This window comes from Adiantum capillus-veneris, chromosome 28 (assembly GCF_014529385.1).
Source record: "Adiantum capillus-veneris isolate H3 chromosome 28, ASM1452938v2, whole genome shotgun sequence".
NCBI classification, from domain to species: domain Eukaryota; kingdom Viridiplantae; phylum Streptophyta; class Polypodiopsida; order Polypodiales; family Pteridaceae; genus Adiantum; species Adiantum capillus-veneris.
Window position 1 is genome coordinate 7,148,662 of NC_140958.1, and position 144,179 is coordinate 7,292,840.

Below are 144,179 nucleotides of genomic sequence, written 5' to 3' on the forward strand. Positions count from 1 at the left end.
CGGTAATAACCAACATGGCCCGTGAACCTTTGAGCTCCTTTATAGTCTGTAGGTGGTGGCAATTTAGCAATGGCTTTAATTTTTCTCTCATCTATGAAAATCCCATTTTTGGTCACTATATGCCCTAAATTGACTCCATGTTTAACCCAAAATTGGCATTTGAAAGGGTTTAAGGAGATGCGATACAATCTGCACTTCTCAAACACTTTTCATAAACATGATGGATGTTCTTTCCAAGAAGAATAAACACAAAGGTCATCTAAGAAAGCTTCACAAAACTCCCTCAAATATTAGCTAAAAGCAGTGTTTATTAATCTTTGGAAGGTAGCAGGAGCATTGGTTAAGCCAAAAGCCATAACACGAAATGCGAACACTCCGAATTCAGTTATAGAAGTTGTTTTAGCTTGGTCCTCTAGTGCAATTGTAATCTGATTGTATCCAGAGTACCCATCTAAAAAGCTATAAGCTTCCTTCCCTGCAACTCTTTCAAGGTAATGGTCCCTCCTAGTGGCGGCATTGACCTTTTTAAGATCCACGCACACCATGATTTTCCCATTTGTTTTTGACACAATCACTATTGGAGACACCCATTGTGAGTGCTCAATAGGGTATATGAATCCGCATTTGACAAGCTTTTTAATCTCTTCTTGGACAATCTTTGAATACTTAAGATTTCATTAGGTAGGGTTGTTGCTGGACTGGTTTTGCCATGCTATTCATGGAAATTGTGTGTTGCGCCACGGAAGTGTTAGGAAATAAGACGTAGCTAAATAGATAATTGAGTAGATTACTTAATGGAGAGAGACATATTTACATACACAAGATTATAGAGTACACAGAGAGAGAGAGAGAGAGAGAGAGAGAGAGAGAGAGAGAGAGAGAGAGAGAGAGAGAGAGAGAGAGATTACACACGATATACGTGGTTCACCCAATGTGGGCTACATCCGCGGGAAAGCAACCACTCAATGGCTTTAGTACTTCAAAACAAGAAGTAGTTTACAAAGGGATTATACCCTTAATGGAGCTCTCGCTTTGCTTCACTCTCACCATCTCACACTCACCTTGTTGCATCTACTTCACACTATGAAATGTGTGTAGAAATGGCCTCCTTTTATAGGCCAAAAGGGCTACCCTCTCTCATGAGAGGCAGCCATGTGTAGCCGCCCTTGTGTAGATAAGTCCAAATCGGACCCTCCAATCCGCCCATGTGTGGCCGCCCTCGAGAAGACAAGTCCGCTTTTGAATTCGGCCACCGGCCATTGAATTCGGCCACCAACCACCGGCCATTGACTTCCGACCACTGGCCACTGGCCAACCGACCAGTTGTTTTCCGACCACTTTCTGGCCGCCATCTGGCCATAATATTCCGGCGAGGGAAAAATAAGTCTCGGGGGCTTCCGCCCCCGAGGTCCCTAAAGTTACCCCTGATTTTTGGCCATGAAAATTTTGGTTTCCGGTGAGTGATTTTCCTTCACGCACGATGGCTTCTCCTCATAATGGGGGCCTTACAAATGTGCGCTTTTACCACAGAAAATTACAAGGGTAAATCAGGCTCCATACTTAACAGGAAGGTGGAACACCTTTCATATCATGATATGTCCAAGCAAATACATCCTTGAATTCCTTGAGAAGTTCTTTAAGTACATACTTCTCAGTCTCTGTCAGATCTTGGGCAATGAAAACAGGTTTGGACTCTTCTCTTGGGTTTGTTAACTCTATTTCCTTAACTGTCACTGGACCATCATAGACTTCATTGCTGCCATCGATAGGTTTTCTTTGAGCCTTTGTATACACAACCTTACGCTCCTCCGTGGTGTAAGATTTGAAATAATCAGGTGTAGGGTGTAAGTCTGTGGGGTCTTGTTGTTCTGTGGACTGTGATTTCACTTCTGTTTCCTTTTGTTGTTGAGGTAACTCTCGATTTTGTCATCTCCTTATGGTACGGATCAACTTTGGCTTCTTTGTAGCCTCTAGCTGCGCGATGTCAATGGGTTGTGGACTACACCATATAACGCTTTGAAGGTATTCACCCCAGTTATCTACTAACTTGCAATGAGCATCACATGCCCCTATATAATTAAGCCATTTCGTGGTAGATTTATTTTCATTTATTCTAGCATGCACATTTTCTCGATAACGTTGCCTCTTATATCTCTTAAGTCACTAGATGAATTATGCTCTCCTGGATAGATTGTCATCTAGGGTACCACTAGGCCCCAAATGGTTTTTCCCCACATTTGCACTAAGATTTAACTCAGATTTTTCGTCCTCAGAGTCAATTTCAATTGATGATCCTGACTCCAAATCGTGTGGGCTATAGTCTTGTGAGACGCTACTGGTTCCAATGTCAGTCAAGCCTTCATCTTGTAGGTCAATAGAATCTATATGCATTGCTTCTATCATATTTAAAGGTACAAGTGGTGGCATTTCATCCCCCTTAGGTGTTACCTAGGTCGTTCCCCTATTTCCCCAAAAGTGTCTACGGTTCCTGCTAGGTGGACCCAATCCACATTGTCAGACTCAATCATCCCATGTACAACATCCATATAAGGATAATATTTCCCAACATCAGTGTCCATTTTACATGTGTAAAAATACTTCAATGGGGCCGAGTGAACTGTGGTGTCAAATCCATGATCAATTATAAATTTGTTTCCTAGAGGATGTGCTTGACCAGTTACAAGATCCACTCAAATGACAGAGTCTTGGAACTGCAAGTAGACATGGTTTTTAGACCAGTCATGCACCATTTTTGCTTCCCTCATGAAAGGACGTCCTAAGATCATCTCAGATGACATAGTGTGCTTGGACAAATCCATAACAATGAAGGTATTTCTTATTTTGTGTCCAAAGACCTTGATCTTGAGATCTTCTAGCATCCGAATAGGTTTAACAATAAACCTATTGGCCATCTTTACTACTATAGTTGTGGTCCCAAGGTGAGGTCTTCCCATAGTTTCCCAGCAATTTTTAGTCACAATGCTAACCCGAGTGCCACCATCAAGGATTCCCTTCCCAGTTAATCCCTTGGTAGTGATTGGTATGGTCGCATTGGATTCATCGCCCTCAAAGTATTGTCCCAACTTGTCAAGTATTTCTATTGAAGCGGTCCGGGGCGGGCAACAAGAAGAGCAACCTCTAGACACCCTTCAAGGCTCCCGTGCTGCTCAATGGGGCTGGGGCACAACACAACACAAACCAAAACAACAAACCCACAGCCAAATCCCAACTACACAAGGGGAACCACTTAGTTTAAGAGCGAACTAGGACGCAAAAGAGGAGAATCGCTCGAGCAACCCACAAACAAGCAAGGAATTTACACTAACCCTAACACCAATGCAACACTCTCACATACTAAAACACGAGGGAGAGAGAGAGAGAGAGAGAGAGAGAGAGAGAGAGAGAGAGAGAGATGGTGCTCGGGCTGCTTTGAAGTGTATCGTTAATGATCAAGCAAACATAAATATATATATGTAAGAAAGAGAGAGAAGGGGGAAGGGGGTGCTTGTTGCACTAATGCCTTCTTACAAATCTGTCATGACCAATCAAAGTGAGATTAGTATTTGTTCAACATAGCGTGAGTAAATTACACCACAACACATCACAAGAAAAAAGCCACCCCAATCATTGTCTTAAGGCCAGGGGAGTCCTCTCCACCCTGTCGCCCTCTTACAGCATGTGGGATTTATGGCTAAATTGATAACAATACCCGGATACAAGCTATCAAGAACTTAAATAAAACACCAAGACACTTACACATCATTATTGTCCATGACTTCACGTTGGAAGGGAGACAAGGTATCCATGCTTAGTCCAAATTCACCCTCCTTGATTCAGCAAATGTTGGGCTTACACTAGTAGGAGAAATGATATATTTTCTACTCTCAATTGAATGATCACTCTCTCTTACAATGGCATAGAGTTCCCTTGCTAATCACCCCTAATACAACACATACATATGCCTAATGCCAATGAGATTCCACTCAAGAGCTCCTTCTCAAGAGGTTGAGCTTGGCTTCTCAAGCTATAGCATAGCGCTCTTTCTTCTCCTTTTTTGTGCTAGCTACACCCTCCTTTTATAGCAATTTTGAAGGCTAGGGTTACTCCTCTAACCATGGTTGGGTTAGATTTTCAACAATTTACCTAATTTCTTTTGCTTGGAATTATAAAGAAGTTGGTGGGGAAAGAGAGAGGAGAGAAATGGAGGTGATAGGACTTTTCATAGTGGGTTAGTGTTAGTAGAGTTAGTATTAATTTACAAATGGAATTGGATATTTACAATGGGAGTATCCATGTAGGATACAAATAAGGAAGAAAAACTCTTAAGAGGTAAGAAAAGGTGGATTTCTTACAAGGTTGATGCTCCAAGTGTCTTGAGTAGGGCCAATTTTGACGCTTGTTGACGGTCCACTAGCTTTGACGGTACATTTTTTCTCCACTCTTGACCTTCCTTGAGAGACAAGGTAATTGAAGCTGAGTAATCAACCACCATGATGCTGTCTTTTAAGAGAAGAGGCTGAATTTTGTGGTTTTTTGATAGATATGGGTAATTTGGAGGAGGAAAAATGAGACTAGGTGGTCAATTTTGGAATGGAATTGTGTGTGGGAGGTATGAGTTCACCATGGTTTCTCTTATTCTTTAAGGTTGAGGAGAAGGTGAGTAGGGTGCAGAGAGGAGTGGTGAGAGAGGTGGGGATGATGAGTGGAGAAGTGTGTGTGAAAGAGAAAAATGATAAAGTGGAAGAGAGAGTGTGGCTGCATAGCATGGGAAAACTTGGGTCGACTAATAAAATCATAGCTCACAGCTTGTAGGTCAAAAAAATATGATAAAATTTGAGGCAAAAGTTCAGCCCACGAGCTACAACTTTTGTTTGTATCACCTTTTCAAATTCAGAGAGCAAGTGAATTTTAAAAATTCAACAAAACCGATTGTTTTTTTCCACTGCACAAAGTCCTTGTGGGGTCCTTCTTTGGATGATTCTTTTGAATACCTCCAAGAGTGAGCCCTCCATAGTGCATGTATGCATGCCACCTACCCTTGACCTTATTTGGTAGGTCTATAATTGAAGATATTGTTGAGATCATGATATAAGTGAATAGTACAATTAAGAAAATCAAATATTGAGGGGTCTAAAAAATATGTACATGTCAAATATAAATAATATAAGTGGAAAAAATATAAAGGGGTCAAAAGAAATCTCTCTCATTGTGAGGCTACCATAAAAAGATAAATATTTTTGGTGTTCTAATTTTTTAGAAAAAAAACAAAATAGATGTAGGAAGGAAAAAATCACAATAGTGAAAAAATATACACATAAATAAAACTAGTTTTTTTGGATTTTTGTTGGGGTGGAGTTACACCAAATATAAGAGAAGCTTACATGAAAATATTTCTATATGGAATAAAGAGTATGAAAAATGGTAAGAAAAATTGTGGTAATGGTGAGGCAATGTACAGAGCATAAATAACACACACCTAGGTAGAAATATTTAAATAAATACCAAAATAATTATGAATAAATCTTTTATTTAGGCTCTATATACAAGGAAATATTTACATACGCATGGGCCATACTATACTTATATTTTTTATATTTTTTATTTTTTTGGCTCAACTAGTCCAATGACTAGCTAATTGAGGGTTTTTTATTTCAGTAAGGAGATATGGGAAAAGTCCCCTAACTCCCACGCGCCTATATACAGTGAAAGGGTGAGGGTAACCATAGTGTTTGAGTGATTTGATAGGGTGAGATAACTCACTATGGCAATTACAGAGAGCCGAAAAACGGCTATCACTACAACGGAGTTCTCATTTAGGTTGGGTTGTGGATCTAACTGTTCCTCCTCTATTGGCATCTCCCTAGCTCTGTCCATCTGTGCAAATTGTGGTAGTCCAACTTTCAGTTCTTCATTGAGGACTCTAAAGCCATGAAATCTATCAATTTGGAATTATTTAACGGAACCTTTTGGGCTTTAGTCCCTTGATGTGTGGAAGATAGGATCTCCATTTATTTGATAGAGTCAGGAAGTCCCTCTATAAACATTCTTTCCAATAAGAAGGGAGTACGCCCACTTTCCCATTACTTCAAGTCACTTTCTTCTTGGATGACACTAGGTATGGATAGGGGTCTACAAACTTTGTGAGGTTGTTGTTACATAGGGAACACGGTGTTTGTAATCTGGATATGTGCCTAGGTGCTAGCTCTAGATCCCTTTGGGTCTCTTCTACCAAACTCCTTAATTTCTTGACTCGCCCAATCTCCTCTGTAGGGTTTGGGTAAGTTCCTATCTTATTCTTGGACCTGGCCATTGTGGCTCATGACGATCTTCCTTGTTGGTTTCTTTCCTAGTGGTCATTTTGGTCTCCATGGTTTCACCTAAATCAGAATCCTCTTTAGTGTCGTTCATATATTGGGATCGTCACCAGTCCCTATGTTGGTCTTTGAAATGGGGTCTGACTTCGCTGCTTTTTGCGATCTCTTTCTTCGTGTTTTCTTCTTCTTCTGAGATTGGGCAATTCATGCCGTGTCTCTTTCCTCAAAAATATAATTTTGTTTTTGGAGCATCGATCATGTGAGTACATTTATTGGTACCATAGGTGTATTTTGTGATGGCTCCTCGATAACCTCAATCAAGTCGAATCGCGTGATCTTCGGTGCATTTGGATTATTCGGACATTGGGCAATCAAATGATCTATGCCACATTGATTATACATGAGTATCGGCATTGTAAACGTTCTCGCTTGATTATTTTGCATTAGTGTAGCATTCTTTTATAGACTAATAGGACACTCGGCTAGACGATGTGGACCCCCACACTCATAGCACTGAAGAGGTGGTCTCTTGGAAGTGTAATTGATATTTTGGCCTCTTGCAGCAAGAGCAGCTACTTGATACACTGGTTTGACTTGTCCCCAATAGTCCTCCATATAGTATGGTGGACTTTTTTCAAGTGCATCAATCCCATAGGCAATAATAGGGTCTGTATCTTCCTCACAGCCTTCCAAAAGAAGTAGATGACTCACAACCCACTTGATTCACAGAAGTGATTCTCAGATGTGGTGGTTGGGGTCCTAGCACTGGAGGTGGCAAGGGTGTTGTTTGAACAACATTTTGGACCCTAGGGACGGCATCAATGCAAGCACTCGAGGTGTGTCCGCTCATGCTAAGTTTGATCTATTGGCATTGCACGCTTAAATACTATGCAATCCTTGGCTTGATGACCATACCTCCCACAGGCATTGCAATTCCCATTGAATTTTACTCTAAATGTAGGGCATTCACTGGTACTATGCGGACCGTAGCAAACTGAGCACCATTGTTGCTCCCTTCTTGGATACATATGGTTGTTTTGTGGAGCATGATTGTCTCTAAGACTCTCTTGAATGGCCTTGGTGAGATTTGCTAAAGTCATCTCAGATATCTTTGACTCCTTAGAAATAGGCTTTAGGGTCATTGGCTGATGCCCCGACGCTTCCAAGCTAGTAGATTTAGGCTCAACAGACACTCTTTCTCCTTGAATCATTGAATTATCCTCCAGTTGGATCGCATTGGTGGTGACTTATTCCCAAGTGGTGATACCTCTAATGACTAGGCCATTGTAGATATCCTCATGTCGTAATCCCCTAATGAATCTATCAAGCAATTGGTTATTATTGAAGCGCTCATTTGGATTACAATGAGAATTTAAATGCTTCAAGAGACTAATAAAGTCTCTCACGGACTCTCCTTCCTCTCGTTGGGCTTTCTGGAGCTGAGATGCTACACCCCAAAGCACTCCCTCATGTATGTATTCTTTCAAGAACAGTCTCCTAAGAGTAGGGTAAATCATTTTTTCTTCCACCCTTAGGGTTCTATATCAATCCCCAACCTTCCCACTTAAAGTTAGGCTTAAAGCGTTACTCTTATGTAGGTCATTGTGTTCTCCTAGAGAATTGCATATTTGTTCAAACACTTTGATATGATTTCTCACAACCCCGTCTCCACTAAATTTTTGTGTGAGCTTGGATATTTGTACTGCCTTACTTCTAGGCTCCCTATCATGTGTGTTATGCATATTCTCAGCAATAGATCGACCGATAGCTTAAACGTTGCCAAGTCACCTAAGTGAGCAAGCACCGTGGGTGAATGCGCTCATAGACTACATGTGGAGTAGGTATTTTCATTGGGCTTGGTACATAGGAAGCCCTTGGGTTCCAAGTTTGGTATGGTGTTGTGCCATGTGGCGGCCGAAAGGTTATATGTGTGGCCATGGGCATAGCAGACATGGTAGTTGGTATCGGTATGGTCCCATTGAAATAAGAGCTTGGATGTTGTGGTTGTGGAGCATAGGTTGTTGAAACAATGGAAGGGGTAGGCGCTACATGATTATGAGGACCTATAGGTGCATATGATTGATACACACTTGTAGGTATTGTTGCAGGCATTGAGCTACCATGTAGCGGTGCTTTACTAACAAAAGAGGTCCATGGCGTTGGAGAGGGGGAATGGGGAACACACCCGACACACAAACAACTGCCCCTATATAGCTCAGGGTATTCACAGCACCCCTGTCCTCTCGAAAACACCTTAAAAAAAGACGATTTACACTAACAGGGCCTCGCTTGCACTTCGCCCAATGCACACACGCTTTGCACAATCCTCAGAAAGCGATCACACCGATCTTGCTCGCTTCCAGCTCTTCCACAACTCGACACCTCTCTCTCTTACTCTCTCTCACACACAGGGGGCCCGGGGGGCCGCACACGCTCACACACACCGGCACCACACACCTTGGCAACGAGCAAAGAAGAAAGGGGGGAAGGGGGGAAAGACGATGCCAAAATCGGCAATCATAGCTTCTTCTTCAAAACAAAAACACCTGTACAGGATCCATATGGTCTACTCATGGTCGAACTATAGCCATCACAACTTTATAAAAAGGGGCACAGACCTCCCTCAAAGTTCAACTTCCTCGGCACACGCCTCGACAGAAAATCTAACTCTCACTTCGCTTCGACAACAACTTTTCATCTTGATCACCTTTACTCGCTACCTCTCGTGCAAGCCCTTCGCTCTTTCGAGCCGCTTTGCGGACCACGCATACCGGCCTCGACCCATGATCGCGAGCGCACGAAGCCTGTTTGTTTTTTTCCTTCCTCCATTCTCCTTTCTTGCCCCCAAGCCAAAGAAAAACTCTTCTTCTTTTTCGAAAACAGCTGCCCCTTGTCTCACCTCTTTCTCTTCTTTTTCTTAAGGCCAAGAAAGAGTTTCTTTTTTTTGGCAATGGCGCCACTGCCCTCTCCTCAAGCCTTCCCTTCATTTTTTATTTTTGGCCCTCCTCCTTATGTTCTTGTGAGCTTACCCTTTTGGCTCTTTTTCCAAGTCCAGCCTTTCTTTTTTTTCCCTTGAATTTACAAACAAGGGGCTCTTAGCACCTGATTTGCGCGCCGCCTGTGCTCCATGCACTCGAATTTGCCAAAATGGGTCCTCCCAATCACACTGCATGGGAACTTCAATGTAGCGATTCCGAATTTCCGCTCTCATCCACCACTCCATGCCACGCTAGCCCCGGACAATGAGTCCGAAAATGAAAAAAAACTCTTGATTTTTTTTTTATCACGATTGCCTGCCACCCGGATGTGTGTATCGTGATGCCCATGAATCTGATCGGTGATCCACAAGTTTTGACTGACGCCCCAGGTTGCATGCAATTTTTCAGAACCCGAGCGAGCTCAAAAATATCCTTGTCAGCATGCCTATCAACGCCACTCGATGAGCACATACCCGATCCCCGGTAAATATTCCACAGGCCGTAACTTGCCGCTTTGAGCTCCGAATGGCGAACCAAAAATACTGGCATGATCGACAGCTTGAGCTTTACACGTGTATCCATTGATCCCATTTTTCGCCACCTGTCTGTACCTGTTCTGCTCGTTGGGACCTGCAAAGCATTCCATCTTCAGACAATCATAACTTTCACATCGGGACTCTGTTTGGCGAGCTGTCTGGACGAGCTTCTAGAGCATCTCGAATACCACAGTTGGGGACACATTTCCCACATTTTGAACACCTTGACTTGCCGTCATCATTATCTCACTTTGGAGGCCCTCCCAGCCTAAAAACCCACTTTAAGCATACATTTCCGCTGCCACTCTCCTGCTGAGATCTCCCACACTAGCTTTAGCCCTCTACCATGCACCTGTCAGCATACATAGCATTGTACTGTACACTTCCCAGCATGGACCAACTTTGGTTGCACCATCATTGCCCACCCCCTTGTTGAACATTCATGTTCAACCACAAACAGGCTTATTGCACAAAAAAATTGCCACACCAAAAAAAACCCTCTGCACATCACAAAACCACCTAACGTATGTACAAAACCTGGCATCTGCTACCCGCTGCCTTTGTTCATGCGGGTTGCCCAACCCTCTGCTTCACCTGCCATCATTCGCATGGATCAAACACCTGACAATGATCACTTCCATCCACCTGCAACGGCCTCCCATAGTGCTGCATACCATCACATAGCCAATCATCCACATAACATGCCCTTGGCATACTTCCACTGCTCCCCACATTCATTGGCATATAGTCCACTACACCACCAAAAGCATCACCACTCCAATCAAACATACCATCACTGACACGAAACATACCATGCCATCCTTCCCAACCATATAAAGTGAGATCCTCCTCGAGCAAATCTTATACCTGTTCAACAGCCCACTGCACAGCTGCGTTTATCAGCATCCCCTTCAACCACCATACACAAACCATTGACTTCAGGGTTGTAAGATGTAGTAAGAGAAATCTTGATTTCCAATGTAGAAAAGAAGTCCCTTGCTTCCTCGGCATCCAGTTCACCTCTGTCTGCAGTGATCTTTCCCACACAACCATAACGGCAAATCACCTCATCAAGAAGGAATTTGCACACAGCTTCCGTGGTTTTAGCTCTTAATGCTCTTCCTTCAACTTGATTAGTTAGGTCCTCTCGTGCAAGAACCAAGTATCTCATCTGCCAGAGTCCTAAAGGCATTGTGACTAGATCCACAACCCATTTATAGTGCATGGCTAGTGGGTATGTAGGGTGCAATCCATCACGATGTTGGACATTTGAATACATTTGACAAGTTACACATGACTCTACAAATTGAGATACATCTTTATACATACGCTTCCATCAATATTTTTCTTTCAACTTGGAGAAGGTTGCCCACACACCCCTGTGTCCAGCCCATAGACTCTCATGAAACTCTTGCATGATCTTTACTTGAGTCTCTTTTTTACATATAACCCATTGTGGTGTAGCACCCTTTTGTTTAGGATGCTTCCACAAGTAACTATCCCTCAAAAAGTACCCATATGCTTTCCTGCGGATCCTCCTGAATTATTATTCAGACCAATCATCCTGTTTTGCTAGAGTACTCAAATAGCTTCCAATAAGAAGCCAATCACCTTCATAAAGCTCTTTCAAGAATGATTCAAGTAGATTAGTCATGCAGACATTGTTACCTTTAACATGAGAGATAGAATAGAACATCATCTCCCTCGTCAATCATTTGTGACTCATCTTCATACCTTGCCCTTGATAGCATATATGCCACTGTATTGTCTTTACCTGCAATGTGCTTAAACTCGGGATTTAAGGACTTAATGTAGGCAATCCACCGCAACATAGCAATGTCTGGCGTTGAGCAGCTTGTAATCATCCCAAGAAGTGGTAGACAATCTGTTTCTACAACCACACATGCACCAATTAGGTACTCTTTCCCACTTTTCAAGGCTGTAACCATACCCCATAACTCTCTCTTTATCTGTGGATAGTTTCTTTGGCGAGCACTTAGTACCTTTGCTCCAAATCTTACCACATACCTGTATTCTTCTTTGTCATCTTGCCCTATTGCCCATCCAATCCCTGTTGGACTGGTATCTACTGTCACAATTACTGGCCTTTGACACTCATAGTCTACCTTTCTCATAGTTGTTGTTGATTGGAGCAACTCCTTTATCTTTTTCATGGATTTTACATGTGCTTCTGTCCATTTAAACTTTTGATTCTTTCTAGGCAGCTGGATAAAGAGGATCAGCTACATGTGCATAATGTGGAATCCAAATAACATAGAAGACACATGCTCCCAGAAACCTTCTAACCTCAGTGATGCTAGTGCATGTTTCTTTCATTCTTTGGATGGCATCTATCTTTGCTGGACAAGGTTTCCTACCATATGGCCCGCACATGTGCCCCACAATGAGCACTTCATTGACACCAAACATAGACTTTTTCCATAACAATGTAAGATTGACTTCTTCCAACCTAGACAAAATTTTATCACAATCATTTATGTGATCTACCACAAACCTACGACATCCCTTGAGATCCAAAGCTTCATCTTTGTCACTTTCTTCACATCCTTTGATAGGCAAATCATCAATGAAAGGCATTGTGATTTGAGGAATAAAGTCATGTAAGACCTTATTCATCCCATTCATCATATGTGCAACCGAGTTGGTTGCTCCCTGTGGCAAGGTACACATCCTTACCAAACCCAAAGGTGTCCTCATGGTTGTCAAGTCTCTGCTTTCGATTGCAAGCTGAAATTGATCATACCTTGAGTAGAGATCTCCCATTGAGTAGATTGCCCTCCCTGCAAACGCCTTTGCAAACTCATCCACGATTGGTCCTGTACCTACCTTTCTAATTGTCACCTTGTTCACTGGTTGCATATCTTGGATGAAACGTAGAGAACCATTCTTCTTTGGAACTGTGAACCACCTATTTGAGTATGGAGTATAAGAAGGCTCCAAGATTCCCATTTTGATTTTCTCATTCAGTAGCTCTACTAACTTTGGCAAATGAGCCTTTGGAACTGGAATAGGCCGTAGATTCCAAGGCACATGAGGTATTGTGAAAATTACCATAGGAGCTGCAATAGAAGGATCAACACATCCTATCTCATGTGTCTCAAATGAGAAAGCCTTACCGTGCTTTGAAAGCATTTCTTTGAAGCACTTTGTCTCCTCCTGTGTTAGGAACTCATCGTAGCCAATTTGCAACTCTTGAAAAGACTCCTTTGTGAAGGTATGCCCGATCGTTTTATGATTCCTTAAACTTGGTTGCAAAGAAGCTTGCTCAATCTTTTCCCTGTTGTTGGGTGGTAAGGATGAAGCTATTGGTTTCACCTTCTTTGCTACACTCTTGTATTCAGTTTCCACATGGACTTCTGGGCCAAGTTTTTGATCTTCTTTGAAGGCTTCTTTGACTTGGTACATTTCCATAGAGCATACTTCCACAACACTATTTTCAAGATCCAAACTAGACTCCATTATAGCATCAAGCTCACCCATAGTATCTACAAAAGAAATTTGCTCACACAAACCCAAAACATTTTCAATAGGCTCTAGCAACCCACTCTCTTTCATGCCTATTTGTACATTATGTACATATTGCCTCTCACATCTCTTCAAATCTTCAAGTTTTGTAAAACATACTAATCCATTCCTTGTTACCAAGGAGCCCATTGAGAAATTTTCACCTATTTTTGGATCAGGCGAGACCCTTTTTCTTTCTGTACCACTGCAATCCCGCTTTACAATGGTACTTGGCCAAAACCCATCATTTCCTTATGGTCATGAAACTCTTTGCTCACCTTTGGTAGAGGATGTTCTCTGAGGTTGTCACGATTTCTTTCATGGTTTACACAAACTGTGAGGAATTGGACAACATGTTTACCATCTTTGCTGCGTATCCTAGCATATGCTAAACCATCATCCATTACCTTTGTTTCCATTCGAACTCCCACAATGTAGGGCTGTCCAAGGATGAGATGATATGAAGATGTATCCTGTACAAAGAAGTTTTGGTAAATCTTTACATAAGGAGCCCATTGAGAAAGTTTCACCTATTTTTGGATCAGGCGAGACCCTTTTTCTTTCTGTACCACTACAATCCCGCTTTACAATGGTACTTGGCCAAAACCCATCATTTCCTTATGGTCATGAAAATCTTTGCTCACCTTTGGTAGAGGATGTTCTCTGAGGTTGTCACGATTTCTTTCATGGTTTACACAAACTGTGAGGAATTGGACAACATGTTTACCATCTTTGCTGCATATCCTAGCATATGCTAAACCATCATCCATTACCTTTGTTTCCATTCGAACTCCCACAATGTAGGGCTGTCCAAGGATGAGATGATATGAAGATGTATCCTGTACAAAGAAGTTTTGGTAAATCTTTACATCACCTCTTGTCACCTTCACACATGGATATGCTGCATAGAATTCACCGGATAAATTGTTTGCCACTTTTACCATCCAACCATGATCTGTGTCCATAGGCCATTTGCACTTGTTGTAGAGACTCTTTGAAATTATGTTTATTTTTGAACCATTGTTAATCAAGGCAACAAATGGCTCTTCAAGATCACCTACCTTGACCAAAGTTTCTGTAGTAGCCCTTGCCCAATGACTTTGTGAATAGTAACTCCTAGGAATAGCTTTAACTTCTTCATCATCATTTGAGAAATGCACTTGCTTCACTCTCCCACTAGATTGGTAGCATCCTACCATAGTTCCATCATCCTCCTTCTTATTTTGCAGTTGTATCCCTTGTGTCTTCAAGGTTTCTCCTTTAACTTGTGGACGAGAAACTTCAGCAAGAGTTTGCCTCTTCCTCTTGATGATGTCAATGATCTCCTCATGGAATTCACGCTTTGCAATGCCAATAACTTCTCCCAGAGTAAACTCAATCTTGCTATTCAAGATCCTTTCCTCCAAATATTTCTTTAAATCTGTAGCAACCTCAATATCAGATTGTAGTTTATAAGTTGGGCCTTTTGTCTTACCTTTTGTGGGATCTTTCTTCTTTTCTGTTGTAGACTCCTCCATGAGTACTTCAGGTGGAGACGCTCCTTGTGTCGGGGTTGTTTGGGAAGGCATTGAGTCACTTCTTCCCCCACTTCTAGAAGCTCTTTTTGATGGTCCTTCATCAGCATTCTCACGCCTGCGCTTTTCTTCTACAATAGCCTGAATTTGTTGGCATTTTGTAATGTAGGCATGCACTGACAATGAGTCCACTGGATCATTCCATCCTGTTTCTAGACGTATGCAATCACCTGCTTCATGTAGAATCTCTTTTGTAACCTTTCCCTTTGTAGCTAATTGCATGACATTTGGCCAAATTTGACCATGATGGTCATTCATAAGATGCTCAATTTTTACTCCATAAGATGCCATATCTTCAACTAAGGTTTGCATTCCCCCCTTCCCAAAGTTAGTTCTCAAGGGTAGACCTGTCTCTCTTAAGTGGATTTTACCATCTTTAAAAAAGACAACATCTTTTGACAAAGCATCACTAAAATCATCACAATCCCTTCTTACATGGTCTGTACTATCACACCAAATACATCTATTAACAAACCCTTCTTTGGGTTGTTGTCTTTGCCTAAGAAGTGGCCCTGATAGTTGGCCTTTTTCTTCAAACTCTGCAAGCTTCACCTTCAAGTCACACATTCCCTTCACAAGCTCATCTAGCATAGACTCATCAAACTTAGGAGCTATATAAGTAGGCTTTACCATTTTGTCAGAAGTTGAGGTTGAAGGACATGTAGTGTTTACTACCATCTTGTCCCTTCTTCTTTTTCATTTGGCAAGCAATGAGATAGCACCTTCAACTTCATCCCAGTCGGTCTTTAGTCCTTGCTCATCATCTTTATCTTCAAGAAGAAGCTCCAAATTTTCTTGAAACTCTTTACTTGCAGCTTGTAAGAAAAGATCTGTCTTCTCTGCATCTAGTGTGGCTCTTTCTATCTTGGTGAGTTGTGCATATCACCGCTCAAATTCCCTAAGTAGCTCTGTTTTATTGATAGTCCTTGCTTTGGATTGACTACCCATTCTAAGAATGTCCTTTTGGTCACTCTCTCCGAGTCCTCCATGAAATATTTATCCTTTAAAGATACTTTGAGTTCTTTCCAATTTCTCCCATGCCCATCTTTAATTGCCCTAACTAACTTCCTAATTTCTGGAGCAACAACTAGCTCAAAGCTTTGAATCATCTCACCTTGTGACACGCGATGCATCTCCATCTGCTTCACATACTTGCGTAAGCACTTGGTTACATATTTGCCATTGAACTGATCCATTCTGGCGACCGCTTGTATGGCCTTCGTTTGCTGAAATCTCCCTTCTTTCAGTAGTATGTTGTTGTTGCATGAACATTGAAAATGCTTGAAACATTTGCATTGTTGCTGGGTCAAAATGCATACCTTGTTGCTCAACATGATCACCCATGGTTACCCACAAACTCTCACCCTGGCAGTTTCGCATCGGGTTCACCAAAAATATGTCAAGAACTTGGCGGTCTTGCCAGGAAGGCACCGGGCCTCTTGTTGTGAGAGTTTGTGAGGAAGCTCAAGGGTTATGAGAAGGAGCTAAGATGTAGATAACATAGCTTCTAGAGCTAAAGAAGAAATGCAGCCAAAGAAGCCGCTCACTTTCCTTTACAAACACACACGTGATGGAGAGAACTTATGAAAGGTAGTCAAAACAAAACAAAAATGAAAACATCGAGATTACGATCATATCGTATCATGGGTAGGATTAAAGGGTTAATGGATGAGTTAATGATATTTAATCTTTGTTGTCCAAATAAGCTACGGATTGCTCTTTGGAACTGTAGCTTTGTGCTTACTATAATGTATATGTTTTCTCTAGCGATTGGGATTAGTTGTGAGTACAAATCCTCTTGATTCATAATAAAATAACCACATTCACATCAAAAGAGAAGTTATAGTCAATAATATGTAGTATGATGGGATCTGGTGAGAGAAGTATTTCGTTGAGCCTTTCAGGACCAAATAGAAACACTATGCGTTGTTGAAAGTGAATCTTTTGACTAATCCAAATTTTGACCCTAATAGATTGCACAGAATGGAAATGAAAGAAATTGCCTCTATGTGGATTATGGTTATTCATCAATGATATACTTAGCATTTTCAAAGATAAAGGTGTGAAAGAAGTGAAAGGAGAAGAAGAAGAGAGTTTCTCTCCCTAGCCCTATTGTTGTCCTTAGGCAATAAGGATACTGCGGGGAGAGAAGTACCTGTAGCAAGGAGATTCTAGACTTTGTGGAAGAGAATGAGAACCTTAAGAGAGAGAGATGCTTGTGAAAGATGAAGATATGGTTACTAACCTTGTGCACATAATTGTTTCCCGCAAGAAGGTTGTGCCCGTTACATTCACAAGATTGATGAGAGCAATCGTCGCCACCTTAATGGAGAGAGAAGATGAGACAAGACTTCATCCTTTCTTCAAGGGAAAGTATGGCACTAAGATGAGTGTGTCACTATGGAATTGATATATTCTCACTCACTCATAAATTGCCCACAATGAAGAGAAGGTTGCCCTTTTTATAGGTGAGGGAGCCATGTTTTACATAATCACTTGATTAAGCTAAAGAATTAGCCCAAATCAAATGTTCTTTGGATATTTCTTAAAATGGGCAATATTAGAACTCAAAATATCATGAAATTTAGCATTTTTGGTCGTTGAGGCTTCATGTGAGTGCATGATGTATGTGGGCCCCACCTAGGCATCTTCTGTGTGGCTCCAGGAGGGGGTCCCAACTTGTGTGTCTTGTCCTTCAAGGCATCTTTGAGGTGTCACATTCACATGCTTGTGTCTTTTATCCTCCAAATATATTATTTTATGGAAAAAGACCAAGATTACCTCTTTTCACTTGATTCACCTGTTTACCATCTCTTCTTGCAGTGTAGTTGTGAGAGGATTTTTCACTGTTTTCCCTGTAACTTTTGACCTGTAACTCGGATTGACATGCTTCAAAAAGCAAAATTAGCCTACTAAAAGAGCTTGAATTGGTTTTGGACTTTTCTCCAAGCCCTTAGGTTGGGATTTTCAAATTGGGATGGTCCAAGAAGCCTTGGATCTTCCTTTTCATAAAGTCTTCTAGTAGGCCCTTCCCTCTTGTATGTATCCAAGAAGGTATGCATTATTGAAGGGTTATATTATTAAATAAATGTGAAAAGACGAAATTAATTTATATATGGTAGGGTATAACTAAGATATTAGAAGAAATATACAAATGCTTTTCCCCCATAAAAAAGAGGCACAATCATTGATACTTCTCTTGGAGTACTTTCTAATAGTAATGTACATTTATATTACTTCAAAGGTAAATACTAAGGTATGGTAGAAAGCTTTTATTTATGCATATGAGTATTATATGAAGTATACTTATGCTTCAAAAAGTCACAACATATATCGTCTAATGTCCGTTCCCACAATATACGTGCCACAACACGACAGCGCTTGGTGGGACGGCCCAACCATGCCAAAACCGGCCCTCGACAAAATCTTCATTGGCCCATAACTTGCCCATCCGAATTCTGATTGAGTAGCTGCCAGTTCCCATGAAGCCCCCGTGCAATGCACCATCCCTAGAAACCTTGCTACAGCTCTGAAACTTCCAGATGGAACGTTCTCCAATATGACCCCGCGGGCACACAACCGCCCCCCTGCAACTTTTCACATGGCCGTAATTTTTCCATTCGGACTTTGATCAGCAAGCCAAAAATTCCTTCATGCCCCACAAATTGAGCTTTACACACCTGCTTGCGCATTCTAGCTCGGGACATCTATCCCCATCTCGCGTGCCTGTCGGGGATCTGCAAGACCCTCCAACTTCGAACTGACACATCTTTCACACCGAAATTCCGTTGGACGAGCCGTCTGGATGGGCCTCAAGAGCATCAAGGCACATTCCCTACATTTTGGACACTTTGGTCTGCTATCCCAATTATCCCAATTGGAAAGCCCCTTGGCCAAAAAAACCACTTTAAAATTACATTTTCGTTGCCACTAGTCTGCCGAGGACTTTTCCACCTGCTTTAGCTCGCCGCCATGCACCTGCTAGCATCCATAGCACTACTTGTCACCCTTCCTGGCACGGACCAACTTTGGCTGCACCATCATTTCCCACCCCCTAGTTGAACATTCATGTTCAACCAAAAGCATATGTAGAGAACTTGAAACTTGCAACACTTCACTAGCAGTCAAGCATATGGAAAAAGGCACAACCATATGTACAGTATGTGCAATATGTACAACACTGTATATTTGTTACTTTCAAATCTCCTCAGGTAGGTTGCCCAACCCCCCCGGCTACAATCTGGTTTACATCAGGCACCAGACCTCTGTCAAAGTACAGCTTGAGCTGTACACCATTTACCCTGTGCCTGAGAAACTTACCATTAACTCTCACCAACTGATAGGTCCCATTCGGAAATGCCTTTTGCACTTTTTACGGACCCATCCATTTCTTCTTGAACTTCTTTTGAAAGGTGAAGTCCAAGTAGCTCTCGTATTTCATTACCAGGTCTCCTTCCTCTATCTTCTTGTCTGGCAGACTATTATAGACTTTAGGCACTCGTCTTTCCCACTGCTTCATGTAGTAGTCTGCTGCTGCTTCTCTATTCATTTGTAATTCCTAAAGGCTAACAATCCTATCCTGTAAGACATCTTGTGGAGTGGCATTGATGCGCCACATACCTTTCAAAGCACCCAGTTGTGCATGCAATGGCAGTATTGCCTCCTTACCATAAACCAACTCAAAGGGAGTAAATCTGGTCGCCACTTTGTAGGATGTCCTGTAGGCCCATAGGCACTTCTCTAGATTGATATCCCATTCTGTCTCTTGCTTATACACATACTTTGTCAGCATCTTGATGATTTGTCCATTGGCACTCTCCACAAGACCATTGCATTGGGGATGATAAGGCGAGAAAATCGATGCTGAATCTTTAATTTCTCCACTAATGCCTGCATAAGCTTGCTCCTGAATCCTTGGCCTCTATCAGAAATGAGTACCCACGGCACTCCAAGACGAAAAAAAATGTTATCGAAAACAAAGTGGGCTACAATCTGTGCATTGACCTCCTTTATAGCTTTGGCCTCGACCCACCTCGTAAGGTAGTCAATTGCCACTACAATGTATTTTTTACCGCTTGCTGACTTTGGGAGTGGACCAATGGCATCCAAGCCCCACTTCTCAAAAGCATCTTGGGCAATGATAGCTCCCTGCGATTCGGCTATCAGCCTCCTCTCACCCATAGTCTGACATTCATGGCAGGTTTTGCACCAATAGTGCACATCACGTACTATCGACGGCCACCAAAAACCTGCTCTCAAGATTCGAAACAAAACCTGGTCTTTACCTTGATGCCCACTTTCCTCATGACATTGCTGCAACACCATACCGATTTATTCCTTATAAATTACCCTTCGCAGCACTTCATCCCGTCCATAGGTCATAAGATCCTCCCCTATCAGTGTAAACTTGCGAGATTTCTGTACTATCCTCCACTTTTGTAGCTTTGACAATCTTTCAGAGCACTGACCGGTATTCAAAAAGTCTTCAATCTCTTTTAAGGTCGCACAACCAGCATAGGTGGCTTGGGCCACATATATACCTGCAACTTGCAGTTGTACTTTGTGCTTGCAAGCTGATCTGCTTCTTGGTTCTGCTCTCTTCTAACATGCTTGAACTGAACCTCCCCAAAAAAATTCAGCAACTTCTTGATGCCATAGAACCAATGCTTTGATGAATCCCGTTTCACCTACCATTGGCCCAACAACTGCTTGATAACTAACAGTGCATCACCTTTCACCACCGATCTCGATATACCAAACTCGACACACTGTTTCAAACCTAAATGGAGGGTAAGATACTCCGCCTCATTATTGGTATGAACATCCTCCAAGTCACAAGCTTTTGAAAAGATCACCCTGTTGCGTGGATCTCGTATCACCACACCTCAACCTGGTTTTTGTATTACCGTCCTATATGCTCCATCAAACCACATGGTAAAAGCTTCCGCTAAGTCAGGCTCCTCCTTGGTTTCATCCCGCACCACCTTGGGATATATCTGCAAATCAACTGCCTTGCTGACTAGAATATCTGCCAGGTGAGATCGACTTGTATGGTCAACTTTGAATTCAAACTCAAATTCTTGTAGCTCTATCACCCACTCAACACTACCTCTGGAAATATATTATTGGCCGTTAGCACAAAAAACTTTCGCACGATGAGATACACCTTGAACTTCCTGCAGGCAAAACCTAAGGCCATTATCCACTGTTCGGCTTTAGTGTAGGTTTCCTCCCCAGGACTTATCACCCTTCTTTCAAAATAAATAGGTTTATAGCTCCTTCCCAACTTTTGCAATAGTACTGCCCCAATGGCTACAATGCCTATCCGTCATAGCAACATAAAAATCATCTTCATGATTGGGAGGACACACCGTAGGTAGTTGACACAAGATTTCTTTCACCCTGTCAAAAGCTACTTGAGCCTCTTCATCCCATTTAAAAACATGCACCAGCTGTGCCCTCTTTTGAAGGGGGTATACATACTACGACACCATCCAAAGAAACCTTGACAGATACTTCAGCTTGTGCACGAAACGACGCCAAAGCCTGTGCACTAGGAGGAGGCTCCATCAAGACTAGAGCCTTGAGCTTTTCTGGATACGCTTCAATCCCATTTTGTGACACCACATGGCCCAACAATGATGGTCTGGGCTGTGCTAATTTGCACTTCTTGGGGTTCAATTGACCTCCCTCTTCATCCAGCCTCTGAAAACACAATCGCAGCTTTGAAAAATGATCCGCCCTTGAGCTATAACATCCAATGTCGTCCATGAAAACCCTAATGAACCTACCCAAATAGGGACCAAACACCTTGTTCATCCAATCTTGAAACGTGGCATAGGCATTCACCAGCCCAAAAGGCATCCTGCGACGATAGGCAAAGCAACCCCATGGAGATATGAATGTCGTCTTCAGTTGGTCTTCAAGAGCAATCCCTATTTGAAAGTAACCTGAAAACCCATCCATAATGGAATACCTCTCATGGCCAGCCACTTGATTCAAAATCTCATCCTGAAACGGCAATGGGTAGTGATTTCTCTTGGTCGCAGCATTCAATGGCTTATAGTCCACACACACCCGCCATCTCCCATTCTTTTTAGGAGTGATAACTACTGGGGAAACCCACTCTGATTCCTTTGCGAGGTATATAATACCTGCATCCAGTAACTAATTGATCTCCTGCCAAAGGGCTTCCTTTTGAATTTCACCCAATCTCCTTAGCTTCTGTGCCTTAGGTTTGTATCCTTCCTTGAGGGTATTTTGTGCTCAACACCCTTGGCTCCTCTCAATTCTTTATACTCCTTTGTAAATAGGTTTGGAAAAGATGCACACAACTGGATATAACTTTCTTTCTCCTTCTTGGTCAAGTCTCCACTTAGCATATTGACCACCTCTTCAGTACCTATGCACCTATGCTTGCACCCCCTCTTTCGCACAAAGTTCTTCCACAGTGACCCCAAACATGTCAGCATCAATCTTGAGCATATCATCCTCGCTTTCTTCTTCTTATATATCTGTATAGACCTCATCATAGGTTGTTTCAGTCTTGTACTCATAGCTGGTGGTGTCCCCTTTGTCTCTCTCCGCCATAGGAGGAAAATGGCTTTCCTTGGTCTTTAGAGCCAGCACCACTTGTCTTCCTTTTTCTTTATCAGGTAGGGTAAACACTTTGCTTTCCCAATCCTGTTTGGCACCTATTGCCAACAGCCATGGCCTACCCAAGATGATAGGATATGCGTTATCCCCAGCTTTCTCCATCACAAAGAAGTCAATCAGGCACTCTGTGCCCATCACTTTCACTCTTACATCCTGGGCCATGCCCAAACACCTAGCTTTAGCATGGTTAGCCATCCTCATGCGCACATTCGACTTGGATACCACCTTGACCCCTGTTTCCTTCATCCAGCTTCCGTCATGACGCAAACCTATGCTCCCCCATCTATATAGACTTGAACCTGCATCATTTTCTTGATGACAACATCCACCAAAGGAAGAACATCCGTCGGGGTACCTACCCTGAGTGCCATATTTTGCACTGCCTGCACATTGCCCTTACCCCTTGGTAGCCTAGTGCTAACACTAGTCGACCACTACTGCCTCAATGTTGGGTTCAATGCCAACAGCTGTCCAAAAGTAATATTAGCTCTTTGACTTTCGACATCACTCACCAAATCATACTCTGGATGGCCGCGCCCAAGCTGGAAATCTGTTTGTTTAATCCTGCGATGCCTTCTTTTCTTGCTAGTTTCAAGCTTCTCTTTCCCCTCATATACCTTCTCTTTGCCTTTACGAGCTCTAGTCCCCCGCTCAGTTTCTGTCTCCCTTTCAGCTCTAGCTCTTTTGTTGGCCAATACTTCGATATCCTGTTTATCCACCCCAATGATGTTCACCCTAGGGACTTCACCACCATCCGTTTGGGCTTGCTGCACTGGATTCTCGACTACCTGCTCCCTTGGGCCATTAAATTATGCTTGGCCTCTCCCTCTGCCAAACAATGGGTAGATACCACCTCTTTCCCTCACTGGAAGGGGACAGTCGGGTGCATAATTCCCTTCTTCATTGTAATTATAGCACCTTCCAGGTAGAGGCCTTGCCCTGCCCCTTGCTCCTCTCGGTTGTCCCCTGTCCATTACACTCAATCGAAGCTCTTGCATCTACTCTGATAGATCTTGAATCGTACGTATCCACTGCTGCGGAATAGAAATCGTAGCCCTATTCCCTTGATTTTCCTCTTGAGTTGACTCTCGAGGGCTTTGTGGTTGAATAGGTTCCATTGCTTCATAACCTGCTACGCCCTGCTCTATCTTTTTTTTAATTTTTCTACTTTTTGACCTTGCAATTGCCACTGCCCCATTGTAGTTCTCTGGGCTTTCAAAGTCCACTTTCTCTCTCGCCTTCGGATGTAAGCATGCCATAAACTTATCCAATTTGAAGTACTCACCATTGGCTAGCTGCATAGCTGCTACTAACTCTGCCCAACATGGTTCAAAACGATCCAGAAACAAGCTAAATTCCTCACCTACATCCTGCTTTAGAGCATTTAGCTTCGCATCCATCTCAACTGGAGAAGATTCTTTATAAAAATCATGCAAAAATCTTGCCCGTAGAGCCGGCCATGCCTGTCTCGGCTCAATCTCCAAAGCTTCGAACCATATTTTGGCCTTTCCGCGCATCACCAAAGGGAAGGTTTGCATCTTGATGTCCTCATTAGGCATTTGCAAAGACAACATGTACAATTCAAAATCTGCAAGCCATTCATGTGGATTCTCTTCACCTGTAAAAATCGGACCATAGCTTCGGGACGCCATCCTTACCTATATGAAAACCTGTAATTTCCTTCACTGAGACGGGAGCAATCAGCGTGCTCCTCAGTGGGGGCACTAGAAGATGGATAGGGGGAAATGGGAACACACCCGAGACACAAGTAGTCTACCTCGCTACAGCTCAGGGTAAACACAACACCCCAATCCACTGGGATTCACCTTCAAAATCCTCTTTCCTATTGGCACATCACCGCCTGCACACCTCTCGAGTCGATCACACTATATCAGATAACGATTGAACACATACGCACCGCATTACACATTTTGCAGCTTTCCACGCACACCCAAAGCCTCTTTCTCTCTCTTTGCCACGAGACACCGCCGGTTCAATGGGGGGTACACTTGCCTACACACACACACTCGACACCGCAGACACAAGCACAAGAGAAATAGAGCAGAGGAGGGGAAAGGGGAAAACATGCTTGAAAGCGGACAATGACTTCTTTTATTGCATTCCAGACAGCCAAGTACAGATAGTCCCGTCGGCACGACGGACGAGCACGAAAAAAACCGGGCTTTACAACCCTCGTTGATGCCACCACTGTAGTGAAATCTCTCTCCAACCACCTTCGTTGTTGTGATTGCACACCTACACTGACTCCATCGAGCTCTCATCGTCCAAAAAAAAAGAAGAACTGCTTCTCCTCCTCCTTCCTTGACAGCCCCAAGAAAAAGAATCCGAAAAGATCCTTTTTCTGCCCTCCACTCCTTGCTCGGGAAAAAGAACTTCTCCTCCTTTTCCTTTCTTCCTTCTTTTCCTTTCTTCCTTTCTCTTCTTTCTTTTCCTCTTCTTCTTCCTTTTCCTTCACTTCTTCCCTTGATGACGACGAGACAACGCTCCCCTTCTTTGCCTTTTCTTCTTCTCCCCTTTTTGAAAAAAAATTCCTCTCTTTTGCACTCCAGGGGGCAACGACGGCGCTGTCGTTGCTCCTTTGGAGTCTTTAGACTTTATTTTGTAAAAAAACAGACTTTAGGAGAAGGTCCCATATGCTTTTGCGAGTATCCACCCACGCGGGTTGCCTGCGACATCGCTTCAGCACTGTCGCTCGAAATCGACCATCGCATTGCCCGTAAGCGTCGTACACACTATCCTCGCTTTTGCTATTACCGGTCCATATTCGAACGAAGCCAAGAGAAATGGTCCTGCATTATTCGTACCCCCGTTGTACCCAACTTTGACAAGTTGTATTCCACTAACTGTAAACCCAATTGTTGAACCGTCACTTCTGGCTGCTTCCACATAATGCACATTGCTCCCCGAACCCTAGCCAGGATAGGAAACTTCCAAGTGGCGCGCTTGGTGGGACGGCCCAACCATGCCAAAACCGGCCCTCGACAAAATCTTCATTGGCCCATAACTTGCCCATCCGAATTCCGATTGAGTATCTGTCAGTTCCCATGAAGCCCCCGTGCAATGCACCATCCCTCGAAACCTTGGTACAGCTCTGAAACTTCCAAATGGCACGTTCTCCAATATGACCCCGCGGGCACACAACCACCCCCCTGCAACTTTTCACATGTCCGTAATTTTCCCATTCGGACTTTGATCAGCAAGCCAAAAAGTCAGGCATGCCCCACAACTTGAGCTTTACACACCTGCTTGCGCATTCTAGCTCGGGACATCTGTCCCCATCTCGCGTGCCCGTTGGGGATCTGCAAGACCTTCCAACTTCGAATTGGCACATCTTTCACACTGAAGCTCTGTTGGACGAGCCGTCTGGACGGGCCTTAAGAGCATCTTGAACTCTACATTCCAAGGCACATTCCCTACATTTTGGACACTTTGGTCTGCTATCCCGATCATCACAATTGGAAGGCCCCTTGGCCTAAAAAACCACTTTAGAATTACATTTCCACTGCCACTAGTCTGCCGAGGACTTTTCCACCTGCTTTAGCTCACCGCCATGCACCTGCTAGCATCCATAGCACTGCTTGTCACCCTTCCTGGCACGGAACACTTTGGCTGCACCATCATTGCCCACCCCCTAGTTGAACATTCATGTTCAACCAAAAGCATATGTACAGAACTTGAAACTTGCAACACTTCACTAGCAGTCAAGCATATGGAAAAAGGCACAACCATATGTACTGTATGTGCAATATATACAACAATGTATATTTGTTACTTTCAAATCTCCTCAGGTGGGTTGCCCAACCCCCCCGGCTACAATCTGGTTCACATCAGGTACCAGACCTCTGTCAAAGTACAGCTTGATCCGTACACCATTTACCCTGTGCTTGAGAAACTTACCATTAACTCTCACCAACTGATAGGTCCCATTCGGAAATGCCTTTTGCACTTTGTATGGACCCATCCATTTCTTCTTGAACTTCTTTTGAAAGGTGAAGTCCAAGTAGCTCTCGTATTTCATTACCAGGTCTCCTTCCTGTATCTTCTTGTCTGGTAGACTCTTATTGACTTTAGGCACTCGTCTTTCCCACTTCTTCATGTAGTAGTCTGCTGCTGCTTCTCTATTCATTTGTAATGCCTCAAGGCTAACAATCCTATCCTGTAAGACAGCTTGTAGAGTGGCATTGATGCGCCACATACCTTTCAAAGCACCCAGTTGTGCATGCATTGGTAGTATTGCCTCCTTACCATAAACCAACTCAAAGGGAGTAAAGCTGGTCGCCACTTTGTAGGATGTCCTATAGGCCCATAGGCACTGCACCAACGTGTCACTTGAGAAGAATGCAATCTTGAGCACAAATTACCTCATAAAAATTGAATTATAGACAACATTATGTCCAAGAATCCCCACTCAAAGTTTGTGAACACATCACGTGCAAACTTTCCTAGATAATGAACTTTGTAACACACCCTGTCCATAATCAAGCCAAGAACAATGAATTGGCACATACATCCATATGTCGCATTGGCTCCTTTCTAGATGCATGTGCATTGAACTGCGACTCACAGTTTAAAACACCAATAACTTGAATTCCAACACATGGGCCTAAATTATTTGTAGGGAGCAATGTTTTCCCCTCTTTGCTACTCACAAGCCTCTCCTTGGCTGAATCTATGGGCGGCAACGACATTCACTTGACTAGAAGGATGAAGTCCTTGCTAGTATAGTCGCACCATCAAACTTCTTATTTGTCCTTCATGAGTCATTATCACTAATTTTCTCATCATGCTTGCCTTTGCCTTTGTTCTTTGTAGATATTTTGTCTTTGCCTTTAAATTTGCAATCTTTAGTCAAATGAACATGCTTCCCACAATCATTACAACAGCTAGTGGACTTCTTTTTGGAATCCGAAGTAGCATGTGCTTCACCATTTTTCTTCAAAACTTGATTTTTGCCTTGAGTAATTAACACGGCTTCCCCCTCGATGAGAAAAGAGATGAGATAACCAAACTCCAACTTTTCCTTCATGATTTGTAGCCATAGTTTCCTAAGAATCATATTGTACTCATGCAATTTCGTGAGTACCAATGTAGGTAACTGAGTACTCTCTAGTGCACTCTTTATAGCCGATAGTTGATCATATATAACCTTAGCCTTCATAAGAAAAGGCTACATGGAACTTCTGGTTGGAAACTTGATGGCAAATAACTATCCAATAAGGGTGACTGCTCACATCATAGAATCATGGTCAAACATTCCGATGAGCTTGTTCCACATATCATTGGCAATCTTCAAAATCTCCTATGGCTGAATAATTTTCCTTTGTAAGAGATTCCACAATGGTTGACATTGCCTTTGCATTGCTTGCATCCTAATCAAAAAATGATTCTTGATGCTCCTCATCTTGAAGGTGGGTGTACTTGTTATCGGGATCAGAGACAATGCTAGAGACAATGAAATCAAAGCTTGCTTCTTTTCCAACCAATGATTGGCTATGGTGTCGCATACACAGGAAGGCTCTCTCAAATCTCTGTCTCCTTCTCTTTCCTACCTGTAGCGTGAAATAGCAACAATTTACAAAAACTAAAATATCTTTCAAATGGTGCCAAATTAGCCTACGTGCATGAGACACAAAAACGTCCAAAACAGCGTTTCCCTTTAGATATTGTGGGATGTTTTTACAGAATAGGACTTTTTGGCTGTCCTCATGCAAAAAATCTCAGCCACACATCCACTTTCGTTTTTATCACTGACCACATGGCCTTCACTTCTCCACTTGCTCTTCATGTCTTAAGAAGATTTTCATATGGGAAACCTCCTTTAAAGCATCAAACCTCTATCTTGATCCACATAGACACATCAATCATACATACCACGAACTTCTTTGCCAGCACTAGAACTTCACACATGTTTTGACATTAGGGCACACATTTGTAAAAACCTTTGATATTGCTTTCCATGTTTTTTGGCATCGACACATTTTGGCTGCACCATCATTGCCAAACCCTCTTGTTGAACATTCAACGTTCAACCAAAAAGATGAGTAAAGCAACTAAGAAAGTTCAAAACTGATAAACACCGAGAGCAAACAAAAAATCCTATTGTATGTACAAAGTTATTCGCAAAAAGTATGAACCTTGTTTAGGTTGGTTGCCCAGCCCCTTCTATCAAAACTCGATACACTGCTGGCACCAACTCCCTTTCAAAATAGAGCTTGAGACACACTCCATTCATTGTGTTCTTGAGAAGACGACCATGCATCCGCATGAACAAATAAGTACCATTAGGAAAATCCTCATGAACCTTATAAGGCACTCTCCAATTCTTCTTAAACTTATTCTGAAAGGTGAAACCTAAATAGCTTTTGTACTTCATCACCAAATCACCCTTCTCTATTTGCTTCTCTAGCTAGTGTTGGTTGAACTTAACTAATCTTTTTTTCCACTGCTTCACATAGAAATCCACTACCGCTACTCGATTCGTCTTCAAAGCTTCAAGACTAGTTATCTTATCCTGCAAAACATCTTGGTGAGATTTATCAATCAGCCACATACCTTTTGATGCCCTAACTGCACATGAACATGCAACACTGACTCCTTGCCATAAACCAAATCATAAAGAGTAAAGTTGGTAGCCACTTTGTAAGAGATCTTGTACGCTCACACACATTTGTCAAGGTTAGCTTCCCACTCTTAACCTACTTGTATATATACTTGGTGAGCATTTTGACTATCTGCCCGTTTGCACTCTCAACCAGACCGTTGCACTCTAGATGATATAGAGGCAGAAATTTGTGTTGAATGCCCAATTTTTTCACTAATGCAGGCACCGGATTACTTCTAAACCCTTGACCTTGATCAGAAGTGGGCACCCAAGGCACCCCAAAACAACAACATATGCAATCAAAAATAAACTGGGCAACTGTATGAGCATGTACCTCCTTCATCGCTGTTGACTCAACCCACCTGGTAAGATAACCAATGGCCACCACAATGTATTTCTTACCGCTCTCACTGACTTGGGCAACGGACCAATGGCATCCAGTCCCCACTTTTCAAATGCATCCTGAGCTACAATAGCTCCGTGTGGCTCGGATATTAATCGTCTCTCACCCATTGTTTGACATTGATGGAATGTTTTGCACCAGTAGTGCACTTCTTGTACAATTGAAGGCCACCAAAAACCACCTCTTAAAATGCGAAACAGTACTCAATTTTTGCCTTGATGAACACTTTCTTCATGACACTGCTCCAATACCATGCCGATCTCCTCTGTGTAACAAGTTCTCCACACCACTCCATCCCTTCCGTATGTCATCAAATATTCTCCCACCTGAGTGAACTTTTGTGCCTTCTGAAAAATCCTCCTTTTTTGTAGATTTGACAATCCCTCCAAACATTGACTTGTGCTCAAAAAATCATCAACCTCCTTGAGAGATTCCCTTTTTGCATAAATAGTCGATGCCACAAACAAGATTTGTTATCGAGGCATTGGAGATAGGGAATTACTACTAAATCATGTATCAAGACATTACAGTACTTCATCACAGAATTAACACAGTTTTAGTATCTGTTCAGGTTGCAGTATAGATTCAAGGAAGAGAATAGAGATTGAATACAGAGAATAGATAGAAACTGAGATACTCCATAGCCAGAACCCTTCATTCATCCCATTCTCTCTCTTATATCGCGTAACAATAGGCCACGAGAGTAGCTTACTTTAGAATCCAAGAGGTACAAACCTATTTCTTACTAAAAACTGAAACTAAAGGCTAAGGTTCAATTAACACTGAACTTAAATAATATCTAAGGCTAACAACCTTGATACTAGAGTCTGCACTTGAGTGCTAGGCAACCAATACGCTTCTTGATTCTAATCTCTTCTAACATGTTTGAATTGCACTTCTTCAAAGAACTTTAACAACTTCTTTATGGAAAAAAACCAATTCTTGAGAGAATCCCTCTTTATTTGGCACTGACCCAAAAGTTTCTTTATAACTAGGAGAGCATTACCCTTAACCACCAACCTAGAAATACCAAACTCCACACATTGCTTGAGCCCCAAGTGAAGTCTCAAGTATTCCAATTCATTATTCATGTGAAAACCCTCCAAATCATAGGATCTGGAGAAAATTACTGTACCTTGGAGATCTTGAATGATCATACCTCCTCTTGCCTTCTCCACAACTCTTCTATAAGTGCCATCAAACCACATAGTGAAATCTTCCTTCAAGTCTGGCTCCTCCACAGTATCCCCTCTCACCACTCTTGGATAGATGGGTAGGTCCGCTTCCTTGTTGACCAAAATATCCACCGAATGTGATTTACTCGTATGGTCAATCTTGAATTTGAATTCAAACTCTTTGTAATTCTAGTACCCATTTCCTTATTCTCCTTCTAGGCTGGAGATGAAGTACCACTTCAGGCAACAAATTGTTAGAGGTGAGCACATAAAAATTTCAAATAATTGAATGCACCTTGAACTTGTGACAGGCAAAGGCCAAGGTCATCACCCACTGCTCAGCCTTCACATATGATCTTTCCCCTGGGCTAATCACCGTGCTATCAAAATAAATCGTCTTGTAGCATGTACCTACCTTATGCATCAACATTGCACCAATAGCAACAGTACCCACCATCATAGCCACATAAAAAACATCCTCATTGTTAGGAGGAAACACTATAGGCAATTGGCATAAGATCTCCTTCACCCTATCAAAGGCTATCTATGCATCTTTAGGCCATTGAAAACCGTGAACCTGTTGGCTCAACTTTTGAAGAGGGTAAACATACTGGGAAAGCATCCAAAAGAACATAGCCAAACATTTGAGTTTGTGCACAAAAGAAGCCAAACTTGTCGCAATGATAGGGGGTACCATCAATACCAAAGCCTTTACCTTTTCTGGATCTGCTTCAATACCATTATGAGAGACCACATGGCCAAAAAGATGAGCTCTTGGCACTACAACAAAACAAGCTGTCATCGACGTATATATCGACGTACCGCGTCGATATCTGCGTCGATATAGGCGTCCCTATGAACCTGTCGCTATTTGCGTCGATATCTACGTGGAAAGGCTTCATTTGCGACGCAGATATCGACGTATATAGCAATGCAGATATCGACGACCATAACATAAAAAAATTTCTTGGGCAGAGGGCAGGTAGCCTGGCCTGTGCCCATTGAAAAGATGGACACAGCCACCACAGCCAGACTTTTTGCCCTCTGCCCAAGAAAGCGAGCAGCACCAAAATCAACCGTGCTCCCGCAGAAATTTCGGCAGAGTTCCCTTCGTTTTTACATAAACTTTTCAAAAAAAATATATCATGTATACGCCTCCTACATGCTATCCATGTAGGATCTCACATGAGATTTGAGGCCAATGACCATAACAAACCATAACCATAACTTAAAACCATAACCGACCAATATAACCACTTTGATCATAACCAGAAACAAAATTAACAATAACCATAAGCATAACCAGAAAGTTAAACATAACCATAAACAAAACTTGAACCATAACTATATATGTCTATATAAGAATAGGAGAAATAACCATGTCTATACAATGACAATGACAATAACCACGAGGGTCACGAAAACAATAACTGTCTAAACAATAATCATAACCATATATATATGTCTATACAAAAGGAGACACAGAAGCGTGTCTGTGTCTCACAAAGCATATATATGAAATCTGGTCCACTGATGACTAGGCGTCACAACCTACACATAGGACAACTCACAAAATTAGTATTGATATTACTTCACATATACTTACTTAATTAGATCAAATCACACATATTAACGTCTCACCTCAAGCGATCAACGAGACTGTAAGGCCGCCCAGTCTACGGGCTCTCCTGAAGCATCAAGATCATTCAATACTTCGTAGATACCTCTGCGATATCCATCTGACTCCTCCTGACGTGTCGGGGCTTGATGCATCGCAAGATTCTGCGTTTATACAAAAATTAGAGTAATAAGAATACATGATTCATCGCGTTTTAAAAAATTCCATAGTTAAGATTGGATTAGAAACTCACAAACTCATAGCGAAAGGTGTCGAAGCCTCCGCTGCCAAGATGAGATGTCCCCCTGGTCGTCTATCGTATCTGCGCGGCCTCACGTTGCTATCTGAACTGCGTGGCCGCTGTCCGCTCATCCTCCCTGATCTACAGTCACGTCTCGAGTGGGATGCCCGAAGGCTTCGATGAGCCGGTCCTTTAAAGCCTTCTGAGCTGCATCTCGTCGATGTTTCACGGTGTCCCATGCAACATCCTTGATCCACCTCCTCTGAACAACGTCAGAACCCGAAGCAGGCTGGTACTCTCTCAGGATGGTCTCCACTATGTAAGTGACTTTGTCCTTTTCTTGCTGATCCCAAGACGTCAGAATGCTGGTCGAAAACTGTAGCTCCGCGAGCTGGCGAATCCGCTGTCTCATCTCAGTCCCGACTCTATCCATGTCAACAGAACCATCTGGCCGTACAGTATAGAGCTTGGAGGCACTAGGATTGTGTGCCCCCCAAGGTGTCCGAGGTGTGCCAAGAGGTGTGTGGAGAGATGTGCCTAGGTAGGATGGGGGTCGTGAGCGAGGAGGGGTCGAAGCATCTGTGGACCCTCCTCCATAGCAACCACCACCTCCACCTGACGATTGCCGAGATCGGTGAGTGCGCCTGTGCTACGGAGATGAGGACGTACCCGCCTCTGCCCCACCCTTAGGTGTCGAAGTGTCCGTGATGGGAGAAGTAGGTGTCGTACCCATAGGCGTCCCCCCCTAGGTGTCGGACCCTCGGGTGTGAAGCCCGGAGGCGTAGTACCCGTGCCTCTGACTACCCAATACTGAGAAGCCTCTCCCATCTGAACAGGCGTCATCCGTGTAACGAAGCCCATGAATGCATCTGCACTCATAGAAGCGGGATCTGGAAACTAGTCTGCCATACTAAAGTCCTGCACAAACAAAGTAAAATAAAGCGTTAGAACACAGTTGTTTAAATTAACTTTAAGCTTAATTTTAAATCAACGTCTTCACAAAAACACTTACAGGCCGAGGCCTCGACGAGTGAGGCATCATCGATAAGATCTTGCACCGTTTCATCGTCTATCTCTAATTGCAAACATAACTCTGCCCCAACTCGTTCTGGCAGATTGTCTTCATCCATTGCATCTTCATCTACAAGTGTCAATTCTGGCTTGTTTGCGTCATCTCTCGTATATCTGTCAGCTTCCTCTGCCATACCTTCGTCCATCTCATCTAATGTCACAGTAGTATGGACGTCGTCTGACTGACTTTCCTCCAAGAGATCTTGCCCTTCAAATACTTGTTTATTTCTTGAAGTAACCTGAACCACAAACCACCACTGTCACTCTCGAGGGTCCGGTACAAAGACCACTTGCTCGCAATGTTCTGGGAGAGCAAATGTGTCGCTCGCATATGTCCAAACCTTTGTAGAATCTATTTGCACAAGTTTGTTTCCATCTCTGCGTATCGTTGCATTGCGACCAGAAGTAATCACCTTGAACCACTTCACATCCAACAAAAACATCTCAAACCGCCTGAAGCTTACTTTCAGGATATCTGACACCATACCACAATAATCTAGGTTGCTAGTGCTCTCATTCGTGTCTCTGGCACTAGCCCTGCTCTTTTGCATGAAACTAACCATTACCCCACTGTCAAACGTGTTTCTTCTGCTGTCAATTTTTTGTGTTCTAAAATGCTTTCCATGCGACCATAGTGCCATGTATGTATGATACTTCTTGTCACATCCAATAGCCAGATCTTCCTCTTCTAGAGATATGGGTTCTCTGATCTGTCGAGCTGGTCTCACTGTCTTGTCCAACCATGCCATTGTAGGGAATTCAGGTAGAGGAGCGAGATAGTCTGGCAAGGGTAAACCTCTAGTCGTTCGGCTTCGCCTGAAATCCTGTCGCTCCCTATTGTGTCTCTCTTTCTCTTCTTCGTACCTTTCAAGCCATTTTTGCATCGGCGCTGAATTTAGTATACAAAAATTCATGATCTTTTCTCGCATGGCGTTGTTCATTTTCTTCGGCACCCCTTGCCCTTGCAGCTCCTCTCCCACCAGTCTTGCATCCTCCTCATCGCTCCACAGTCGAGGTATTTCTGGGTCAGAAACGGATAGAAATTCGGTCGTCGATACAAGAGACTCTTGCACCAGCCATCCTTCTGCTATGCTCCCCTCTGGACGCGCTTTTTGGCGAACAAAATCCTTAAGTGTTTTCATGAACCGCTCTAGAAAGAACATCCAACGGCTGTGGACTGTACCTGCCACTACAACTTCATCTACTACATGGACGAGCAAGTGCATTTGGATAGTTAGGCAGCTCGTGGGTAGATACTTCTCAATCATGCAAACTGCCTCAATGGAGTTAGCCCTTGCGACTGCAATAGATTCCTCCTGTATCTCCTTGGAAGAGATCCACCGCACTAGCTCTGAAATCTTGTATATGTAGGTCCGCACTTCCTCCGTCAAACACCCCTCGATCCCAATTGGAAGAATGAATTGCAAGAACTTATGCCAGTCGTGCAATTTCAGTCCTGACAGTTGATCGTCACGGGTGAATGCTGTCTTGAGACATCGCATATATCCTGTTGGCGTCCTGAACTCTGAAATCACCCTTTTAGTTTTTTAGCAATACCCATGGCGCTCTTGGAAGTTTTGTTTGGCCAGCTACATTGGTGAAAGGCCACAGCTCTGGCATCTTTCCAACTGACTGAAAATCATCTCGTGAATCTCGATTGTCTTTCATTCCCATGATTGTCTTCCAGAGGAGCTCTCCCACATTCTTGAATATATGCATTGGATCCAGAAAATGGTTAATTAATAGATCACCCCAGTACGGCAACGAATGGAGAATGGACAAACGTTTCATTCCTGGAGCAGGTTGCCCCTCATGTTGCTCCCACCGGCGACGCCACTCTTGTACATGCATAGGACGACATTCCATGCGACCAAGCTGACCTTCGCGCAAGTGATGGCCATCTGGAAGATAACGGTGGTGGCCTTGATAAATTGTCTTTCGAAGGGAGGCAGAATAGTGCACATCCAAAGACTGCCCGCAAATTGGACATGCATTGTATCCCGAAGTTGTTAGCCCTGCATATATTAAAGCATGAATCATGCCAAGGCAAAGTGCTTGCGAATAGCGAGAATTTTGTAAATCAAGAACCATTACCAAAAGCTTCTCCGTATCCTGGCCAATCATGCACAGTCCACATAAGAAGTCCATGGATCCTTGCATGTTGTTGTCCTACTGGTTCAAGCGCATCTGCTATGTCGAACCCATGCTATAACTCTTGGAGCTTGTCAACTAGTGGAGCTAGATAAACATCCATGTTTTTTGCCTTGAACTTACCAGGTACAATCAAGCTTAATATCAAATGACCCTTCTTGATGGCAAGCCACGGCGAGAGGTTGTAATTGATGAGGCACACAAGCCAAGTGCTCCATGACGAGCTTCTCAAGCCAAATGGATTAACTCCATCCATTGCCATGCCCAAACGTGGCAAGGTATCTTCAATGTGCCTCCAGGCCTTTGAATCAGCAGGAACCCCAAAATGTGGCCAGGTATCTTCAATGTGCCTCCAGGCCTTTGAATCAGCAGGCACCCTAAATGTTGCGTCAGTGGATCTATTCGTAGCATGCCACCGCATCAACTTTGCAATGGAACCACAATAAAACATGCTTTTTATCCTAGGAAATCATTGCGAAAAAGAATGCAATCATTTGGACATGCATGAATCTTGTTGTAGTCCAAGCCAACTAAGGTCAATAGTTGCTTTACGTCTGGCCTGGAGGGGGGCATTTCATTGCCAGCCGGGAGAAGTTTCTCCCGCAAAAACCTATTCAAGACACATAAAATTAAAAATCTCTCCAAGCACGTCACCGTTGCAATCGAAAAATCTCTTTTGTAAATTACGTACCTAAACAAAGCAGTGACGCTTGCATCTGACCACCTGTACACTGACTGAAGATTCAAAAACGCCAGACAAGTATGAAGCGTCGATATTTTGGCGCCTTCATAAATTGGTTGACGTACCAACTTTCTCAATATGTCTTAAGGAGATAGGCGTACGGCTTCTGGTGTTGCTTCATTAGCATTCTCCTCGCTTGTCTGGAAGAAGGCATCCAGCATCTCCTCCATGCCATTGTCTTTTGTCTGTAAGTCCTTTTCTGCTTCCATCCTTGGCTCTATATTGGTCGGAACTTCACGCATAATCCTTTCTCTCTCTCTCTCTCTCTCTCTCTCTCTCTCTCTCTCTCTCTCTCTCTCTCTCTCTCTCTCTCTCTCTCTCAGATGTAGGTGCTATGTCACGAAAATCAATGCCCGTTTCGTAGGAGTCGTATCGTAGATTGTGTACGGTTTCTTTAGCAAACTCTCCGTACTTGTGCACATGCTCATTACATATCCTATGCTTGCGCAAGATTTGATACTTGCAGAGTGTGCGCAAGCATGCAATCTTTTCCTCCATGTTAGTTGATGACGTTGCCATCTACAATGATTATGAATGTTGTTTTAATATATATACTCCTCACAATGTAAACTACCTCGCATTCTCTAGTCTTGCCCAATCTCCGTACACCTCGGTCCAGAGTACGGAGATCAGGACCACCGGATCAAAATCTCGTCTTTATTGGTCAAATCCTATATGGATAGACACATACGTGCACTCCCAGGTGTACATGGCAATGTATGTAGCGGGCAAAACCCCTTTGCCTCTTTTAGTTCCATAGTTTCTTCAGCATCCAACGGCTATCCGTTTCTTCTATCCGTTTGACCTACGGCTTGCCATACACACTCTTGACATTTCTTTAAGACTACCTAATGGACTACGGATGGTTTCGGTAGGCATAGAAGCCATTTCCGAAGTCCGTTTGCATTTTTTCGTAGAAAAATGCAACCGGATTCGACCTACGGCTTGCGTATTTGTTGTTTCTTCTATCCGTTTGACCTACGGCTTTCCATACGCGCTCTTGACATTGCCTAAAGACTACCTAATCATCTACGGATGGTTTCAGTACGCATAGAAGCCATTTTCGAAGTCTGTTTGCGTTTTTCGTAGAAAAACGCAATCGGATTTGACCTACGGCTTGTGTATTTGGCGTTTCTTCTATCCGTTTGACCTACGACTTGCCATATGCGCTCTTGACATTGCTTTAAGACTACCTAATGGACTATGGATGGTTTCAACAGGCATAGAAGTCATTTCCGAAATCCATTTGCGTTTTTCCGTAGAAAAACGCAACCGGATTTGACCTACGATTTGTATATTTGGCGTTAATTCAAATCCATTGACCTACGGCTTGCCATACACGCTCTTGACATTGCTTTAAGACTACTAAATGAACTATGTATGGTTTTGGTAGGCATAGAAGCTATTTCCGAAGTCTGTTTGCGTTTTTCCGTAGAAAAACGCAACCGGATTTGACCTACGGCTGGTGTATTTGGCGTTTCTTCTATCTGTTTGACCTACAGCTTGCCATATGCGCTCTTGACATTGATTTAAGACTACTAAATGAACTACGGATGGTTTCGGTACGCATAGAAGCCATTTCCGAAGTCCGTTTGCGTTTTTTCGTAGAAAAACGCAACCGGATTTGACCTACGGCTTGTGTATTTGGCGTTTCTTCTATCCGTTTGACCTACGGATTGCGATACGTACTCTTGACATTGATTTAAGACTACTAAATGAACTACGGATGGTTTTGGTAGGCATAGAAGTCATTTCCGAAGTTTGTTTGCGTTTTTTCGTAGAAAAACGCAACCGGATTTGACCTACGGCTTGTGTATTTGGCGTTTCTTCTATCCATTTGACCTACGGCTTGCTATACGCGCTCTTGACATTGCTCTAAGACTACTTAATGAACTACGGATGGTTTCGGTAGGCATAGAAGCCATTTCCGAAGTCCGTTTGCATTTTTCCGTAGAAAAACGCAACTGGATTTGACCTACGGCTTGTGTATTTGGCGTTTCTTCTATCCGTTTGACCTACGGCTTACCATACGAGCTCTTGACATTGCCTAAGACTACCTAATGGACTAAGGATGGTTTCGGTAGGCATAGAATCAATTTTCAAAGACCGTTTGCGTTTTTTCGTAGAAAAAACGTAATCGGATTTGACCTACGGCTTGTGTATTTGACGTTTCTTCTGTCTGTTTGACCTACGGCTTGCCATACATACTCTTGACATTGCCTTAAGACTACCTAATGGACTACGGATGGTTTCGGTAGGCATAGAAGCCATTTTCGAAGTCCGTTTGCGTTTTTTTGACGTACGACGTAGAAGCCGTTTATGAAGTCCGTTTGTGTTTTTCCGTAGAAAAACCCAATCGAACTTCAAAAACGGCTTTTATTTTGGGCGTTTTTTCTATCCGTTTGACTTACGGCTTGTTATATGCCCCCACCAAACCTTTTTTGAGGAGGAAGCTTGTCTCTAAGAGCAACGACGGCGCTGCTGTTGCTCCCTAGAGGACTTTCATGTGTAAAGGTGAGAGTTGAGCTTCGAATGTATTTTGAGCTGGTCAAATGAAGTCATAGGCTGCATTAGACGATCCAGGTCACTTTGGCTCGATTGATGAGATCTGCCAACGACAAATGCTGGATCTCCTATGATCTACCTATCCCAGCTAGCTGTTTTAGCCGTTTAGTCCACACCCAGCAGTTTAGGATTCCATAATATTTTATTTTGTCATTTTGTCATCCTTTTACTTTGACTTTGTATCAGATCCACCACATTGTAACTTTCTTGTCTCATAGGTCACTATGGCCTTTCGAAGACGTTAATATAACATTTCATTTCATTTCTCTCTTTAATTTTTATGTCTTTAATTTTAATTTCCTACGCACATACATTAATTCTCTCTCTCTCTCTCTCTCTCTCTTTCTTTCTTACACACACACACACCGCTCTCTCTCTATCTCTCTCTCTCTCTCTCTCTCTCTCTCTCTCTCTCTCTTTCCCACACACACACACACACACACACCGCTCTCTCTTTCCTACACACACACACACACGATGTAGAGAGAGAGAGAGAGGGGGGGGGTTGGGGGAGAGTGACATAATACCTGTGCAGTAGGTTTCGACCACGATTTGAGTAGGCGAAAATGGCCCTTGCGTACGCGGGTTTCCCTTTTTTCCCCTAAATTTTTTGGCGTCGCAATGAGCGTCGATATACCCATGGGTGACTGCGGCGATATAAACGTGGCAAATAAAGCCTTCCCACGCGTATAGCGACGTTCTTTGCGACGCGGATATCGACGCCTATATTGACGTGCTCTAATTCTGTCGATATATGCGTGGAAAGGCATGGCCGTCGATATATGATGCGTCGATATCTTCATGTTATGTTGTAGTGTGGTGAGCGAGCTTGCACTTCTTTGGGTTCAACTGTCCACCTTCTTCGTCCAGTCTTTGAAAACACAAATTTAACTTGGACAAATTCTCTTCTCTAGTATCATCCATGAAAACCTTGATAAACTTACCCAAGTATGGTCCAAACACCTTGTTCATCCAACCCTAAAATGTTGCATTCACCAATACAAAAGGCATCCTCCAGTAAGCAAAGCATCCCCATGGTGAAATAAACGTGGTCTTCAATTGATCCTCCAAAGATATGCCAATTTAAAAATAACCTAAAAAGCCATCCATAATGGAATAGCACTCGTGACCTGCAACTTGGTTCAAAATCTCATCGTGAAATGACAAAGGATAGTGGTTCCACTTAGTAGCAACATTTAATGGCTTATAGTCTACACACACCCTCCACTTACCATTTCTTCTTCGGTGTAATAACAACAGGGGAGACCCACTCAGCGTCTTTCACGGGATAAATAATACCTGCCTCTAATAGCTTGTTGATTTCTTGCCATAGAGATTCCTTCTGAATATCTCCCAACCTCCTCAGCTTCTGTGCCTTTGGTTTCAGCCGGCCTTGAGCAAAATTTGATGTTACACCACTTTAGCTCCTCACAAATCTTTGTACTCCGTAGCAAAAAAATTGGGATATAATGCACATAACTCCACGTAGCTCTCCTTCTCCTGCTTAGTTAGATCCTTCCTCAACATATCCTGTCACTCCAAACAAATGTGTTGATCCGAGCCTATCACAAATTCTTGTTTATCATATTTTGTTGGTTTTCCTTGCTTCTAGAGGTTTACAATAAAAGAAAGAGTGAGAAAAACCTCTTGGAAAAATTTAAAAAAAAATGATTTGATAGGAATTTTTTCTTGACTAGTTCATCGGAGGTGAAAGGTAGAGGGAGAACCTAGTGGTAAAGGGAAGGGAAAATATGTAAATGTGAAAAGAAAAGATATGATGTGGTTGTGGAGCCATGCACCCATGATTCAAGGGTCATGAGTGGCTCATATCATCATGGCTTTGGAGCCATATGATGATTCAAACAAATGGGACCCAAGTGGAAGACTTGGTAAAGGAAGGAACCAGACACATGATTTTGCTGAATTTTAAAAAAATACTTCCACTCTGATCCAAGAAAATTTGTCTTCATCAAAGTTGTAGTTGATGAGCTAGAGATTCTGGCCATATTTTTTAATATAATTTTTGCATCTACGGTCTAGGAGATATGGCCAAAATGGCGGACGCCAGTTTTTTCAACTGTGGTGGAGACCACCCCCTCTACCTTTACACACACACACCCTTCCTTTTCCACATTGAGACCTTCTCTAAAAATCAGCCATTAGTCTTCTCACCCTCCTCTCCTTCCTTCTCTCTCTCAAGCTCAAAAACCCATCAAAGTTCCTCTTCTAATCACCTCTCAAGTCATGCTTAATCTTGTTGTAATTCATAAGTTCTCATTCAACCCCTTTCTATTATTACTAGATATGTATTGATTTTATGTAGATTCTTTACATTTTAAAATAAGGAATCTCTTGGACTCAAGCCGTGGAGGAAGGAGTGAAGACAACACAAGTGATGATGGAGCTAATTGGTCAACAAATCACTTGGAAGGAGCTTCTTTATTGGTTGAATGTCCCTAATCAAGCTTCATTTGTACAAATTACACTTGGATCTTAACCTCACTCCTAATCACTCTCTTTCCTATATAAAGAGGCCTTTCCCTTTGTAATTTCAAGCCTCCCTCAGCCCCATTGAGTCTTTGTATCACTCACCATGAGCCCCTAAGCTCATTCATTCACTCTATTCTTGCACATTCTAGAGTGCAAATTGTTTCATGCTAGTAACCTCTCCTCCTCTTACTTATATTAATTAAGAGAAATCTTTTATATGTGTGTGAGAGTGCTTGATGTGATCTTGGCTAATCCTTGAGTGGTTGTTTGGTAATCTACATGACTATTTGTGTTGGGAGTGTTTGAAGTCATCCATTCCTTGTACACACACTAAGGTTAATGCTTCATTCATACTGATCTCTCTCTCTCTCTCTCTCTCTCTCTCTCTCTCTCTCTCTCTCTCTCTCTCTCTCTCTCTCTCTCGTTGTGTAGCGGTCCTAGCCCACGCTTCCAAGACTAGGTGGTGCCCTTATCTCATTTCCCTTGTGGCGCAATGGAGTTTGTTTTGGTGTAGAGGCCGCCATTCCAAATTTCCTTCGTCAGTGTGTCCAGCTTTAGCAGGTCTTCATCACTCTCCTCCTCTTCAACACTGCTTGACCCTTCATAAATCGACTCTATGTCATAATTGTAGCTTGTACTATAACCTTCTCTATCATCTTCAACCCCTGGGTGAAAGTGGCTCTCCATGGTCTTTGAGTCGGGCACAATTGGCCCACCATTCTCTCCATCCTGCAAGGTAAAAATCCATGTTTCCCAATCTTGTTTGTCTCCAATTTCCGCCAACCACGGTATTCCCAAGATGATGGGGAAGCATTCTCACGTGCTTTCATAAACAAAGAAATCAATGAGGCACTCTATACCCATAACTTTTAGCTTCACCATGGTATTCCCAAGATGATGGGGCAAGCATTCTCACCTGCTTTCATAAACAAAGAAATCAATGAGGCACTCTATACCCATAACTTTTAGCTTCACGTCTTGAGACACTCCCAAACATCGAGCCTTGGCATGGTTGGCCATCCTCATCTTCACATTGGACCTGACCACATATTTGATACCAATATCTTTTATAGCAGACTCTATCATCACACAAACCTAGGCACCACCATCAATATAGGCTTGCACCTGTTCTTCCTTTCAACGAAGACCTCCACCATTGGAAGCACATCTGTAAGACTTCCCACACTTCAAGCCACATTTTGCACAGCATGCACCGCACCTCTTGCACGGGGAAGTCTCGTGCTAACAATGGTTGACCATTGCCTCCTCAATGTGGGGTTTAATGCAAGCAAGTGTCCAAAGGTGATATAAGCCTTTTGGTTTTGTACATCACTTGCCAGATCATATTCAGGATGACTGTGTCCTAGCTGAAAATTAATCTGCTTAATATTTCATCACCATCGTCTTTTGCTTGATTTTGGCTGCTCTTTACTCTCGTTCACTTTCTCTTTGCCTTTCCTAGCTCTAGTTTCCCGTTCTGTCTTGGTATCCCTTTTTTCTTTTGCTCCTTTGTTGGCCATAACATTGACTTCTTGCCTGTCAACCCCAATAATGTTAACTCTTTGCACTTCATCATTACCTGATGGGACTGCTGGCACCTAGTTTTCAACTACTTGATGCTCCCTTTGACCATTTGAACTATGATTGCCCTGGGCCTCGACCAAATAGAGGATACATGCCCCTCTCTCCCTTGGTGGATGAGGGCAATCTGGAGCATAATGGCCCTCCTCTCCGCAATTATAAAACCTACCGGGAAACTGTCTAGCCTTGCCTCTTCCTACCCTTGGCTGCCCTCTGTCCATAATGGCCCTCCTCTCCGCAATTATAACACCTATCGGCAAACTGTCTAGCCTTGTCTCTTCTTGCCCTTGGCTGCCCTTTGTACATAACACTTAAACACAACTCTTGCATTTGCTCATCAAATCTTGAACAGTACGTACCCATTGTTGAGGAATTTCCACCACTCCCCGATTTTCTTCGTTATCCGCTTGAACTTCTTCTTTCGGACTTGGAGCAAGACTGGGAGCCATCAAATCATATCCTAGCTCGACTTGCTCAATTTTCTTCTTGATCTTTTTTCTCTTTGCCCATGCAATAGAAACTGCCCCGTTGTAATTCCCCGGGCCCTTGAAATTCACTTTTTCTCGAACCTTGGGATGCAAACATGCCATGAATTTTTCCAGCTTAAGTACTCACCTCCATTTGCCACCTGCATGGCAAGTGCAAAATCTCTCCAATATTTTTCAAATGGGTGAGAAAAACTCCGAACTCCTCATTCACATCCTGCTTCAAATTCTTTAATCTTGCATCTAAATCAACAAGAAATACCTCTTTCCAAAAGTCTTGCAAAAATCAACTATTCAAAAAACCAAGTATGGCTCCACAAAGGCGTACAATGGCAGTATCCACAAGTATCATACAATACAAGACAATGCGCTCAAACAGGCACCAATTGATGCATACCCACGGCAACTGCAAGTGACTTCCACTTGCCAGTATATCACTCTACTCTAGCTACCTGTACACCTGTGTGAATCACCTGTAACCTGTAATTAGCAACCTGTAATCTTGAAGCTGAAGGTACTCAAAGAAGATCCTCCGTGGGGGCATTAGGAAAAGTTTGGACTCAAAAATGGGCCTTGTAAGAATTGTTGATGTGGCATAGCTTTCAAAAAGTGGTGATCGGTAAATTTTTTTGCAAATAAGATCCAAACTTGTCGGAGGTTGGATATTTAGAATCTACTCTTCAAATGCTATCTATTGATATATAGCATGCATGTATCGGACATTGCCTTCATGTAGATCTAGAAAAATGTGATTTTAGATTACCGTAACGGTAACAAAACCTGGCTGATTGAAAAAAAATGGCATAACTTTCATAGAAGTCATCCAAACTTTCGGACCTTGGCTTTTAAGAATCCATTTTTCAAGAACTTTTGAATGATAGGTCATATCATGGGGTTCTAAGAAATATTTAGAGGGGTGTACCGGGTTGCTTTCTTTTGTACAACTTTGATGATGTGGCACTCTTAAAAGGCCCAAAAATGAGTTCAAAATTCTCCTAATGCGCCAAAAGAATGTGAGCGGGATAGAAACATACACAACGCCTCTATAATGACCCGACACACACTCTTGGGATGATACACACACACACACACACACACACTATGGGGCACCACTCGGCTTACACAACCCACCTGGCGGAGACAGGGAATACACCAATAGAGTGAGAGGAGAGAGACTATCCATTTGCCCACTCAACACACACACACACACACAGAAAACTCAGCTCAAAAGAGAAATATTTCTGATGTTTAGATACAATTAAGCTTGGGCCAACACCAATGGGGCAAATAGCTCACACAATATGGATGAAATATGCTAGATACAATCACAAATTTGTGTGCTAGGAGTGCTTCCATCTTTCGATTTCATTGAAATTTTTTGTGCTTGTCTGCCTTGTCTTTCTGATCACCACCGTGTCTTCGATTTTTCTATCTGAGATCCCTTGCTATTTATTGTTAATTTTTGACCTGTTTATTGAGAAAAAAATCAAAGAAAATAACAAAATACGCTAAAAAAGCAAAGTGAAAATCCAATAATTAAGAAAATCCATTGAAAAACATAGATTTATTGTTTTTTGTTGGATTTCTCTAATTTTAAGTCTCAATATCAAGAAAAATGATGAAAAATAAATAAAAAAGATTATTTTTTGATGATTTTCTGATACACTATTTATACTCATCGAGAAGATTTTATCAGTGAATTTTTCCCTGTTGGTTGGTGAATTATAAGGGCATTATTTGGTAATTTTGCAAAAAATCACACGTTAACATCAAACTTTTTTCCTCCCTCTTCAAACATTGCCCTTAATTACTTACTGCCCTTCCACCCCTCCTAGATGGCGCACTCCGGGACGAATGTGTGCATGGGTTGAACAATCGTGTCTTATGCATAGCCTTGGTTGGCTCTACCATGCTTTGAAGTTCAATACAGTTCAAACCAATATGCTGTGCAAGAGTTGGGTCTTGAGTAATTATTTCAAGGGTTTTTGATGTCGAGGTTTTCTGATGTTGTCTTCCAAGGAGAAAATCTTCTAGCTTGTGTGTTCTCTCCTTGATTGTGCCATTAGGATGCTTTAGCATGCTGATTACCTGAGATTTTGGTATCAACAATGTTTGTTGTCGAGCTTTCTCTCGCCATTTGTAGCTTGGTTTGCTTGGTGCAGAATGGTGTGGTGGAGTCTTCTGAGACTTAACCCTCCAGTGCTTGATTGGTTTTACGGTTTGCGGAGAAGATAAGTGCTCTTTTTTCTTACAAATCCATTTCATGTTAGGTTCATTGCTCGGAGATGCTCGTCTCTGTGTTTGAACCTTTGAAATTGCCTTTGGTATTGTCGATGATGTTTTGGGCACCCAGAATTGAATTGGCTTGCCCTTAAGTTGTGCTTTCAGTACCCAAATTTGCATGACTCCTTGCATGATACCTGTAGCATTTGCTTGTCGAGAGCATGGAGAAGATTGATTAATTCATGGTTTGGTGTGCTGATTGTTTCCTTTCCATTCCTCCTTGCTTGGTGCAATTGGAACAATGAGTTGTCCGCCTTTAGGTGATAGCTTGAAATGATTCGTATCCCAATCTGGTACTTCCTTGTATGTACGCATCCATGGAATTTCGAGAATCATTATCTCATTCATGTGTTCATGAAGCATAAAAACTTATGAGAGCGTGAACATCCATGTACTATCACGTTTAAGTTGACTACTCCCAGTGTTGGTGTTGGATTCTTGTCGCTTTTATTGTCGCTATTCCTGCTGTCAAAGACTGACTTGTTGCTTTCTTGTACGTGAAATAACTGACTGCATTTACTCGAGCTCCTATATCAACCAATGCATTTGTGCTATGGTTGTTGAGCTGCACTTTGATGCGAAGGTCCATACCATCTAGCCATTCATCATCTGTTGACACTACATCTTTCGACAATTCCCATTGTCGGTCATCTATTTCCAACGTGTTGATGGGAATAGGTATTTGCTGCTTCTTGAGAGCATCTTTCCTTTTGAGTACCCAAAACAAAGCTTCCTCTTGGGTTTCATCAATAACTTGCTGTTGTTTTATCTTACTTTGCTTGGTTGCATGCATTCTTTCCAGCAATTCATTGGTTAGCTGCAAATTGTACTTCTTTAAACGACATCCACTAATCCAATTAGCCATTGGTTCACCATCTAGGGTGGATAGCTTAACTGCTCCACTTGGAGATACATCTTCAATGATAAACGGTCTGTTTCCCTTTTTCTTAAACTTGGGAATGTGTTGCTTAAGGGAATATGCTAGAATTAAGTCCCCTTTTTTGAAGATTTTTGTAATTAGATGGGAATCAATTTTTTTTTTTTGTTTTCGCTTTTGTGAGTAGATATGAGCTACACCTGTTAGCCTTTGCTCATCTAGATTTTCTAAATCCTCAAGTCTCTCTGACAATTCATGTCCAGTCCACTTGAGATCCTTTGCTACCCTTAATGTTGGCAATAGAAATTCTATTGGCAATATGGCATCAAGACCATAAACAAGGTTAAAGGGTGTAGCATTTCAAGTTGTTTTGAATGAAACTCGATAATCCCATAGAGTAGCATGGAGATTCATTTCCCAGTCTGTCCTTCCTAAACTAACCACTTTAGTCAATCGGTACCGAGCTAAGAATTTTGTTTGTATGCTCAGCTTGTCCATTTGCTTGTGGGTGATAGGGAGTTGATTTGTTATGGATGACCATAAATTCATTAAGCAAATACTCAATTACCTCATTGAAAAGATGAGTTCCCCTATCACTGACAATTTCTATTGGCAGTCCATATCTCGTGAATACATACTCATATAAGAATGCGGCAGTGGTTCTAACATCATTCTTTTGAGTTGCTTTAGTCTCGGCCGACTTAGTCAAATAGTCCATAGCTACAATGATATATTGAGCTTGGTTTCTATAAGCAGGTGGCTGTATTGGCCCAACAAAGTCTATACCCCATTTTGTGAAAGCTCTAGCTCTCATCATTGGTCTTAAGGCCATGCTATCTACATGTGTTGACATTTTTGCTCGTTGACAAGCATCACACCTTTGAACATATTCTCTGGCATCTGCAAGAAGTATTGGCCACCATAGCCTACCATTAAGATTTCTCTTGCGATGGTCTCACTAGAAAAGTGACCTCCAACTAATCCAACATGTGCTTGTTCTATAATTGGAATATAATCGTCTTCATTTGCACAAAGATGCAAATGTTGATCCTTACCTCTCCAATACAATTGGTTTCCAATAAGAGCATAGTCTCTTGCTTCACTTTCAATTGCTCTTTGACGGTGTTTACTCATATTCTAAGGAAATGTTTGGCTTGATAAGTAAATAACTAGATAGTTACTCCACTTAGGAACATGCGACATTTGGAAAAATGTTACGTGCAGTATGGGTGTCTGTTTTTGACATTGAGGATAATCCTTTACAAAAGAGCGAACATCAATCCTTATAGTCGGCCAAAATACTCCAAGTCTCAATTTGTCGCATAGTTTGGTCTTCCGTAAAGTGAAGCCCTACTATGGTAATATGTGCTTGACTTAGGTACTGGTTTTTCTCTTCAAGATTAATGCATAAGAGCAATATTCCATATGGATTTCTTTTGTATAGCCTACTAGCTAGTGAAGCGGTCCGGGGCGGGCAACAAGAAGAGAAACCTCTAGACACCCTTCAAGGCTCCCGTGCTGCTCAATGGGACTGGGACACAACACAACACAAACCAAAACAAAAAATCCCCAGCCAAATCCCAACTACACAAGGGACACCACCTAGTTTAAGAGCGAACTAGGACACAAAAGAGGAGAATCGTTAGAGCAACCCACAAACAAGCAAGGAATTTACACTAACCCTAACACCAATGGAACACTCTCATACACTAAAACACAAGAGAGAGAGAGAGAGAGAGAGAGAGAGAGAGAGAGAGAGAGAGAGAGAGAGAGAGAGAGAGAGAGAGAGATGGTGCTCGGGTTGCTTTGAAACGTATCGGCAATGATCAAGAAAACACAACTATATATTTAAGAAAGAGAGAGAAAGGGGGAGGGGGTGCTTGTTGCATTAATACCTTCTTACAAATCTGTCATGACAAATCAAAGTGAGATTAGTATTTGTTCAACATAGCTTGCATAAATTTCACCACAACACATCACAAGAAAAGCCACCCCAATCACTGTCTTAAGGCCAGGGGAGTCCTCTCCACCCTGTCGCCCTCTTACAGTATGTGGGATTTATGGCTAAATTGATGACAACACCAGAGACAAGCTATCAAGAACTTAACAAAAAACACCAAGACACTTACGCATCATTGTTGTCCATTACTTCACGTTGGAAGGGAGACAAAGTATCCAAGATTAGTCCAAATCCACCCTCCTTGATTCAGCAAATGTTGGGCTTACACTAGTAGGAGAAATGATAGATTTCCTACTCTCAATTGAATGATCACTTTCTCTCTTACAATGGCATAGAGTTCCCTTGCTAATCCCCTATTACAACACATGCACATGCATAAGACAATGAGCTTCCACTCAAGAGATCCTTCTAGAGAGGTTGAGCTTGGCTTCTCAAGCTATAGCATAGTGCTCTTGCTTATGGCTCCCCCCTTTTGTGCTAGCTACACCCTCCTTTTATAGCAATTTTGAAGGCTAGGGTTACTCCTCTAACCATGGTTGGGTTAGATTTTCAGCAATTTACCTAATTTCTTTTGCTTGGAATTATCAAGAAGTTGGTGGGGAAAGAGAGAGGAGAGAAATGGAGGTGATAGGACTTTTCATAGTGGGTTAGTGTTAGTAGAGTTAGTATTAATTTACAAATGGAATTGGATATTCACAATGGGAGTATCCATGTAGGATACAAATAAGGAAGAAAAACTCTTAAGAGGTAAGAAAAGGTGGATTTCTTACAAGGTTGATGCTCCAAGTGTCTTGAGTAGGGCCAATTTTGACGCTTGTTGACGGTCCACTAGCTTTGACGGTACATTTTTTCTCCACTCTTGACCTTCCTTGAGAGACAAGGTAATCGAAGCTGAGTAATCAACCACCATGATGCTGTTTTTTAAGAGAAGAGGCTGAATTTTGTGGTTTTTTGATAGATATGGATAATTTGGAGGAGGAAAAATGAGACTAGGTGGTCAATTTTGGAATGGAATTGTGTGTGGGAGGTATGAGTTCACCATGGTTTCTCTTATTCTTCAAGGTTGAGGAGAAGGTGAGTAGGGTGCAGAGAGGAGTGCTGAGAGAGGTGGGGATGATGAGTGGAGAAGTGTGTGTGAAAGAGGAAAATGATAAAGTGGAAGAGAGAGTGTGGCTGCATAGCATGGGAAAACTGGGGTCCACTAATAAAATCATAGCTCACAGCTCGTAGCTCAAAAAAATATGAAAAACTTTGAGGCAAAAGTTCAGCCCACGAGCTACAACTTTTGTTTGTATCACCTTTTCAAATTCGGAGAGTAAGTGAACTTTAAAAATTTAGCAAAACCGACCATTTTTTTCCACTGCACAAGGTCCTTGTGGGGTCCTTCTTTGGATGATTCTTTTGAATACCTCCAAGAGTGAGCCCTCCATAGTGCATGTATGCATGCCACCTACCCTTGACCTTATTTGGTAGGTCTATAATTGAAGATATTGTTGAGATCATGATATAAGTGAATAGTATAACTAAGAAAATCAAATATTGAGGGGTCTAAAAAATATGTACATGTCAAATATAAATAATATAAGTGGAAAAAATATAAAGGGGTCAAAAGAAATCTCTTTCATTATGAGGCTACCATAAAAAGATAAATATTTTTGGTGTTCTAATTTTTTAGAAAAAAAACAAAATAGATGTAGGAAGCGAAAATCACAATAGTGAAAAGATATACACATAAATAAAACTAGTATTTTTGGATTTTTGTTGGGGTGGAGTTACACCAAATATAAGAGAAGCTTACATGAAAATATTTCTATATGGAATAAAGAGTATGAAAAATGATAAGAAAAATTGTGGTAATGGTGAGGCAATGTACAGAGCATAAATAACACACACTTAGGTAAAAATATTTAAATAAATACCAAAATAATTATGAAAAAATCTTTTATTTGAGCCCTTTATACAAAGAAATATTTACATACGCATGGGCCATAATATACTTATATTTTTTATATTTTTTATTTTTTTGGATCAACTAGCCCAATGCCTAGCTAATTCAGGGTTTTTTATTTCAGTAAGGAGATATGGGAAAAGTCCCCTAACTCACACGCACCTATATACAGTGAAAGGGTGAGGGTAACCATAGTGTTTGAGTGATTTGATAGGGGGGGGATAACTCACTTTGGCAATCACAGAGAGCCGGAAAACGGCTATCATTATCCCTCCCCCAGGATGATGGTATATTCATGTACCATCATAAAGAATATTTTCCGAAGAGAGTGCTTCAGAGTCCTTGACAAGATCTTCATTGTTTGGCCCCTTGGAATTTTGGTTTGTGTTACACTCATGCTTCATGGAACAATACTTACATGGGATAGTTGCCTTTTGCTCTGGTAGATCCTTTGGTAGAAGGCGACTCAAGTAAGGCTTCAAGCGATAGCCGTTTACCTTCCTGGAATGCTCTTTCCCATTCAAGTCCATAAGTTGATAGTAACTTGAATTAAAAGCCTTCTTGACTATGTATGGCCCCTGCCATCTTGTTTCAAATTTGGCATCAAAACGATTATCGAGTCGATTGTCATACCTTAGCACAAGATCTCCTTCATTGATGCCTTTGTCCTTCAGTTTCTTGTCAAGCTTCTCCTTTGTCTGTGTGGCTTTCCTCTTATAGCACTCGTATGCTGCTTCTCTTTTCCACTCAAGCTCAGCTAAGGTAAGAAGTTGATCCATCCATGCTTCTTGATCATCTTGTGCTGATTTTCCATGAAGTCGCATTGTTGGAATGTTTAGCTCAATTGGCTGTAAAGCCTCTTGACCATAGACCAAGTGAAATGGTGTGAACTCCGTGGCTTCCCTATATGTGGTTCGATATGCCCACAAGGCACCATCCAAGAAGTCATCCCATAATTTTGTCTTGTTTTGCACCATCTTTCTAATGATTCCTGCAATGACACCATTAGCCTTCTCCACCAAACCATTTGACTGTGGGTAGTATGGTGTGCTATGACGATGTAGAATGTGAAGCTCTTCACAAACTTCTGTGAGTAAACCCTTTTTGAACCCCGGACCATTATCCGAGACAATCTCGAGAGGTGTGCCAAATCTACAACAAATATTAGTGTAGACAAACCTGCTCACTATTTTCCCATTTACCCTTGCCACACTTTGAGCCTCCACCCACCTAGTCATATAGTCTACAGCCACTAGAATTTAGAGTTTACCATTTTTTGTCCTAGGTAGAGGACCCATAGCATCAATGCCCCACTTTTCAAAGGGTCCATTTGCAAGCACTATTTGCCTCGGGACATGCACCAACCTTCTATTTCCATTTATTTGACAATTGTGACAGCTTTTACACCAATGTTGAACATCCACATGCAAGCTTGGCCAAACATACCCTGCAAGAAAAATCTTCTTCACAGTTAGTTTTTGGGCAAAATGACCACCACATGCTTCTTCGTGCAAACCTTTTAGAATGGCTAGAATTTCCTCAATAGTTGTGAGGAAAGCTTTTCCATGCATGGGAACCCCCCTATATATTTTTGCCCTTTTATCAAAATATTTCCCATTATATAAGTTACTTTTGATTTTTTCTTCCTTTTTCACAAACGTTTTAGCCTTTATTAAATAAATAATACTTATGCTAATCAATCACGATGTAGCATAATAAGTAAGCTTTCTTTGTTGATCTCTCTTTTGACCTTAAAAATATTAAATATATATATTCTAGTATTTTCTAATATATTTTTCATGTATGTATATTATTCCACTCTACCAAATATTTTATTCACTAGTTTTCATTTTCAAACCTCAACCCCACTTTCAAATTTCAATAATACCTCCATCTAGATGATTGCCAATCTTTTCAACACTCTAGGTCATGTTTTCATACACATGAAGGAGCTTACACTTGAAGGCAAGAGAGAAGTCCACTCAAAGGGGACCACCAAAAGACTTTTGCAGCCACAAATAATACATTATTTGGCTGAATTTTTTAAGTAAAGAAGAACCCCGAATCTGGAGGAGCGTTCAACATAAAAGATTTAGCTCGTGATCTCAACTTTTAGCTCAATTTGTTTCAGAATTTTTGGATTTATGAACATGGAGATATGATTTTTGTAGTGGACCCCAGTTTTCTCGTGTAATGGTGACACAGGCCATCCCTACTTTTCTTCCTTCTAGAATGGCTATGGTTCTACAAGTCTTCAAGCATGATTACAAGAGACAAGGCTCTTTTAATGAGGTCTTGGTTAGTCTAGAGTAATTCTATCACCATTTTTGGAGGATCCATCCTCATCAACAAATATCCACCTTCGACAACCTCTCTTATAATTTTCTTATCTCTCTCTTTTCTCCCTAATAAGCTTATGTCTAGCCAAAGCTAGACTATTGTAAATATCTCCTATCCTCTACATCCTACCCACATTCTCTCATATTCTCTCTCTATTGACTTTGGTATTTTAAATAATGAGGAGACAAGATGGGAGCCACAGTCACATGCACCCCATTTTCCTAGTCACCAAAGTGGGACACTCACCTCAAATAGAAATATTGCTAAATCCTCCCCTCCTTCCCTATATAAGAAGGCCATGAGAGCTCACTTGGGAGAGAACACACACACACACACACACACCTATCCATACACACTCTTGTGCTACATGCTTGTAGCATGAACCCTAATCACATAATCACAACATCATCATCATCACCATCACCATGCACAAAAGATGAGCACCATACCTCCACACCACTTGCAATTAAGGGTTGAAGGCACAATTTCAAGAAGAAGAAGGGTGGACACACTCATGATATTCCTCGCCATCAACTCCCATCTCTCCATTATGCCTCCTACGATCTCGTTCCCTTCTCATTTTCCTGCCATACGCTACCTATTGTATTCATCTTTTGCAAGCAATCAACACACTCCATCTTGGTGCCATACTTTGTGTCGCTTTGGATACATCTCATTGTGAGTATGGTATATGCTTGTTCCTTGCCTTTTTTTTAAATTTATTTATTTTTGCTTATGTTAAGGTGTGCGGATTCGCCACCACACACACACACACTCTCTCTCCCTCTTATATTCCTATCATCTTGCTACTTCCATCTTAAGGTGTGCGGATTCGCCACCTTTGTATGAGAAGTGAGCATACTTGCATGTATGCCTGACCTCGTTATCTTCCTTACTACATGCACGCGTAGCGAGCCCATTCTCACTCACTCACCACTCCTCTCACCTTATTCTCCGACCACCCCATTCCACATTTGGGCGTGGATCTTGAAATTGTTTTCCATGCATGATTCATTGTGTATATGTATGCGTCCTAGCCGCATATCTTGCTAGGCGGTGCCCCTATTGTGTATTCCCCATGATGAGGCCATTGTGCATAGTCTTGGTGTAGAGGCCACCGGGTCTATTTTTTTTCACTTCCGCCTCTCAGTTGGTACTCTTCTGCAAACTTGATCCCTCCCTCTTTGATAGAGGGAGCCTTCTAGGAAGAGGTATGCGCTTGCCTTCTTCATGAGTCTCCTCTTCTGAGCCTTCGTGAAGTCTTGTGGAAACTCACCCTCCAAAATGTAGCCAATAATGGGAGCCAATGACTCCAATCCCTGGTATCTCGGTTGCTTGACAGCTGTTGCCACCATGATGACCTGCACTTCTCTCTCAACACATGTAACTGCTTGTTGTGCAAGTAAATCGGCATATTCATTTTGTTTCCTCCGAATATGATATAGTTGCACTTCTTCAAACTGATTAAACATCCTACGAATGGCATGAACTTTTGTCCTTAAGCTTTCATTCTTGCATGCCCAAATGCCTAAAATTTGTTTAACAATGAGAAGTGCATCTCCTTTTACCATGAGACGTTGTATCCCTTGGCCAATGCACATCTTCAAACCATGAAGTATAGTGTCGTATTCTGCTTCATTGTTGCTAGTTGAACCTGGTAGATTGACCTTCTCTTTCATGACCACCTCTCCACTTGGGCTGAGCAATACTATCCCTCTCCCTGCTTTCCCTGTGGCTCGACGAAAAGCTCCATCAAAGAACAAGGTAAAAGCATTAGGAATACTTTTTGGTGGTGGCAATGGTAGGGTCTTTACTTGAGGCACCTTAATTTCCTTCTCATGTACCCTATAAGTGAGAATCCCTGCCAATTGTGCACGCACACTATCTTCTACCTTGAAAGAGTACTGGAACTCTTGCAACTCCATAATCCACTTTGAGATCCTAGTACTAAGATTCATTTGAGATGACACCCAAGGGAACAAATTTTCTGCAATGAGAATTACAAAAGGTTTTGGTAGCAGGTAGGATCTAAACTTTCTCACCGCAAACATGAGAGAAACCATCATGATTTCTGCTTCTGTGTAGTCTCTCTCCAAAGCATTCATGACCCTACTAGCAAAGTAGATGGGTCGCATCCTTGTACTGTGGGGATCTTGTTGTAGCAACATAGCACCAATTGTTTCCCTTCCAACACTAGAGCTAACAAAGAATGTGTGCTCCCAACAAGGAGGCATGAGTGTTGATAGCGCTGACAAAATGACTTTAATGTTACAAAAATACTCTTCAAGCTCATCAGACCATGCAAATTCTACTTGTTGTGTCAACTTTTGCAAAGGATGAAGCAACTCCGAGGCTAAGTGAATGAAGCGTGACATATACTTCACCTTCTGAATGAAAGAGATGACCTCCTTAAGACTCTTCGGTGATGGGAGCTCAATAAGAGCCTTTGCCTTTGAAGGATCCACCTCAATGCCTTTATAGAAAACCTTGTGACCGAGCAAGATCACTTCATCCTCACCTATGTGGCACTTGTCGGGGTTGAGTTGACCTCCCATGTCGTGGAGCTTCTTTAAACCTTCTTCTACCCTTTGTAGATGCAATGATTTTGAGCTATAAATGCAGAAATCATCAATGAACACCCTAATTGACTTTCCAAAGAATGCTTGAAACACCATATTCATGAAACGTTGGAATGTTGCAGGAGCATTTGTCAGACCAAATGACATGACTCTAAAAGCATAACAACCCCAAGGAGTGATAAAGGTTGTTTTCAATTGATCCTCCAATGCAATCCCTATTTGAAAGTAACCTGAGTAACCATCGCACACAGTGTACTTCTCATGACCAGCTACCTCATGACAGTGTACTTCTTAGGAGTGACAACAACAGGAGAGACCCACTCTGAATTCTCCACTGGATAAATGAAACCTGCTGCTAGAAGCTTTCTTACCTCCTTGAGTAGAGCCTGTTCCTTTATGACTCCTAGACTTCGTAGCTTCTGAGCTTTAGGTGTGGCCTCAGGCTTTAACTCAATCTTGTGTTGAACAACATCTACCCCACGCATGTCGGTGTAGTCTTTAGCAAAAAGCCTAGGAAACTTCCTTAGCACACATTTGAACTCCTCTCTTTCATCCTTTGTAAGTGTTGTTGATAGCATACCTTCCAGCATCCCTTCATCTTGAACACCTTCGTTCTCTTGAGGACCTACCTCTGGCTTAAACCTTACCCCCATGACTTCGATGGAAGACTCCTCTTCAGTAATGCTGCCGCTACTTTCTTCTTCTGAAGTGCTATCGGTCCAACCTTCTTCCGTCTCACTTTGAGATGATTCTTCATGGAGCTCCTCTTGGCATTGCTCCTTCATGTCAAAGACAACCTTCTTATGATTGTCATTCCTGCAAATTAATTTTCCACTCTCCCAATCCTGCAAAGCTCGCATTTTCATTAGCCATGGTCTTCCTAGGATAAATGGATAACCACTTCCCTTGGTCGACATAACATAAAAATACACCGCTTTCTTAATGCCAAAGGCCTCTACAAAGACATTTTTACAAATGCCTACACACCTAGCCTTGCTATTGTTTGCCATCTTGACTTTGATTTCAGGTGTCTCATGGATGTGCATGCCTAGTCTTTGCATGAGTCCCTCTGTCATGATGCAAATTTTTGCACCCCCATCCACTAGACCTTTCCTAACCAATATTCCTTTGATGTAACAGTCTAGCACCGGTGTAATGTCCTCGTTCATTTCAGCTTGTGCAATTTTTACAACAGGCACACTCTCCTTTACCTTTCTCCTAGTGCTAACTGCCCTTGTTAAATCCCTCCTAACTTGTGGACATAATGCAAGAAATTGAGGCCATGAAATATCAGGACCCTTACCTCTCATGTCTTCCAACAAGGTACGGAGCCATACCATGTCCAAGAGGGAAGTCTTGGAGGTTGATACGACGTCGAGTCCTCTTGGTTTCCTTGGTTTCCTTTGCTTTCTTGCCTTGTCCATGGTCACTCTGTGATGTGACTCCTTCTTTCTCTTTACCTTTCCCTCAGCCACTCTTAATGCCATTGGCTTCCATGTCAACCTCATTTGAATTTGTCACCTCTACCACATGCACATTTGGATCTGGCAAAGGTGGAACTCCTTCTACCCCTTGTGGAGGTGGTCTTGGTCCATTTGGCCTTTGTAGAAGCCTTGGTTGTTGACCAGCTCCTTCTCCTGCATTCATCACTGGGTAATTCAAGTTAGGTCTCCCTGGCTCTCCACGGGGCCAAGGACAATTATACATCCCATGTCCAGACTCTCGGCAATTCCAACATTGCAAGACTCTCCTAGTTTGTGGCTCTCTCTCTTCTGACTTCTTTGCTTGTCCCTTTGGACCTACAGCTTGTGCAAGGTGAATTGACTTCAGCTGTCACCTCAGGAATCTCCCTAGATGTTGATGCTTGTGACTTACCTTTGGGTCTAAGACCTTCTATTGGAACCTCTCCCCTTAAGCACTTGAGTTTCCTATACTTCTCAGTAGCCCTAGTTTCTGCTGCATCAAAAGTAGCAGGTGCACCCGCCTCAACTTTTACCTTAAGGTCAGGAAAGAGTCCGGCTATGAACCTCTCCTTCTTTAAAAATTCTGCACCATCACCAGGGTTAGCAACATTTCGTATCCATAGAGCCCAAAGACGTAGAAACTCTTGCTTGTACAAGTAGTAGTCATCTAAGTCTTTTTGCTTATGAGAAACAATGTCTTGCCATAGTTTTTGAGTGTTTTGGGGATCAAAGAAGTATCTCTTAAAACAATTCAAAACTTTTGTGTAATTCCCCTTAACTTCCTCAGGCAAAGAGTCAAACCAAGTACTAGCATCTTTCCTAAGGACCACCTCAAACATTTCTACACGTTCTTGATCGGTTACTATCCTCTTGATACGGCAAGACATCTTGAAATTTGCTAAAAATAATTCTGCATCCTCTCCAAGCTCTCCAAAGAAAAGAGGATATCCAGACATTTGGCGTTGGCTCTCCATTATTATGAAAGATTACAACACGAGTTACAATAAGGGATACAATAGAGATTTAGAACCACTCGCCTGCAAATGAAGAAGTAAGAAAATACCACTATAGGTTTTCTTCTTCAGCTATCCAAGCTTCAATGAGGTCTCGATTTGTTTGATCAAAACAAAAAGGTAGACTATTGATGAGCTCTAAGAAGGGTTGAAATTATTCAACGCTAAGGCGATAAACAGAAATCTCTAGAACTTCATTTTTTGGATCCAAAAGAGCAACCACGTCCCAAGTGATAAATTGCACTTGCTCTACAATTCCCAACGCACAAGCGGTTTGTATAAAAACTAGATCTTCATGCTCGTCGAAGGCCGTGAGAAAGTAGCAATTGACTAGGAGCTCCTCATCAAGTCCAATCAAGTTTGCAAGATTTAAAGACTCCACTTGTGCTACAAAATTCCTGGACAAAAACTCCTTAGGATTATGGTTAAATCATTCAAAGGATTAAGAGATTTACAATGTCTCTATGAACAAAGTGTCATAGAAAGTAGAGAAGGATGAGAATTTATACAAATTTGCAATCTTCTCTATGCTCTCTTTATTAAGACAAGCTCTGAATAGCTCCCTATCTCCTTTGTTGAAAGTGAAAGGAAGACTATTAATAAGACGCAAATGAGGGAAAAATTCACCAAATGTGAGTCTATGAAGCATGAACTCTGGCCGCAAGTTTCCTGAAGAGTCTTTCTCAATGGTGAAATGCACTCGCTAAACGCCAAATTTCACTCTATTTACCAATCTTAGGGCACACACTAGTTGGATGAATGCGCGGTCTTCCTTAGTGCCCAACAACAAGAGGAAAATGGAATCCACGCGTAGGACCTTTCGTCTTAATTTCACCACCCTCTTGTTATGAGGGAGACGCCTTACTACTTGCTCCTGCAACTCAATTGGTAATAGAGCTAGATCTCTAAGGATTGAACTTTCACTGCACACACATTCCCTATTAGAACAAATGATCGTTTTTTGTTTCTTGTAACAACTTGGACAAAGAAAAAACAAACATACACACTATTTTGCCGGGCTGCACTTAATTTTAAAATAAAATGAACACATGTACATCAAAAGAAGTGTGGTAGTTGATGAGAGGTAGAATGACACGGTTTGGTGATGCAAGAATTTCTCCTACTCTTTGGGCACCAAACATGCACACCATTCATTGTTGAAAATGGATCTTTCTACTAATTGCAACGTTTATTCTAATGTGTGGAGTAAAATGAAAGGGAAAAACCTCTATTCCTGGTCCATTATCCATGGCCTATGCATGTCCTAATGCTTAAAATAACACAAAAATATAGACGTCCAAGCTAATATCGTACCTAATGAGAGGCAAAATAAAAGGATTTACCGAAGTGTTTATCTCGGCTAACCTAAGAGGACCTAAAATCCTACGAATTACCCGTTGAAATTGCAACTTAGTACTAACAATTATGTGTATCTTTTGCCTTGCAATGGGAACGAAAGAATCATACAAACTCTCGTGATTCATGCGAATTACTTGACTATGCTAAAAGTTGATCCTACACAAAAACATACACGAGTTGTTTTCCTCAGTGGGGGCACCAATTTGAAGCGGTCCGGGGCGGGCAACAAGAAGAGCAACCTCTAGACACCCTTCAAGGCTCCCGTGCTGCTCAATGGGGCTGGGGCACAACACAACACAAACCAAAACAACAAACCCCTAGCCAAATCCCAACTACACAAGGGGCACCACTAGTTTAAGAGCGAACTAGGACGCAAAAGAGGAGAATCGTTAGAGCAACCCACAAACAAGCAAGGAATTTACACTAACCCTAACACCAATGGAACACTCTCATACACTAAAACACGAGAGAGAGAGAGAGAGAGAGGAAGAGAGAAAGAGAGAGAGAGAGAGAGAGAGAGAGAGAGAGAGAGAGAGAGAGAGAGAGAGAGAGAGAGAGAGATGGTGCTCGGGCTGCTTTGAAACGTATCGGCTATGATCAAGCAAACACAACTATATATTTAAGAAAGAGAGAGAAAGGGGGAGGGGGTGCTTGTTGCATTAATACCTTCTTACAAATCTGTCATGACAAATCAAAGTGAGATTAGTATTTGTTCAACATACCTTGCGTAAATTTCACCACAACACATCACAAGAAAAGCCACCCCAATCACTGTCTTAAGGCCAGGGGAGTCCTCTCCACCCTGTCGCCCTCTTACAGTATGTGGGATTTATGGCTAGATTGATGACAACACCAGAGACAATCTATCAAGAACTTAACAAAAAACACCAAGACACTTACGCATCATTGTTGTCCATTACTTCACGTTGGAAGGGAGACAAAGTATCCAAGCTTAGTCCAAATCCACCCTCCTTGATTCAACAAATGTTGGGCTTACACTAGTAGGAGAAATGATAGATTTCCTACTCTCAATTGAATGATCACTCTCTCTCTTACAATGGCATAGAGTTCCCTTGCTAATCCCCTATTACAACACATGCACATGCATAAGACAATGAGCTTTCACTCAAGAGCTTCTTCTAGAGAGGTTGAGCTTGGCTTCTCAAGCTATAGCATAGTGCTCTTGCTTATGGCTCCCCCCTTTTGTGCTAGCTACACCCTCCTTTTATAGCAATTTTGAAGGCTAGGGTTACTCCTCTAACCATGGTTGGGTTAGATTTTCAGCAATTTACCTAATTTCTTTTGCTTGGAATTATCAAGAAGTTGGTGGGGAAAGAGAGAGGAGAGAAATGGAGGTGATAGGACTTTTCATAGTGGGTTAGTGTTAGTAGAGTTAGTATTAATTTACAAATGGAATTGGATATTCACAATGGGAGTATCCATGTAGGATACAAATAAGGAAGAAAAACTCTTAAGAGGTAAGAAAAGGTGGATTTCTTACAAGGTTGATGCTCCAAGTGTCTTGAGTAGGGCCAATTTTGACGCTTGTTGACGGTCCACTAGCTTTGACGGTACATTTTTTCTCCACTCTTGACCTTCCTTGAGAGACAAGGTAATCGAAGCTGAGTAATCAACCACCATGATGCTGTTTTTTAAGAGAAGAGGCTGAATTTTGTGGTTTTTTGATAGATATGGATAATTTGGAGGAGGAAAAATGAGACTAGGTGGTCAATTTTGGAATGGAATTGTGTGTGGGAGGTATGAGTTCACCATGGTTTCTCTTATTCTTCAAGGTTGAGGAGAAGGTGAGTAGGGTGCAGAGAGGAGTGCTGAGAGAGGTGGGGATGATGAGTGGAGAAGTGTGTGTGAAAGAGGAAAATGATAAAGTGGAAGAGAGAGTGTGGCTGCATAGCATGGGAAAACTGGGGTCCACTAATAAAATCATAGCTCACAGCTCGTAGCTCAAAAAAATATGAAAACATTTGAGATAAAATTTCAGCCCACGAGCTACACCTTTTGTTTGTATCACCTTTTCAAATTCGGAGAGCAAGTGAACTTTAAAAATTCAGCAAAACCGACCGTTTTTTTCCACTGCACAAGGTCCTTGTGGGGTCCTTCTTTGGATGATTCTTTTGAATACCTCCAAGATTAAGCCCTCCATAGTGCATGTATGCATGCCACCTACCCTTGACCTTATTTGGTAGGTCTATAATTGAAGATATTGTTGAGATCATGATATAAGTGAATAGTATAACTAAGAAAATCAAATATTGAGGGGTCTAAAAAATATGTACATGTCAAATATAAATAATATAAGTGGAAAAAATATAAAGGGGTCAAAAGAAATCTCTCTCATTATGAGGCTACCATAAAAAGATAAATATTTTTGGTGTTCTAATTTTTTAGAAAAAAAACAAAATAGATGTAGGAAGGGAAAAATCACAATAGTGAAAAAATATACACATAAATAAAACTAGTATTTTTGGATTTTTGTTGGGGTGGAGTTACACCAAATATAAGAGAAGCTTACATGAAAATATTTCTATATGGAATAAAGAGTATGAAAAATGGTAAGAAAAATTGTGGTAATGGTGAGGCAATGTACAGAGCATAAATAACACACACCTAGGTAAAAATATTTAAATAAATACCAAAATAATTATGAAAAAATCTTTTATTTAGGCCCTATATAAAAAGAAATATTTACATATGCATGGGCCATAATATACTTATATTTTTTATATTTTTTATTTTTTTGGCTCAACTAGCCCAATGCCTAGCTAATTCAGGGTTTTTTATTTCAGTAAGGAGATATGGGAAAAGTCCCCTAACTCACACGCACCTATATACAGTGAAAGGGTGAGGGTAACCACAGTGTTTGAGTGATTTGATAGGGGGGGATAACTCACTATGACAATCACAGAGAGCCGAAAAACGGCTATCACTAGTAATTGATACATAGCCGATTGTTCAATTAATTCAATGTACTAGAAAGTGGTATTTGTGAATCCACTTGAGCTATTATCATCAATGATTCCATGTTTTTTGACTGTCGAGGTATCATTTCCATGGAGAGCAAATAGGCATCTGGTAGATCATCATCTACCCCTTTAGGTGATTCTCCTAAAACAATCCTTGACAAATGATCTGCTCTTTGATGTGTAGTGCCCTTTTTTACAACCATAGTGGAATCAAATTCTAGAAGAATGATGAAACATCTCACTATTCTTCCTGTGCTGCATGGCTTGTTGACCAAGTACCACAAAGCTTGGTGGTCCACAAAGAACACAAACTTGTTGGCTACTAAGTAATGTCTATACTTTTTAGCGGCATAGATCATTCCTAATCCTTCCCCTTCTGTGGTAGTGTGATTATTTTTTGCCATGTTCAAGTGTTGGCTAGCATAAGAAATAGGAAAATCGATTTTCCCGTCTCCTGGTTGAGCTAGTATACAACCTATGGCGAAATTAGAAGCATCTACATGTATGTGGAATATCTGATTCCAATCTGGTGCTTCAATATTGGAGCTGAGGTGAGAGCTTGCTTAAGCTTTATGAAGGATTCTTCACATTCCTCGGTCCACCCAAAGTGTGTACTCAAGCTATACATGGGTTTTGCGATTATAGCGTACATGTAAATGAAATGTCTGTAATATCCACAATGCCCCATTGTGGCTTGAACCCCTTCACTGTTGTTGGTTTAGGCAAATCAACAATGAAATGAAATTTTTGAATATCAGTAGCTATGCCATTTTTAGACACTATATGTCTAATAATTTTTCCTTGTCTACCCATGAATGTGCACTTTACAGGATTAAAGCAAATCCTATAAAGTCTACATTTTCAAATACCTTTTTGAGGTGTTCAAAATGATCAGCCTGGATTGATGAATGTACGCATAGATCATCCATATATACTTCCAAGAATTTCCTAAGATATTCTTTAAAAGCATGGCTCATCAATCTTTGAAAGGTGGCATAACCCAATAGGCAAAAATACCCCATTCCATTGCAAAAGCAATTTTATGATGATCCTTTAGGTCAACCAAAAGTTGATTGTATCCCGAAAAGCCATCTAAGAAGCTGTAAGATTCTTTTCCTGCAACTCATTCTAAAACATGCTCAATGATTGGAAGAGGAAAGTTGTCTCTAATGGTAGCTGCATTCACTTTTTTACGGTTGATACACACTCGTAATTTTCCATTGTTCTTCAGTAATACCACAATTGGAGACACCCAATTGTGTGTTCAATTTCATACATGAATGAGGCCTCCTTTAGTTTTTCAATCTCTTCTTTGATCTTGCTGGCAAATGTTTCATTATATGTGTATGGCCTTTGTCTACTTGGTTTTGGATCATCCCTCATGGGTATGGTATGTTGAAATTTTTTTGGATCAACACCCTTGAGATCCTTATAAGACCAAGAAAAAATATCACGGTATTCTTTCAGTAAGCTCAACAAAAGCTCTTCTTCTTCTTCTGCTAGGTCATTTGCAATGTAGGCAGGCTGTAAGACTAGGAAAACTAGTGCCTTGGAGTCCACCTCCCAACCTCCCACTATATAGTATGGCTCCTAGCCCTTTGCCCTAGTTGGACTCCCTTTCCACACTGCCTAGCTCGGCCTTGCCCTTGTCTAGTCCGGCCTTGCCCTTGTCCTGACATTACTCCCCCTTAAAGAAGAGTTTTCGTCCTTGAAAACAAAAGTGGGAAACTTCTTCTTAAGAACATCAATGTTTTCCCAAGTGGCGCCTTCCTCAGGTCGATCTTTCCACTTGATTAAGGCTTGTTGACGTACATGATAACGCGTACGTAAATCATGATACTTGAAAATACGTTTAGGTTCATGCGGTAAGGTAGGAGGTTCAACGAAATCAACCAAAATTTGTTGGTCAATGACATTGTCATCCCCATGTAACCACTTAAATAAACGGCTTAAATGAAACACCGGATGAATATGAGAATGTGTAGGTAGTAATAATTTGTAGGCAGGATCACCTACTCGCTTGAGTATTTTGAAAGGCCCACAATATTGTGGAGATAATGTAGGTGTTGGCCCAATTTTCAGACTTTCTGAATGTTTTGGCACATGTAAAAATACTTCCTCCCCTTCCTCAAAGGTAACTTGCCGACGGTTCTCATCAGCGTACTTCTTATATCGATCCTGTGCTTGTCGGACATTCTAATGAGCGAGTTTCAGGATATCCATGTGGTCTTGGAGAAAATCCTTAACCTGTTGGAGTTTTTCGGTTGCCAACCCCACTGTAATAGGTGACTTAGGTTGAAAACCATACATGAGCATAAAAGGACTAAATCCAGTTGTGGCATGCTTAGCACTGTTGTAGGCAAACTCGAGAATATGTAAATATTCTTCTCAGTCTGACTATTTCTTGCTAATGTATGCTCTTAGCATATCCTCTAGCACTTGGTTAACTCGTTCAATCTGACCATCTGTTTTTGGATGACTGGTTGTACTGAGGTTTAGTTGTGTACCCAATCATTTGAACACAGCCCTCCAAAAATGACTGTTAAACTTGGGATCACGATCATTGACAATGATACTTGGAAAACCATACAACTTGTATAGGTTGTCCACAAATAACTTGGCTAGTTCTGGAGTCTTGATCGTTGATTTGGTTGGAATAAACTTAAATATTTTAGTCAACCGGTCTATGACCACCCATACCGAGTCATGACCTCGTACAGTGGTTGGTAAACCCACAATAAAATCCATAAAGATACTTTCCCATTTACCATTGGAAATATCCAAAGAATGTAAGAGTCCTCCTACTTTTAGGTGCTCTACTTTGTTAACTTGACATTTTTGGCAATGCAGGACATAAGCTTGAACAAAGCCATGTAGACCTGGCTAGTAAAACTGTCGTCATATGAGAGCATAATTTTTTCTAATGCACGGGTGTCCTGCACTTGGACTACCATGACATTCATAAAGAATTTCGCACCGAATGTCTATGTCCGTCGGTACACAAACTCTCCCCTTATGAAGTAGGTACCCATTGTCGATGGTGAAATGCTTCCATCGTTGTAGTTCATCACTCAATAGAGGAGAACTATGTGTGGAGGTTAATGCTACACTACCATCATTGGAGTGAAAAGGATCCCTCATTTGTACATGGCTCCACACTTTGGAATATGTGTCATCCTGCTCATATTTGCCCTTTAGAGACTCCAAAAATTCACTATGAAGTTCCGTGAACAAGAGAGAATTAATCTCCGGCATACGGCTTAGAGCATCAGCCACCACATTGTATCGTCCTTTACAATACCGAAGCTTGGCGTCATATTCCTGAAGAATCTCGGTCCACCTGGCTTTCCGACCCTTCAAATCAGTTTGTTGTGTAAACCATTTGATGCTTTCATGGTCAAACACAATCTCAAACTGAGCACCATACAAATAATGCCGCCATGTTTTTAAGGCAGACACTATTGCATAGAGTTCACATTCATAAGCAGAGTAGTCTTGCTATGCTGCATCAAGATTCTTGCCTTCAAATGCAATTGGCCGTCCGTCTTGTAACAAGATTGCTCCAATAGCACGGTCACTGGCATCCGTTTCCAAAACGAATGGTTTCAAAGGATCTACAATAGCTAGTATGGGAACTGTAGCTAATGCATCCTTGAGCGTATGAAAACTATGCTATTGAGGGGGTCCCCACTGAAAAGCTTTTCCTTTTCCTTTCAGTTGGCCCGTCATGGGAACAAAAATATTAGCATAGTTTTTAACGAACCTGCGATAAAAACCTGCAAATCCTAAAAAAGATTGTAACCCTTCCAGATTTTTAGGAGAAGGCCACTTCCGGATTGTATCCACTTTGGATTGATCCATATGTAGCCCATTAGCTGAAATAACATGCCCAAGATAGTGAATTCCTTCTTTCAGAAAATCACACTTAGATTCCTTGGCATATAATTGATTTGTTCGTATCAATTCGAATGCTTGCCTCAGATGTTGTCAGTGTTCTTCTTCAGAAGCACTGTATACTAGAATGTCATCAAGAAAAACGATGACTAATTTGCTCAAGTACGGCTTCAAGACACTATCCATAAGTGTCATGAATGTTGCGGGCGTATTGGTTAACCCAAAGGACATAACCAAAAACTCGTAGTGTCCAAACCTTGTTTGAGAATGCAGTTTTGGGTATATCAGCAAGTCGAATACGGACTTGGTGATAACCTAACCACAAGTCTAGTTTTGTACAAATACGCGCATGAGTGAGTTTGTCGAACAACTTATCCACACGTGGCAATGGGTACTTGTTCTTAACAGTAACCGCATTAAAGCCACGGTAGTCTACGCACATGCGCATATTTCCGTCTTTTTTCTTCACTAATAGGATAGGAGGAGCCCATGGTGAATAACTGGGTTGGATGAACCTTGTGCTAAGATAGTCAGCAAACTAACATTCCACCTCAGTAGCTTCAGAGTAACTCATGCGGTAGGATGGTTTACTGGCAGGTTTACTGTCTGCTATATTGCACCGATCGTGTCGGCAGTAATCCTGGTGGCAAATCATTAGGAAAAACATCGTGAAATTCCTTTAATAAAATTTTTAACTCACTAGCAACTTTTTCTTGTTGGGAAGTAGCCGTTGGTGGAAGAGATGAGAGAGAAGCATGCGATGTTGATGAATGTTCAACAGATTCAATGTTGGAGAGACAATGAGTAGCACAATAAAAATTAATCTATTTCATTATCAGAAACAAGCTGCATAAGCTCAGCTGCACATATCAATGGTGATGAAGGTACATCCTTCTCTCCTAACAACAACACATGTGTGCCATGGGATTCGAACATCAAGCTGTTGTGCTCATAGCTACGCTTCAGTGATGGTCCTAGGCTATGCAACCATTCCCTACCAAGGACCACGTCTGCCCTCTCCATGTTCATAACCTAAAAATCCAAGGATGTGGAGGAGCCTTGTACTTCCAACAGAACAACTCAGACTTGAGTATCCCGGATTTTGGTATCATGTCCATTCATCATTGCTACCTTGTAGTGTTGGATACTTGGAGTTTGAGGAAATTTGAGCTTTTTCACCATTCTATAATTGATAAAATTGTGAGTAGAACCGTCATCAACGAAGATGCGCACTTTGTGCCCTTGCAAAGATCCGTGCATACGTACTAACTCATGTGGTCCGAAGGTCTGTTGCCACATGGAAGCTGTGAGACAGCATTCATGCACCACCTCGGTGTGTGTTACTTCCACTTTAGAGAATCGTGAGGAAGACTCAAGAGGTAGCAGTTGCACCGTGCACTGCTTTCTTCTTGCCATGAGCATCATATTTCTCCTTGGGACAATCCTTTTTGCCATGACCACTTCCTAAACATTGAAAACATAATTTCTCTTTCTTAGCCTTATCAAAGTCCTCAGGAAAGAGAGGACCTCAGAACCCCGTGGGTTTTTTAGATGCTTCTGAATGGCTACTATAAATTTTCTTTTATTGTGCCTGTACTGTGTGTGTGTATTACCATGTGTATTAGCATGCACGTGATTATGATGTGATTTCTTTTCATCTAGATCATTGTGAATATGTGCTTTCACTATGGATTCCTCAAGTGTTTTAGGGTCTTGAGTCTTGATGTGCTTCTTAAGCTCTGGTGTCAGACCACGGATACACCCACGTACTTGCTGAAAGGTGTCTAGGCCTTCCAACTTGAGGATAACATCCCAATAGTGAGATATATATTCAAGTAATGATGGGTATTTGTGCATGGAACACATGTCCCAAGACATCCAATTTCGATCTGCCTCATTTGTGTAAGCAAAAATTCTTTGTGAAACATAGTTTCAAAAGCTTCCCAACTCTGTGGTATGATATTCTTCTCCTTGAGAGACATCCACCATTTGTAGGCCTTGCCTTCCAGAGTTAAATTTATTTGCAGTGCTCTAACTGCGTCCGGAGTACGTCATAAGGTGTGAATTCCATCCCACTTGCTAAGAAAGATATTCACAGCATCCTTATTGCGATCTCGGTTTTCTCCCTTAAAAGTCGGTGGTTTGGTGTTTTTCAACAACTCATCCACCTCTTTTGCAATGAGAGTGTGCAAAGCATCTGTAGATGGACCTTGTCCATGATGAGAAGGGCCTTGCCCCTGTGTAGCAACGTGCTCATGCATGTGTGTGTCAGCAGGTCCCTTGGACTGTTGTTGCATTAATTGTATCACTAACGTGGATAATTTAGTGACGTTGTGAGCGGGATGGAAACACACAGAACGCCTCTATAATGACCCGACACGCACTCTTGGGATGATACACGCACACATTATGGGGCACCACTCGGCTTACACAACCAGCCTGGCCGAGACAGGAAACACACAGACGAAGTGAGAAGAGAGAGATTTCCCACTTGCCCACTCAACACTCACACATACACACACACACACACACACACACACACACACACACACACACACTCAATTCAGCTCAAAGGAGGCAAATTGCTGTTGTTTCGACTCAATGAAGCTCAGACCAACACCAATGGGGCAATAGTTTACACAGTATTGAGGAAATACACCAGATACAACCACAAAGTTAAGCAGAGGCTTCACTCACCGGAGAAGATTACATAGGAAAAAATAAAAAATGTGAGGAATTTGGCAAAATGGACAGCGCCATTGCGTCCGGAACGCCCAAAAACCCCACCCTACAATGTCACAGTGCTCAAATCCGACCTCCGATGAGCAGTTTAGGGCCAAAAAATGCTCCAAAAATAGCAAAAACACACTTGCGACTGTTCCTCCTCTCTTCTCCACGTTTTTTTTTGGTCTTCTCTCTCTTTTTTCAGTTCCCACACTTAGCTTTATTAGTTGGGCACCCGTGGCCTTTTAGATGACCTCAAATGGACCCCGAACAGGCCAAAATCTGACCTCGCAGTGCATAGTTGTCACCATTTTTGCATCATCCGCACACCTGGCACTCAGTTTTTTCAAATAATGCATCCCGCAACCACGTGAAGTGGCCCCAAAAAGTGGTCCTCATGATGAATTTTCTGCATAAGTATCACAAGAAAACACCCACGTCGTGTCCATACTTCTCCGCGTGCAAGTATTGACCCCGTTCGACCTCCTGGCGCCACTCGATGCCATCTGACGCACCTGCTTACCTCATGTCGTCAGCCCGCGGATAGCTTCCTCGAGAAGTTTTACGCGCTACCAACTCCTCCTTAGTGTAGAAAAAACACAATGGTATTGATAATAGTGAAAATCGATGCACTATGTACACCGTGTCCTACCTGTACACACGTGGGCCCCACGTAACCACCTGGCTATGGAAATTGGGCAATCCTTTATTCGATGCACCATGCATGTGTGTGTACATATGCACAATCCCTTGATCAAAAAAACTCCTGACATAATTTGCCCATCCCCTAGCCTGCTAGATCATTCATGACCAGCAGTAGCAAAGAGAGATATGAGACTCGCCGCATCACAGGTCTCCTCATCCTTCAGCAACATTGCTTGCTGCACAGACAGCTCGTCTTGCTCCACCATCATTAACCTGGCATGATATAATTTAAGACGCAATCCATTTACCCTTGACTTATGTAGAATCCCATCCAAGTTAGCCAACTGATATGTACCATTTGGAAAACACTCCACTACCTTGAAAGGGCCTTCCCACTTAATTTGAAACTTCTTTTGGAAGGTGTTGTCCAGCTTACTGCTGTAATGCAAAACTAAGTCATGCTTCTTGATACCCTTACTTTTGACCTTTTCATTTATCTTTGCCAAAGCCTTATCCTGCATCTGCCCATAATGCTCCAATGCGCTCATCCTATCCAACTGAACCTTCTGTAACTGTAAGAGCCTCTCTTTGAATGCATTACTAGACGGCCCAAGTAGCTTCTCTAGCATCTTTACTACAGGCAACTCTACTTCCATAGGCAATAGTGCTTCCTTTCCATATACCAAATGAAATGGAGTAAACCCTGTACCTGTCTTCACCGAAGTACGGTAAGCCCATAATGCACTAGGAAATTCCAAATCCCAATTCTTTCCTTGGTGCTCTGTCACTTTCGAAAGAATCTGTACCAACTCACCATTGAATCTTTCATTTAAGCCATTACACTGTGGGTAATAAGGAGTGGTATGCTGGTGCCTAATCTTCATCTTTGCGCATAAGAAGTCTAGCAGTTTAGCTCTAAACCCTGGCCCCTTATCTGAAAGTAGCTCTAATGGCACCCCAAACTTGCAACATATTTCATCATACAAAAATTTTGCCACATCCTTTGCAGTGATCTATTTTACTGCTATAGCCTCTGCCCATCTAGAAAGATAGTCCACTGTCATCAAAATATAGCTTTTGCCCCTGCTTGTGATAGGTAACGGGCCTATTGCATCAATCCCCCACTTTTCAAACACATCAAACGCCATAATGGTTTTTCGTAGCTCTGGCTTCAACACTCTCTTCCCAAATGCTTGACACCTATTGCAAGACCTACACCAATGGTGAACATCCTTGTGAAAACTAGGCCATACATACCCCTCTTGCAAAATCTTATGCAAGGTGATCTTTAGAGCAAAATGGCCACCACATTCGCCTTCATGATTCTCTTCCAACACTCTGTAAAGCTCCTCCCGCCAAGGTACACGTCTCAACACGAGATCAGCCCCTTTCATGAATCAATTTGTACCTGTATGCTCTACGCACAAAGCCATACTTCTTAGACTTTTGAATCTCCTTTGGAATAATTCCTGTTAGCAAAAACTCCTCTTCTTGAGCCAAACTTTCCCGGCCATGATAAAGAGGTAAAGTGGTCTTCAACACAAATAGCTCCCCAATCATGCCTTGAGATGCTTCATGTGCCTCTCCATTTAGATCACGTTCAATGTGTCTCATGCTCCATGCTTCGAACTTTTTTAACAGGCCTTTAATTCTGAAGCACATTTTCTTCAATGAGGTGTTCTTGCTCTTCCACACACCCAGCACTTGCTTCACCACTAACAAGGCATCCCCTTTTATGCTCAACCTTCGAACCCCATGCTTCAAAAAAATGTGTAATCCGGATTCCAGAGTAGCATATTCAGCCTCATTGTTACTATGAACATCCACTTTGAACCCTCTCTTGCATACTGGCTTCCCCTCTGGATCATAAAGTGCTATACCCCCTGAAGCTGCATCATGGCTCTTTCTGTATGAACCATCAAAGAACAAAACATGTGAATTGCTGATCTGTGGCACTTCTTCAACTACCTTTCTCACCACCTCTTCCTTAACAATAAGGGGATTCTCCTTGTAGGTCAACAAATCATCTAGGGTAGCCCTTGTACTATCTTCCACTAGAAAAGAGAACTCAAACTCTTGCAGCTCAATTACCTATTTCTTCACCACATTTGACATGTTAGTGCCATTAATTAACTGTGGCAAAAAGGCATAACTCTTCAAGAAAACAAAAGGCCATGGTAGCAAGTAATGATGAAATCGTCGACAAGCAAATATTACACTGGCCATCACTAGCTCTACTTCCGAGAACTTTCTCTTCGCTACCAACTTCACTCGGCTTGCACAATACACTGGCCTCATATAATGGCTGCCCTTCCCCTTTTGCAATAGCATGGCTCCAATGGCATCATCCCCTACTGATGGATTTACATAAAACACTTTGTCCCAATCAGGAGCCTGCATGGCTGACAACCCCCCTAACACCTCTTTCACCTCTTGAAACACTTCTTCACACTTGTCATCCCATTGCAATGGATCATGATTTACCACTTGCTGTAATGGATAAAGAAGCTGCGAAGACAATGGAATAAACTGTGCCATGTACTTCACTTTGTGTATAAAAGTTGCCTATTGCTTCGTACTCATAGGTGATGGAAAAAGAATAATAGACTTAACCTTATATGGATCAGCCTCAATGCCATTTTTTGACACCATATGGCCCAATAACTTCACCCTTGGCTGTGCTAGATGACATTTCTTTGGATTTAGTTGTCCTCCACATTCATCATATCGAGCCAATACCATCTGCAGCTTCTCATCGTGTTCAGCCCTACTGCTATAAACACAGAAGTCATCCATAAAAGCTTTAACACAACTACCAATGAATGGTTCCAACACCCAATTTGCTCTCTCTTGATAGAAGGAAGGTCCATTTGACAACCCAAATGGCAATACTATGTAGCAATAGCAGCCCCATGGCGTAATAAAAGTGGTCTTTGTGCGGTCTTTAAGAGAAATCTTCAATTGAAAATAGCCTGAAAAACCATCACACACACTGTACCTCTCATAACCTGCCACTGAATCCAAGATCTGATCGATGAATGGAAGAGGATATGGGTTCTTCTTAGTGGCTGGGTTTAAGGGTTTAAAATCTACACAAATTCTCCACTTCCCATCCTTCTTTGGACTGACTACAACTGGACTCACCCATTCTGTGGTCTCCACAGGGACTATGAACCCTGCCTTCTACAACTTGTTCACCTCTTCTTTGGACTGACTACAACTGGACTCACCCATTCTGTGGTCTCCACAAGGACTATGAACCCTGCCTTCTACAACTTGTCCACCTCTTCTTGCAAGGCTTCCATTTGCTCTTGACCCATCCTTCTTAGCCTTTTCCGCACTGGCTTAGCACCTTCTTTCATCTCTATATGCATCTCTTCTCCCTTGAACCCTCTGATCTCTTCATATGAAATAATGAACAAATCAGGAAAACTAGCCAGCATGTGCAAATATATATCCTTCTCCATAGCTGAGAGGTCTCCACTGATCATTTGTGTCATCAATTCCTGCTTCTTTGACAACTCAACCTTGGTTTGCATCAGCCCTTCCATCACTTCATAAGGCCCTTCACTTTCATCTTCAACCTCATTCGCAAATGCAACTAAACCAAACTCCTGGATTTCTTTGTCCATCAAAAGAAATGCAACATCAGCATCCTCATCACTACTGGTAGTGCTATCACTGTCCTCATCTCTCACCGTGGAAGAGTCTTCATCACTAGACTCATCCTCCTCTTCATAAAGCTCCTCTAATCATTTCCTTGTGTCCATATTATAAAGCTTCTTGGTACCTGTCTTTCCATAGAGGCTAATCGTACCATGTCGCCAATCTTGAACAGCTCCCACTGCACGTAACCATGGTCTGCCCAGTATAATAGGATATGCTCCCAACCCTACTGGTATCACATGAAAATAAACCACTGCCTTTGCATCATATGCCTCCATTTCTAAGCTCTTTACAACACCCAAGCATTTTACTTTTTTATGGTTTGCCAATCTGATCCGAAACCCTGACACCCCAGTCGCTGTAAGACCCATCTTCTCAACGCATGAGTGTGTTATCAAACATATTTGGGCCCCGCCATCAACATAGCCTTGTCCTAAATTTTTCCTTTTGTGCCACACATCTACTATTGGACAGATATCTAGTAGCTCGTCCATTGCCAACACCTTCACTGAACCTCTCTCTGGCTCTTTCTCCATTGGGTTAACCATCCTCTTCCACTGCCGCTTTAGCTTAGGCACCATCTCTATAAGCTGCCCAAAAGTAACATCTGCCTTCCTGCTCGTCAGATCCTCCTTCAAGTCATAGCTTAATTGCCCATCCCCTAGTGGAAAATCTGAAACATGAAACTTTCAACGAGATCTCCTTTTCCTCTTGGCCTTGACATCCTCGCCTTCATGGATCTTTCCTTTCTTCTTACTAGGACCTGGGGCACTTCTTCCTTCCTTATCCTCTGTGGTCCTCTTCCCAATAGGCATCACTAATGTATCCTCTAGCTTTGATGCCTTCTCCAAGGTGACTACACTTAGCACTTTTGTCTTTCCCTTTTCCTCTTGGGTTAATCCACTGGTTCCTTCATCTCCCTTAATTTCGATGCCATAATCATTTGACCTAGTTAACACCTGTCTTGGCAATGGATACATGTCTCCCCCCATCCTTGGTGGCTTATCACATTGCGGGCTGATGTGACCCAACTCTCCACAATTGTAACATGTGGGCGTCTGCCTCCAAAACCTACCATTGCTTTGTCCAACACCATTCCTAGGCCTTTCTTCACCTCCTGGCTGATTTGCAAACCTCCCTCAACCTCGATTATTTCCCACTTGACCTAGCATGTTTAGGTTGAGATTCTTCATTAAATCTACCACTTGCCTCATGTCTTGCCTTAGCCCATCATCTTGCACTGCTGTAGTGACCACTGTTGGCATAACTTGAGGAGTAACAACAACCACTGGTCCATGATGAACCCCTGGCATGCGACCTTGTAAAGAGTCCATAGGCTGAAATTCAGACCTCATGGGCAAAGACTCCACCCCTAACTGGCTCATTTTTTTTAACTTCCACTCTTTGTTCCTGGCCACCTCTAGTGCATCTTCATATGTCCTAGGCTTCTTTAGCTCCACTCTCCAACGTATATTCTCCCAAAGACTAGCCAAAAACCTGTCCTTCTTCATCATGTCAGGAGGGGGTACTTGTGGTGCTAAGGCCTTGCACATTTGCTCCCATGCCAATGAGAACTTACGTATGTACGCATCTACTGGATCACCTTCCTTTTGCACTAAAGCCTGCACTTCTTGACACACTTTGTTAGGATCTTCTCTCTTCACAAACTCTACTTCCAACCCATGCCGTAGATTGTCCCAACTCAATCTTACAGGTGGATCAGCCACATGCAACTCCTCTTCAAATATTTTGGACCAGACTCGTGCATCACTCTTCAAACAAATTTTGAGAAGACGTAACATGTGCGCAGGGTCATGAATCTGGTTGCTAATGCATGCAACCTCCATCTTTTCCAAAAAATCTTCCACATCTTCATCACTTCTTCCATGAAACTCCGGATAAGAGAAAGCCATGGCTACCCAATTTACAATGCTTTGAGAACCCCTTTGAACACACGTGCAAGAACCCAAAACTTTTGACTACCCAATCCCCAGAAACTTCAATGGAGCTCAACTTTAGATAAGGACAAACACATGCACATCAAATGAGTTTTCATAGTTGATCATCATAATTACAACAGGCAAAGGACATTCCAAGATCTCTCGTAATCTTCTTGGCCCGAACATAAAGACTATGCGCTGCTGGAAAAAAATCTTCCTGGACACATGAACATTTATCTGGATTTTTTGAGTTAAATGAAATGGAGTGAATTGAGGGCCATTTTGATCATCCATTAAAGCCAACCATGAAGCTCCCAAGAAGGCACACCTGACTTAACCTCTGATTTCGCCAAAATTTCAACAGAATAACAGCATAAATGTCTCAAAAGACCAAAAAACCAGCCATCATAACTTGGAGAAATTTTGGCAGAGTTTCCCCAGAAATAGAGCAGTAGGAACCCAAAATATAGACGGTATATGTATGCATAAACTGTCAACAATAGAACCCGAGCATCAAGTAGGACTCACTAGTACATAGCCTATGGCGAGGTCACAAAAAGGGTGCTCCAGCTACCTGTATCACCGAAAGGATCTCCACGTTTGAGAATCCCTCAGCTCAATAAAAACCTCATGCTATCGATCCTCACACGAAGGCGAATGCAAATCGTGTATAGTCAAGTCTCAGAAATGACTATCTTCTAGACCAAGTCTCAGAAATGGTTGGGACTGCCAAATACAACCAAGTATGGCTCCACAAATGCGTACAATGGCAGTTTCCACAAGTAATGCACAATCCAGTAGACAATGCACTCAAATAGGTGCCAAGTGATGCATACCCACAACAACTGCAAGTGACATCACTGCTAGTATATCACTGTACTCCAGCTACCTGTACTTGTGTGAATCACCTGTACCTGTATCTGTAACCTGTAACCTGTAGCCCCGAATCTCGAAGCTTGAAGCTCGAAGCAAAAGGTACTCAAAGAAGATCCTCCATGGGGGCGCCAAAAGAATGTGAGCGGGATGGAAACACACACAACGTCTCTATAATGACCCGACACACACTCTTGGGATGATACACACACACATTATAGGGCACCACTCGGCTTACACAACCAACCTGGCCGAGATAAGAAACACACAGACGGAGTGAGAAGAGAGAGATTTCCCACTTGCCCACTCAACACTCACACATACACACTCACACACACACCCTCAATTAATCTCAAAGGAGGAAAATTTCTGTTGTTTAGACTCAATGAAGCTCAGACCAACACCAATGGGGCAAATAGTTTACACAGTATTGAGGAAATACACCAGATACAACCACAAAGTTAAGCAAAGGCTTCACTCACCGGAGAAGATTACACAGGAAAAACAAAAGAAAATATGTGAGGAATTTGGCAAAATGGACAGCTCCATTGCGTCTGGAACGCCCAGAAACACCACTCTACAATGTCACAGTGCTGAAAATCCGACCTCGGATGAGTAGTTTAGGGCCAAAAAATGCTCCAAAAACAGCAAAAACACACTTGCGACTGTTCCTCCTCTCTTCTCCAAGTTTTTTTCTGGTCTTCTCTCTCTTTTTTCAGTTCCCACACTTAGATTTATTAGTTGGGCACCCGTGGCCTTTTAGATGACCTCAAACGGACCCCGAACAGACCAAAAACTGACCTCGCAGTGCATAGTTGTCACCTTTTTTGCATCATCCGCACACCTGGCACTCAGTTTTTCCAAATAATGCATCCCGCAACCACGTGAAGTGGCCCCAAAAAGTGGTCCTCATGATGAACTTTCTGCATAAGTATCACAAGAAAACACCCACGTCGTGTCCATACTTCTCCGCGTGCAAGTATTGACCCCGTTCGACCTCCTGACGCCACTCGATGCCATCTGACGCACCTGCTTACCTCATGTCATCGACGCGCCGATAGCTTCCTCGAAAAGTTTTACACGCTACCAACTCCTCCTTATTGTAGAAAAAACACACTGGTACTGATAATAGTGAAAATCGATGCACTATGTACACCGTGTCCTACCTGTACACATGTGGGCCCCACGTAACCACCTGGCTATGGAAATTGGGCAATCCTTTACCCGATGCACCATGCATGTGTATGTACATATGCACAATTCCTTGCTCAAAAAAACTCCTGACAACGTTTTCATTTAAAGATGCAAAATTTCCTTCCATAACTCATATGCGTGTCTGAAGTGTACGAAATTCTTGAATATCAAGTAGTTCATAAGTGTTGTCACCTGTGGTAGCGTCGCGGGCACTCTCTGTGAGAGCATCCGGCCTTGAGCCATTATGGAGAGGATCAGGCATATGTTGCTCAAAATCAAAAGTCATATTGATATCGGAATCCATGGCGACACAGTGCAATGGAAGGAATAGCTAGAAAAATACCCGATGTTGAGAAGATGTCCTGTAGATGTAGGAGGCACCGCAAAGGTTAATTAGCCTTGCTAATTACGTCAATTGTCCAAGTAAAAATCGATCCAAAATTTCAGCCGTGTAGGTACCCGCTTTGAACACGTTGTAGCCGAATCGAGTGTGAGTGGTATTGCTTTCGAACGCAATCAAGTTGAGAAATAACGTCGCCAATGAATCCCCTTGAGAAGCTTTATCAATTTGCTGATTTTTTGCAGCCAGTACGCAAGAAATTTGTGTACGCGTCGTGTACTTGCCGGCCCTGTCTTCGATCCAACTCGGATATGTGCTCACGAATTTGGAGGGTTGGAGCTTGTTACTTGCTGCGGGATGTGTATCACCCCTACCACCAATTTGTAAGTCCTAAGGCCAAGGGCCTTACGCGTTTAAATGTGAACTCCTAGATCCAAATGCCATGGCCAAAAGCAGGCAGCATGCCAGAGCGTGGGGAGAAGATGGGGGTCGGTGTGATGCGAAGCTGGCTTCGACCTTGTGTCAAAAATGGACCAGCAGCCCGGTGCGATGCTGTTTTTAAGCATGCGCGTGCTTAGTTTGGCGCCCCTTCACTCGGTGGCTCTCCTTGCCAAGCCCGCCTGTCCACGGTGGTTCCACTTCATCGTCTCCCTTAGCAAGGGATGAGCTCCACGGCATGCAACTCATGCAAGGGCTTTGTGTGGCTCAAAAACACCACGCCTTTCCTTTTCCAAAAATAGGAACTTGGCTCTTGATACCAATGTAAGACTAGGGAAACTAGTGCCTTGGAGTCCACCTCCCAACCTCCCACTATATAGCATGGGTCCTAGCCCTTTGCCCTAGTTGGACTCCCTTTCCACACTGCCTAGCCCGGCCTTGCCCTTGTCTAGTCCGTCCTTGCCCTTGTCCTGAAACAGACCTAGGCTCTTCTCCTGGTTCAACCAGATCTATCTTTTTTGTGTTTTTAGGCCCTTCGTAGGACTCGTTTTGTTTTCGTAACTCCCTAACAGGTTGTTTGACTATGATTTTTTGATCTTGGAGAGTATATTTTTTGTAATGGGATGGAACACTCATTACATCTTTATCGTTTTCTTCTGTGGTTTCCATTTTGGTTGTATATATCTCCTTTAGAGCTTTTTTCAACTCTTGATATTTCTTTTTCCGCTCAATTCCTGTCATGGTTGGCTCGTTGTCTTGTTTGTTTGGCTTTGCTTGAGTATCCTTCCTTGTTTTTCTCAATGTTCTTGACATTTTTGGATTTTTTTTGAAGGATATCTGCCAGTGATTTTGTCCTTGACACAATCATGTGCATCTATCGGCATCAGAAATTGTGTTCCATTGGCGACTGATGGCATAGGTTTTGTGTTCACGTTTTTGTCTCCTTTTCATATATACCATTTTTGTCTTCTTGATTTCTAGTAAGGAAAGTCAAAAAACTTTTCCTCCCTTCCTTTCAAGAGTAGCTTAGTTCTCACATGTTCTTTTTCTGACCCCAAATCTTTTAAGGTAGCTGAGTGTTCATCTAACTCATCTATTGCATCGTAGTAGAGGTCTAAAAAGACTTATTGAGCTTTCATCAAGTCCTTGGATTCCTCAATTTCATCTTCAATGTGAAGGGTTGAAATCATTTGGATGGGAATTATATTGTAGCCATCCTCATTGCAAAATTGAGTAGGCATAGACGTATTCACACATACATCCATTATCGCTAAAATTTGAGTCGACTCAAATGGCTCAGGCAAATGCTCCGGAAAGGGTTCAGGTACATAGGCTTCGTCTCTGCAATTCCTTTCTAAGTTACATTATTATCTTTTTAAGCTCCCATTTTTTAAAGCTCCGCGCATCCAAATAGGGTGTCTTTGTTTAACCAAGAAGGAAGCTTAGTTTCATCCAAAGAGGCTGAATCGAACTCTTGTATGGGCGTTTTCAAGACATCTCTATAAGTGTGATCTTTTAAATTACCTCTTGTTATAGATCCCACTTGCTTCAAGTACAGATAGTTGTTTCCCAATCTTGGATGAGATGTACATGTCGCATGAAAGGTGTTCCCAACATGATTTCGTGATTGAGTTTCTTTCCAAAGTCTAGTATGGCAAAAGTGTGTTGATATTCAATCCCACAGGAATTAACTATCAGTTTTTCAAGCATTCCTAAGGGTCTTTCAATGTGTCCATCAGCCACTTGTGATTTCATTCGAGTTTTTTTGAATGGCTGGTTGTCCCCAGGATTCCCATACTGCTTTCGTGGCTATGGCTATGCCTGCTCCACTATCCAGTATTGCCATGGTTTCTATGTCATTATATTTCACTGGAAGGGTGGTGTTTTCTTCTTCCCCTTTGTAATATTCTCCAACTTTGTTCATTGGAACAGATCGAATCTCTTTGTTGTCCATTTCGTGTTTCAATTTTTTCAAATTTTTTACGATGAGCCCCGTTACCCCCACCTTGTCTAGGGTTTTTCGTAGGTCATTCCATAAATATGGTCTGATTTTTAATAGTTTCCCCAAAGTAAGAGTGCATTGGATGGATGTAGACATGATTGAATGAATATTGTCTACTTCTAGGGTCTGTCCCGCTCTTTTTACTTGAGTGGTCTTACACACTATGGATTCATCTTCGTCATCTCCCAAGAAAGAGGGTAATGTTTTCAAGGTCAATGGTTTCAACATTCGTGAAGCTTCAGATCCGTGATCCCCATATAAGGATTGTACATCCACGTCCATGTTAAGAGGTAGGTTGTCTAATCAAACTTCCTCTATAGGAGCTGACTTTAGAGCTAGGCTCCCATCATTGATCTCTCTAACTTTTTCCCATAAGTGTCCTGGCCAGTCTTCCTCGATGAACAGATTCCGTCTAAGGCATATTCGCTGTCCGACAATATAAGGTTTGGTTTTTTTGTTTCAAGGTGGGATTCTACCACCACTTCGGATTTTTCTTGATTGTCTGTTACCACAAGCTCTTCAAGTTTTGCTAGACTTTTGAACTTGAGTTTTTGTTTTCTTAGCATCTCTTGCGTGATTCTTACCAAATTTTGATAAGCTTCAAGCTTAGCTGCTTCCACGTCTAGAGAGGGATAATTTTTCCATTTGTTTTCTATGTTTTGGCCTGCTTTAAGTCCTGCTTGGTAAGCTTCCAAGGCTGCATTAATAGGCTCAAAATTTTTATCAACCAAAATTGATCCTCTAGATTTCACGTTTGTTTCTTTGATTTCGCTTCCAGTTTCTTTCACCTTTTCCTGGAATAGCTTTTTTGATTTCTCCTCGAGTTTAGCCCGTTGTTTTTGTTTTGTCATCTTATATCTTTTACTTCTTCTTCTTTTGATCCTTTGAGATGAAATTTTTGTATTCTCTGAATTATCAGAGGAGTATGTGTCTTTTTCTTAGCCTGGGCTCTAGTGATTACCTTGATTGGAACAATCGGTTCACTCTCAGATGAGCTACTAGGTATCACTTGGACTACGTTTACTACTGTTTTACCCTTGTTAAATTTTTTTTAGGACCATCTTCCGGAAAGTGTCCTCCCTTTTTGCAACATTGTATGCAATAATCTTCAATTGTCTTGAGGTTCTTGTCAAGCTCTGGGCATTCATTTTTTCAATGATCATCTGCACAACAGTTGTGACAGTTTCTCGTTCTTGGCTTAATCATGGGTCTTGCCATAGGAGGTCTAACACCTCGATTAGCTACATAATACATTGGTGCAAGCTCTAGTGGAGCATAAGTCACTGGTTCTTTCATTGGTGGTGGATGTGAATTATACCAATATCCTTCTACCATTACTGTAGATGGACTAGGCTCAACATAAGGTGTAACAGGCACTAGTGCTTGTTCATCTATGACTCCCTCGGGATGCATGTACTTTATAGGCATTGCATTATGTCCTAGATACGGAGGTTGTTGACCTAACACAGGTTGAGGTCTTTCCATACCCATTGGTGCTCTTTGAGCTTGGGCCATATTAGGCTGATATCTGTACATGGGTTGTCCTTGTGGCCTCATAGGCACGTACTGAACATTCCCATCATACTTTGGTCGGAAGTAGCACTCATTGGTTTCATGGTTGGTCCATTTACCCTCAATTGCACACCATTTTTGTGGCCTAATTGGTTGGCTCTGTTGAGGTATCCCTTGCCTTGGTCCCCTCATAGGTGCCTTATGCATGTTATTCATCATATCATTCATCCTTTTAAGCATGTCCTCTATGGCTGAAAGGGGTGCTGCAGCAGCCGTTCCCACTTGTGCTGGTTTGGTGGATACTATTTTCTCACTTTGTTTATCCTTAGGGACATCTTCTTCGTTGAAAATATCACAACTGTCTCCTAAGTCAATAGCATTTGACAAACATGCTTCTAGGGTTGTATGCTTCTTGCTATACAATATAGAATGTAATTCTTTGTTTAGCAGTCCCTCTAGAAATAATGATACTAGTCATTTTTCTATAGGTATCTCTAGCTCTGGGCATCTGGCAATGTATTGTTTGATTTGAGTTGCACAATCCCTAACAGACTCACCATGTTTCTGTTTAAAGCTGTAGATTTGAGCTACCATATTGTGTTTGATCCCCGTTTTTGAACAAGCAGCTACAAATCCTTGAGCTAATGTATTTAAGTCCATGATTGACATCTGTGGAATGTTTTGGAACCATGTTAATGCTTTCCCTTCTAATGTCATTCCAAACCCCTCAAATTGAGTATGGAAATTGAATATGCGTCCTGCTCTTAGCACTTGTTTAAAGCTTGCTAAGTGGTCGTATGGATCCCCTAATCCATTGTATTTTTTGACCCATTTCTGGAAATCAGTTGGTTTGACGCATGTATTTGGTTCAACTCTCAGTCTCTTGGCAGTTGGTCCTGTTCCGATTCCTTCAAACCAGTCTGTTGGAAATAGTCATGTAGCCCTAGATTGGCCTTAGTTTCACCCGATTTTTTGCGTGATGAGGTGGTTTCTAGTTTCTTAGTATTACTCTCAGATGATCTCTCATTGTGTTCATCTCTTGGAATTGTTTCTGGTCCTTGTCCCAATATCCAATCCCTTATGGAATACCCTTGGTATTTGGTTTGTTCTACCTCCTCAGGAGTCATCATAACAAAGTTGTTGTTATAAAAATCTCTAAACAGGTAGGTTGGTAGGTCTGATGATCCCTTATCCTTGATCTTGAAGATACAGATAATCTTCATGGCCGTCAGTTGTCCTGATTTGGCATACAAAGTCCACAGAAGATCTTTTACATTTCTATCCTCCCAACAATAGACTCCGATCCTAGGATTATCAGTACTAATCCATTTCAAAGGCTTCAAATCTACTTGCTCGTATCCCTCGAATTCAAAGGTTGGTGGTCTTTCTTTTGTTGACATATCTAGGATTATGGTGTTTACTTCTAGCCCCCATTTGTCTATCATGTCAGGGTTTTCAACTTGTAAATACTAAGTCCCAATTTTATCCATGCACATTTTTCCTCTTCGTTAGGATCTAGGTAAACCTGAGCTCCATGGCAATTAATCTTATAAAATGAGAGTATATACTTATAGCGCACTGTCGTTCCAGTTTCTGAGTGAGTCGAATAGGAAGACATTTTAGAGGTTGAATTTGAAAAAGTGTCTGAGACTTCTTCAAGGATAGTGTGCAAGGAATTGCCTTGAATCACACTCTCTTAGTGGACCCTCTATTGGAGGTTTCTCCAAATATGCACTGATTTCCTAGTACACGACCAGATCTAAGGTTCATAAAGACTTGTGTAGCCCTGGATAGAGTACTTACCTATGGATTGACTTGTTGTCAATTTCTTCCACTTGAATGGATTGCACTTTCTGTCAAGCTACCGATTCCTCGTTTGCAACCCGATTCTTGTACAAATTTGATCAAGTTAGCTATTCTTCTATAAAGACAATGTAGTTTTTGCTAGTTGTTGTGATTGGTCTATGTGTATCACTGCAAATCGAGCTAATTGAGTCAATCGTTGCAATTTTCAAACTCGACTTTGGAAAAAATCAAAGGATTAATCTGCAACCTAGATACTGAGTGAGAATATCAATTTGGATCCACTTGAACCCAAAATTGCCTGGTGGCTTTGTATTATGCTGGTCTAACACTATACAAGTTCAAAACTAAAAAATGGTGGCTCTGGGTAGCAGTAGTAAATAATCGCGATTATTTACTTTTGTCAAATTTTGACACTTTTTGACTTGGTTTGCCAAGTATACAACCTGTTAAGGTCCTTGGACAAGTTTCAACAAGTTTGGACAAAATCTGTTCAAGTGTATCAACTGTTTTGTGTCTACAGACTCTGATTTCAAGAATCTGGCCTAAGTCTTACTTTTGTGATCCAAATTTCACCAAACTTAATTTTTAGGTCTACTTGCTATGCTTGACCCTATGGTATGCTCAAATATGCAAAATTGTCAATTTTTGGAGCAGATGTAAATAATCGCGATTATTTACTCTGGCTATTTTTTTGCAAATTTTTGTCCCAACCTTGACACATATATTTTAAGAACTTCAAATTAAGGTCTCTAGCCAAGTTTCATCAAATTTGGACAATTTTTTGTCAAATGGTCATCAATTTTTTGTCCGTAGATTAACTTTGCAAATTTGATCACAATTTCCAATTCAAAAATTCAAATCTCACCAAATTTGTTTTATGGGCTTATTACAACATGGTAAAGCTTGTGGTATGCCAACTTGGTAAAAGAAGTTGAAAAATGGGACAGATGTAAATAATCGCGATTATTTACAACTGGCAACTTTGTGCATCTTTTTGGTCAACTGAGCATGCATACATGTTTATCACATCAATATAAGCCTATGCAACAAATTTCATCAAGTTTGGACAATTTTTTTTCCAATTTACGCTCAAGTTTTAGAAAGTCAATACAACTTTAGTTTTTACCCAGTTTTTTGCCAATTTGATGATCCAAATCTTTTGTGCCTTTACAAAAGTTGTTTGTACACATGCAATGAACCAATGGTATGAACCTTGGTTAATTTTGAGCTGAAAGTTAATAATCACGATTATTATCTTCAGGCTTGAAATGAATCAATTTTTGCACTATTTTCAAGGACAATCCTTTTATGAGTTATTTTAAGCCTATGAATCAAGTCAAAACTTAATTTGTCCTAAAATCTCAAGAAAAGGTAAATAATCTGAGTTTGGGTCAACTCTTGAAATTTTTACCTTAAAGTGTCCTTAAGATTTTACCCACTGGTTCAGACAACTTTTAAGGTTACTCTCCGTTCGGATTAAGTGGTTTGGAGTCTTTTCGTGCTATTTCTAGCCGTAGACCTGAAATTCTGCAACTTTCAATAACAACTCACAATGATTCTTTCAAAGAGAGCAATGTTCTAAAATCCACCTCAGATCCTACTTACCCTACTCCTAGGTTCTTATGCAATGGGGTTGTGGAAAGTGTCCACAAACACTCGTTTTCTTGTTTTTTTTCTATAGCTTCCTGAGCGTTGATCTTAAGACTTGTTTCGTCTATCAATCATTCTCAAAATCCTAATCTAGTTCTACAATCCTACAATCCTAAAGGCACTTGACAAGTACGATTACTTCCAAGTAACCTCTACACAGCAAAAGACGATAATCTTAGGCTATGCGATTACTAAAAGAAAGTTTTTATTCTAGGAGATCCTAGAGGAAGTTAAAGGATAACTTCAAAAGATGTTCGTGTTTTTCCCTAAGTTTAGGTCTCTTCAATCCTCGGCAACGGTGCCAAATGTGGGATGCGTGTCTAACCTCACTATCCTATCTTATTGCAGTTTTAGCAAGAAACATGATTAAATTGTCAATCCATGGAATGAAGTTGACTCAACTAGTGCATAGAGGCTACAAGAGGTTGTTAATTTCTCAAAAAACAACTAACAACGCGCATCTAACTCAAGCTACACGCACGTGATTGAAATCACCAAAAGCCAATCGCTCATCGGGCGGCAAACAAATCACATTCGTTACAGCATCAAATGATATCTAAATGTAATGAATCTTCTAGGAAATGTTTATAAGACCTAAGCACACATGGTTATGGTCTCAAACCCCACTTTAGGTCAAGTGTCAAAATCGCAATTATTAACAACAGTGGATTTTTGACCTAGTCGTTTTCGACCCATAATGCATCTAAATGCTTAGCAATGTTGCCCCAATACCCCACCTATGCTTACTTTTTGATTTTGAAGTGTAAATTCCTACTTATGATGAAATTAGATCGCGGGTCGGCGATGCCAAAAGCTACGAAATATTGTGATGTGTTTACGTCAATGCATAGAGCTCTTACTTGCGGTTGCAATGCAACAAACGCGACACCAATGCGACAACCGGGGAAGGAGTAGGAAGCGTGAGAAAGAGAGAAGTGAGCGTCGTTGGCTCACAATGTATATTTCATTATCCAACACTTAATAGTAACTTACAAAAATCGGCTTTTATATTGTAGCCAAGGTTTTTGGTCGTCAAAACTAATAATCTGGGAGCTCTAACTAAAGATAGGTAATGACAGATTGATACAATCTGGAAGTTTGTAGCCCTGGCTCATCAATTACAAGGTTTATCCAAAAAATAGGAGTTACAATATTCTCGATTTATTAAAATAATAAGTGTTTTCACATTGAGAGCTCCAAAAAATGGTATCCGTGGTGTCCGTGTTAGCTTATTGCTAACACCTTCCCATGCAGTAGTGAGCTCAAAAAGTCGGCAAAAAGGGGATGGTTTCCATGCACTCGTGCAAAAAAGACGACACGTGTCGAGTAAAAATAGAAGATGCTAAAAACAAAAGAACTTTCCCTATAGGGACCCTTTATTTTGTAGTTTCAGGGAGAGTTTTTTGAGAAGAAAGTGGAGGGTTTTGGAGAATTGCAGAGTGCTATGAGGAGCTTTTTACTCCATTTTTTTTGGACAAATCAAGCTTGCAATTCCCCCCTTGTTTTCAATCCCCAATCCCCCTTCTGTTTTATGCTAATTTTTCTTCTATTGTTGGTGCTGGCATGTGTGCATTGCTCGGGTCCATCCTTTTGCATGGTGCAAAGAGAGAGTGAGAGAGAAGTGTTGTGTGGTGGTGGTGCATGCAATTGAAGCGGTGTGGGAGTTGTGTGGGTTTGGATTCTCTGAAGTGTGTGCAAGCTTGTTGGTAAGCAATGTAAAGGTGTGTTGTGAAAATCATGTCGTTTTTGAGGTCTTATTGAGTGGATCAGGGTGTTGTGATCATCTTGGGCTATAGAGAGGTAATCTGGTTGTGTTTCTGGGACTATAGTTTGCTAAAGCTCCTTGATGACTTCCTCGATCCTTGGGATGCTCGCAAGTCGCTCTTTTTTCGTATCGAGCTCTTTGATACTAATCAACACATTTGTATCCACCTTAGATATTAACATCTCCTTCAACATTTCACATGTCTTGTTCATCTAGTCAGGCATCTTTTCTTCCAATCCATCCAAAGCTATTATACATGTCTTCCCACTTCAGTATTATCACACCAATACCATCCTTAGAGATAACTACTCGTATTTTCCTATCCTCTTGCTAAACCTCCCCAGTGAATTCCTCGATCCTTGGGGTGCTCTCAAGTTGCTCTTTTTCCATCTCCTGCTCCTTGATACCAATCAAAACATCTGTATCCACGTCAGATCTGAACATCCCCTTTCACCGTTTCACATGTCTTGTTCATCCAATCAGGCACCTTTTCTTCCAATCCATCCAAGGCTATTATACATGTCTTCCCACGTCAGTATTATCACACCAATATCAACCTTAGAGATTACTACTCCTTGTATTTGCATATCCTCTTCAAGAACTTGTCTTTCCATAATTTCTAGAGTAGAAACCTTATTCTTTGAAAAAACTATTTTGTGCTTGTACATCAACCATCTATGTTGTCAAATCTTGTAGCTCAGTGCAAACATTCTGCTTGACTTCTACAGTCCAATCCTCAAATATTTTGGGGGACTAAAGTTCCACCAACATCATCTTCAACTTCTGCACAACTTTGTCTTGCTCCACTTCTTCTTCCTTTAGCTGGCTCAATACTTCCTTTGCATTCTATAGCTCTTCATATTTCTCCACTTTTGTTAAGAGATTCATAAGGAGAGATCTTCAGCTCTTGAAAGCGCACGTTGTCGTGCTGTGACACGTACATAGTGGGAACGCATGCTACAAGATCTATCTTGTATTTTTTTAGATACATAATTATATTTCCTATAGTGTACATATGCATATTTAAGTATAATAATAAGCCTTCTATCTCATCCTATTATTTTTCTCAAGGGTAACATATCCTTACTTTACCATCAGAAAATACTATGGGAAAAGCATCAATAGCTCCACCTCTTTAACTTGGGGCAAAAAGCATTGATTCTTTATTTCTACTATTTCATTATCATCTCACACCCTAGCTAGATCCTATATCTAGGGTAAACTCCAATATATATATATTCTATGTATTTTTTATACTTTTCTTATATTTCTTTTTAAATAGCTACTAGGAGAGAATCAAATCCTAGTGGGACACTAGGTGGCATGATTTCAAAGATACACTTATTTTAATGCATTATTGCAAGCATGATTACAAAACTTTGTCAAGGAGCAATGTCATGCTTTCATATGGCATGAGGTGTCCTTTGGAATTAAATGAAAGTCTAGGCTAAGGAGACCACATGAAGACTTTTGCTGCCATAAATGGATCCTATTTTGATGAATTTTTTACACAAGGTTCCAATCCAAATTGGAAAACGATTTCAAAATGAAAATTGTAGCTAATGAGCTGAAGTTTTTGCCCATATTTTTACTTTTTTATTTGGAGCCACGGTTGAGGAGATATGATCAACATACTGGACCCCAGTCTGCCCACATCATGCAGGGGCAGCTCATTTCCAACTTTTCCAATTCCTGTTCACACTGGCTCATCTCTTCTTGTGCAAACCCTTGTGGGTTCCCTTCACCTATAAAAGGGGACCTCTTCTTCCTTGGAAATAACTCAAGCATTCAAGACATTGATGAGAGGAATTCTTGAGGGAGTGAGTAGTAATGCCTAATTGTACTTAGCCCCATTAACATAAGCCCAAGCCTACACTTTCTCCTAGAGGAAGACTAGCCATTCTTGTACGCTATCCTTGGAAGATCAACTCTAATCAAAGAAGGTGTTGTACTTGGTGTATCAATCAAAGTGGAGTGCTCCCCTATTCTTCTCTCTCCATCAATAATGGTGCCGAAGGGTTTGTCAAGTAAGATGTGTTCTACATTGATGTTTTCTTGATTTCTTATTGTTTTATTTTTCATCTCTAATCTGACATATATATATATATATATATATATATATATACATGTATCCAATCTCATCTCCTTAACCAAATCTATCTCTCTCACTCTTAGTAATTCATCCTCTCTACAAATTTTAGGTTCTCTTTGCTACAGGTACATCTCTCCCCGCAGTATCCTTATTGTCTACGGGCAAGAATAGGGCTTGGGAGGGAAAATTCTCATCTCTTCACTTCTCTCATATCTACATGTATCACATACTATCCTAGATGAATGACCCACATGATGATCATTTCTATCGCTTTCACTCTGTACAATCTATTAGAATTAACGTATGAATTAGCCATAAAATGCACTTTCAACAACGTATAGTGTTTCTCTTTGGCCCTGAAAGGCTCAATGAAATACTTCTATCACCGGATCCCATCATACTACCTCTCATAGACTATAATTTTTCTTTTGATATAAGCGTAGTTATCTTGCTATGAACCAAGAGGATTTGTACACACAATTTATCCCAATCACTAGACAAAATATATATATTATGGTAAGCACAAAAATACAATTCCAAAGAACAATTCGTAGCCTATTTGGTCAGCCAAGATTGAATGCCATTAACTCATCCATTAACCCTTTCATATTACCCATGCTACGATATGACCATAGCCTTGATGTTTTCATCTTCGTATTGTTTTGACATTCTCTTTTGCGTTCTTTCTTTGTGTGCATGAATGCAAGAGAGAAAGAGTGAGTCTTCTTTGATTGCACTTCTTTCCAAACCCTAGTCTTCATGGCATCTATGGTTTAACTCCTTCATATAGTTTTTGTTGAGTTCTCTCACAAACTCTCACAGCCATAAGCCCGGTGCTTTCCTGGCAAGACCGCAAATTTCTTGACATATTTTTGGTGAACCCGACGCGAATCTGCTAGGGTGAGAGTTTGTGGGTAACCATGGGTGATCATGTTGAGCAACAGGGTATGCATTTTGACCCAACAACAATGCAAATGTTTCAAGCATTTGCAATGTTCATGCAACAACAACATGCTACTGAAAGAAGGGAGATTTTAGCAACGAAGGCCATACAAGCGGTCGTCAACAGAATGGATCAGTTCAATGGCAAAGATGTAACCAAGTACTTACGCGAGTATGTGAAGGAGATGGAGCTACATCGCGTGACAGAAGGTGAGATGATTTAAAGCTTTGAGCTAGTTGTTGCTCCAGAAAATAGGGAGCATCTTAGGGCAATTAAAGATGGGCATGGGAGAAATTGGGAAGAACTCAAAGTAGCTTTAAAGGAGGAATATTTCATGGAGGACTCGGAGAGAGTGACCAAAAGGACATTCTTAGAATGGGTAGTCAAGCCAAAGCAAGGACTATCAATAACAAAGCTACTTAGGGAATTTGAGCGGCGCTATGCACAACTCACTAGGACAGAAAGGGTTACACTAGATGCAGAGAAGAAAGATCTTTTCTTACAAGCTGCAGGTAAAGAGTTTCAAGAAAATTTGGAGCTTCTTCTTGAAGATAAAGATGTTGAGCAAGGACTAAAGACCGACTGGAATGAGGTTGAAGGTGCTGTCTCACTGCTTGCCAAACGACAAAGAAGAAGGGACAAGATGGTAGTAAACACTACAAGTTCTTCCACCTCAACTTCTGACAAAATGGTAAAGCCTACTTTTATCGCTCCTAAGTTTGATGATTCCATGCTAGATGAGCTTGTGAAGGGAATGCGTGACTTGAAGGTGAAGTTTGCAAAGCTTGAAGAAAAAGGCCAACCATCAGGACCACTTCCTAGGCAAAGACAACAGCCCAAAGAAGGGTTTGTTAAAAGATGTATTTGGTGTGATAGTACAGACCATGTAAGAAGGGATTGTGATGATTTTAGTGATGCTTTGTCAAAAGATGTTGTCTTTTTTAAGGATGGTAAAATCCACTTAAGAGAGACAGGTCTACCCTTGAGAACTAACTTTGGGAAGGGGGGAATGCAAACCTTAGTTGAAGATATGGCAACCAAGCATGCCACCTCTTCAATTGAGGCAGCTACTTATGGAGTAAAAATTGAACATTTTTGTGATGAAGAGGTGAGTGACCATCATGGTCAAATTTGGCCAAATGTCATGCAATTAGCTAAAAAGGGAAAGCTTACAAAAGAGATTCTACATGAAGCAGGTGATTGCATACGTTTAGAAACAGGATGGAATGATCCAGTGGACTCATTGTCAGTGCATGCCTACATTAAAAAATGCCAACAAAATGAGGCAATTGTAGAAGAGAAGCGCAGATGTGAGAATGCTGATGAAGGACCATCAAAAAGAGCTTCTAGAAGTGGGGGAAGAAGCGAATCAATGCCTTCTCAAACACCCTCAACACAAGGAGCATCTCCACCTGAAGTACTCATGGAGGAGTCTACAACAGGAAAGAAGAAAGAGCCAATGAAAGGTAAGACAAAAGGCCCAACTTATAAACTACAATCTGATATTGAGGTTGCTACAGATTTAAAGAAAGTCTTGGAGGAAAGGATCTTGAATAGCAAGATTGAGTTTACTCTGGGAGAAGTTCTTGGCATTGCAAAGTGTGAATTCCATGAGGAGATTATTGACATCATCAAGAGAAAGAGGCAAACCCTTGCTGAAGTTTCTCGTCCACAGGTTGAAAGGGAAAACTCAAAGACACAAGGGATGCAACTGCAAAATAAGGAGAATGATGGAGCTGTGGTAGGATGCTACCAATCTAGTGGGAGAGTGAAGCAAGTGTATTTCTCAAATGATGATGAAGAAGTTGAAGATATTCCTAGGAGTTACTATTCACGAAGTCATTGGGCAAGGGCTACTACAGAAACTTTGGTCAAGGTAGGTGATCTTGAAGAGCCATTTGTTGCCTTGATTGACCATGGTTCAGAAATAAACATAATGTCAAAGAGTCTCTACAACAAGTGCAAATGGCCGATGGACACAGATCATGGCTAGATGGTAAAAGTGGCAAACAATTCATCCGGTGAATTGTATGCAGCATGTCCAGGTGTGAAGGTAACAATAGGTGATGTAAAGATTGACCAAAACTTCTTTGTACAGGATACATCTTCATATCATCTCATCCTTGGACAACCCTACATTGTGGGAGTTCGAATGGAAACAAAGGTAATGGACGATGGTTCAGCATATGCTAGAATACATAGCAAAGATGGTAAACGAGCTGTCCAATTTCTCACAGTCTGTGTAAACCATGAAAGAAATCGTGACAACCTTAGAGAACATCCTCTACCAAAGGTAAGCAAAGAGTTTCATGATCATAGAGAAATGATGGGTTTTGGCCAAGTACCATTGTAAAGCGGGATTGCAGTGGTACAGAAAGAAAAAGAGTCTCGCTTGATCCAAAAATAGGTGAAACTTTCTCAATGAGCTCCTTGGTAACAAGGAATGGATCAGTATGTTTTACAAAACTTGAAGATTTGAAGAGATATGAGAGGCAATATGTGCATAATGTACAAATAGGCATGAAAAAGAGTGGGTTGCTAAAGCCTACTGAAAATGTTTTGGGTTTGTGTGAGCAAGTTTCTTTTGTAGATACTATGGGTGATCTTGATGCTATAATGAGGTCTAGTTTGCATCTTGAAAATGAAGTTGTGGAAGTTTGCTCTATGGAAATGTATCAAGTAATAGAAGCCTTTAAAAAAAGCCAAACAGTTGGCCCAGAAGTCCATGTTGAAACTAAATACAAAAGTGTAGCAAAGAAGGTGAAACCAGTAGCTTCACCCTTACCACCCAACAACAGGGAAAAGATTGAACAGGCTTCTTTACAACCAAGTTTGCGGAATCCTAAAAAGATCGGGCATACCTTCACAAAGGAGTCTTTTCAAGAGTTGCAGATTGGTTGCGAGGAGTTTCTAACACAGGAGGAGACAAATTGCTTCAAAGAAATGCTTTCAAAGCATGGTAAGGCTTTTGCATTTGAGCCACATGAGATAGGATGTGTTGATCCTTATATTGTAGCTCCTATGGTAATTTTCACAATACCTCATGTGCCTTGGAATCTGCGGCCTATTCCGGTTCCAAAGGCTCATTTGCCAAAGTTAGTAGAGCTACTGAATGAGAAAATAAAAATGGGAATCTTGGAGCCTTCTTGTGCTCCATACTCAAACAGGTGGTTCACAGTTCCAAAGAAGAATGGTTCTCTACGCTTCATCCAAGATATGCAACCAGTGAACAAGGTGACAATTAGAAATGTAGGAACAGGTCCAATTGTGGATGAATTTGCAGAGGCGTTTGCAGGGAGGGCAATCTACTCAATGGGGGATCTCTACTCAGGGTATGATCAATTTCAGCTTGCAATCGAAAGCAGAGACTTGACAACCATGAGGACACCTTTGGATTTGTTAAGGATGTGTACCTTGCCAAAGGGAGAAACCAACTCGGTTGCACATATGATGAATGGGATGAATAAGGTCTTACGTGACTTTATTCCTCAAAAGCATATGGGTACTTTTTAAGGGATGGTTACTTGTGGAAGCATCCTAAACAAAAGGGTGCTACACCACAACGGGTTATATGTAAAAAAGAGACTCAAGTAAAGCTCATGCAAGAGTTTCATGAGAGTCTATGGGCTGGACACAGGGATGTGTGGGCAACCTTCTCCAAGTTGAAAGAAAAATAATGGTGGAAGGGTATGTATAAAGATGTATCTCAGTTTGTAGAGTCATGTGTAACTTGTCAAATGTATTCAAATGTTCGACATCGTGATGGATTGCACCCTACATATCCACTAGCCATGCACTATAAATAGGTTGTGGATCTAGTCACGATGCCTTTAGGACTCTGGCAGATGAGATACTTGGTTCTTGCACGAGAGGACCTAACTAACCAGGTTGAAGGAAGAGCATTAAGAGCTAAGACCACAGAAGCTGTGTGCAAATTCCTTCTTGATGAGGTGATTTGCCGTTATGGTTGTGTGGGAAAAATCATTGCAGATCGAGGTGAACTGGATGCCGAAGAAGCAAGGGAGTTCTTTTCTAGATTAGGGATCGAGCTTTCTCTTACTACAGCTTACAACCTTGAAGGCAATGGAAAGAGTGAAAGAGGGCATCCTCCTATCATCAAAGCTTTGGCCAAGGCTTGCGAAGGAAGAGTTGGTGAGTGGCCAAAATTGTTACCATATGATTTATGGGCTGATCGTACAACACATAGCTCAGTAACTGGCTACATGCCTGCGGAGCTAATGCATGGTCAAAAGCCATTGATGCCGATTGAGGATACAATTCCCACATGGAATGTACTACCTTGGCAAGAGGGGCTTAGTAGGGAAGATCTCCTTGCACTGCGTATAAGGCAGGTAGAGAGAAGACCTGGAGACATTGAAGCTGCAAAAGAACGACTCAAAAATGCAAGGTTGAAAAACAAGGACTATTTTGATAAGCGACATCGACTCAGGAGCAAAGAAATTGACAAAGGTGACTGGGTTTTAGTGTATGATAGTAGCCTTGATAACCAGCACACAGTCATGCGTAAGTTCTCAAAAAGATGGTTTGGACTGTATGTTGTAAAGCATGTGCATGAAAATGCTACTTACAGCTTGTCTGAACTAGATGGTACAGAAGTAAAGATTCCCATTGCAGGAAAAAGAATTAAAATGTTTAAGAGAAGAGGAGACAATGATCTAGAAGATATGGATGAGGAAGAAGAGAAAAACACAGGTGAAGATCAAAGTGAACATGAAGCTCTGGAATCATCCAGTGAAGAAGAAGACAAGGAAGATGTACAAGAGGTCTAATCTTACAAAGAGACAATGTGGCACATACCCAAGGATGTGCAGGTTTAGAGGGGGTGGATGTCATGCTGTGACACGTACATAGTGGGAACGCATGCTACAAGATCTATCTTGTATTTTTTTAGATACATAATTATATTTCCTATAGTGTACATATGCATATTTAAGCATAATAATAAGCCTTCTATCTCATCCTATTATTTTTCTCAAGGGTAACATATCCTTACTTTACCATCAGAAAATACTATGGAAAAAGCATCAATAGCTCCGCCTCTTTAACTTGGGGCAAAAAGCATTGATTCTTTATTTCTACTATTTCATTATCATCTCACACCTTAGCTAGATCCTATATCTAGGGTAAACTCCAATATATATATATATTCTATGTATTTTTTATACTTTTCTTATATTTTCTTATATTTCTTTTTAAATAGCTACTAGGAGAGAATCAAATCCTAGTGGGACACTAGGTGGCATGATTTCAAAGATACACTTATTTTAATGCATTATTGCAAGCATGATTACAAAAATTTGTCAAGGAGCAATGTCATGCTTTCATATGGCATGAGGTGTCCTTTGGAATTAAATGAAAGTCTAGGCTAAGGAGACCACATGAAGACTTTTGCTGCCATAAATGGACTCTATTTTGATGAATTTTTTACACAAGGTTCCAATTTGAATTGGAAAACGATTTCAAAATGAAAATCGTAGCTAATGAGCTGAAGTTTTTGCCCATATTTTTACTTTTTTATTTGGAGCCACGATTGAGGAGATATGATCAAAATACTGGACCCCAGTCTGCCCACATCATGCAGGGGCAGCTCATTTCCAACTTTTCCAATTCCTGTTCACACTGGCTCCTCTCTTCTTGTGTAAACCCTTGTGGGTTCCCTTCACCTATAAAAGGGGACCTCTTCTTCCTTGGAAAGAACTCAAGCATTCAAGACATTGATGAGAGTAATTCTTGAGGGAGTGATTAGTAATGCCTAATTGTACTTAGCCCCATTAACATAAGCCCAAGCCTACACTTTCTCCTAGAGGAAGACTAGCCATTCTTGTACTCTATCCTTGGAAGATCAACTCTAATCAAAGAAGGTGTTGTACTTGGCGTATCAACCAAAGTGGAGTGCTCCCCTCTTCTTCTCTCTCCATCAATAATGGTGCCGAAGGGTTTGTCAAGTAAGATGTGTTCTACATTGATGTTTTCTTGATTTCTTATTGTTTTACTTTTCATCTCTAATCCGACATATATATATATATATATATATATATATATATATATATATATATATGTATCTAATCTCATCTCCTTAACCAAATCTATCTCTCTCACTCTTAGTAATTCATCCTCTTTACAAATTTTAGGTTCTCTTTGCTACAAGTACATCTCTCCCGGTAGTATCCTTATTGTCTACGGGCAAGAATAGGGCTTGGGAGGGAAAATTCTCATCTCTTCACTTCTCTCGTATCTACATGTCTCACATACTATCCTAGATGAATAACCCACATGATGATCATTTCTATCGCTTTCACTCTGTACAATCTATTAGAATTAACGTATGAATTAGCCGTAAAATACACTTTCAACAACGTATAGTGTTTCTCTTTGGCCCCGAAAGGCTCAATGAAATACTTCTATCACCGGATCCCATCATACTACCTCTCATAGACTATAATTTTTCTTTTGATGTAAGCGTAGTTATCTTGCTATGAACCAAGAGGATTTGTACACATAATTAATCCCAATCACTAGACAAAATATATATATTATGGTAAGCACAAAACTACAATTCCAAAGAACAATTCGTAGCCTATTTGGTCAGCCAAGATTGAATGCCATTAACTCATCCATTAACCCTTTCATATTACCCATGATACGATATGACCATAGCCTTGATGTTTTCATCTTCGTATTGTTTTGACATTCTCTTTTGCATTCTTTCTTTGTGTGTGTGAATGCAAGAGAGAAAGAGTGAGTCTTCTTTGATTGCACTTCTTTCCAAACCCTAGTCTTCATGGCATCTATGGTTTAACTCCTTCATATAGTTTTTGTTGAGTTCTCTCACAAACTCTCACAGCCATAAGCCCGGTGCTTTCCTGGCAAGATCGCAAATTTCTCGACAACGTGCACGCATGCGCGCAAACACACACACACACACACACACACATAGATGGAGGCAAAATCTGTGTCTTCTTATTCTTCACTAACTAAAGATAAGAAGTCTAAAACGCATAAAAGAGAAAATCAACATAAGGAGAAACTAGTACAATGGTCTAGTGTGAACCACTGGTGAGTGAGTTGGATGGGTAAGTGTGCCATCACTCTGATCCATAGACCAAGTTGGCATTGTCCAGTTGTAGGATCAGTGGTGAAGATATGTGTATACACCAAGGCGTTCCAATGATGATTAGTGTCGGTGATAGTCATCCATGAGTAGTACATGTTGTGTTTGACATCTCAACACTCCCTCTCAAGATCAACACCATCTCCGATATGCCAAGCATCACTCAAAACCACTGCAAATTTTGCGCTCCAAGAGCCTTTCTGAAGATATTTGCAACCTGCTCATCCATCATCATGTACTCAAGATCAATGTCCATTGTCAAGACCATTACTCTAATGAAAAGATAATGCACCTCAATGTGATTTTTCCTCACAATAAACATTGGGTTATGAGCCAATTGTATGGCACTAAGGTTGTCACAATAGATGACAATTGGCCTTTGAACATGTACTCCAAATTCATGAAGTAGTAACCACAACCATGCTACTCACATGTTGCCACTGTAGCACCCCTATACTCTACCTCAGTACTTGATAGAGCAACCATAGGGTGGTTCTTGCAACTCCATGTGATAGTGGCACTCCCAAGTGAAACTATGAATTAGTTGGTAGACTTGCAATCATATCTACTAAACTAACTCACCTATCCAAGTGTGTGATTATAGTCTAGATGCGAGATAGTCAAGTAGACCAAAGTATTCACAATCTTCATGTACATGGTAGAATTTTCAAATACTTGACCTACATCATTTTTCAACTTCCAATTTTGACCAGAGCGCATTGCAATAGGCTTACAATTAGCCATACCATACTTTGACAACATGTTCAAAGCTATTGCCTTTGTGACAACCATACACCCTGTTGTGTCCACATAATCTTAATGCTCAAAAAGTAACAAAAATATCCCAAATATTTTATCTCAAGTCCTTGCATAAGGAGGGCATGTACACCTCCTCTACTTCAATCACATTATCACCATCAATAATCACGTCATCCACATAGATGCAAATAATCACAGTTCATGCATCACTATTTTGCATGCTCATCACAATGGACCTATAAATTCAAGAGATTGTGGGTTTTTCCTTTACTAGCAAACATAGTTATATCCTATGGCTAACTTCTAATCAAGGAGTCTAAACAAGTTCTACAGCGTCTTTAGATCCATGAGTATGTTCATAAACATTGCATATCTTTCTAGTTGGTTAAAAATGATAAAACTTGGTTAAAGATGAGAAAACTCAAATGCCTATGGAGGCACTTTTTCCCTTTAACGAAGCTCATAAAATAATTCTACCCTTCATAAGAAGGATAGGATATTGGAAATTTTCAAGTAGTCATTATCTATGCTTTTAAATATAGCTTAATGTCTTAAAGTTTAGAGCATCTCAAGTAAATAGCCCAATGTGATCCCAATATTTATTTTGGCTTTAGGTATTTATTTTCCTTGTTTGTCAAATCTTGGGTAGAGTAATTCACTAACGTGAGTATATAAACACACCTATACCCCACTATAAAGATATATAACCATCATACACCCTCAATAAAAAGGGGAGGACATTAAGGGCCCCCTCTACATGTGAACTACACCTTAGGGTCACCAAAAAATTCACATTAATTGCACCACCTCTAGCTGGAAATGCCACTCACATCCAACGCAATGCCGCATAATGTGAAGACGGCATCACACAACGCCAAGGCACTGCCTACACAACGCGAGGGGGGAGAGCAAGGAAGCCACTCCAATATATATAGTGTGAATGTTTTTCCCCCCACACCTCATGTGGGTTCATTGGCTGACATTGTGGCCCTGCCACGGTACTCCATCCCCAAGGTGATTCAAAAACTCATTCCCCAACAAAAGTTCATAAGAAGCATACTTTCTCCTTGACATTCAACTACTCCCATTTTTTTCCTTTGTGTTTGACAAGCCTTTTATAAAGCACTATGGGAGTATGCATTGCGGGCTTCAAACCCCATAAGTACCATTGCTTCTTGATCTTTCCATGCCCTTAACTCATGCACCCAAAAAATGGCCCTTGATCATCCGGTACCATCCTGTCGCAACAGCCTCAAACTTCAACCTACCATATCTTGCCGTTTGAGATCACAATTGATGAGCTGTCAACTCCAGCTAACTTCATGTACTACATACTTTTCTCTTGAACATTGGTGAGCCCAAAAAAATCCGTAATGGCACACCTATTGAGATGGAAAAGCTGGCAGATAATTGGCCCCCAGTGAAACCTCAACCACTCATAACTTGTTGGTTTGAAAGATGATCCAAAAAGACCGACATGCTCCGTAAATTGAGCATTTCACAACCATGAAATGATATCCACTCTAACCAACCATTTGCTACTGGCCTATCTAGTGGGGATCTCCAAACCACTTTCAACTTCAATCTACCATAACTTGCACTTTATAGCTCCGTTTGCTGTCTTGGAGAACACACCAAGGGCCATGTTTGGCACTTTTAATTTTGCACTATTCACTCTTCAACCAACCACCCTTGATAGGCACCATAGCAGAGCCCTTTGTCCCCAAAAACCACATAAGGTATACATGTCCAATGCCATTTTCCTTCCCTTGACCTTCATATTTGCATGATCACTTTGGCATGCCCCTATGTGCACACATAGCCATGCTTTTCACTTCTCATAGCATCGACCAACTTTAGTTGCACCAACTTATTTCAAGATGACCACTAAAAAAAGGAAGCCATACACATGGGGTCTTTGTATGGATAATCATTATTTATTATGCACAATTGGAAACATGTATATTGATGTCACTATTCAAGGTGTTCCTTGCAGTCATTTTTTCTTCATATTGCTAGATGATTAGCTATCAAAAATGATAATCCTTGGAATGCCTGGGATTTAAACGTATAATACAATTCCAAAATGGTAGAATAATTCATTGCAAGTGTAAATACCAAAGGGGCAACATAGAATTGAATTCTGCCCAAGTGATTACCCATATACCAAACAATTCAAAAACTCGACAACCCAGTTTTACAACGAATCAACCCAAGAAATGCATGCAAGGAACCGAGAAAGTTTGGGTACCCAAAAATCTTCCTCACAACCAAGTTAAATACATTTGTATCCCTAAACAATGAGCCAACCAGCCCACAACAACCCCATTGCAACTCTTTTCAAGGCCAAGTCAATGGACACAATTAGTATGGCAAAAGAAATAAACTCCACCTATTAGTCAACCTTCACAATCCATCTCAATGCCATTGTTTCCGCCACCGACATACAATTACAACCAAACTCCAAGAGCACAATTCAGGGGATATGGAAGCCCAAGGCGTCTACTAAAATCCATCCTATAATGAATGACAATGCATGCCAATTGTAAAATCTCTTATTTGGAAAGAATGCATGGAAATCCTCTCCATCAAACACCTCTAATAAAATTTCTCAAGAACATGCTTTTGCACAACATGTTTCTGAATTACATTGACCACAGTGTCATGGCAGAGCCTACCATGCCTATGCATAGACACAATTTATCTACCCATGCATGAGACCACCTTGGTGGTTCCCCATTGTCCAAGAGGACTCCATATAAGAGGGGGGAGACACAAAATTTTAAAACTCAGCAAGATGATCATATGATAATTTTGGACATTGTTTTTTAAGTTGTCGATTTCTAAATGTTTTTTGTTTGAGTGCAAATACTTTCAAATGATCATATATGTTATATCGAGAGTCAATAATAAGAAATTGGGACGAGTAAAATATGAGCCCTAAGCCAAGTGTACATATGCATATATGCATGTTAACCTTCAAAACTAAACACAACTTTTTGCTAATAATGGCCAAAAACCCAAACAATGAGAAAAGTCAATAAAAAAGGTGTGCATGAGTAATTTGTTTTAGAGTAAACTTTTTTCAAAATTTTGAGCTAAGTTTGGTAATCTTTAGTGGGTTTTAGTATTTCTTTGTTTTTCTTGATAAAAGTCCAAAATAAATAAATAAGTAGCAAGACTAGAATCATATCATGAATTCAAATGCCAAATTTTCAAGCCCAATGGAATGAATAGATAAAGTGTGGATCAGTTGTTGGGTTTTAAGGCCCGTTCATCCTGTCCAATCCGTGTGGGAAATAAGCCGTTGGAAGGGGAGATGGGATAAACACACCCAACAACACACAAGCGCCTCTCTATAGCTCATGTGGAATGACATCACCCCAATCCTCTAAAAGACACACACCAAACAACAAAACTACTGCAAACACTTGTCTGCACACACCCATGCCCACAATCACACAAAAATCTATAGATCAAGTGGAATCACATCACTCCGATTCTCTCAAAAAAACACACCAAACAGCAAAACTTTACTGCAAACACTTGTCTACACACACTCAAGCCCACAATCACACACAAAAGCAAAGCTTATTGCATCTCAACCATCACAATTGCTTTTTGATTCTCAACCACACACACGATACCTCACACACACAACACCTCTCTCTTCCTTCATATTTGATCCCATAATAATTGGTTTGGGGGGCTCACTCACAGCCTACACACATCGACACCTTTGCACAAGAGAAGAGAAGAGAACCAAGGATGGGAGATACAACACCAAAGATGATGCAATCAAAGCTTGCTTCTTTCCCAAGTGATTGGTTATGGTGGCGCATACACAAGAAGGCTCTCTCAGAGCTCTGTCTCCTTCTCTTTTTTGTTCGCAACCTAAAAAAGCAGTTGATCATGACAACTAAAATATCTTTCAAATGATGCCGAGTTAGCTTATGTGCGCCATCAATTCTTTTGTCCACATTGGGTCTTCACATATGCTCTGACATTCTAGCACACATCTGTAAGCACACTTGAAATTTCTTTTCATGATTTTCGGCATCAACAATTTTTAGCTGCACCATCATTGCCCAACCCCCACCAAAAAAATATTTTATTCACCTAGAAATTGCAAAACTAGCAAACATTGTGATCAAACCAAAAAAGCATTACCATATGTACAAAGTCCTACTCATGCTTCCTATCATCAATCCTATTAAGCCTAGGGAATTTTGGATGTTTTACCTTAGTGGAATTTGGAATATCAACTTTTGTACTTTTGGGATTCCAAGGGGTGTTCTTGGGAAAGGGCGTTGCCCATTAGTATTCTCGAACTATGTAACTGTCGATCAATGTCTTTTTGGGAATATGAAGGCGGAAGTTATGGCGGAATTAGTCTGTTTTTGTGTTTTGTTCCAGTTCCATTCTGATTCCTGTGTTTGTTTGTTCTGAATGTCTGTGCCTCTAACACTTGGCGATCACGGTGTAGGTGTGATGTAGCATGGACGAATTCAAGTTTCTCTTGTAGGAGCGAGTGCTGAAGAAGTGAAAGGTTTAGTTGAATGGAGGGAAGACGTTCAGAATAGTGCGAGTTGGTATGGGTGTTTGGCTGCACTCTGGAGGGAGCAGAAGAGGATACATTCCCATATTGGACAAGGTCAATTGCTAGGCAGTTCCGACAGTTTTATGGGCGAGATGGTCAAAGTTTGAAATTGCAGGGAAGTTTGGATTATAGTGGGATGCACTGAGTTTCTGTAGGAGAAGATTCTGATGATACTGTGGAAGATTTGGATGGCACAGAGGATTATTTGAGTGATAGGTGGGAAGAAGAATTAGAGAATGAAGAACCGGATATATTTCCGTGACTGTTGGCGGTTGTAGTTTTTCAGCTTGCATTAGTGGCGAGAAGGAGATTGATTTTTGATCCGTTGGGAAGTACCTGTGCAAGAAATCTTGTACAACCAGGTGGACTTACAAATATGGCGGCGGCTAGGCAGGATATGCATGTCCAATTCCGGACCTTTTCGGGAAAGTCAAAGGAAGACCCCGATTACCACATATCTCAATACAAGACAAGATGGCAGGCTAGAGGATTGCCGGAGTGTTTGATGCCTAGACTAAGATGCGCTAGTTTGAGTCCAGATTGGATGGAAAGGCTATGCAATGGTTTAGTAATTTTCTAGCAGGTCATTTTGCTGATTATGATGGCTTGAAAGCAACATTTTTGAATAGGTTCAGAAGGGAAAAGACTCCACATGATGTGTTGACCAAGCTTAGGGAAGTGAAACAAAGGAAAATGTTTGTTGAGGATTATGCACAAAAGTTTAACCAATATGTGAGAAGGCTGACTGCTCAAGAAAGGCCAACTGATGAAATGCTTGCTAGGTATTTTTTGAACGGATTAAGGAAGGAATTGAAGAATTCTGTTGCTAGAGTTGATGTTGTGGGTGGATTACAAGCATTAGGAAACAACTCAAAGAGAAGAGAAAAGGTTGGGGTCTCTCATGGGAAAACAACCAAGAGGTCATCTAAAGAAAAGAAGAAAAGTAGGTCGAAGGAAAAGAAGACGTCAGATGACTCAGATTCGGACACCGATTTGGATTTGGAAACTGATACTGATTCAGATACAGATACGGATTCTAATGGTGAAGAGGATTCCAGTGATGATTCAGATTCAGAAGGACATGAGGATAAGAAGAACAAAATCAAGAAGAAGTTGAAGAAAAAGTCTAAGGATAAAGGGAAAGGTGAAAGAGTGGAAAAATTGGTGGAGAAGAAATTGAAGAAGTTGGGAGTGCAGAAAGTTGTGGAATCAAAATCCCCTCATTGTGAAATTTGTGTTAAGGATGGGCATTGGACAAAGGAATGCTGGTTTAATCCAAATTTCAGGGGTGTTGTACCAAAGAGGATTCAGCAGAAGATTCAGCAACAAGGACCTCAAACTCATGGGGTGTTTCCAGAGACATTAGGAAGGCAGAGGATGTTCAACAATCAAGGTTGGCAAAGGCAACAATCGTATTCTAGGGGAGACCACAATTTAATCAAGGGGGACCATCATTCAGAGGAAATTTCAATTATGGAGGAGGACCGAGATATGGAGGATGACAGAATTCAATACCCCCATGGGGGGGAAATTGGGATCAGCAGCAGCGTTTGCAGAATTGGCAACCACAACCACAAGGATGTAATCAGCCGAATTGAAATTATCAAGGGGGGAATCAGTAAAATAGCCAAGGGGGCAAGTGCCACAATTGCCAACACCACTAGCACAATCAGCCGAAGCAAACAAAGAACCGGGAAGTAGTTTGATAGTAGTAGAATCGTTTCAGGATCAGGGGGTGAATGAAGTGGATATGGATTGTCAACCGGAATGTGATTGTTCTAAATGCTTGCAAGAGGAAGTAGATGTATTAGTGACAACAAGGTCAAAAGCAAGGTTGAAACCTCCACTAGATTGGGAGGAGCAGAAAGAGATTCGGGATGAGGTAGCTGAAGATCTGATGGAAAAGAAGCAATAACAGATCAAGCTGAAAAGGAGGGAGAAAGGGGTAAAAAAGGAGGAGAAGGAAAGAGAAAGGACGGATGCCTTGTTTGAAGAGTTAACTAATTCCTCTATACATTTTACCTTGGATCAGTTGTTTTCATTAGTTCCAATTTTTAGGGATAAATTATTTACAGTGATGCGGAGGTTAAAGACTGCTTTGAGTATGAATGAGGTGCAGCAGACAGTTCATAGTTTCCAGATTAGCTCGGAGGATGTGGATTTTTTAGTACCGACATTGATGTTGGAATTTAATAATAGCAAATTTTTTGACGTTCTATTGGATGGTGGATCAGATGTCAACATACTTTCGGAATTGGAATTTCTAAGGATGCAATATGTTAGGTTGGAACCATCTCCATTTCAAGTGTGTATGGCTGATCAGACCAGAGTTCAACCAGTGGGGATGTTAAGGAGGCACGGTATTATCATTCATGGATTGCAGTTTTTGGTAAACTTTGTAGTCATCAGGATGCAATCAGTGTCTTTTTGAGAATATGAAGGCGGAAGTTATGGCGGAATTACTCTATTTCTCTGTTCTGTTCCAGTTCCATTTTCCTGTGTTTGTTTGTTCTGAATGTCTATGCCTTTAACAAATCCTCAAGTGGATTTCCCAATCCCCTACATAGTCTGACCTCTTGGATCAAACACTTGGATTTGCTTGTTTTTATCCATTTGAAACAATCTCCAATAGTACCGCACCCAAGCATGTAGCCATGCATGCACACATTATCCCATAGCACTCTTGCACCACTCCGAGTATCACCTTGCCTTTGTCGTGATTGAAAAATAGCACCATTGTGTATACCATCCTGTCCAATAAACACTTTTGACTCCATAAGCACATCATTTGACCTTATCTCCCAACCATGTAAAGCGCATACCTCCTCAATAAACACTATATTAATTTGGGAATTTTCCAATTCCCACTTTCAACTAGAGCTTAAGATTTGAACACATGGTCAAATCTTCGCCAAAGTTTTGAGATCATGACTTGGAAGATCTTTTCAAGTACTGCCTCTCTTTCTCCCTGTTTTCACACACACCAATTGGTTTGGGGGGCTCACTCATAGCCTACACACACCGACACATTGGCACAAGAGAAGAGAAGGGAAGAAGGAATGGGAGAGACAACACCAGAGATGATGCATTTGAAGCTTGCTTCCTTCCCAAGTGACTGGTTGTGGTGGAACATACACAAGAAGGCTCTCTCAAAGCTCTTTCTCCTTCAAGTAGATTACAACAACTAAAATATCTTTCAAATGATGCTGAATTAGCTTACGTACGCAAGTTGCAAAAACATTTCAAACAATGTTTTCCTTTAGCCATTGTGGGCCATTTGTATTTAAATTTTTTTTTTGTAATTTTTTTATAGAATAGGACTTTTTGGCTTTAGTCCATCTTCACCCACCATAGCCGCTACAAACCTAAGAATGGTATCAGAGCGTAAGAATTCCAACATGCACGCAAATCGTCCTCACGATCTGTGCATGGAATTTTGAAATGATGCTATCTATTGCCGTAGGCAAGGCAAGCCAAGGTCATAAGCATTTTAGCACACAGTGTTGGTGCAGCCAAAGGTGCTAATCATAAAATAGGGCACAAGTATGGATGTGTACGTTAACAAGTGCAGAGCATAGTGCTAAAGTAGTTACAAAAGACCTGGGCATGAAGGTGACAGTAGAAATGTATGCTATATGTGGTTTCATGGGCCTACAGGGATCCAAAATGGACCCAATGGGATGGTAGGTAAAGGTACCTGGAATGCTGATTTGGTGCTTTGGAATGTGGAGCTTGAGATGCTGTGAAAACTGTTTTAGATGGCTCCTTGAACGGAGCTACCGTGTGCAAGTTATGACTATTCAAAGCGAGAGTGATTAGCAGATCCCCGACCGACACGAAGGTGGAGACAGGTGATCAAAGCTAGTATGAATGGAAAGATGTGAAGTACTCAAGTTGTGAAGCATGCCAATTCTTTTGGATTGTCAATCAAAGCTTGGATGTGAAAGATATGTCCAACGGAAAGTTTTAGGGAGTTAATTATATGCCAATTTAGTCACCTTGATCAATGTGCTATCTGAGGTTTTTGCAACCTTGCTAGGGTTTGTATGCAAAGTATGCAGTATGTGAAGATCATAGGAGTCAATGGCTTGTGCCATCAAGTCAACAGCTTGTGAAATAGAGTCATAAAGGTCAAGATACAAGCAGTTGAAGTCAATGATAGCTGCCAGCCAGATGCTATTAGATGATTTTTTTCCATTTGGCGGTCTCATATTGCAAACCCAACAAATTCCAAATGCAAAGGGACTTGTACAACTTGAAGTTGAGGAGGTGGGTTTCCTGTGAGAAGTCACAGCTTCGAGACCGGTTGTGTGAGCAAATAATGGCAGGCAAAATAATTTGAGAAAATGTTTTTGAAAGCTTAATGTTTTTTTGGGAGAACTTTTAAGCCATAAGAGGCAAGTGTCACCCAAGTGTGCCACATGTCACCTTCTAATATCCCACATGCATAGACGGGCCAAAAAACCTTGGGGTATATCAAGTGGAGTAAGCCCTCATTTGGGCATGAACAAGAGAGAGAGGGAGCTCTTGTGGTGTGGCTATGGGGTTGGCGTTGTGTTGATCCTGCGGGTTGCGCACTTGAGCAACAACGGGCAGCAGGCCGTTGGTTTTGGTAGAGATTGTGATGCACATGGCAGTGGTCACCATTCAACAATGTTGTGAGGAGATGCTGATGTGGTAGGTCCACGGGGACCCATTCTTACGCCAAATATTTTTTTAGGCACATGGAGAGGCCATTGATGACGTCTTTGGGGCTCTAATTAAGGGAATGTGCATGCAAGTCTTGGGGGTCAAGCTAGCTAGGAATAGCAAGTGGTTCGTCCCGTGCAAAAGAAAAGCTAAAAGTGGAGCACTCGATAAAAATAGAGGAAGGCCACATGCTCATATAGGGGCCAATTTTTTGCATTAGAGGAGTCTTAGGGAGTCTCTTTTTGGAGAACAGGAGCTCCAAGATGGAGAGCTCTTGGTGTTCTTCTACAATGAGGCAGAAGGAAGAGGACTCCAAGACCATGAAGGCACCAATGAGGGTTGTCAAGGATCAGTTTTTTGTTATCGTTGAGGCTATGCCAACGAAGCCTGTTGTACATGGTTGTTTCAAGCAAAGAGAAGCCATCATTTCCGTAGCTTGTGTCAATTACCCCCTTCCCCTTTTCTTCTCTTCTTTTGTACGTGTGTTTTTGAGTGTGTGTGTCATGTGTGTCCCCTCAAGGGTGTGTTGTGTAGAGAGAGTGAGTGAGAGAGAGAGAGAGAGAGAGAGAGAGAGAGAGAGAGAGAGAGTTGATTTGTGTATAGAAGGTTGTGAATTGAGCAGTGCGGAGTGAATCGGTTTGTATGTGGTGTTGAAATAAGTGTGTGCATTGATTTGTGTGCAAACGGTGGTTTATCTGTAGATTTATGGTGTTGTGTGAGTGTTTTCTAGTGGATAGGGGTGCTATGGAAACCCTGGGCTATAGAGAGGCATTTTTGGTGTGTGCTAGGTGTGTGTTCCCCTTTCCATCTTTTGGTCCCCCCATTGAGGAGTATGATGATTGATCTTAATTGAAGTTGAAAGCGAAGTTTGAAGAAGATGGCATGGTGAATTGTGCAGTGATTGGAGTTAAAGTTAGCAAAGATGGTGGAGCCAAGATTTGGCCCCATATCCACAACCAAGTGTTGAAGACCTTGAGGATGGGGTAGCAAATTTTGAGCTATGGATGTTATCGATGCATATGGTGACAGACGTGGATAAGTTGTAGATGGTACCGTTGTTGATGCATAGACGTTTGGCTTGATGGTCTTAAGAGTGGCAATCAAAGCTCATGGAAGGAGTTGAAGACTCAATTTCTTGGGCGATTTTGAAAGGTGATTTGGCGAAAGCTAGTGCAAAGCTGAGGGCACTACATCAAGATGTAAGTAAATATTTTTCAATTTTTGCTGAGAGATTTGAAGCATGTTGGAAGGGTTGAACCCTAAGAAGTGTCATTTAGCGCAGCCGAGGGTGAAGCTTCTTGGACATGTGATCTTAGAAAATGGGATTGAAGCGAATCCATAGAAAGTAGAAGCCTTGTTATTGCTGTCATCTCCAAAGGATACAAGACAACTGGCCACTTTCATACAGAAGGTTAAGTATCTGTCTCGATTCATACCTTTGGCATCACATTTATTGTATCCATTGCAACAAGCAGTTAAGAATGACCCGTTGGAGTGGACACGTGAATGTGAAGATGTTTTTGACAAAGTCAAAGAAGTTTTGATTACACTACCCATTATGCAAGCTCCTGACTTGGAAAAGGATTTTTATGTTAACCCATCAACGGGAGATGATTCCATTGGGGTCATGTTGTTGCAAAGGGGGACGTATATGAAGCTTGTTCAATATGCTAGGAGAGTGAAGACTCCTCATGAAAGAGATTACACTGAAATTGAATTGGAGATGATCAGTATGGTTTATGCTTGCAAACGATTCAGACATTACTTTTGCAAAAGTCGTTCACTTTTCTCACCAGTTATTCATTGCTTCCTCTGCTGTTCAATAATTTGAATATATCCAAAAAAGTGATGAAATGGGTTAGTGAACTTCAGAAGTTCTAGTTCATCGTTATGGTAGAAGAGAGCACTCGGGCTACCCTGGTAGATTACTCACTTATAAAGAAAATCCTATTTCGGTTAAGAAAGAGGTGGTGCAAAAGAAGGAAGTTGAGACTCTTGCCCTATTTGATGCTTCACTGTTATATTTTGATGGCTCTTATGGAAGAAGTCATGATGCTGATTCGAGCGGTATTGTCATTTATGATGCACAAGAAAACTTTAAGGAAATAAGGGTTGAAACTTGATGCAAAAAGTAACAATGAAGAAGAGTACATGGCTCTTGAAGGTGGTTTGCACATCTGTTTATAGTTGGGAATTAGATGCCTACAAATCAAAGGAGATGCCTTGGTGGTTGTGAAGCAAGTATTGGGAGTATGGAAGAATAAGAATCCTAAACTAAAAAACTTATTCTTTAAGGTGAAATCATTACTCAAAACGTTTGAAGCATGGAGTTTGCAACATATTGAAAGGTCTCAAAATGAAGAAGCTCATGATGTTGCCCAAGAAATGATCACTTGTGTGTTTGTGTTGAAGGAAAATGCCCCTTTTATATCATGGGAGAGGGAAGTGTTATCAAAGGAGATGGATTTTTTGTTTACAGGTGTTTCACTTGAAGATCTACCATCCTAAAAAAAGTATTCTTTTATAAGAAAAGCTACAAAGTACAAAATGCTTCATGATGTGCTTTACATGAAAGGAAGTGATTTAGCATTGCCTCATGTGCCTTTGAAAGAGGAAATATACAAGATTTTGGAAGAAAATCATGAGGGATCTTGTGGAGGCCATTTTTCCATGAAGATTACATTGCATAAAATTTTGCAAGAGGGCTATGTATGGCCAAGTATTCAGCGGGATGTTAACCATTGGTGCAAGTCTTTTTTGTCTTGTCAAAAAATGGGAAAGAGAATTTTGAAGCTTGAATTATGAAAAGAAATTCTAACTTTTGATGTGTTTGGAAAATGGGGTCTTGATGCTATTGGACCCTTACCCATGACTAGCAAAAGGAATGCTTACATTTTGACAACAGTGGATTTATTTGTCACGTTGGCCAGAAGCCAAAGCTGTCAAACAGATTACTAGTAAGGAAATGGGACAGTTTGTATATGAGCATATATACTGCAACTTTGGTGTGCCACTAGAACTACTTTTTGATAGAGGACCAGGATTTAGAGGAGAGCTGTTTGATTTCCTATGCAAAAAGCTCAATGGGTGAAAGCATGACTGGGTGGACACCAAAGCTGTGTCCGAGACATCGCTATTTGGCAAATTTGATGTGCCACTAGAATTACTTTCTGATAGAGGACCTGGATTTAGAGGATATCTGTTTGATTTCCTATGCGAAAAGCTCAATGGGTGAAAGCATGACTGGGTGGACACCAAAGCTGTGTCCGGGACATCATTATTTGGCAAATTAATAGTTATAATACGTTAGACAAATATAGAAGAACCCAAGGCGTGTGATATATCATTGGATAGCTCTTGAAGAGAAGAATCTAAAAAGCTGTTTGGCACCAAATTTAGAATTAATTTGAAAAACTTTTACCGCGCGCCACATCTAATAGTGCAGCTATTCAAAACTAGTAATCAACCCATAAAAGTGTACCACCCAATCATGCTTTCACCCCAATATACAACACATGTGCAGTTCTCCTTATTATCCACAATGCAATGGTTTGAATGAGAGGTTCAATTGAGAGTTGGTGAAAATCTTGACAAAGATGACCTAGACACATGGGAAAGCTTGGGATTCAGAGTTGCCTCGTGCATTATGGCCTATAGAACTGCTATCAAAACAACACAGGGTTTTCTCCTTACCACTTGGTCTATGGAAAGGAAGCATTATTGCCGATTGAAGTGGAGATTCCTGCACTCAAATTGTTGTTATTGGGAGATGAAGAGCAAAGAGATACTTGGCAAAAAAGGTTGTTGGATCTATAATATTTGCAATTGGACAGAGTTTTAGCTTTGAGCTACTATGAGGAAATGTCAAAGAAGGCTCAGATAAAGGCTAATGAATGTGTAAAGAATAAGGGAATAGGAAAGGGTGATATTGCATTGCAATACAATAGTAAGTTGGAAAATACCTTTCAAAAAAAGTTTCAAATTAAGTGGGAAGGTTCTTTTACTGTTGTGACAAGTTTGACAATGGCACATATCAGTTGGCATATTTGAATGGTGCACAACATAAATATCGTGTTAATGGTTACAGGTTGAAGAAATATCTAGCACGTTTGATGACAATTATGACAGATGTGATGCTATCAATGGAGGAAGACAATGTGAAGACATGTGAGAATTTTAATGAGGTTTCTGGGAATGATCTACAACGATTGTTCACCTTAGAAACCTATGCTTGTGATGAATGATCAAGAAGGCTAGGGAGGGTTGGCAAGCTATGTCAGACATTTTTTGGATGAGCATGAAGCTAGTAGATTGTGCCAAAAAGCTTGCTAACTAGCCTCATGTATATATGTGTACATAGTGCTACAAGTCTTGAAAGAGACCATGTAAAAATTCATGTACAAAGGCTTGGTTTTTTGGGCTTGTGTACCTATGTTATGGGGTTGTTTGAGTTACCAAGACATGCTTTCCAATAAATATTTTCAGCCGTGCTTTATAGCTCCTGAATCGGACTTGCACATCATGAGTTGTGTGTCCGAAGTGGGTGGTCTCGACTTAGAAAGTGGTTGCAGATACATGCGACAAAGGAAATTGGTCCAACTTGATGATCTAAAATAAGAAATGCTGAGGATTTGAATTTTTGGGGATAGTCAAAGTAATGGGCTCCGAGCCTTGCTTTACAGCGTCGCATTTGATGAGCGCAGCAATGCACTATGCTCCGGGGAAGTTGGTTGTGAGAATGGGTCAAGCTAGAAATTTTCTGTGGGGAGAGAAAGGACTTGGGAGGAGTGGGAAGAATGTACCATGTGGAAATGGGATTATCCCACGTGAGAAGAGGAAAGGGCAAAGTGGGGGGTATAAGGGGAGGATGGGGTGCCCATTAAGGGTGTACCATAGGTGAGAGGAGCTCTCTCAAAGCTTCTCTATGGAGGATCATGGAAATTTTGGGGAGAAGGGAGGACATTTTGGATTCACTCAGCTATGTTGAAGCACCTTCCCCTCATTTTGGTCCTCTGGACACTTATCCCCCACCCCTCCCCTTGGTCAAAAAGTCACCGGCTGCCCATTTTTTACCCAAATTGAGCCCAAAAAAGGACCAATAAAATGAATTCTTGCAAGAAATATTTGGGGATAAAAAATAAGAAAATCCCCCATTATTATAGCTGCAACACCTGCAAACTTTCTAGAGGGCTCATTTTTTCGCAAGAAAGAGTACACTCCCAATTTTGAGTGGCCATAACCCTCTCATATTTCATCTATTTTTTGCATATGGATACTCTATGGACATCTCAATAAGACAAGCTATGTCATGATATCCTTGGTTTATCCTAATTTCAAGTGTATTTCATTCTTGAAGGGTTCTTTATAAATCTTTAAAGGTGCTTATCATAGATGGTTTTGGCATTACAATAGTTCTTCCTTCCGATGGTGTGACTCGTGTAAGGCTATAGAGGCACTCATTTTCCTTGTCATTTGCACGCTCTAACAATATGAACATGCAAAAACCTATCTCTCAACTTTTAGTTATTCTTAGCTTGTTCTTTTGGCTCTTGAGAGCGCATATTAGGACCCCTCTTTCCTCACTTTCAACACACACACACACACACACACACACACACACACACACACACACACACACACACACAAAAGTTCTCAGAAGCGGAAGCTCTCTTGACATAAGGTTGGAGTTACCCTTTCTCCCTCAACCCATCTCCATCTCCAACTCCCTCTCTACCATCGTCATGTTGCCCTTTAGATTCTTGAGCTCTTTCTCTCTTTCCCACTTTTCTACCTCAATACGATGGCCTCAAAACAAGTGACTCAAAGCTCAAAGAATGCTCCTATCATTCTAGCTCCAAGAAAGGTGCAAAAGAAGGCATCAACTACTCAAATTGTAACTCAAGTGGATGTATCGATTGCGGAAGAAGTTGAAGCCGTCCGGTCTCCAACACGAGAGGTAATTGAACATGTCGCTATTCCGGTAAGATAAATTTATAATTTTGCATTGCTATTCATGTTGACTTGGGAAGTCAAGCATAGGGATTTATTTAAACCATCCAAGAAACTGATTCTATCACAAGAAACAAGAATATGTTTTCATAGATTAGTGAAAGAATTGTTTGATAAATTATCATTGTTTATTAAATTGTTATTGTTTGATAAGTTGTTACTGGTTGATTACTTTTGAAGAATCATTTAAAGAGAAGAATTATTGAAAAAATATCTTTGTTCCTCGCCGGTAGCAAGATGCCTTCGGTTCACAAGATGCCTTGCAGATAGCGAGATGATTCCAGGTTAGCAAAGATTAAGGCGAGGTTATCGTCTTTCTTTTGTTCCTCATGATTAGCGGGATGCCCCACTGTTAGCAAGATGCCTTGTGGTTAGCAGGATGCCTGGCCATTAGCAAGATGCCTAGTGGTTAGCGAGATGGGAAGGTTGCGCAATTCGCGGTTAGAGAATAAATAAATTCTTTACAAAGGCTCTATTGGTTAGACAAAGAAAGTCCGCGGGTAGCGACAAACTCATAAGAAAATTGAGAAATTCATTTTCGTCCAAATATAGGACTATTTTCATTAGGCCTTGTTTGAATTGTTTTGGTATTGTTTAAAGGGCTGTATAAAAGAACCTGTGTCTAAAATTAATTAAGGAACACTTTTTGTATATGTAAAATAGTGCGGTAGTAATTAAAAAACATGAAGAATGGGTGAATGTGGTGTGGAAAGTGGGAGACTAGTATCCTAACGGATATTGGTCTATGGATGGGTGGAACCAATTAGTCAGGTACTTTTCACAAGATTATTAGTTAGTTTAGACTATGTCTCATATCATATTCAAATTTTATGAATGGAGACCGTGCCTCTTAAACATGGATTCTACATATGTCAATAAGATTTTATCTTTGTGATATAAGAATTGCCTTTTATTAGAATCTCTTGAGCTATCAACCTGGCTTGTGGTGTATGACCCTTACAACCACGATCACGATGGATAGAGGACTTCCTCTCTTCTATTGCTCATATCTCGAGTAGGGTGTCGTCAATGGAACTTGAGAATATTGGAAGACCTCACAATTGGTATCAGAGCCTAGGTTAAAAAGATCTAATTGGCTAGTTCAAGCTTTCTGGTGTGTATAGTTTTCTATACCCATTACCTTACCCACGGAGATATCACGATATGTCAGTTAATGTGTATCACAATTGTGGTTGAAACTTCTATTGTGTTTTCTCATTGAAAGTTTTTTCTAGATACCTATATGACATTTTGATGTTGATAGCCGTTTTTCGGTTCTCTGTAATTGCCATAGTGAGTTATCTCACCCTATCAAATCACTCAAACACTGTGGTTACCCTCACCCTTTCACTGTATATAGGCGCGTGTGAGTTAGGGGACTTTTCTCATACCTCCTTACTGAAATAAAAAACCCTCAATCAGCTAGTCATTGGGCTAGTTGAGCCAAAACAATAAAAAATATAAGTATATTATGGCCCATGCGTATGTAAATATTTCTTTGTATATAGGGCCTAAATAAAAGATTTTTTCATAATTATTTTGGTATTTATTTAAATATTTCTACCTAGGTGTGTGTTATTTATGCTCTGTACATTGCCTCACCATTACCACAGTTTTTCTTACCATTTTTCATACTCTTTATTCCATATAGAAATATTTTCATGTAAGCTTCTCTTATATTTGGTGTAACTCCACCCCAACAAAAATCCAAAAAACTAGTTTTATTTATGTGTATATTTTTTCACTATTGTGATTTTTCCCTTCCTACATCTATTATGTTTTTTTTTTCTAAAAAATTAGAACACCAAAAATATTTATCTTTTTATAGTAGCCTCATAATGCGAGAGATTTCTTTTGACCCCTTTATATTTTTTTCACTTATATTATTTATATTTGACATGTACATATTTTTTAGACCCCTCAATATTTAATTTTCTTAGTTGTACTATTCACTTATATCATGATCTCAACAATATCTTCAATTATAGACCTACCAAATAAGGTCAAGGGTAGGTGGCATGCATACATGCACTATGGAGGGCTCACTCTTGGAGATATTCAAAAGAATCATCCAAAGAAGGACCCCACAAGGACCTTGTGCAGTAGAAAAAAACGGTCGGTTTTGCTGAATTTTTAAAGTTCACTTGCTCTCCAAATTTGAAAAGGTGATACAAACAAAAGTTGTAGCTCGTGGGCTGAACTTTTGCCTCAAAGTTTTTCATATGTTTTTGAGCTACGAGATGTGAGCTATGATTTTATTAGTGGACCCCAGTTTTCCCATGCTATGCAGCCACACTCTCTCTTCCACTTTATCATTTTCCTCTTTCACACACACTTCTCCACTCATCATCCCCACTCTCTCACCACTCCTCTCTGCACCCTACTCACCTTCTCCTCAACCTTGAAGAATAAGAGAAACCATGGTGAATTTATACCTCCCACACACAATTCCATTCCAAAATTGACCACCTAGTTTCATTTTTCCTCCACCAAATTACCCATATCTATCAAAAAAACCACAAAATTCAGCCTCTTTTCTTAAAAGACTGCATCATGGTGGTTGATTACTCAGCTTCAATTACCTTGTCTCTCAAGGAAGGTCAAGAGTGGAGAAAAAATGTACCATCAAAGCTAGTGGACCGTCAACAAGCGTCAAAATTGGCCCTACTCAAGACACTTGGAGCATCAGCCTTGTAAGAAATCCACCTTTTCTTACCTCTTAAGAGTTTTTCTTCCTTATTTGTATCCTACATGGATACTCCCATTGTAAATATCCAATTCCATTTGTAAATTAATACTAACTCTACTAACACTAACCCACTATGAAAAGTCCTATCACCTCCATTTCTCTCCTCTCTCTTTCCCCACCAACTTCTTGATAATTCCAAGCAAAAGAAATTAGATAAATTGCTGAAAATTTAACCCAACCATGGTTAGAGGAGTAACCCTAGCCTTCAAAATTGCTATAAAAGGAGGGTGTAGCTAGCACAAAAAGTGGGGGAGAAGAAAGAGCACTATGCTATAGCTTGAGAAGCCAAGCTCAACCTCTTGAGAAGGAGCTCTTGAGTGGAATCTCATTGGCATTGGGCATATGTATGTGTTGTATTAGGGGTGATTAGCAAGGGAACTCTATGCCATTGTAAGAGAGAGTGATCATTAAATTGAGAGTAGGAAGTCTATCATTTCTCCTACTAGTGTAAGCCCAACATTTGCTGAATCAAGGAGGGTGAATTTGGACTAAGCATGGATACCTTGTCTCCCTTCCAACGTGAAGTCATGGACAATAATGATGTGTAAGTGTCTTGGTGTTTTATTTAAGTTCTTGATAGCTTGTCTCCGGGTATTGTTATCAATTTAGCCATAAATCCCACATGTTGTAAGAGGGCGACAGGGTGGAGAGGACTCCCCTGGCCTTAAGACAGTGATTGGGGTGGCTTTTTTCTTGTCATGTGTTGTGGTGTAATTTACTCAGGCTACGTTGAACAAATACTAATCTCACTTTGATTGGTCATGACAGATTTTTAAGAAGGCATTAGTGCAACAAGCACCCCCTTCCCCCTTCTCTCTCTTTCTTACATATATATATTTATGTTTGCTTGATCATTAACGATACACTTCAAAGCAGCCCAAAGCACCATCTCTCTCTCTCTCTCTCTCTCTCTCGTGTTTTAGTGTGTGAGAGTGTTCCATTGGTGTTAGGGTTAGTGTAAATTCCTTGCTTGTTTGTGGGTTGCTCTAACGATTCTCCTCTTTTGCGTCCTAGTTCGCTCTTAAACTAAGCATTAGGAAAAATATGAACCCTCTAGGGGCCCTTTGGGATTAAGGTTAATTAGAGGCCAGCCAATGAGAAGAGGGTGGTGGACACACTCTATGCCCTCAAAAATGTAGGGGGACAAAGTAGTCTTACACTTTTTAAATGGGCTCTTACCTAGTGAGAAGGTGGGATGGGGGGGGGGGGGGGGGGGGGGGGGGTTGTGTGGGCCATATGGAACCTCCAATTTTCCTCCTTTTTGATCCGGTTTTGAAAAAATCCCAAAAATTTAAAATTTTTCAAAAATTTCAAAACTCAAATTTCATCTTCTGAAAACCCCCCTAAAACTATTTTATGGTCAAAAAAGTATTTTTTGATCTCAAAAAGTCAAAACGTGCATCCAAAAACCCTAAAATTCAAAAAATTTTAAAAACTTAAAAAAAAACTTTTTTTGCTATCCAGAGCTCCCTCAAAATTAGTTATTAGGCAAAAAGGGATTTTCTCTCTCTAGAACCCCTTTTCCAACCCCTCCTTGTTTGCAACCATCACACTCATCCTCTACTCCAACACTCTCTCTCTTTACACCATCTCCATTGCTGCAGCAAGGAAGCTCCTCTCTCCTCCCCTACCACCTTCCATTGCCACACCAAGCAAGGCTTATCCACCTTCTCCTCCCAGTGCCACACCAAGAAAGGGTTGTCCACCTTCTCCTCCCATTGCCACAAGGGTTGACCATTTTCTCATATCACTTTATCACACCTACATTGTAGCAACAAGCAAGGTTCTTCTCCTCCTCCTAGTTTGCTTTGCTCAACCATGACCAACTCTACTTCGCAAAGACGACCAAAGGATGAGGTCACAGCACTTGCATGCCACAACACTAGAGTGTAGATGATGAGTGGGTGCCACAAGAGTTCACCAAAGGTGCTTGGGTATACATGCAACCATCTGCTGTTGGCCCTCATCGTGTGTGGAATCGTGCAAACTTGGATCTTCATTGGAAAGGAAAGCTCCTTGGCTTCAAGAATCACAAAGACAAGGGGACCATAGCCATTGTGCAACATGTTTTCTCAATGTCAACCATGCACTTGCAACAACCACCTCGATTTCCAACACATTTTAAGTACATGTTTTGAGAATACAAAGCTAGGTGTGAAATCACAGTGTAATGTTATTATGGATTCATACTTAACATTTGTCATGCATTTATAGTCATATTTCCATCCACGTTGGTGGAGGAGCAGCCACTACATAGTCTCTCCGGCACATTCAATGCTATACATGCGGATATTGGAGCAATAATGTTCCCGCATCTTTGCCCAACCAAACTGGTTCAAAGAAGGATTTTCTTCTATTCTCACTCCTATATTGTCCCTACTTCTACACAAGAATTTGGAACGCTTGAACCCATCAAAGTAACTTCCTTATTAAGTATGGAGTGGCCGGTCCCAGATTTGTGGTCGGTAGCATCTTTCAAGCAAAAGATGATAATGGATGTCCAAAACTCTTTGAAATACTCTAAAGCTTCTAGGTCTGTGGGCTTGAGCTGGTGTTTGCCTATTCATTGTTTTGTGCACATTTTTAAAGAGTTTGGATTTGTGGAGACTACCACAATGCTTGTATGTAAAGATGCGCATTACGAGGAATTAGGAAGGCTTTTAGAAGAGGACTGGGGTTTTGTGGAGGGCATGCACAACGGGGACCGGTACCGTTGTAAGGTTGGAGCTTCAGGTATTGGAATGCGCTATTTGAAATCCCGCACCTCCTTGTACATACGATTTCACTATGATCGTTGGATGTGCAAGCTTGGAGTGTGGACTCCCTTACAGAGTGTAGACGGCGCTATTGCAAGCTTTGACATTGCAGTGAAGATGCCCAACGATGCTTTGGAGGTAGTCCAAGTGAACAAGCATTGGACTCTCAGTAATGTTCGAGAACATTTGGTTATTATGGGTTTTGAGGCCCTTCAACAAGCACAATTTTGTTTACAAGGTCACAAGGTGAGAATCCTTCCACTACATTTTCAATACATCATGGTTTGTCGATCATTAGATGCTTATTGTAATGAATGTCCACAGATTGGGAAGAGAATGGAAGACAAATTGAAGGTCGAGGAGGACTGGGGGATAGATGGAACTATGCTATCGATCTTATAACTTTGTAACTCTTGCAATTTTCATATTGATCCCCGCTGTAATCAACATGATTTGCTTCGGCAAATCATGCCTTTGAATATAATTTTTTGCATTGGGATGAGAAATCATTTTTTGGTGAAAGTGCCTTTTTTTTTTAATGTCTTAAAAAAAGGGTACATTATAAAAGGGGGGCCACCTAACTCATTCACTATTTTCACTTTTGCAACTCCTAAGCTCCTCCACTCTCTATCCACACCCCAGGCTAAACATGGATGCTGCCACACCCTCTACATCTGTACCCACATCCACCCCTTTGTCACGCTTCATCCTCTTCCTCGAGGACACCAAATACAAAGGGAAGTTGGACCTCCACACGTTTTTTACTCGTCTCCCTGACCTTGACGCCACAGTTTCCCTTCATATGGATGCATTTGAGGAGATTTTTGCGTTCATGGAGGAGCACATCATAAAATATTCTGTATCTATCCCCCCACATGCAGGGATTTGGGTGCCTTGCGATCTTTTGCACTATATACACAAAGGTGATCGCCCATTCACCAAGCGGTTGCAACGATTCCAAGAAATTGCAACCAATGCAGGCCATTACTTGGACGAGAAAGCCCCTGGGGTGTCAGCGCTCAAGAAGCGCAAGTTGGGGGTGGAGTACCTTTCTCGGCTCTCAACATTTATCTTCTTGGTGAGCGAGGAACCTGATTTGGAGGAGCTCCGCTTACCACACCTTCAAGTTGGGTCCTTTATCAAGGACACCAAGGAGCAGCAGGTTATCCCCATGAACCCTGCAGCGGAAGGAAAAGCACACCAGCTCGAGTACCCTAGGGGTCTTGAGGAAGTGGTTGAGAAATCCATAGTTGCGGCTGGCCCTAGTGACACTTCAGCGCCACTACCACTGACGGATGTGGCTATCCCAGAGGTAGAAATTAGCCGCTTCTCCTCAGTGTTAGTGGATGGGGAGGAGTTTGTGTTCCTTGCATGATTTGGAAAAATCATTTGGCCTGCGCATGGATGAATGCTTGAGCGTGCTATGCAACAGCAGCAAATGTCCCTTAGACAATACGCCAGATGCCCTAGAAAGCAAGCTCTTGCCAGATGGGGACTCTGTTGCTGACACTATTGCAGTTGTATGTGCGAAGGTCCTTGCAGCAGAGCAGTTGCACGTGGCTGATGAAGATTTCCAAGCCACGCAAGCCAAGGTTGACGCTGCTAGGATGCCTATGCCATTATGCAACCTCCCATCTGATGATCCAAAGCTTGTATCTGTGGTGCATGGGACCATTGTCTTGGATGCAAAGGGCAACAGGGAGGAGGATGACAAGGAGCAGGAGGTAAATTGTATCCTAATTTTCATGTTACTATTTTATCCTTCGTTGTCTTTTTTCTCAACCTTCATCGGTTTATGACAGGATGTTGTGGAGGTTGATGATTTTGCTGCAAGGACGGGTGGCAAGCGGACGGGCTTTGGACCTCAAGCTTCCCTTGCGCATTACCTCGGACAACTCCCCCCTGGCGATGTGGCCATTATCCATAATGAATTTACTCCCCAAGCCCATTTTATGACTTGGTCGTTAAAAGCTTTGAGCAAGTTTTTGTGTTTGAGTACCATTGCTCAAATTGCGCATCACGTGTTCCTAGTGCGTAGATCCCTTGTATGCACAGCGTTTGGCACTAGCTTTCATGGTAAAGTGCTTGCCCAGACAGGGATACATGCTTCCATTGGCTCAACTGACCCAAATGCCATAGCGCAGTCCCTCTTGACTGGGGAGTTGCCTTACACGCAAAATAGACGCCAGGAAATGGTCAAAAAAATTCTGAACTCCTCAGATACATGATGTAAAATCACCGTGCTAGAAGGAATAAAAAATATTTGAAATTGTCTCTCTATATTGCAAATTCTTTTCAATCTGATTTGTCAATCTTGAAAATTGTTTCAATTGGTGATATGAATTGTTTTTTGACTTTGTTATTTCAAGGTATGTAATTGCAGTCAATTTGAGTATAATTGTGATTTTTAGTACCCTAGGGGGTTAGATTAGCCTATAAGGGGCAAAAAATGCCTGGCCACAAGGGCGCGCAAATGGCCCATCCATCAGTTTTGGATGGGCCATTTGCGCGCCCTTGTGGCCAGGCATTTTTTTTCCCCTTATAGGCCAATCTACCCCCTAGGGTACTTAAAAAGCACAAATTTATTGCAATGGATTGGTTTTGCATCATTCATTTAAATGCAACCTTTTTATGGCAATTCCAGTATATGTTCACACTCAAGGACACTAGAAAAGCTCAAATCAATTATGAAATGAAGTTTCCAGCAAACTATCACTTTCTTTAGCTCTACCTACTACACCCTTGCACCAAAAAGTCAAATTACATTGGACACTTGGTTTCACAATATGTTATTTGTTTTGATATCCTATAAGGAATTCAAAGCTTGAAATGACCAAAAAAAAGTGTCCATAAGGATCCATATAAAATATTGATGCAAAACCAATAGGTTTTAGTAAATTTGGTTATTTTAAGTACCCTAGGGGGTTAGATTAGCCTATAAGGGGCAAAAAATGCCTGGCCATAAGGGCGCGCAAATGGCCCATCCATCAGTTTTGGATGGGCCATTTGCGCGCCCTTGTGGCCAGGCATTTTTTTGCCCCTTATAGGCCAATCTACCCCCTAGGGTACTTAAAAAGCACAAATTTATTGCAATGGATTGGTTTTGCATCATTCATTTAAATGCAACCTTTTTATGGCAATTCCAGTATATGTTCACACTCAAGGACACTAGAAAAGCTCAAATCAATTATGAAATGAAGTTTCCAGCAAACTATCACTTTCTTTAGCTCTACCTACTACACCCTTGCACCAAAAAGTCAAATTACATTGGACACTTGGTTTCACAATATGTTATTTGTTTTGATATCCTATAAGGAATTCAAAGCTTGAAATGACCAAAAAAAGGTGTCCATAAGGATCCATATAAAATATTGATGCAAAACCAATAGGTTTTAGTAAATTTGGTTATTTTAAGTACCCTTGGGGGTAGATAAGCCTACAAGGGGCAGAAAAAGGCCTGGCCACAAGGGCACGCAAATGGCCCATCCATCAGTTTTGGATGGGCCATTTGAGCGCCCTTGTGGCCAGGCCTTTTTCTGCCCCTTGTAGGCTTATCTACCCCTAAGGGTACTTAAAATGCACAAATTTACTGAAATTGACTACAATTACATACAGAACTTGAAATTACAAAGATAATAGACAAAGTAGACACAACTGTTGATCATATTGTCATTGGAAAGTCAAATCATTACAAAGATAAGGGTGTGCAATACAAAAAGAGGGGTAACTTCGGCTAATGCTCGAAGTCTCGTCGCAATTGTCGTGCAAGCTGCATATCTTTTGGCTGTATTGTCACTCGCTTTGCATGAATGGCACATAGGTTGGTATCTTCCAACACTGAAATGATGTGGGCCTCTGCAGCTTCTTGAATAGCCTCTAGCGCTATTGCTTGCATTCTATACTGATTTCCATAGCTTTGAAGCACTTCCTTCACAGTGCGAGCAAAGGGGGCGCGTCGAATCAAGAGCTCCGTCGTCTTCTGGTAGTGGCGGATTTCTGCAAATGCCCTTGCTATTTTTCGGCGCCGCTGCGGTTGTCTTGGGGGCACTTGCACATTTGCTGGCGGGCGGCATGAAGGCTTCTTGAAAAACTTATACTTGCGTCTGTTTACATGCTTAGGGGCTGGTTCTGCAGCCTGTTCTGATTCTTCCTCTTCCCTTGGTTGCCGATCTTGTCGTGTGGGGAGAGCTCCCTTGCCTTGAGGCAATGTCTTCCCCCCAACGGCCACCCGGTGTGTGCGCGGTATTTTTTCTCGCAGCCATGGTGGCTCACTCTCTGATTCGCTGTCTGTATTGACCACTCGAGTCCTGGATGGTCCTGCTTGTGATTGGGGATGCGACGACTGCTCCCTATCGGACTCTGATGTTTGCTGGCCCTCTTCTTCTCTCCAACGCTGGGCACATTGCTTCATTCTCTTTCTAGGTGTTATATCTTGAGGAGGTGGAGATTCAACAGTCCTTGATGACTCTCGTGCCCTACCACCATGCCCACTACCAGAAGAGTTCCTGGAACGGCCACGTGTTCGTGGCCGTTTTCTTGTGCCTTTAAGCCATGACGGCTTCTCACATCCTTGGAGGGTGTTTTTGTTGGCAGGCGGATGCTCTTTCGCGGTTTGTTTGGTGTGCGCCATTTCGTTGGTAAGAGCTCACCTGTTCTTAAGAAATGAGTGATTTATGAGAGCATGCAATATTTATAAGGGCCCATTTAAAAAGGGCCCTGTTCACACTAATTTTTTTAAAAGAAGGATTATTTTTTAAATAAACATGTCGCTAAGAGTTGGACCTGCGTTCACGTTTAGTGACTCGCGCAGTATCCACTTTGATCCTTGTCGCACTCTGCATCGCCGCCATGCAGCATGCTTGGTGGGACCTTGCGACATTTGCCACTTGTTGCTATGCTCTTGACGACTCCATTTGCGCACTTCAATAGCAATCTTGGATTGTCGCGCACGCTCCATTGTGAGCTTACGAGAAAATGTTGTGTGAAAAAACTAGTTGAACATCTCCTCCAAATAATTGGATTGCACCATGTCGAGTATTTTTGAAGTACACTCCCCTTGCTCGATAATGGGACTTCTCCATGCCTTGAGTGCTAAAAATTTCAAGTGATCCATACTTGTGTATAAAAAATGCACCATGCGCAAACAAGATATGTTGTTCACATGAGCAAACAATCCACATTAGTAAATAAAAACAATCCCTTGTAATGAATACACCATGAATGACTTACCATGTAATGTGTGATGTTATTTTCACCCCAAGAAAGGGTGAAGACCTTGGTAAAATCCCCCAAAGCTTCTTGAAATGATTGCCGTTGATCTTCTGTTGTGTTGTTAAGGCTCATAAGCTTGACCATTTTATCAAAATGGGCCCAAACTTGCTTGCGCTTGTTTGCAAGCTAGCCATTTGAATCATTGTCAGTAGTAGCTTTGCATAACTCCTTCCAAAGCTCCCAAAGGTTACCTGCCTGCTGGTTGGAGCTGCTTTGAGCATCATATCGACTTGGCTTTCCTTGGGAAACTTTCTTCAAAAAGTGTTTAGCTTTTTGTCCACTCATTGACACTTGTTGAGCAATTTCATGGGCCTCCCCTGTGCTCTTTGCAGCAACTATAGACACATTTCCACCGTGACAGCCAATGGAATTCAAGAGTACCTCCACTCTTTCGATCGCTTCCTGGGACTTTTCCAACGGTTTCATTGTGAAAGCATAGTCAATGTGGAGCTTCAATAGCCTATCAAAAATACGCATGAATGCGTGTAATGTACAAAAATGTACATTCGATAGAGGAAATCGAAAGATTGGATTCCAAGTGTCGTCCTTTTGATCACGGTCTGGGGCATTGAGCATGGGACATCTCAGAATAGACGCTTCCCAACCTTCATCTCCGACATCATGACAATCTAACCCTTGTTCTCCATTCCCTTGCCATGGAAGCATGTAACTGGCCTTTGCAGTGCTCTTATGTGATTTTTGTCCATTAGGTTTGTACCCTCGAGTGCAAAATGGACAAGGCATGAGAGAAGAAGCCCCTTGTTTGCAACCAAGCAAACACTTTATGGTCTTCAAATCCCCACCTAAGTGCCACTCCACATCATAACTACCAAAGCCCTCAATCTCCAACTTCTGACCTGCAATTTGGGAGTGTATTACTTCTGTGATCCATCGAGTTCTCTCAAAAATCCACGAAAGTACTCCATTGGTCTCTTTGGGCACCTCAGTAGCACCCAACCACCAAATGTCTTTCTCTGATTGCACACTAAAAGATAGGGTGGGATATGGCTCGACTGAATCCCTTCTCTTGGTTTACAGAAGGGCCTCGTTCATTAGAGTGACACTTAGCCTCTCTAACCTTCGGCCTTTCACTATTTGACACTCATCGAGATTTAACACAAAAGCGACTTTTGTGCCAAGCACTACAAAATAAATAGTGCTAAGACCTTAAACTTCAGCTTCTATGAAAAGAATAATACCAAAGAAAAAAGTAAAGTGTGTCACCTTCTTCAGGTAACTCGTAAAATCTAAGCATGGCTTCTTGAAGCCTTCTAAGATCCATGAAAATATTGTTCCACATTGTGTAAGGAAAGCCCTTATTTGAAGGTCTTATGGATTGTTTCTTACCTTTTCCCCTTGTCTTTGTTGCGCACGAAGCATAAAGGGAAGTTGGCATTGTGTCCTCAATGTGTAGGTATGTCCCAATGCGGGAGAACACATCTTCGTTTGTGGCCTTCTTTGCGAGCTTGACCTTGTGAGGAACGGGAAATAGGTTTTCCACAATGCCATGTTCTTTGAGGGCATCCTTTAGGAGTTGAAAAATAGCCTGATAGGCTTTGGTGCTGATTCCAGCCTCATCACAAGCTTGTTGAACGTCATCATCATTAACCACATTTCTTAATTTACGCATAAGGTCCTTGGTGACTGCATCCTTAATGTGCTTACCTTCAGGTGATTGTAAGATAGAAATAACGTCCTCGGTATTGAGACAACTAGTGAGAAGGTTGACTCGATTATCTTGGCTTGTTCCACCTCATGCCTCCTGGATGAAGTTTCTAGCAATAAATAAACATAAATGTTAGAAAATAGTGTGAAGTAAGAATGCAGCATGCAAGTAAAGACCAAATCACCTTGTGGCTGTAACTCGTCATTTGCGTGCTCCTCCGAAATGTGCAAGAGTTTCAATGGATGAATACGGGCATTTGCGTTCCCTTGCACCAAGGGGTGTTTCTTTCAAGTATGTGATGGTGTTGGTAAGCTTCTGGATGTGGGACTCCTTTTCTTGCATTTGTTGTTCAAGACTTTTAACTACCCTCTCCGAAGAAGCAACACTCTCTTGTAATGCCGTCGTCTTGAGGTGAAGAGCTTGAAATTCGTGCATCCACATATGCAAAGAAGCACCTGCACCCATACACAGCCGCTTGCAATAGCCTAACAAGCCTGCTTCTCCCCTCCCAAGAAATTGAAGAAATGTGGAAAGGCTATTAAACGGCGGATGGAAGCGGCTTATAGGATCGTAAGGGTACAAATGGCCATCCACCCAAATGTCAACATTGGTCTCACAAGCGGTGCGACGTTCCTGTGATGACCTTTGATCACCTTCACTAGTGGTCTTCGGTGCAAATGCCGTGGGTAAGCGAATATGTATGCTTTTGGTGTGCGGAGTACGTGGTGGTGGAAGCAAACCATTTGTGATGTCCGTGAGCACCATGGAAGCTGTTGCGTGAGGAAGCAAATGATGAAAAGATAGAGGGGGAAGGGTAGAGAGGTCGAGCAGGATGGGAGGAGAGAAGGAGGGCGGGAGGGGAGGCAGAGATTGGGGAGGAGGAGGAAGGTAGGGGCAGAGAGGGAGAGGAGAGGGAGAGGGAGAGAGAAGGGAGGAGGGAGGAGGGAGGAGGATGAGAGAACAAAATGTTTATTACTTTTTGGGGGAAAAGATTTTTGAAAAAATGGACTTTCTAAGCTTGTGGGTTAAAAAATGGGTCAAAAAATGATTTTTGGATATGTATATATGTTGGGAGGGAGTTTTAAGTAAAAAACAAATAAAAATGAAAATTTAAAAAAAAAGTCAAATTTTGACTCTTTTTGACCCACGGAATTGCTGATGTGGACACACCCCTATGCTTCCTTCACTTTAAAAAAAGCTAGAGAGAGAAAGCAACCCTTTAGGTCCACATCCTACATTTGTCTAAAAAAAAGGCTAGAAAAGCCTACTCAAAACTACCTTCTTCAATGCCCTTGCCCCCTAAACCCCACACAACATTAGCCTTAATCCCTAAAAATTAGGATTCCTTATAAGGCCCATGCAAGGTTCATATTTCTCCTAATGGTGGTGCCCCTTGTGTAGTTGGGATTTGGCTGGGGGTTTGTTGTTTTGGTTTGTGTTGTGTTGTGCCCCAGCCCCATTGAGCAGCACGGGAGCCTTGAAGGGTGTCTAGAGGTTGCTCTTCTTGTTGCCCGCCCTGGACCGCTTCAAATTGGTGCCCCCACTGAGGACAACAACTCGTGTATGTTTTTGTGTAGGATCAACTTTTAGCATAGTCAAGTAGTTTGCATGAATCACGAGAGTTTGTATGATCCTTTCATTCCCATTGCAAGGCAAAAGATACACATAATTGTTAGTACTAAGTTGCAATTTCAACGGGTAATTTGTAGGATTTTAGGTCCTCTTAGGTTAGCCGAGATAAACACTTCGGTAAATCCTTTTATTTTGCCTCTCATTAGGTACGATATTAGCTTGGACGTCTATATTTTTGTGTTATTTTAAGCATTAGGACATGCATAGGCCATGGATAATGGCCCAGGAATAGAGGTTTTTCCCTTTCATTTTACTCCACACATTAGAATAAACGTTGCAATTAGTAAAAAGATCCATTTTCAACAACGAATGGTGTTCATGTTTGGTGCCCAAAGAGTAGGAGAAATCCTTGCATCACCAAACCCTGTCATTCTACCTCTCATCAACTACCACACTTCTTTTGATGTACATGTGTTCATTTTATTTTAAAATGAAGTGCAACCCGGCAAAATAGTGTGTATGTTTGTTTTTTCTTTGTCCAAGTTGTTACAAGAAACAAAAACGATCATTTGTTCTAACAGGGAATGTGTGTGCAGTGAAAGTTCAATCCTTAGAGATCTAGCTCTATTACCAATTGAGTTGCAGGAGCAAGTAGTAAGGCGTCTCCCTCATAACAAGAGGGTGGTGAAGTTAAGACGAAAGGTCCTACGCGTGGATTCCATTTTCCTCTTGTTGTTGGGCACTAAGGAAGACCGCGCATTCATCCAACTAGTGTGTGCCCTAAGATTGGTAAATAGAGTGAAATTTGGCGTTTGGCGAGTGCATTTCACCATTGAGGAAGACTCTTCAGGAAACTTGCGGCCAGAGTTCATGCTTCATAGACTCACATTTGGTGAATTTTTCCCTCATTTGCGTCTTATTAATAGTCTTCCTTTCGCTTTCAACAAAAGAGATAGGGAGCTATTCAGAGCTTGTCTTAATAAAGAGAGCATAGAGAAGATTGCAAATTTGTATAAATTCTCATCCTTCTCTACTTTCTATGACACTTTGTTCATAGAGACATTGTAAATCTCTTTTTGCTTTTGAATAATTTAACCATAATCCTAAGGAGTTTTTGTCCAGGAATTTTGTAGCACAAGTGGAGTCTTTAAATCTTGCAAACTTGATTGGACTTGATGAGGATGTTCTTTATGAAATTGTGAGAAGGTTTCCTCACTCCGACTGTGTGAAACTCGAAGGAAAGGAGCTCCTAGTCAATTGCTACTTTCTCACGGCCTTCGACGAGCATGAAGATCTAGTTTTTATACAAACCGCTTGTGCGTTGGGAATTATAGAGCAAGTGCAATTTATCACTTGGGACGTGATTGCTCTTTTGGATCCAGAAAATGAAGTTCTAGAGATTTCTGTTTATCGCCTTAGCTTTAAAGAATTTCAACCCTTCTTAGAGCTCATCAATAGTCTACCTTTTTGTTTTGATCAAACAAATCGAGACCTCATTGAAGCTTGGATAGCTGAAGAAGAAAACCTAGAGTGGTATTTTCTTACTTCTTCATTTGCAGGTGAGTGGTTCTAAATCTCTATTGTATCCTTTATTGTAACTCGTGTTGTAATCGTTCATAATAATGGAGAGCCAACGCCAAATGTCTGGGTATCCTCTTTTCTTTGGAGAGCCTGGAGAGGATGCAGAATTATTTTTAGCAAATTTCAAGATGTCTTACCGTATCAAGAGGATAGTAACCGATCAAGAACGTGTAGAAATGTTTGAGGTGGTCCTTAGGAAAGATGCTAGTACTTGGTTTGACTCTTTGCCTGAGGAAGTTAAGGGGAATTACACAGAAGTTTTGAATCGTTTTAAGAGATACTTCTTTGATCCCCAAAACACTCAAAAACTATGGCAAGACATTGTTTCTCATAAGCAAAAAGACTTAGATGACTACTACTTGTACAAGCAAGAGTTTCTACGTCTTTGGGCTCTATGGATACGAAATGTTGCTAACCCTGGTGATGGTGCAGAATTTTTAAAGAAGGAGAGGTTCATAGCCGGACTCTTTCTTGACCTTAAGGTAAAAGTTGAGGCGGGTGCACCTGCTACTTTTGATGCAGCTGAAACTAGGGCTACTGAGAAGTATAGGAAACTCAAGTGCTTAAGGGGAGAGGTTCCAATAGAAGGTCTTAGACCCAAAGGTAAGTCACAAGCATCAACATCTAGGGAGCTTCTTGAGGTAACGGCTGAAGTGATTGAGAAGTTAAATGAATCTTTAAGCAGCCTGTCAATTCACCTTGCAAAAGCTGTAGGTCCAAAGGGACAAGCAAAGAAGTCAGAAGAGAGAGATCCACTAACTAGGAGAGTCTTGCAATGTTGGAATTGCGGAGAGTCTGGACATGGGATGTATAATTGTCCTTGGCCCCGTGGAGAGCCAGGGAGACCTAACTTGAATTACCCAGTGATGAATGCAGGAGAAGGAACTGGTCAACAACCAAGGCTTCTACAAAGGCCAAATGGACCAAGACCACCTCCACAAGGGGTAGAAGGAGTTCCACCTTTGCCAGATCCAAATGTGCATGTGGTAGAGGTGACAAATTCAAATGAGGTTGACATGGAAGCCAATGGCATTAAGCGTGGTCGAGGAAAAGGTAAAGAGAAAGAAGGAGTCACATCATAGAGTGACCATGGACAAGGAAAGAAGGCAAAGGAAACCAAGGAAACCAAGAGGACTCGACGTCGTATCAACCTCCAAAACTTCCCTCTTGGACATGGTATGGCTCCGTACAACTTGTTGGAAGACATGAGAGGTAAGGGTCCTGATATTTCATGGCCTCAATTTCTTGCATTATGTCCACAAGTTAGGAGGGATTTAAAAAGGGCAGTTAGCACTAGGAGAAAGGTAAAAGAAAGTGTGCCTGCTGTAAAAATTGCACAAGCTGAAATGAATGAGGACATTACACCGGTGCTAGACTGTTACATCAAAGGAAGATTGGTTAGGAAAGGTCTAGTGGATGGGGGTGCACAAATTTGCATCATGACAGAGGGACTCATGCAAAGACTAGGCATGCACATCCATGAGACACCTGAAATCAAAGTCAAGATGGCAAACAATAGCAAGGCTAGGTGTGTAGGCATTTGTAAAAATGTCTTTGTAGAGGCCTTTGGCATTAAGAAATCGGTAGATTTTTATGTTATGTCGACCAAGGGAAGTGGTTATCCATTTATCCTAGGAAGACCATGGCTAATGAAAATGCGAGCTTTGCAAGATTGGGAGAGTGGGAAATTAATTTGCAGGAATGACAATCATAAGAAGGTTGTCTTTGACATAAAGGAACAACGCCAAGAGGAGCTCCATGAAGAATCATCTCAAAGTGAGATGGAAGAAGGTTGGACCGATAGCACTTCAGAAGAAGAATGTAGCGGCAGCATTACTGAAGAGGAGTCTTCCATCGAAGTCATGGGGGTAAGGTTTAAGCCAAGCAACCAAAAGACCTCTTGTCAAGGCTTGGAGGAGGTAGGTCCTCAAGAGAACGTAGGTGTTGAAGATGAAGGGATGCTGGAAGGTATGCTATCAACAACACTTACAAAGGATGAAAGAGAGGAGTTCAAATGTGTGCTAAGGAAGTCTCCTAGGCTTTTTGCTAAAGACTACACCGACGTGCGTGGGGTAGATGTTGTTCAACACAAGATTGAGTTAAAGCCTGAGGCCACACCTAAAGCTCAGAAGCTACGAAGGCTAGGAGTTATAAAGGAACAGGCTCTACTCAAGGAGGTAAGAAAGCTTCTAGCAGCAGGTTTCATTTATCCAGTGGAGAATTCAAAGTGGGTCTCTCCTATTGTTGTCACTCCTAAGAAAAATGGCAAGTGGAGGGTGTGTGTGGATTACCGTCCCCTCAATGAGGCAACAAAAAGAGATCACTTTCCCCTCCCATTCCAGGATGAGATACTAAATGAGGTAGCTGGTCATGAGAAGTACACTGTGTGCGATGGTTACTCAGGTTACTTTCAAATAGGGATTGCATTGGAGGATCAATTGAAAACAACCTTTATCACTCCTTGGGGTTGTTATGCTTTTAGAGTCATGTCATTTGGTCTGACAAATGCTCCTGCAACATTCCAACGTTTCATGAATATGGTGTTTCAAGCATTCTTTGGAAAGTCAATTAGGGTGTTCATTGATGATTTCTGTATTTATAGCTCAAAATCATTGCATCTACAAAGGGTAGAAGAAGGTTTAAAGAAGCTCTACGACATGGGAGGTCAACTCAACCCCGACAAGTGCCACATAGGTGAGGATGAAGTGATCTTGCTCGGTCACAAGGTTTCCTATAAAGGCATTGAGGTGTATCCTTCAAAGGCAAAGGCTCTTATTGAGCTCCCATCACCGAAGAGTCTTAAGGAGGTCATCTCTTTCATTCAGAAGGTGATGTATATGTCACGCTTCATTCACTTAGCCTCGGAGTTGCTTCATCCTTTGCAAAAGTTGACACAACAAGTAGAATTTGCATGGTCTGATGAGCTTGAAGAGTATTTTTGTGACATTAAAGTCATTTTGTCAGAGCTACCAACACTCATGCCTCCTTGTTGGGAGTACACATTCTTTGTTAGCTCTAGTGCTGGGAAAGAAACAATTGGTGCTGTGTTGCTACAACAAGATCCCCACAATACAAGGATGCGACCCATCTACTTTTCTAGTAGGGTCATTAATGCTTTGGGGAGAGACTACACAGAAGCAGAACTCATGATGCTTTCTCTCATGTTTGCGGTGAGAAAGTTTAGATCCTACCTGCTACCAAAACCTTTTGTAATTCTCACTGCAGAAAATTTGTTTCCTTGGGTGTCATCTCAAATGAATCTTAGTACTAGGATCTCAAAGTGGATTATGGAGTTGCAAGAGTTCCAATACTCTTTCAAGGTAGAAGATAGTGTGCGTGCACAATTGGCAGGGATTCTCACTTATAGGGTGCATGAGAAGGAAATTAACGTGCCTCAAGTGAAGACCCTACCATTGCCACCACCAAAAAGTATTCCCAATGCTTTTACCTTGTTCTTTGATGGAGCTTTTCGACGAGCCACAGGGAAAGCAGGGGGAGGGCTAGTGTTGCTCAACCCAAGTGGAGAGGTGGTCATGAAAGAGAAGTTCAATCTACCAAGTTCAGCTAGCAACAATGAATCAGAATATGACACACTACTTCATGGTTTAAAAATATGCATTGGCCATGGTATACAACGTCTCATGGTAAAAGGGGATGCACTTCTCATTGTGAAGCAGATTTTAGGCATTTGGGCATGCAAAAATGAAAGACTAAGGGCCAAAGTTCATACCATCCGTAGGCTATTTAATCAATTTGAGGAGGTGCAATTATATCATATTCCTAGGAAACAAAATGAAGATGCTGATTTACTTGCACAACAAGCCGTTGCATGTGTAAAGAAAGAAGTGTAGGTCATCATGGTGGCAGCTGCTGGGAAGCAACCGAGGTACCAGGGATTGGAGTCATTGGCTCCCATCATTGGTTACATTTTGGAGGGTGAGTTTCCACCAGACTTCACAAAAGCTCAGAAGAGGAGACTCATGAAGAAGGCAAGCATGTATCTCTTCCTAGAAGGCTCCCTCTATCAAAGAGGGAAGGATAAAGTGTGCAGAAGAGTACCAACTATCGCGGAAATTCCAACCATTCTAAAAGGTTTGCATGAAGAGGCATGTGGTGGTCATTTTTCCCAAGAATTAACTGTGAAGAAGATTTTTCTTGCGGGGTATGTTTGGCCAAGTCTGCATGTGGATGTCCAATATTGGTGTAAAAGTTGTCACAATTGTCAGGTAAATGGGAATAGAATATTGATTTATGGTCCAAGGCAAATTGTGCTTGCAAATGGACCCCTTGAAAAGAGGGGCATTGATGCTATGGGTCCTCTGCCTAGGACAAAAAATGGTAAACTCTACATTCTAGTGGCTGTAGACTATATGACTAGGTGGGTGGAAGCACAAGGTGTGGCAAAGGTAAATGAGAGGATAGTGAGAAAATTCGTCTACACTCACATTTGTTGTAGATTTGGCACACCTTTGGAGATTGTTTCTGATAATGGTCCAGGGTTTAGAAAGGGATTGCTCACAGAATTCTGTGAAGAACTTCACTTTCTACATCGTCACAGTACACCCTACTATCCCCAATCAAATGGTTTGGTAGAAAAAGCTAATGGTGTCATTGCAGGCATCATTAGAAAGATAGTGAAAAACAAGACAAAGTTGTGGGATGACTTCTTGGATGGTGCCTTGTGGGCGTATCGAACCACATATAGGGAAGCCACGGAGTTCACACCATTTCACTTGGTCTATGGTCAAGAGGCTTTACAGCCAATTGAACTAAACATTCCAACAATGCGACTTCATGGCAAATCAACACAAGATGATCAAGAAGCATGGATGGATCGACTTCTTACCTTAGCTGAGCTTGAGTGGAAAAGAGAAGCAGCATACGAGTGTTATAAGAGGAAAGCCACACAGACAAAGGAGAAGCTTGACAAGAAACTGAAGGACAAAGGCATCAATGAAGGAGATCTTGTGCTAAGGTATGACAATCGACTCGATAATCGTTTTGATGCCAAATTTGAAACAAGATGGCAGGGGCCATACATAGTCAAGAAGGCTTTCAATTCAAGTTACTCTCAACTTATGGACTTGAATGGGAAAGAGCACTCCAGGAAGGTAAACGGCTATCGCTTGAAGCCTTACTTGAGTCGCCTTCTACCAAAGGATCTACCAGAGCAAAAGGCAACTATCCCATGTAAGTATTGTTCCATGAAGCATGAGTGTAACACAAACCAAAATTCCAAGGGGCCAAACAATGAAGATCTTGTCAAGGACTCTGAAGCACTCTCTTTGGAAAAGATTCTTTATGATGGCACATGAATATACCATCATCCTGGGGGAGGGCTAATGATAGCCGTTTTTCGGCTCTCTGTAATTGCCATAGTGAGTTATCTCACCCTATCAAATCACTCAAACACTGTGGTTATCCTCACCCTTTCACTGTATATAGGCGCGTGTGAGTTAGGGGACTTTTCCCATATCTCCTTACTGAAATAAAAAACCCTCAATTAGCTAGTCATTGGGCTAGTTGAGCCAAAAAAATAAAAAATATAAGTATATTATGGCCCATGTGTATGTAAATATTTCTTTGTATATAGGGCCTAAATAAAATATTTTTTCATAATTATTTTGGTATTTATTTAAATATTTCTACCTAGGTGTGTGTTATTTATACTCTGTACATTGCCTCACCATTACCACAGTTTTTCTTACCATTTTTCATACTCTTTATTCCATATAGAAATATTTTCATGTAAGCTTCTCTTATATTTGGTGTAACTCCACCCCAACAAAAATCCAAAAAACTAGTTTTATTTATGTGTATATTTTTTCACTATTGTGATTTTTCCCTTCCTACATCTATTTTGTTTTTTTTTCTAAAACATTAGAACACCAAAAATATTTATCTTTTTATAGTAGCCTCATAATGAGAGAGATTTCTTTTGACCCCTTTATATTTTTTCCACTTATATTATTTATATTTGACATGTACATATTTTTTAGACCCCTCAATATTTGATTTTCTTAGTTGTACTATTCACTTATATCATAATCTCAACAATATCTTCAATTATAGACCTACCAAATAAGGTCAAGGGTAGGTGGCATGCATACATGCACTATGGAAGGCTCACTCTTGGAGGTATTCAAAAGAATCATCCAAAGAAGGACCCCACAAGGACCTTGTGAAGTGGAAAAAAACGGTCGGTTTTGCTGAATTTTTAAAGTTCACTTGCTCTCCGAATTTGAAAAGGTGATACAAACAAAAGTTGTAGCTCGTGGGCTAAACTTTTGCCTCAAATGTTTTCATATTTTTTTGAGCTACGAGCTGTGAGCTATGATTTTATTAGTGGACCCCAATTTTCCCATGCTATGCAGCCACACTCTCTCTTCCACTTTATCATTTTCCTCTTTCACACACACTTCTCCACTCATCATCCCCACCTCTCTCACCACTCCTCTCTGCACCCTACTCACCTTCTCCTCAACCTTGAAGAATAAGAGAAACCATGGTGAATTCATACCTCCCACACACAATTCCATTCCAAAATTGACCACCTAGTCTCATTTTTCCTCCTCCAAATTACCCATATCTATCAAAAAAACCACAAAATTCAGCCTCTTTTCTTAAAAGACAGCATCATGGTGGTTGATTACTCAGCTTCAATTACCTTGTCTCTCAAGGAAGGTCAAGAGTGGAGAAAAAATGTATCGTCAAAGCTAGTGGACCGTCAACAAGCGTCAAAATTGGCCCTACTCAAGACACTTGGAGCATCAACCTTGTAAGAAATCCACCTTTTCTTACCTCTTAAGAGTTTTTCTTCCTTATTTGTATCCTACATGGATACTCCCATTGTAAATATCCAATTCCATTTGTAAATTAATACTAACTCTACTAACACTAACCCACTATGAAAAGTCCTATCACCTCCATTTCTCTCCTCTCTCTTTCCCCACCAACTTCTTGATAATTCCAAGCAAAAGAAATTAGATAAATTGCTGAAAATCTAACCCAACCATGGTTAGAGGAGTAACCCTAGCCTTCAAAATTGCTATAGAAGGAGGGTTTAGCTAGCACAAAAAGTGGGGGAGAAGAAAGAGCACTATGCTATAGCTTGAGAAGCCAAGCTCAACCTCTTGAGAAGGAGCTCTTGAGTGGAATCTCATTGGCATTAGGCATATGTATGTGTTGTATTAGGGGTGATTAGCAAGGGAACTCTATGCCATTGTAAGAGAGAGTGATCATTAAATTGAGAGTAGGAAGTCTATCATTTCTCCTACTAGTGTAAGCCCAACATTTGCTGAATCAAGGAGGGTGAATTTGGACTAAGCATGGATACCTTGTCTCCCTTCCAACGTGAAGTCATGGACAATAATGATGTGTAAGTGTCTTGGTGTTTTATTTAAGTTCTTGATAGCTTGTCTCCGGGTATTGTTATCAATTTAGCCATAAATCCCACATGCTGTAAGAGGGCGACAGGGTGGAGAGGACTCCCCTGGCTTTAAGACAGTGATTGGGGTGGCTTTTTTCTTGTGATGTGTTGTGGTGTAATTTACTCAGGCTATGTTGAACAAATACTAATCTCACTTTGATTGGTCATGACAGATTTGTAAGAAGGCATTAGTGCAACAAGCACCCCCTTCCCCCTTCTCTCTCTTTCTTACATATATATATTTATGTTTGCTTGATCATTAACGATACACTTCAAAGCAGCCCGAGCACCATCTCTCTCTCTCTCTCTCTCTCTCTCTCTCTCTCTCTCTCTCCCCCTCCCCCTCGTGTTTTAGTGTGTGAGAGTGTTCCATTGGTGTTAGGGTTAGTGTAAATTCCTTGCTTGTTTGTGGGTTGCTCTAACGATTCCCCTCTTTTGCGTCCTAGTTCGCTCTTAAACTAGGTGGTGCCCCTTGTGTAGTTGGTATTTGGCTGGGGGTTTGTTGTTTTGGTTTGTGTTGTGTTGTGCCCCAACCCCAATTGAGCAGCACGGGAGCCTTGAAGGGTGTCTAGAGGTTGCTCTTCTTGTTGCCCGCCCCGGACCGCTTCAATGTCTTTAGGAATAAAAAGGTTGAGTTGTTTTTCTTCACAAAGAAGATTTGTATGACTGGTTAACTCATGTAGTTTTGGTGGGTGAAATATGCCATGACTGGTTAACTCATGTGTTTGAGATAATCATGAATGGTTAATTCATGTGATTGAGTTTTTATGGACTAGATAATTCATGACTGGTTAAGTCTACTGAGTTTTGATAGGCTGGATAAGTCAAGATTGGTTAAGTCATGTGATTGAGTTTTAATGAAGTGGGTAAGTAATAATTAGTTAAGTCATATGATTGAGATTTTAGTGGACTGTATAAGTCTAAGTTTGAAAAATATCCTATTGATTTGAGCGATTATAACATTGATGTACATTCAGGGGAATCTTCAAATCACTTCTACGTTGGAAAACCCTCCGAACAATGCTATCTACACGGAAATTCAAGAAAAGCAATTGTTGCTCAAACAAATTCAACCACCTTCTTTTAAAGGAGAGGGTGATGATATTGAGAAATATGCGTAAGTATGGATTGAAGCTATGGATTATTACTTCTCTGCTACAAGGACCACACCTGCAAATCAAGCGATGCTAGGGATGTTTCACCTCTTAGAGGAAACAAAATTATGGTGGAAACAATATTGTTGTGACATGGAAGTATTAGAGAACTCTCAAAGTTGGTGGAAAATCAAACAAGGGTGAAGGAAAGATACTTACCCCCTGCCCATGAGGCAATAAAGATGAATGAGCTATTTAGCTTGAAACAATACAGCTTATCCTTGGAAGAGTACTACCCAAACTTTGTAACGCTTAGACGTTACGCACCGCCAATGACCATAGAGTAGTAGGTAGATCGCTTTTGTCAAGGTTTAAGAGAACCAATTAGCTCGCCATTGGAAGCCCTGAAACCTACCACCATACAAGATGCTTTACTACGAGCTAAACCCATAATGAAAAAACAAGAGATTACAAGAAGAATTGAACAAAATCAGAGCTTCAGAGATAGACAACCACATTAATCTTATGCTGCTAATGTGCAAGATCCTCCACACTTGAATGTTTGATTCTTTGAATGTGGAGAGTTGGGATATTATTGGAACACTTGTCCATGACTAACTAATGGAGCAACAATAGCAAGTGAAGCAGACTAAGGACACCACCCTTTTGGACTTAATGATGGTCCAGCTAGTATTAAGAGTAAGAGTACCCTCACTTTTTCTTGAGATAAGGACATCTCGAATCCCTAAGTTTGGGGAGATTGTAATGTACCCAATGTTTTTCAATAAAGTATTTCATTTACTTTGTAAATATTTAAGGTTCGCATTTTGCTAAGTCATAAAGCGTTCAAACGGAACGATCGTATCAAAATCAAACTCTGGAACTATTAATTATGACCTTTATTCACTTGAAAACAGTAGGTTATTGGAAAAACTTAAGCTTCAAGTCTATTTCTAAAGATAAGAGTTGACCCTCAATAAAGGAAGAGTATTTTTAGAAGATGTAACATTTAATGTCCTAGTAACTTGTGTGTAGCGGAAATTAGCATAAACATAGTGAGCATTTCATTAGAATAGATTCCTAATGAGCATAGCAAGAGTGCTTGGATGGAGAGAGAAAAAAAAAGCATAACACCTAGTTACATAGGCATGAACGATACTTCAAAAGAGAGAGAAATTAAGATATTGACAACAATTGAGGACCATATTTGCATGGAGCCAGTCCCCCTTCCAAAAGTTTTTGTATTATAGGTTTCCCCCATCAAGGGAGACATTTTACAATACAATACTTTGTGTTCCTTCAATAACTTGCTGGTGCAATGAAGATGGAAGCTTCAAGCACCATACACACACTTATAAAACACAACATCAATTCCCTCACGGTCTCAGACCCAAGACCTCACACACCTTTGAAGATGGTGAAAGCTAGTGGGTATGAGAGTAGATTAAGAGAGAGAGAGAGAGAGAGAGAGAGAGAGAGAGAGAGAGAGAGAAGGAGTATTCTTATGAGAAAGAAGTCATAATCACTCATAAAAGCGTAGCATATATTAGTAATTAGCATGGTAGAGGAGATGAACATGCATTGGAGCTTGGCTCTTGGTTGGATTTGCATCACTAAGCCAAGAATTGTTGGTGTAGGCCTCCTTTCTCACAAGCTTGGAGTAGATGACAAGATTTCCATTAAAGCTTGATAAGGAGAGAGAGTCTTCTTTGCTTCAAACATGAGATTGTGTGAGTGTGTGTGTGATAATGCCTTTCCAAAATCAGCCCTCTCTCCCTCTCTCTCTCTCTCTCTCTCTCTCTCTCTCTCTCTCTTGGTTGACCCCTCATGATTTTTACTCAGGTTGGCATCCCATTGGATACTGCGAAGCTTAACCAATGATAATCAAGAAGCATAAGTGATAGCCTTGTGATATGTTCCCCCTTTCCCCTTTTGTGAGAGCTTTAGGTAATATCTTAATGAAATTAAACTCTCATTGGACTCCTTAGTCTTCTCACTCATTGGACCCCTTGGGAGACTATCCAATAGTCTTCTAGAGAGCTTAATTTCTATTGGTTCTTTTATCAAGTGTTTTTAAATGAATTAAACTAAATGTACTCTAGCTTAATTCTCATTGGTCCACCTCTATGGCCATCCAATACGAATGCATCTTGGGGGCAACTGGCCTAGGGAGCTGACATGTGTCCCCTATTCCCTTTGTGTAAAGGGAGCCTGCTAGAGTGTGTGTGTGTGTGTGTTTCTCTCTCATCCCCTACAAGAAAGGATCTCTCCCTCCAAGATAGGGATGCGGGAAGACTTTTGAGTCTTCCCACGCATCCAATTTGCCCTAGGTTTTGACCATTGGACCTAACCTTTGAATTTTGGAACCTTAGCATTTTAGAAGTCCTAATGGGCTGAACCTTAGGTTCTTTGAAGCCCATTGTTTGCACATTTCTCTTTTGCAGATGGCCCCCCCTTTGCATCCCTATTTTCCCTCCTTTGGATCCCTACTGTGATTGGTCTGCCAGCTTAACCAATATTCTAGCCTTTTCTCCCCTGGTACTTTACCATATTAACTGATCAATTTAACATGAGAAAATCATTACAAGATCTACTTTGTGTTTGGAAGACGTCGTCCCCGCAAACTTGATCCTAAGTATGCATACTACTTAACATTTGTGCACAATAAAGAAAAAGAGAGTCTTATAAGACAAAAGCTTTGTTCATTGTAAACATTGGTACATTTGCTTACTCTAGGAAAGCATTGTAAGCATTGACAAGTTTTAGGTTATCCTTTAATTGTATGCATTGCATCCATCTAGCATCTTCAAAAGCATAGTTCTTAAACTTAATAAGATACCGTCGGATAATCTTACCGCTTCTCAATACCTTGTTTTCATGTCGGAGAATGGACTCGGGCCTTAACACCTCTTCTTGGTCCTCAATCTCTAGTGGGTCTTCAATAGTTGGTTCTTGAGGTGGCTCTCCTTTGTAAGGCTTTAGTAGGCTCACATGGAAAGCATTGTGTATGAGACAATGACTGGGCAGCTTAAGTTGATAGGCCATCTCATTGATTGGTCTAAGAATCTGGAAGATAGTACCTTTTTGCTAACTTAGCATAGTACTTTTGGTGTCCCGTAGGATTCTTGCCCGTCGTGTGCCTTAATCGAGCCTTGGGAAATTTAAGCAAGACCCAATCATTTTCTTTAAAGGCTTCTTGTAGGTCTCGGCTATACTCATCTGCAACAAAGATCTTCCCGTGTACCTTAAGTAGCAGGGGACTTTTAGATCTTCCCTCAATTATCTCAAAAGGTGCCTTAGAGGTATGTACAATATTATTGTAGGCATACTCCACTAAGGGTAAGTACTTCTCCCATTGGGACCTTTGATCTAGTTCTGTTACATAGGCTTTTAGTAGATCAAGAGTTGTTAGGTTAGTTGTTTCACTTTGGCCATCTGTTTGCAAGTGATAGGTCGAAGAGAAGTTTAGCCTTGTGCCTAAATTCTCAAAGAGACCCTTCTAGAAATTACTGGTCATTCTAGGATCTATATTCGACGCTATGGATATCGGCAAGGCATGGTATTGAAGATTCGTGGTGATATGAAGAGGGTTTCCATTTGATGGGCTTCGATAGTATTTTTGACAGGTATAAAATGAGCTTGTTCGCTGAACCTGTCTACTATTGTTCATATTTTCCCATATTCCCATAGATAGACTTAGATAATTCAAAGATAAAATCCATGGATATGCTCTCCCATGGTGAATGAGGGACTGGCAAAGGTGGAAGCAATCCAGGTTGCTTCCCTCTATCAAACTTTGTCTTTTGGCATACCACACATTTAGAAACATACTGTTGTATGTTTGCTTTCATGGAAGGCCAATAGAAATATGTTTCTATCCCTTTAGGGTAGACTGAATACCTCTATGCCCCGCATAAGGAGGAGCATGAGATTCATAGATTACTTTCTCACGTAGTGAGGTAGTAATGCATAGTCTATTACCATAGAGAAGATAACCATCTTGTAAGGTAAATGGTTCTTCTTTCTACCCTAGTGCAAGGGCTGAAATCACATCTCGAAAATTGGAATCAATAGCGTACTCATCTATCATAGAAGATAGATCATTGTGAGTTGCTATGGAAACCGCATTCACTCTCGGCGGTCTTAAGAGTGCATCGGCTACTTGATTATGCTTTCTAGCAATGTGAGCAATATGAAAATGAAATTGTGAAAGGAAATTTTCCCACCTCATTAGTTTGTCGAAGAGCTTGGTCTGCGTCATGAAATACTTAAGGCTTTGGTGATCCATCCGTAGAATGAAAGGAGTCCCCAATAAATAGTGCTTCCACGAGTCTAAGGCATGTAGAACTGCGAGGGGTTGTTTTTCATATATGCCTAGAGCTTGCTCAACAGGGTCGAGTCTTCGACTTTCATAGGCTATGGTGTGCTCTTCTTGGAGCAAAACAACTCCAAGGTAATCACCACAAGCATCACATTGGACCTCAAATGGCTTTGAGAGATCCGACAATGTAAGCAAATGTTGAGAGATAAGCTTTTAAAAAGCATTGTTATCCTTGGCAGACCATGTATACCTAACATTTTTCTTTGTTAGGTCATATAATGGTCTGCGATTTGTGAGAACTTTTCTATGAAGTGTCTATAGTATGAACACATACCTATAAAGCATCTTAGTTCATGAGGATTCCTTGGATTAGGCCGTCCTTTCATTACCTCTAGCTTTGATGGATCCATTTGGATGCCATCTTGAGAGATAATGTGACCTAAATACTGAATCTCTTGTAAGAAAAACTCACTTTTCTTTCAATTAATATAAATTTTATTCTCCCGTAAGACTTGAAATATTACCTGGAGGTGTTTCTTGTGTTCGTCTAGTGAATTAGAGTAGATGATGATATCATCAAAGAACACGTCAGTAAAGGTTCGGTGATGCATGAATAGCTTCTCCATCAAGCAGTTGAATGTGGCTGGGCATTGGTCAATCCAAAATGCATAACAATGTATTTGTAAATACCAAACATAGTGCGAAATGTTGTCTTTACAATATCTTAATCAACTATCCTTATTTGATGCTAGCCACTTTTAGGTCAATCCTATTGAAGTAGGTCGACCCTTGTAGCTTATCAAGTATGTCTTCTACCCGTGGAACGAGAAACCTATTCTTGATAGTGATTCTATTTAGTGCTCTATAATTGACACACATACGATATGTGCCGTCTTTCTTTTGCACTAATAACACGGGTGAGCAAAATGGAGATGAGCTAGGCCTAACCATACCCTTCTCAACTAACTCATGCACTTGCCGCATAATCTTCTCTTGTTGAGCTTGAGACTCTATAAAGAGGTTTATTAGGCGGTGAACTCCTTGGAAGAAGTTCGATTGCATGGTCATCATTGCTTCGTTTAGGAGGTAGTTCACAAGGGATGTCGTCAATAAAAACATCTTGAAATCCCTTGAGAAAATTGGATAGCTCTAATTCAATGTGATTATTTATATTTTATTTTGCTAAAGCATTAGGTTCATTTTGACAGTCTTTAACAAACAAAAATAGAGCTCTTTATTGACTTATTGAAAGCTTGCATATGTACAATAGGTATGGTGTTACCCAACTCCTTAGCATCTATGTACCTATCTTTTTTCTTGAACCTCAAGTAGATTTTCCTTTCAGGGAATTTAACATTGGCAGCCATGCAATCAAACATGGCACCCCTAGGATTACATCCTCATGCTTGAGAGGAGAGATAAAGAAGTCCTCTTTGTCACACATAGCTTTGGACATGGAGCCTAAATTCCCCAATTAAGGGAGTGACCGAATCTTCTTGCCCCTTGAAAGCACCATCTATGGGTAGGACATCTCCCATCTCATAGGCTTGGATGCGCAGCTTGGTGGCCAACTCTGTGGATATGAGATTGTGAGTAGAACCAAGGTGAAAGAGAATAAAAGCATCATGTTCTCTTACCTTTTCCCAAGCATGGCATAGAGGAGATCCTTTGTGGTGAGCATCCTCTTCTTGGATTTTGACCAAGGTAGCTCTAGGGGGAGCTCTAGGAGGCTCATTTCGTGTATTCTTGTGGGGGCAAGCACGATAAGCATGCCCTTGCTCCCAGCACTTGAAACAGCGGTTATCTTTACGATAGCGCTCAAGCTCTTCAGGACAGAGTTTATTTTTCCCTTTATAAACTCCCTTATCCTTAGCTTTGTTGTTGTTGGCGTTCCAAAATCCATCTTCTTGAAGACAGTGGTTTGAGATGTAAGTCCCAAAACTTGTCTCCATATTTGTGAACAGATTTGTAGGGAGGGAGATTTAAGCTTCACCATTTGGTGAGCACTTTGTCTTTGGGATTGGTAGCCAAAAACTACTTCATGATGGAAGCTCTTAAAGCTTTCCATGTTTGTGGAGCTTCAGTGTTTGCCCGTAGGCTAGACCACCATTGCCTGATGGACTTTTGAAAATGCATAGCTACATGGTGTAGCTTAGAGGACTCCATGAAGCCCTCATCTCCAAATGCCACATTGAATTGTTGGATGAAGGCCAAGACTTTGTCCGTAGCACCAAAGGTGCCATCGTAGGTAAGGAAAGAGATGTGGCATAGGATTGCCTATGACCTCTTCTTGAGCTTGGACGACCTCTTCCATGTGGCATAGGATTTCCTATGACCTCTTCTTTTTGGTGGTTTAAAGTTGCACCATCACTTTCTTCAAAGGAGGAATAATTCGAGGAGGATGGAGAAGAGGGTGACCTCTTTCTTGCCTTTTTCTTCCCTTGGTCCTCCTTGTCTGCACCATCATTTTCTTCATAAGAGGAAGAGGATGAAGAAGATGGAGAAGAGGGTGACCTCTTTCTCGTCTTTTTCTTCTC